Source organism: Tamandua tetradactyla, chromosome 6 (genome assembly GCF_023851605.1).
Source record: "Tamandua tetradactyla isolate mTamTet1 chromosome 6, mTamTet1.pri, whole genome shotgun sequence".
Taxonomy (NCBI): domain Eukaryota; kingdom Metazoa; phylum Chordata; class Mammalia; order Pilosa; family Myrmecophagidae; genus Tamandua; species Tamandua tetradactyla.
In genome coordinates, this window is record NC_135332.1 from 11843189 (window position 1) to 11987367 (window position 144179).

Consider the following 144179-nt stretch of genomic DNA (forward strand, 5'->3'; position numbering starts at 1 on the left):
GGGGTGGGGGGAAATCATTAGGGTTATTGTGTAATTATACCTGAATAAATAATAGCTGATATCCTTCTGACCTTATAATGAGAGAACTAAAAGAAACAGCAGTAATTCCTAAGGCCTGATGATCTGGCCATTTTGTGCAGTGGCAGTTCTATGACATTCAGTTCTGAGAGATTGGTTAGGTTCAGTACAACAATATAACACACCTCCTATTCTTAAAGGATGACCTTTGATCATCCACAAAATGTAAGTGGTATAATATTTAAGTTTTAAAGTTGGGTGAGACTTGAAAAATTGCCTTGCATGGTTTCCACATTTTTAGAAAAAGGTGAATGAAATTCTGAGACCATTCAATGATTAACATGTACTGCGATGCTTAACAAAACATACAGCCCAATCCATCTATTTGTCAACGAAAAGTAATTCATGTCATACTTATTAATACATCAAATATTAACATGTTATGATGGTAAAGGATAAATGACTTTTGATTACTTTTTTTTTAAAACTGAGGTAAAGGTTAAAATTTGGAGACAAGTGCATCCATTATTCCCTGTGAGATACAGACTTCACTGAACAAGAAAGAAAATTGTGGATGACACTTCGATGTGCTGTCCGAATTCCCTGTCAAGGAAGAACGTGCTGCCCAGATGCCTGGAATGCTGCTAGCAGACAATAGCTGAGTCAACTCTCAGCAGTGCCCTGTGGAGCCATTTTGGAGATGGAAGCAAATAGAAAAGGGTGCACCCTATACACAAGTGCTTATTAAAACAACCTCTCCAATTTTGAGCAAAGTGGGAAAAGTTTGTAAAATTTCCCCAATCAAAAAATGTGACTGTCAATAGAACTCAGCAACGCCTCATCTATTTTCACACCATTGTCACCTGCCTGGTTAGGGACATGTGAGGGCCTGAGTGCCACAGGCTGATTGGAAATGAATGCACTCAACCCCTGGGTCGTCAAAGAAATAAACAGCCTGTCTTTATTTAAACTTTTGTTATTTTGGTCATCATGGAATTTCTGCATTAATTTTGATATTTTAAAACACGGTGCATTAAACTACTACCTATCTTGATTAGTGAGTTGTTTTGGTGCCCCCTTAACTTTTCCAACCAGACACATGCCTCACTCACCTCACCCTAGCACTGGCCCTAACTTTCTGTCCCTTGAGGAATTGCCTCAGTTGTGTGAAGCTGTGTCACCGAGGTCATGCCCTCTCCCAGTGGTGTCCTTCCAATGACCGACCATCCTTCCCCAACTGAGGCAGCTCTGAAGGGCCATTTTGGCAACTGCGAACTTAGCCTAATGAAGATGAATGGAGCCGTAGCTGGGCTTCTCCCTCTGCCCACTGTTGATTCTTTCTTCCCTTTCTTACTGGTGTTGGTCCCAGGACCCTTCATAATAGACCTGCCGCACACTCAGCTCCACCTTTAAGGAGGCTTCCCAGGGAACCCCCACCTGTGACTAAGTGATGTCTAATTAGTTGACATTTATTGAGCACATGCTAAGCTCGACACACTTTTTTTTTCCAACACACTTTTATAGGTTTTATTTTACACTCACACTGAGTAGGTGGTAAATACAATGTTATTTTATAGTATTAAAATCAATAGGTATATATGAGAAACCTGGGGCACAAAACGAACAAGAAAACTGCCCTCCAGTCCCTGCTCCATTATCTATTCACTGTGAAATCTCAGGCACTCAGCAGCATTGCCTGCACTCCTAACCAGCATCCCACTGGCTCTCTCCTTGGCACTGGCCAACGAGATCTGAGATGAACACAGTTTTATCTGAAGATTGGACAAGGCAGCTTGGGACCCATCTACCCTATGTGTCATAAGAGATACTGATCTTATTTGTTGAACAACCCAGCAGTAAATCTTCAAAAATGTTCATTGTGGTTGTGCTACTTTCAGCATTTCCAAATAAAAAGTTATATTCTTCTAATAAATGCACATTTTAGAACTCTTTATTGTTGACAAGTCTATATTATCCTCAAAATACCTCAGTTTTATTTGATCCTTATACACAATATAATACCCTTTTTGTATGGGAAATGTGGCAAGAGTAAAACTTTAGGAAACCAATCTGCTGCATTATAATATAGCATAAGTCAGTTTCGGTACTTTTCTAACTGACTTAAGTATCATAAAGATGCTTGACCCCACTTTGAAAGCACAAAGGCATAGTTCAGAGCACATGTTTAAGAAGACAGAGAGGGGCTTAATATGTTTTATGGTTTCAGCTAAAACTATTTTAAATACAACATACAATTTACCAAAAGAGACATGCTTCAGTTATTTGGAAAGTTTGCTCTTTTTCATTTCATCACCTGATGATACTGTGGCCAAATTAGGTATTCATTTCATTTAGGAAACCTTGACGGTGGAGATTCACAATGTAAATGTTTCATGATCTCAACATTTCCACATATTCTGAAAGGGAATACTAATAAAGCCCATAATAATCCATGGATACCACTTATCACCATTGTATATAAAAATACTACTATATCTGCCTGTCAAATATGAGTAATATTCTCACTCTAATAAGCAGATTGACTTGGCATGGTCCAGTGTTGGGCCCCACAGATTTGTGTGAGCTCACTGGAAATCCAAATCGCCTATTAAAAGTGGCTTCTGTGAGTGGAGTTCTCCTTAAAAAGTGCTTTTTGGTCTGGATCATTTGCTAAGTCAATTTTCTGAACTCGTTGTGGCCCATCTTTTCTTTCCACAGTGATGGTCCCCATATTTCTGAGCATATTGTATTTTATATTCAGGTCGCTTGGTGCTCTGGTTCATATGAAATGGTGCTATTTATTTATTACAAGATCTCACATTTGTTTTATCCATCACAAGTTAATGTTAGTATGAACTAGGCCCTCGAGATGTAATATCATCTTTAAAAAGCTGCCCTGAAGACAGAAAGCTGAGAATCAAAAGCAGAAAAAGAACCAAGGTGCACAGCCTGAGTTTCCAAGTTCATATTTCTTGCATGTAAGTATGTGAACAGCTTAGATCCACAATCCACATTTTTTTTTGGTTCAAAAAAAATAAATCAGCCATTAGACTGCAAAGAGAATGTGCAAAGCTTAGTGACGACTGGATGGAGACATTCGCCCAACAACTCTGGGCCAGAGCCAGGGAAAATAATGATAAATGAGTCTGTGAAACTAGCACTCTATCTTTACCTGCTCTTAATTTCACATCTACCAATAATTTTCAAAACAGCAATGTTATTTTGAAGACTGCATCATTTTACTGGTTGATTTTTGACCTGACAGCATCCTTTAATATACTACCGTTCAGCAAAGTAATCTGAGGATGTAAAATTACTGAAGAAATCTTTTAAGAAAATTGTGAACCTGACTTTGAAAGAATTGGAGATAGCAACAATGGAATCCAGTTAGAAAATCCCAGGCACAATGCAGTTTTGTAAGCTGAGGTACTTAGGAATTTGCAATACCTGGTCTGCCTGGGAGCCTAGCACAGTGTCCAAATAAAACAATTTAAGCAAACATTCATTAAACATTTTTTTATGTGCCTACACATTGTTAAGTACAAAGGATTCAAAGATTGTTTTGGCTTTGCTTTGCAGCCCTCAGTATTAGTTAAAAGGTTTTCTTCAAAATGCCATATTAATTTATTACTATAGCAAAAATTTAATAAAATGGCATGCTAAATGCTCATGGATTAAAGCATGATGGCTATGCATACAAGTCACACTCAAGGTTTCTTTCCATTTAGTTTATGGTTACAGGCCATGCTAGAGGGTTATCAGAAATGTCTTCAATGGAGAGACTCAAAGAAAGAAGCTTATCTTTACTTCTAAAACTCCAAGATGCTTCAGCTGGACATTAAGGCAAAAATTCAAGGACAATCGATGCCAACTGGTACAAAACAGTATTCAGTGGCAAAAATAAATCAAGATTCTAAAGTGTTTAAGAACTACACAATATTGCAAAAGTTTATCGATGTGATTTGGAAGGCAATTCCACATAGGCAATTTTGTGGAAATGGGCAGGTCTGGGGAAGAAACTCTGTGTTGGAAAGCAACCATCATCATTCTAACAATAATATAATAAAAATGCTTGATTTAGCACCTTCATGCAACAGCTTGCATCTGCCTTGTTTCCATACCATTTTGACCAATGCTCGTGTTTTAGAGTGACTCATCCCTGTGGCTTTTCAGTCGTTTAACAAGTGGCTGACTTCAAGTAGCATCAGAAGCTGTCTCTGTGGAGCTAATGGATCCATGACATAGTGGCCACTGAATTCCCAGTTTGTCTGTACCAAAATACAACTTATGAGTGTGCCCTTGCCCAAACATGTTTTATATGCCAGGGGATGTTGCAATTATGTCCTGCTGGCACAGGCTCTGTTTACCACATTGCCTTGACTTCATGAGTTGGGGCAGATTCTGTTTGGGTGGAGCCAGCCGAGGTCATCATTGCATAAAGCAGGAGCCCACAGAGGGTGGTTTCTTAGGTGACCTGCTAGTCTCTGTTCACTCTGTTCACAGCAAAGGCTGAGAGTAACCCCTGGTTTCTCTGGGACGTGGCAAAGCAAACTTACACAGTCAGAGTTCCTTGGCTGGATCCAGGAAAGAAGTCAGCTACCAAGATGAGTCACTATTGAGCAAAATCCTTGTCTGCAACTCTCTTTAGAGGATGTGTGCTGTTCTGAAATTACATATTTGGATTGATATATTAATGTGGCTGTATTGCAGTTGCCTAGAGACAAGTTGGAAGCCACTGAGTTGAATGAGGATGTTCTTTGTCACTGATTATATCATCGTTGTGCTTCACTCATTCCTTTGTAGGCATGCAGGTGCTCCTTCTCACCGGTGAAAAAAAGAGGCAATTTATACATTGACTTCCTCATCCCTGTTAGGGGATACTTAAACTCATGGACAATTTATTCATCTGACAATATTTTCTCATGAAGTTCAATATATTGGTGAATGATTTGGTTTGAATATTATCACACTGAAGAGACCAGAGAATGAAGTGACAGGAAATGAACAAACTAAGAAAATTTCCAGGCAAGCTTCATGAATTGATCTATGCTATCCTTTATTCATTGTTCCAAAACTTTAACAACTACTATGTATGGTTTCTTGGGTGAGATTCTAGGAGGAAAATGAAGATAAATAAGAGGCACGTTCAGTTCTTGAGGCGATTCTGTAGGAGAGATGTCTTAGATCAAACAAAAAATGTTACAAATGACAAAGTGGATGTGAAACCAAAGATGACCTGCTCACTTGTGTCTGGTTGGGTCAGGGAGAACTTCGTGGAAGAATTTCTTTAATCTGATCCTTAAAAAAGCACAGTGGATCAATATTGGGAGAAATGAAGGGTTCAATTTCATGATGCAGAAGCAAAACATGGGGGTGGGGGATTGGTGAGGTAGGAAATTAAATGACCATTTGGCTTAGGAAGGCTGATATCTTAAAGGGGACAAGAGAAGTAGCTGAAAGTGACAGAGAGCACATGAAGGAAAATATTTCCATAGTTGAAGATCTCGGCTAGTATGCTACCATTAGAAATTAAAAGTGACCCATAAGGGACAGAATGAAGAGGGAAGAGGATGGCTGAGAGGATTCTATCATAGTAGGCTAAAGCAGTGAGGATGAGGCATGTCAGAGCAGTTCTCAGCTTTGGAGTCACGGTGTGGGATAGAACAGTGGTACTGAGAGCAGAAACTAAAATATCAGGAAAAGAAATTAATGTAGGTTGAAACTGAGAAGGAAACAATGAGTGTGATTTTTAATTTTTATTTTATATTTATTTTTATGCCAGTGAGGTGTTATGGATCATCTGGCTAATGACATTGGAGTAGTTTCCCAGGGCTGCTTTAAGAAACCACAGAAATCTATTGTCTAACAATTCTGCGGGCTAGAAGTCCTGATCAAGATGTTGGCCGGACCATGTTGGATTCCTCGGAAGCTTATAGGGGTCTGGTCTTGGCCTATCAGCAATCAGTGACATTCTTGTGGCATAACTTAATCTGTGGATCTGCCACGGGGTCATTTTCTCTGTGTCCAAATTTCCTCTCCTTAGAAGGACACTGACATATTGTATTAAGACCCATTCCAGTATTGCCTCATTTTAGTTAATAACACCTTTGAAGACCTTATTTCCAAAGAATTTCACATTCACAAGGACAGGGGTTAAGATTTGAATGTATCTTTCTGGGGAACATAATTCAACCCATAAGAAATGTCTATCAGGTATTTGTATTCCTGGGGCTGCAACTCAGGGTACATGTCAGAAATAGAGAGTTTTAGGAAGAACAGTGTGAAACTGTGGCACTAGGAAATATCATTCTGGTCTCAAATTGAATGTATCTATATACGTACACAGTTCAATATTTTCACTCATTTTAATGAAAACAAACTCAGTTCAGTGACTAAAAACAAAACCAGTTAATTGGAATGAACCTTAATTTTGCTGAGATTTATTTATTCTAACAAATCTGTTTTGACAGTTTTGACTCACTCACCAGTCCAATCACCTAAGACACCTAAATAAGTAAAATCAACCTTGATTTGACATATTAATACAGAGAAATATATATAAAGTCATGTCGTGGAAATTTTTAAGAGTGAATTAAGCAGAACATGTTTGAATCTAAATTACTTTTTCAATTCATTGCTTTGTTACATTTTCCCCCAGCACTAACAGATTAGGTTATGGCGCAGCAGATAATATTCTCTCAGCACTCCATTCCTCACATCATAGAAAGAATATACTTCCCATCTGCATTGATATTCAATTTGACCTTGTGAGTTTCTTTGGCTATTTGAAAGTGAGAAGTGACAGTATGCCAGTACTAAGTTTAGGCCTTACCATGTACCACTTGTTTCCACCCATCCCTCAGGAAGCTTCTGGCATTCACCGTGCAAAGCAGAAGAATGAGAGGCATAAGGAAGAAGCCTGAACAGCGTTTGCAACCTGGAGATAAACTCCCCTGAGTCCTGTCTCTTTCAGCTGAAACTCAACTGAGCTGCACCCACATTAGCAAGAAATTCACGCTTATTTTTATATGTCCCTGAATTTGAGTGATTGTTATGCAGCAATTACTGAGGGATGAACAGTTCTGCTATATAGGGATCATTGCAATTATTTTCCAATTTTTAAAAATCATTGTTTCTTTACCAACATAGTTAAGCCCATGCATTCTGAAGGTTTATCTTAAATTGTTTAAGCATGGAGTGAAAGTTTATCTGTCTTTGTAGTTCAGTTTTTTTTAATTTCCTCTTTCAACCATTGCCTAAAATGAAGGGCTCTAGAGAGCCTTGCAAACAAATTTTTGTTTAGTAATTTATCAATTCATTTATCTTGGATTGAACTGGACTGATGAGAAAATGAAGAAATGAGATACAATTCTGAAGAAGCAACCAATTCTAAGATAGAAAGATACACATTCGGTGACCTCTCTCATAGCAGGATTTCTCACCTTCATGCTATTCATATTTGGGCTGGATAATTCTATATTGTGGGGTTTATTTTGAGCACTATAGGATTGCTACATGCATCCCTGTCCCCTACCCACTAGATGTCAGAAACAACTCCCTCATCTCTCCTCCTCCCCATTTCTGCATTGGAACAACCAATAATGTTTCCAGACAGTGTGAAATGTCCCCTAGGGGAGCAAAATCATCTCAGGTGGGAACCAGTACCTTATAACTTAGAACAATTAGCTTATTAATCTTCACTAATTAGACATCCTGGCTTACTAATGGCTGTCCTGTGGCTAATATCAAAGACTAATTTTCCCATGCACTGATTCATAAAAGCTGTAAAGCGTACACTTGACAAGTCCTGCACCCCTTCCTATCTCATTTCTGATTCTGAAAAGTTGTTATTTGAATGAGGAAGATCAAGCGCATGTGACATTTTAAAATCTGCTGGAGATCCCTCAAAACAGAAAGGCCCAGGCAGTTCCTTTCCCTGCCATTATAGATGCTGTTTTCCCCACTGTTTAATTGAAATAAAGAATTGACCGAGCAGTTTTAGCAGGTGATAAATTCCTGTAGAAGTCTGTGATGAAAAGGATATAAATCTTGAAAATTTTCTGTATGGAAACCAAAATAAAGACAGAATGACAAGGCTATTTAGAGCATTCATTCTGTGACCTATAGCAGCCACAGTTTATAAAGTGCATTCTTATTTCCTAAAGAAATATTGATTTTGGTTACTGCTTCAAGAGAATCTGCTCTCAGGGGAGATAGAGGCTGGGTGACTATGAATTTGAGTAGGAAAGACTCTCGAACTGTTTTGTCAGAAAGTCAGAAATTTGGTTTCCAGGATATATGGAAACTTAGTTCTTGCAGCTAGGAAGTAGATGGGAATATTCTGAACCAAGATGCCATGATCCTCGTTGAGAGAAAATGAATAAAGCACAGCAGGTAACGACTCGAAGTACTCACAGGTTTGTAGAGTTTATTAGTATGTAGAATGAAAGAGATGAACTTCATTTTAATGACTTCAAGTATTTTCTTCACAACAGATTTCTATGTATGACTGTAAGACTTGATCCCAAGGCTGTTTTGTCTCTGGTCCTTGTCTGGACATCTCTCTTGAGGACTTAGGAAACTCCTAGACACCATGTCCAATAATAAGGAAGGCTGAACTCATGTAACGAGAATGGGAAATGACCTCTCCCAGGTTAGTTGTAAAGAGACTCCCAACTTTGGATTCTCAATGATTAGAGTCATTTATGGTCTCAGAGTAGAAAGTTATTGATTACTCAAAGAAAATGAACCAAATTTAATGTCTTCGAACCAAACAAGACCCCCACATGGACACATACAAAGTGACACACATGTACAAATGCATACCCTAAACAAACGTGATATGTAAAATATAAGGTGACCATTGAAGAATTGCATAAATGTCAGAGGTAAAATTGTGATAGTTATAAACACGTAGAACTCACTGGTCTGCCCTGTTCACAATCAACAGCTATTCGGTTAAAATTTGAGAAATTTTAACCTTTCTCAATGTTCTGTATCAGACAGGAAAAAATCAAAAGGACTGCGTGTCAACAGATTAACAATCATTTAACATATCCATCCATAATATCATTGTTTTAGTTTGCTAGGGCTGCTGGAATGCAATACACTAGAGATGGAATGGCTTTTATAAAGGGGATTTATTTACTTACAAATGTACAATTCCTCAGAGGAAAGGCAGCTGGCTTTCATCTGGATTTCTCTGTCACATGGGAGGGCACACAGTAACACCTGCTGGCCCTTTCTCCTGGCTTCTGGGTTCAAATGACCATCCCCAGTGTGTTTCCTCTCTGTATCTCCAAATGTCTGGGTGTGTGTTGGTTCTGAACACTGAGCTGAGGTGTGCTGGGAGCTGAGCTGCTTTTCTCTCTTCTGACTCTCCTTTTAAGTCTCACTTATTGAAGATGTCACCCCCTTCAGCTGACTGCAGATGTAATCAACCACAGATGAAATTCTCATGCTGATGATTTAAGTTCACAGCAACAAGACAACTGGACAGTATTACCTGGCCAGGTTGACAAGTGAACCTAACTACTTCAATCATGAATTTTTCATCTTTCAAATGTTAAGTTTATATTCTGAATATTTGAACTACTGTTCTGAACCAAAATTTTAAGCTGAAATATAATAAAGTGTCATGGAACATTTGGGCCAGAAAATCAAAGATTTGTCTTTGGGTTGAAAAGGGATGATTAGAGACTTACACTTCTAGAAAATGGAATTGACATACTTTTTCTATTCTTCCTTTTGAGTACAACAAAAATACTTTGGCATTATATATAAAATAAATATAAGAAAATTCTGAAAAGTGGAGAGAAAATGGCAAACTGGCAAGGAAACTTAGGATCCAAAGAACAAAAAAGATGGTGAATTCTTGAATTTTCTTTGTGGCTCATACATACAGGACTTGGTGCTGAAGAAGCTGGCAACTCAGAAACACCAACCAGCATAGATAAAGTCTTCACAAATTCCTGCTCTCTCTGGCCAAAGGACTAGGAAAGTGACAGCCTAGTAAAACATAACATGCTTAGATAATAACCACTCTACTGTAGTCAAGCATCACAGAAAATTCGGTGACCCCACTCATAGCTCCACAAGCAAAGGCTAGTGGGAGAGCCTAGACTTTTACTCTCAACCAGACTAATGAGACACCCAACTTCCTTCTGGGTTCAGAGAAAGCTGATTATGTACTCAAGACATCCATTCCTGCAAGGTGGAAATGAGACTCTTCCTTCCAGGATGATGCCAGTGAAGACCATTTGGGGAGACTAGACTTCTACCTATACAAAGTAATAATAATAAGGCGTCCCACCCCTCCACTCCCCCAGGATGGTTTCAGAGAAAGGCTAATTGGCAAGTCAAGAGTTTACCACTGCCCAGTGATAGCCAGGCAACCCCTCCCACCCTGTGGTGTCACTGGAAGTCTACTGAAAGCTTAAAAACCCACTCCTGCCCAGTAGCAAGAAGGACTCCCCACCCTTGATATCAACGGATGACAAGAGAAGAACTAGACTTCTGCTCTCACCTGGGGGTAATGAAGCATCCCTACGTTTCCCTTACTAAGACAGTATAAAAATCAATTGAGGGCAGGCCACGGTAGCTTAGCAGGCAGAGTTCTCATCTGCCATGCTGAAGACCAAGGTTTGATTCACAGTGCCTGCCCATGCAAAAAAAAAAAAGAAAGAAAGAAAAATCAATTTAAACAGAAGATTCATAAGAAATAAATTTTCTTAACATCATAGCCCAAACTTCCAAGTTTCTATTAAAAAGCACCCATCACACCAAGAATCAGAAAGATCACAAACTGCATGACAAAAGCCAATCTATAGTTAATCCTGAGATAAAAGAAACATTAAAATTACCTGACAATGATTTTAGGGCAGACAAAATAACAATATTTCAGAAGTGATGATAAAGTGCTTGAAACAAATGAGAGAAAAAATAAGAAACTCCCAGCAAAGAAATAGAAATTCTTAGTGAGTAGATAAAGGATATAAAGAAGAAACAAATGAAAAAAAAAACATTTAACAGTAATCTCATTAATGGCCTAGAAGGAGAACAGAAAAAGGGGACTATTTACAAAGTACTCAAAGAAATGATAGCTGAAATGATCCTAAATTTGGCAGAAGACATAAATCTAAAGATTTATCCCTATATAGGTAAAACCTAAAAAAAGCAATGCCAACACAAATAGCAGTCAAACTTCTGAAAACCTGACACAGAAAAATTCTTGAAAGCAGCAAAGAGAGAAATGACACTTTACAAATCAACCAAAAAAAAAAAAGAATAACAGTGGGTTTTTCATTAGAAATCATATATCTAGAAATAAAATCTTCCTAAAGAGATACATTTTAAAATATTATCAATAAATCAAAATGAAATTCTAAAAACTGTTCAAGTAACTCACATGAAGGCAGGAAAAAGTGAATAAACAAAGACAGAGAGATTAAATAGAAAACAGGAAGTAAAAAGGCAAAGTAAAGTCCAAACATCTCAATGTTTACATTAAATGTAACTGGTTTACATACAATAATTAAGAGGCAGAGATTGGCAGAGTGAATTAGTAAACATGACCCAGTATCTACAACAGAATCACTTCAAGTAGAACATAAAGGCAGGTTAAAAGTAAAAAGATGAAAAAAGATATATCACACAAATATTAAACAAAACAAAGCATGACTGGTTATATTAATATGATGCATTAGCACACTTCTAAATAATCCATAGGCTGTAAATGAAGTCTCAAGAGAAAAATATTTTGAACTAATTGAAAATGAAAATATATCAAAATTTGTGTGGCACTGCTAAAACAGTGCTAAGAGGGAAATTTATACCTCCAACAGTATATATCACAAAAATGAGAAGTTCTCAGATCAATAATCCTAACTGCCACCACCAGAAACTAGGGGAAAAAGGGCAGACCAAACCCAGGGCATACAGAAAGAAGAAATTAACATAGATGAGATAAGAAAGCAATGGAATTGAAAATAACTCTATACACTTAGATTTGATAACTTAAGTGAAATGGACCAGTTCTTTAAAATACAATTGTAACAACTCACCCAATATGAAATAGATAAATTTAATAGCTCTGTAACTTTTAAGTAGAATATTTCTTGAGAAATGTTAACACTAATTTTATGCCATCTTTTCCAGGAAACGTAAGAGGATGAAACCCTTCCCAATTTCTTTTATAAAGAATTATTACCCTGACACCTAATTACACAAAGACAGTAAAAAAAATGAAGAAAACTACAGACCAATTTTCTTCATGAATATAGGTGCAAAAATCCTTTTAAATATATAAGGAAATGCAATTCAGCAATATGTAAAATGAATTATGTGCCTGTGCCTGGTCTAAATGAGGTTTATTCCAGGGATGCAAATCTGATTAAATATTCAAAAATCAATCATTGTATTCCACTATACAAATTGGCCAAAAAAAATAAATAAATAAAATAACATAATCATGTCAATCAATGCAGAAAAAACATTTGACAAATTTCAAAACAAATTCACATTAAAATCTCTCAGTATAATGGAAATAGTGAGAAACTTCCTCAAATTGATAAAAAAAAAAAGTCTGCAAAAATATCTATCCATAGCATTATACTTAATGGTGAAAGACTAAGTAAGTTCCCCTCAGACTGGCTATTTGGAAAAGATACCCTCACTACTTTCATTCAGCATAGTGCTGCAAGTTCTAGCAGTGCAATAAAGCAGGAAAAAAAAAATCTGTATATAAATTGGAAATGGAGAAATGCAATTATCCTTAATGGAAAATAACATGATTGTCTCTTTAGAGAATCCCAAGTAATCTACAAAACCAACCAAACCAAACCAAAATTCTTAGCACTAATAAGTGAGTTCATCAGAGTTATAAGATTCAGGATACGCATTAAAAAATAATAATAATTCCTATATACTAGCGATGGGCACTCGGACACTGAAATTAAAATTGCAGCATCATTCAAATCACTCAAAAATGAATAAAACAGGTGTAAATCTGACAATGTGTGTAAAGAACTTATATGATGCAAACTACAAAATATTGATGAAAAATCATAGAAGATCTAAATAAATGAAGAGATATACCATACCTATGGATTAGAAGACCCAACATAGTAAAAATGTCAGTTCTCACCCAAATTGAAATTCAGGTCTAAAGCAAATCCTATCAAAATGCCAACAAAATTTTTTTATAGATACCTCACAATTGACTTTCTTTTCTTTTTGTGAAAAATAACATGTATATAAAGAGCAATAAATTTCAAAGCACAGCACAACAATTAGTTGTAGAACATATTTCAGATTTTGACATGGGTTACAATTGCACTATTTTAGGTTTTTACTTCTAGGTGCTCTAAGATACTGGAGACTAAAAGAATTATCAGTTTAATGATTCAGCAATCATATTCGTTTGTTCAACCCTACCTTTCCTGTTTAACTCCACCATCATCTTTGATCTTTCTATCCCTCTCTTTATGGGTATTTGGGCTATGGGCATCATAACTTTTTCATGCTGGAAGGAGCTGTCAATAATATGGGGTAGGGAGATGGAACTAGCTGATATTCTGGAAAGGCTGGGCCTTCTAGGTTTTAGGACTTAGCTGGTCCAGGGACCCATCTGGAGGTTGTAGGTTTCTGGAAAGTTACCCTAGTGCATTGAACCTTTGTAGAATTTTATATACTGCCCTAGGTGTTCTTTAAGATTGGCTGGAATGATCTTGGTTGGGGTTTGGCAAGTTATGATAGGTAGCAATGTCTAACTGAAACGTGTGTAAAAAGGACCTCCAGAGTAGCCTCTTGACTCTATTTGAACTCTCCCAGCCACTGATACTTTATTAGTTACACTTCTTTTTGCCATTTTGGTCAGGATGGAATTGTTGATCCCACAGTACCAGGGCCGGACTCATCCTTGGGAATCATCTCTCACATCTCCAGGGAGACTTTCTCACGGGATAGGCTAATTCTAAAAATTGTATGGAAGGAAAAGAAACTGCAATAACTAAATGATTTTAAAAATGAAGAGGGAGGTGGGAGGAATTAGTCTACTCCAAGTCTGCAGAGTATGGTGGAAATATAAGACAAATAGATCAGTGGCGCAGAATAGAGAACCGCTTTGGCTTCTTCACTTCTGTAAAAGCAATACTCTTCTCCATAATATAGTTATATGAACAACCTTTTAGGGTAGAGTGGAGTGGACCATAGGAATGGATAATACATGCTCTTACTTGAAGCACAGTATTATTGAATTACATACAGTATTTCCTTTCTGGAAAAGTATGGTGTTAATATAGACTTGCCTTTGTATTCTCAAGGTCTCCATCACATCAGTGATATCAAAAGAGCTTCCAATTTGTTTTCTGCACTGTGTTCTCATTGAGAATCAAACAAAATTCCTCAAAGCCAAAGTCCTGCATGATCTGTTCACTAAAGATACCAAATGTCCTAATCTTTTGCTGCAATACTTCCCCTCACTCATCGTGCTGCTCACACAAGCAGCTGCCTGGTGTACCGTGAACACACACAGCGCACTCCTGCCTCAGGAACTTTGCACGTGCTTCTTTTTCCATGTGGGATGCACTGCTCCTCTTTTTCTACTTGACTTGTTCCTTCACTCCATTCAGGTCTCTCCTCAAATTTTGCCATATGAAAGAGCTCTTTTCTGAGCACTATGTCTAAAATAGAGCACTGATCCCTATCATTTCCTATCCTTTATCTTACTGTATGATTAAGAGCAATCACATAGCATTATATAATAGTGGGCTTGGTCCCACCACCAGAATGCAACCACTATGAGAACGAAACTTTTTTGTCACTGCTGTATTCCCCATGCCTTGATCCATTTGTTATGCATAGTAGGTGATAAATAAATATTTGTTCAATAAATGAATGAATTAATGAATCTGTATACTATGATCTGGCTGACCTCTTAAAAAATGTTGTATGAATTTCATACACCTTCAAAAATGTGTTCACAATTTCCCCCATTAAATATGGGATATATTTCAGACACTACATTAGGAAATTCAAGGGTCTTGACATGTGACCCAAACAACCTCTCTACCTTTTTCTTCCATTTCTCCCCAAAGTAAGTCCTCCATTTTAACCTGCACATTATCTCCAGCATGCTCACTGTGCTTTGGTCGGATCACCCTGGTTTGCTTTGGATTGAAGGAATTTTCAGGACATATACTTTCAGGGCTGAAAGTGGGAAATTTCCAGATAAACTGGGATGAACTGACCATCATCTGAGTTCACAGGTACCTTAGTCTGTCCCTTTCTTGGAAAACCCTCTATTCTTTTTTACTTACCAGGCTCCCCTTTCTAATAAGATCCAACTCAGCAAAACCTGTCTCCTTTACAATCTGTGATTTCTTCTTTATTATATGCAGGACCAATTCTTGATTATTATATTAGCATGAATCATTTTATTTAAAAATGTACCTGGTACATACATCTCAGCTCTCCAATAGAATTTTTCCCAAAGCAAGAACTGTGCTTTATTGTTAATTTTTTTTTTAATATGCCTAACCATTTAGCACAATGCTTGGTATATAGTAAAAATTCAACAAATGTTTATTGCTAATGACTTATTCTGTCTTTTAGAAGAAGATGGTCTTAAATAGATAAATAATTATCTGGTAGACTACTTAGGGTAAGCAAAGTGAGAGAGTTTTAAAACCCAGGATAAATGATGTTGGGAGATTTAAATCAGAAGCTTATTTTAGATTTAGGAAAAAAGAAACAGAAAAGTACAGATTGGGATTAAGGTGTCTCCTTTGAAAAGATGTATGTTCTTCCTTTTGTTTCATCCTGTATATTATGGATCCATGAAATTTCCTCACCGGCGAAGTTTAAATTGGCATCACAAAATACCAAAATATGTGTCAAGAAAGGGAGATGATGCAATGAAACATCTCAATGTCTTATTAACGTAATACATCATGTTCAAATATCTGGCCGCATCCTAATGAGCAACTGAAGTTTTCCCATTTCATCTAAGTATTTTGGTGCTGCGTAGACACAGTCCATGGACTGGAACAGTAGGAGAATTGCCATAGTAATGCTGAATTTTACTGGCTAAGCAATGAAGGGAAACTCGCATATTGCTTGCCAGAAAAATAACTGGCTCTAGTTGGTGCTATTAGTCTCACGCTTTTTAGGAGCACTTAATTTAAAACAAAATCGTGGGCTTAATTCCCACCCCTAATGTTTTAAGGCTGCTGTAACAAGCAAAGGTTGAAAGTGTTCTTTCTCCAACCAACTAGGTAAGTTCCTTGTTCAACCTCCACCTATAACAAAAAGATTGTGGTGAGTTGTGATCCTTGATTGAACACACAGGCAAACACATCCAGGTGCGTTCATGCTTACAGCACAAGAAATCTCTGAGCAGTAAGGTTTAACGTGACAACATAATCACGATGGAAAAGCAACTTACAAATCACACTAGCCACCAAAATCGAAGCCTGGTTTCCTAACTGTCTTGTAATCTGAGCTGGGAAACAAAATGAGGGATTGTTAGTAGAGGTTTAGAGTTGCTATCTGACGCCTGCACTTTCAACATTGCTTCTGGTCCCTTGTATGGAGCATGGGCCATATCAACATTCAAAGGACGTTGGGATTAATTCTTTCCTTACTCAGAGTACCTTAAGGACTCTATTATATTTCATTAAATACAAACCTTTGACCCTTTAGCAATAATGTTCTGTCTATAGGCTTTGATCTATATTTCGGCTCCATCAGAAATGGTTTAATTGGATGAGACTACATTGGGGAAACAGAGAAGAAAAACTGCCTCCTAAAAGGAGAAGCAGTGCAATAATGCTCACACGTTTGTTTTCACGAACTGTACCATGGTTTCCCCCATATGAAACTTGATCTTTTCAGAGGAAGGATCCCAGATAATGTATAAATATTCTGACCTCTCTTGTTACTGATTTTCTTACCAGTGATGACACTTGCGATACTAAAACACTATATATCTAGTCTTCTCTTCAATGACACCCGGTGCCTCCTGAGGTACCACTGTATTCTCATTTCCAAAGGGTTAATAAAGAAAATAACTCACATAAATAATACCCTTTACCATTTGCCCCAGGCCCACTATTTTCCAAACACTCTATTACGTGCTCTGCAAATAGTATTTCTGACCCTTATGAAAATCTTGCAATGTAGGTATCATGTGATCCATTTTTACAAAAGAGGGAACTGAACTTTTGCATAGAAATTCTACACTCTGATCCTCAAGCCACGAGTAAGAGGTAAAGCCAGGATAAAGCCGGTGTGTCCTCTGCCTAAGCCCTCATTTCTCTCCTCTGTGCCGGGTGCAGGGTCTGTGGGCTGGAATGTGTATTTAGAGAGGCAGTTAATGTGTGCCCTTCAGAGATGGTCCTGTTCTCCTCAGTCTTCTCTGAAGGCGAGTTGACTGCTTGCCTAGTATCTCCCCTAACAAGACCACAGATACCCAGCTCTCCTGAGACCATCCTGTAGTACAGCCCCACTAAACACTAAACAAAAACTACTCTTAAATGCACTCCGTATCAAGGAATCAGAGCCAAAGCCAAGCCAGGTATTAGATTTCCTAATGTCTGTTGTCAATATATGGACCTAAAATGGCATAAAGGGCTCACAGGAGCTTGGTCTAACATTAGATGAAACCAGTGGCTCCTCCATTTTAGCACCCACTGGTAGTTTGGTTCAACAAATGCATAGTCAAGGCTTATATAATTTAAAGAAAGCTACTGGCTGAAGTGATTGAAATGTTACACTGGCCATTAGTAAAATCTTGCTCATTTTCATTGCCCTCTCTCTAGATAGTGCATGATTATAGGCTGGCAATGGGTCAGCTTTCTCTCCTGATGGTACAGCTCCTTCATTTTTACAAGGTCAACCTAATAAATAACATTCCTAAAACTGAAACAAAGTTGCATATAATTAATGGTAGTGATACATGTGATTCTGATAGCTACTGTTATCAGTAGCTGTTAACAGATACTGTTTAGGTAGCTGTTAACAGATACCTAAAACTGTTCGAGAAACTGTTGTCTTAGGGAGAAAAGCAAATAAGGAAACAAAAGTCCTTGTTTGCTCCAGAGAGAGCAGAACACTAGTATCAAATTTTCTTTTCTCTGGGCTACAGCTTTGGGAGGATCTCTCAATCAATGAGCGCTTTCCATCTTAATGAAGCAGTCAAAGAATACTGAATACATATTCAATGTGAAAATACAAATACCATTGATGGAGGAGGTCAGAAAATTGGAGACTCAGAAACAACCTAAGAAACATGATAGTGGAGTGGTTAATCACTCAGGCCTGTAACCGCTTTGCCTGGCTCATTTTTGAGCTCTACCATTTATAAACTGTGTGAACACCATTGGGTAAGTTACTTCACCATTCTGTGCTTTCATTTTCTCAACTGTAAAATGGAGATAACAATACCGCGATCTCATATAGCTGTTGCAAAGACTGCATGAGTTACGTATGAAAATTGCTTAACATAGAACTAGCACGGAGTTAAGTGCGTGCTCTTAAGATTATGATGATATGGACTAGCATACGCTTAGCATTGTATAAAGCAGTCGTTCCTAAATGGAAAGTATCAGTGGAGAATACTGAATATTATGTTTGCTTTTTGAAAACTTCAGCTCTAAGTCCACGAGGTAAATAATATGTATGTCAGGATAAAGGAGTAGTGGAAGGGAAGGAAAAGGTGGAGGAAAGGGAACTTGAGTAGCTTAGAAACATTATATGCCATAACAAATATCCTGAAGCAAGAATAGTGTCTGTGACAAAGAGCATCCCCTGTTTTTCATATTGAATTAAAGCCTGCTGTGTTCAGCCGAGCTGAGCTCTGCCTTACCAAGACCTCTACTTTCTAAGGCTCCGTATCTGTTAAAAAGAAAAGAAAGAAAGAAAATCAACTTCCAGATGTACAGACAATTTCCAAGTCTCAACGCTCATGTCTGTCCTGGGGTCTCCCTGCCTAGATGTTCCTAATGGAGGGCCCCGTTGGTAGAACATCATTAATCAGGCGGGCATGGCCAAGGAGGTGGGTGGCTGCTGATAGTTTTGGCCCATTGGAATTGGCTTTGGATGACTGCCAGGTTGTGTGTAAAATTTTGAAATGTTTCAAACAATACAGTCTTTACAATGTTATAAAATACGACCATGGTTAGAGAAGGCTGCAGACTGGCTCATGGCCAATAAAACCTCCATATCCCAGTCAGCTGTGACCTTGAGTTTAATGTTGTCTGGGGTGTTCAAGGTCACCTCTCCCCAATGCCCTGTGGGTCAACCCAGTCTTCTTAAAGCTGCCTTATGGAGCTGCTGGTTTCCCGTCACCCCTGTTCAAAACTCCTTTAGACAATTTTCTTTCCCCCATCAAATTATCTTGAGAAATAATCTTAAAAGCTTTATGCAGGAGAGCTCATTGTTATTTAATGAAACTTCCTTCGCTCCTCTCAGTATTTAAATCGAACATGGTCATTACTGATATGTTTCTAAAGTTGAAAAATAGAAAAGAAATATTACCCCTAATTCCATCATCCAAAGGTGATCACCTTAAGATTGGCATATTTCACTGTTGCTGTTCCTTCAGTGTGTATTTTACACAGTTTGGGTCATAATGAGTTTATACTTTATGAGCCTTTTCACCCCAAATTTATATTAAAATTATGTTTTATATCAATCAAAATATTTTTGGCAAAATATTAATGGCAGATTAATATTCAAGTGTGTGGCTAAACCTTCTATTTAAACATCCATATATTACTGAATACTTTCATATTTTCTATTTCAGATAGGATGCTATATTAAAGAGCATTAGTAATATTTGATGCATAAAGCTTTTCGATATTTGTATTATTTCCCCCGAGGATCAATTTCCAGGAGAGAAATTAAAGGGCCAAGGGAGATGGGCATTTTTAGAGTCTTGATAAATGTTGCCAAATTATTTTCCAAAAAGGTTTCTTTTCCAATGGACAGCCTGTCAGTAAAGTATGAGGGGGTCTATTTCATTCTCTCATCATCTGCAAAAGGGGAAAGCAAGCTGGCTTCTAAAGAAAGCAACTGCACTAACATAAAATTTAAAAGTCACTGTGTTCCCAAAAAGTACGTATTGGCGGGGCTAGGAAAGTGCTCTGGAAAGAGTCCTAGAGCTACTTCATGGATGATTTGTTTTAAGTTTGCTCCCCAAGCAAGAAGTGATTCCTCCAAACAAATGTAATTCCAGGGTTTCACCATATTAAACCAAACATTGATGACAGAGAAAACAGAAGAGAGAATGAGCCAGTTAGGAAGGCAAGAGCTACAGGTAGTATGCCAGCAGCCATCCAGCATGAAAGCTTTGCTTGGAAAACTGCTGACAGAGAAAACTTAAAAAAGTAGACTTTGGGACTGTGCATTAGCAGAGATTAAGAACGTTTCTGAAATTGTGATAGAGACCTGGAATCAAGAAGAGAATGTTCTAGCAACAATAACAAGAGAGAAGAGGAGGGCAGGTCATAAGGAAACGGGACCTGGAAGAGGAATCCAGACCAGACCTCAGAGGGACTACTTACTCTCTCTCCCATGCAGCTCAAATAGCATCACCACGCAGCATCTCTCATGCAGCTTCAATCCCATCACTACGCACCACCACCAATATAGTTTAAATAGTGTCATGGAGAGAACGGCTGTCAGAATCCAAGGGAGTATTAGTTTATTGTTGATGTTTCCCTAAACAACCATATAGTAAAACCTACAACATTGCTGTTCTAGAATATTTTTTTCATTGAATCCCAAGTTAATTCCATTTCAAGTATTATTAACTAAATCATAATTGAGTGGAAATTCATCTTACTTATACAATGAAGATGTTGCTTACAAACAGTAAAGCCATATACTGCTTGAACGTTGACTCGTTTTTGTCTAGATGTGGTACATATTTCATTTCTACTTCTCTAATCATAGTACTGCATTTTTGCTTTTGTTAGAGACTCTAGTTACTAAGTGGGAATTCCAGAGAATACCATGGGCTAAGCAATTCATAAAAAAGAATCTTTCTTTATTCTCCCTTTTCCTTTTTTTTAAAGGGATATATATAATACAACCTTTAGTAAGAAATTACCATATCAGCTTTTGAGCAGTAGTGCTTTAAGAAATGTTCATGGGGGCTCCCATATGTTTGCATGATTGTATTTAATTTATTTGCCTAAAGCACAGAATTCTCCTGTGACTAGCCATGCATCTTCATCATCTGGCCTCTGGATGGCAAATTAGAATTTTCTCTCTCTCAACCCCCCTCATGCTCCCATCATCCATGAGTTTTGTTTTGTTTTCTCTCTCTCTTGCTGATAAGAATGAGGTTCAACAGCTCCCAGCCACGGTTCCTTCATTTGAGCAGTATACAGTCTACAAGGAAAATCAAGACTGTGTTAGATGTTCTGGTTTCAGCAGAACTAGACATTTACCAGATATTGAGTACTTGAAATCTTCCATCTGTGACATAGCATGACTCAACTGCAGTTCTCATGCCTACTCCTTAGTTGTACTCAACCTTTCTGCTTTTCAGTCAGCTCATCCCTAAAACAAGGGTCAAAGTAATGCTTACCCTAGGATGGTGGAGAAAACCGAGTTACTCTGTGTGCTCAGAACAATGGCTGTACAAGGGAAGGCACAGCAAATGTGAGGTGATATAATAACTGCTAAAACTAACCCCTCAAATCACCCTCTCACAATGTTCACAAGGCTTTTTCTCCCCTCTGAATTGCTTTGAATGCTCTCTATTTTGTGAGAAAACTCATGTTCTAGATTTCCAGAAGGGTTTGTTTAACCCATTTTCCAGCAGCGTTATTTCTCTTCTCCTCCTCCAGTAGATTGCTTCAGTGTGGATTATGTCTACCTTTCTTAGCAAGCATAAATCCAAACTGTGAGACTATATATAATTTCATGAGTTAAAACATCGAGTTGACTTTATTACTTAAATGCACCCATATAAATGAGATGAACTTGGTGTAAAATCAGTAACTATTGAAATCAATACTTTGGTCATTGAGTATTACTTAATGAGTCTTCAAATTCTTGTTATAGCTGGGCTTAAAATTAAAGTACATTTCTACTTATGACATTATCCTAGGTAGTTTAGGTTAGTGGCAATGACTGTTTTCATGTCTTAGATCTTATTTTTTAGTATCCATCTGTATCTTAGATTATATATGTTATAGTTGGAAGAAGTAAAACTGCTTCCTTTAATTAAAATCTATTACCATTCTACCTACTCAACAACTCTGTCCACAGATTAAAACTTTAAAAAATAATGTTACCATATTTAAGCAAACTGGTCTACTGAAATGTGATTACAAAGGAACCATGTTGAAAATAACAGAGCTTCGCTTTCAACAAGCTTTCCTTTCCCAGTACTTGGCTGTGTGCATGCCAACACCCCAAGCTCCAAGGTCCTCTCTGCACTTCACAGACATAAAGTCATTACCAGTTATATGTAGTTTCTATTCACCTTTTGTTTTTCTTCACTAAAGTCATCCATAGAGCTTAAACATCTTCATTGAATCCACAGGCTAAAAGTTTTCTAAGCCTCTAATATCTTGAAGACTTTGAGTTTACAGTAGACTTACATGGTACATTTTGGAAACTCTGGTGAACAGCTCAACCCAGGAGTAAGCTTGATGCCTGGCCAACCGACTCAAACAACAGACATAAAAGCTAAATCTGGGCTTCCACTCAGTTATGACGTTGCCAAGTTAGTTTTCCGGATACTGTACCTACAGTATATCCATCTCACAATGTCTCAGACACACTTCATTAACTCTGTGACATCAGCCTCTGATGTTAGGAGCTCAGTCTTGTTAATATAAATGATACAGGACTATATTGAAATTTAAGAGGTTGTAACATTAGAAGTCTCTTCAATAGTCCCATAACAGTTAAAGAACAAGGAACCAAAATTCCCACAACTGCTCCTTGCTGGGAAATAATTCCTTATATATAATCTTAAAGCTATTTTCCCTACCCCCACCCCGCCCCCAGCTTCTGATTCCCATTTTTGTTGCAAATAGTTTCTAATGGCAGAACAGGGAAATATATTGTGGTTTCACACTTTCAGGGATTTTATGGTCACTGATTCCTAACTAGGAGATAGAGACACACAGCAGAAAAGTTGTGTATTATTATTGTTTTTAATCTAAACCACTTTAGGATACCATGTTCTTTGTTATAAGGATTTATTCAAGAAATAACACTGCTCAAAGATCAGTAGACATTAGTAGAACAATGTTTTCTTAATGATGAGCCTGTATGTCTGTAATGCTCACACTATCATAGATTTATGAGTCCTGTTGCTAAATGCGTCTGACTGTCTAATTTGGCAACTCCAATTTGCCACCTTGAATCTATCTTATATATCATGAAACAAATGAAAAGTGGATGTACTACGGTTCCCACTGAAGTAATGAATATCTGTCCAATGTCACTTATACCTCAGAAAATGTAGTCCATCCCAAAAAGCCAAATTTGTGGAGTTTTTTTTTTAAACACATTTAAATCCCTCCCCCCCCCCCCACTTTTCCCTCTCTCCACAGCTTCTCCTTCTTCTGAGCTTCACAGCCTGTAGAATAGATTCATGTGTTTGCTATTGCATACAAAATAAAGAGAGCTGGTAGAATTGTGCAAAATTTAAGACATCAGAATGCCTTGTTGCAATTCCTGGCTCTGCCATTGTTAGATGAATTACCTTGACAAGTTGCTGAACAGCTCAGGGCTTAATTTCCTCTCTGTAAACTAGGGAAAATAATGCACATAGAATTGTGATGGAGACTAAATGGTCAGTACATGCAAAACAATGGCACCATACGTGGCACCTAGTAAAAAAAATCTACATGCAATGTAAATACATTATATAGGATTATTGTCAAGACTTCCTAATAGTTGAATATTTACTTACTCAAATCAACGAGCAACCAATTACCTTAAACATCTTTAATGTAAGCACTAACTCACATTTCAGTTGACTTCTCCCATACCCCACCATCTAAATCAAAAGCCTAACGACCTTCTGGAATGTGAGTGTGATACCACCTTCATTGCCACTCTAAGAATCAGTATCTGTGAAGAGAAAAGTAGAATAGAGGCCAGCAATCCTCAGTCCCAACCCAGGTCTTCAAATGACCCATGTGATCTTTGAAAAATCATATTTGCTTCATTTTTCATTTGAGTGCTCTTTTTAAGAAATCTGCCTTTGCTCTCTCCCCAGATGTTTTATTTCCAAGTCCCAGCTCAAATGCCCACTCCTCCACGAAGTCAAATTGCTGCACGCTTTCCAGTGTGCCTGGAGTGGAAGCACTTTCACATATCTTCCATCATCCTGCATGGTTTACATATCAACATGGTTTGCAGCTTTTGGAGAGTAACTTAAAGACCATGTCTTTCTTTTTGTCCTCCTCCAGAGACTAACATAGAACCCCTGGGAAAAGTTCTGTATACATGGGTTGAATTGAAGTAAGCAATAAATCAATGGGTGTGAAAGAGAAGTATCCTATAAATACATGGGATAGTGGTGGAGGCTGACATGGTTCGGTTGGCATTTTAACAGAGCAAGAGTTTCTCTGGCAGTAAAGATTCCAAATTCCTACATTTTATACACACTTATGGCTATGATGATTGGTGTATCCCAATTTTATTTTATTTTATCGTTTATTTCATAGTGAGAGTCAAATAGGACAAATGGCAAAACAGTGCTTAATCAAAAGGTGGAGCACAATGGAAATTATAAACTGTCAAAACTAAAATAGTGAAAATAAGATGTGAAATATCATGGAGCTAATCTTGTACATCTCACTATAGCTATAACACTGTAGAAAGATATCTTTCTCTACCATTTCAAATACTTTCGACCCAAAATGTGAAGATAACCATAGACATTAGACTCAAGAGAGCAAAGGTTGCATTATGCAGACTGGGTTTAATCAAGCGACAGTACACTGGTAAAAAGATTAATGGGACAATCCCCCCAAAAATGACCATACCACAATATTTTCCCAGATTTCACTTTGCTCCCCAATCCATGCAGAGTATTTCTTCCTAATGCAGCTAACAGGCAAAATTAAAAGTAGGAAAAAAGTATCGGTGGCAGGTATTCTGCTCCTGGCAGGCCTGTAATTCTATTTCCCGTTCGACATATCATTTTATTTCCATTTTCCCTAAATGTAATATAGGAACTTTCCATAATAAACGATCCTCTAATTTGCCACTTTTTGATTGGCATCTTTGAATTTTTCAAGGAGTCTATCAGTCATTCCTTCACAAGTTGCAAAAATAAACGAAAAAACTGAACTGCATGCCATTGTTGGGCTGGATTTTTCTGAATTTGTCTTGAAGCCAAGAGAATTTATTTGACTGTCTGGGGAGTATGGAGGCAGATCTCTTATTCGCAAACAGATACCAAAGCTGCTGAACAAATGGTTTGTGTTAGCCAGAGAAAGACACTGAATGGAAACCATGTGCTTCTGGACCTTGTGGTTTCAAGTTGAACCACAAGCCGCGAGAAGAGCTGTCAGTCTCTGGTCCTGATTTCAGCCACGGTCGTGGGGAAGAGAAAAGCTGTCACTGCCACCGATCGTGTTGTCTTAATAAGGAGACCTGCAAGCTCCTGCAGCACCGACGAGTTGGATGTCTCGGGAAGAAGAGGAGACAGGATCTAAGGCAGCGTCCAGTGGGAGATAATGTAGCTACAGAATTTCTCTCTACGGGCATCCGCACATGTTAAAAGTTGCAAATTAAAGCCTTTCTGGGGAACAGAAACAACCCAGGGAGGATAAGGAACATAAAAACCTGGCGTCTTCTTATAGCCATCATAAAGCTGAAGGAAAACATCCTAGAAGAATTAGTTTAGAGACCCAAGACCGTTAAGGTTACCAGACCAGAAAAACAAAAAACACAAATTTCCAAGTGGTACCATTTATCAAATTCCAAGAGCAAGCAGTCAGTGTTACAAAGGAATATTAAGAACTATTTTATATCACAAAGGCAAGAGAACTGTTTAACCTCATGTAAGGATGACTTCCTCAGTGAGTACAGGGATGACTTAATCCAGTCATTTAGATTATGGGATGAGACTTGGAAGAATGGAATAAGGTCTGATTTTGAGTTATCTAGAGACTGGAAGGGGTAATACAAACATTGTCTGCCTCCTCTTCTTTGCCCTCTGTTAAGCATCCAGGACTTCCACCAGTTTTGGTGAAAGCACAAAGGGTAAAAAAGAAATAGTAAATTTTCATCAGCATCAACATCAAATTTTCAAGTATTTACTATGATTGATGTTGAAAATTAAATCGCAGGCTCTGATATCTCCATAAAAGAGACAAAGAAAAATCAAATGGTACCATAAAATGTTTCATTAACATTAGTATAAACAGTTTTAAGTCTCAAATTAAAGGCACTGCATTTATTATGCTGACATGCAGGGAAAGAAAATCAAATACAACTTGAATGGTGGAATAAGTAAATTAGGTAAAAAAAAAAGGAACTATGGCAATAGAGAAAATGATATATACACGTGTAATGTGTGTATACATATGTGAGTATATATGCATATTTATATATATTTTTTCACAAATTATTTATGTATATGAGTATGTTTCATTCCCAGAATCAATAATTTTCTTGGAAATCAGAGGTTTTCAAGGACAGAAGGACAAAATTAAAATAACTGTGAACCCTAAATAACCCCAGCCCTCCAATTTGCAGATCAACTTTGACACCTGCCTTAGTCATCTGTTGGACTGTCATGCCATAATCATGCTCGGATTAATAAGATGATCTACAAAAGGTTGATTATCTTTCATTTTGTGCAGTATGAGGATTAAAATAATTTCTGATAAGTTCAGTTATCTGAAGAGCATAGCCAGAACAATCATCATTCCAAAATACAACAAAGGAAGCATATAAAACAAATGAACTAAGCAACCACATGTAAAGGAACTCCCAAAGAGGAAACTGTAACACATACAGAACCATAATCTCAAAACCAAATTTGGACCCATGTGCAGTCAGTATTTATTAACCACCTACTTGGTGTTGTATGCTTATGGAATTTGTCAGACTTGATGCTATAGAATTTTCCTGGAAAGGCAAGCCCTAAACCAAGTCCTATGTTAGCTATAATATCAGATCATGTTCAAATTCTACAAGTATCTATGATACAAGTCAAGCACTATATAAAGCAAAATCTTCTCAAATACCATCATATGTTATTCCTATTTAATTGATCAAATTATAAACATTCTCTTGATCAATGGCAGTTCTAGAAATGTCAATTCTGTTGATAATGATTTAAATTAAAGGCTACTATCACAATATCTAATTTCTTCAAATGCTTGCATGCAATTTTTCTTATAACATTTCTGAAATTAAGATGTGTTATAATCAAATATGCATTGCTTTGAGCTTTACACACACATACACACACAGAGACACACACTCCCCCCATCAGACTCCCCATCCTGGAAATTTTGTTACCATAAGTCAAAAATACATTTTGGTTATCACAGACAACCATCCTCCCCAGCTCCAACCCCAAACCCCAAACACACACCCAGAGCCCTTGAACTAAGCTGTAAACTGGCAAAAGAGTTGGTATACAAAGCCTTATAATAAACCTGCTTCCCTTCTTGTCATTAAAAATATAAATAAATCTTACACTGGAAAGTTAACAGAGAACAGAAAGCTACACGATTGTCCTTGACTAGTTCTTTAATCCCCTGCATACATCATCCTTGTGACGTGGGAAAAGTAGAAGAGAAGCACAAAAACATTGATTATATTGTTCTGCTGGTAGACACAGTATTATTTTAGAATATTGTAGTCCATATTATCAGTTTCCAGCAGATGGCACCTCACACTTTTAAGTTAGTCATGGAAGAGTCAGTGGGAAAGAGGTGTCCTCTGCTACGATAACACATGGAAATCAAATCTACACTTGTATGTGATGAGAGCATATTTGCCAGCACAGTCAACTGGAATGGGAATTTCTGCAACTGGCCTCAGCATGTGGTCACTAAGATTGCCCACAAGCCTTTGGTATTTTCAACAGGAACAAAGCAGAGTCCACATTAACATGTTAATGATAGGGCTGCCTGTTTTAGAATAGTCTGCACAACATAATTGTAGAGTAAGGTGGGAATTATGAGTCTCCAACAAGTGCCGTAGGTAAGGATAGCATGTGAATTAAATAATCAAGCCCATTGGCTCTGTTTTTCTATAGATGAGCCTCACTACAAGCTAGGAGTCACAGCATTGCAGAGCTGTATCATTCTGGAGAAAAGCTATCAGTGCTTACATGTGCCTTCTACTGGGCTATTCATTCCATCCACCTTTGTTAGAAAGGCTATTAAAAAATATTTGCAATATTTGCAATAACATTTTAAAAATATTTTGTTTGCATGAGTGAATAAAAGCCACTCATAAAGGCATGCTCTTTGTGTACCAGATATCTCCTCTTGTCCCTCAATCATTTGAGGAAGAAAGAGAACCTTCATGTGCAATCGCTAAGTATGGCTTTTTACTGTATTTTATTAGACTTTGTGAATCTCCCTTTCTCTCATTTAACTTCTCCAAGTTGACTTTCTCTCCTTTGCTCTTAACTTTCCATTAAGGGAGGTAACGAGCAGGAGGATCAACAAGGAGAAAGAAAAACCACATTTGGCTCAATCATCAGCAATGAAACAAAAGAAAAATCAGCAACAGAGATGGACTCAAAAGGATGAGTTTTGAGCTATGCTGGGGGTTCAGCTTGATGGAAATCCTTGTAGTCCCTGAACATCAAATTGGGGAAATAAGATTGTACTTGAAGATAATGCAATTATAAATTATCTTCAAAACATGGTTTAAGATGACATTATGAATGTGGTGCATAATAGATTGCCAGCTGAATGACCAAAAGGGTAGAAACAAAAGCAGTATTCAAATTGAAAGCTATGATAGGCAAGAACTAGTAAAAGGCAAACTTGTGGTTTCGATTCAGTAATGGAGACAAAAACTCAAATACAAAAGCCTATTGGGCAGGATGCAATAATAGGATTTGTCAACATAATAAGTGTGAGGATTGAACTGAACATTATAGATGAATCCATGGTGACAGAATGCTGGTGTCAAAAATCCACAAGGGATTATCAATGGATAAATGGATAAAATGGTTGATATGGAGTTAGGTTGTGCAGATAGAATGACATTTCAATAGAAATGTCTGGAGTGCAGTTGCAAGTGTGGGTCTGGAATTCAAGAGAAGTTGGAGCTGACTTGTAGTTCAGGAATCTTAAATGGAGGGAATACAGTTGAAAATTCAGAGATGGATAAAATTTCTAACATAGCGACTACAGAAAAAGAAAGAAATCCAGAGTCCTGGGAACCAAGGCAGTCAATGAAATTTGCACTGGATCATCATTTTATCTGTTCTTTGTTCCTTCTTAATGTATGTGGTGCGGACATCTACAGAGTGAGCCAAATATACTAATGAATTAAGAGAAAATTTTTCTAGCACATGTCGCATGATTTGCTAAGTCAGTATGACTTAGAACCCCATTTACTTCCCCAGTACTTCTTAAAAATTAAAAGAAGAGAAACCTCAATTCTTTTTTATTCCCAGTGGGACTCAGAAATGACCATAGGCAAATTGAATCTTGTGACTTCTTAATCCCTACCCCTCGACTGCCTTCTTCCATTATGTCCTTTTACTTCCTCTACTCCACATATCAAAAATCTGCTCTGGCTTCTTAAAGGCACACTATGAAATAAACGAAGCCACTTTATGTGTAGCTTGTTTGGATGAGAAGGGATGAGAAGATGATGGCCTTGTATAGATCAACTGAAATGACTGAATAGTATGAAAAACGAGTAGGGGATTTATAGCAACTACCCAACGTTCAGGGATCGGCATTGAGCAAAAGGGTGATGAGGTCACCTTTATGGTGGAGGAAAGGAAAATAAAAAGCCAGACATTTCAAAGCTGTAATTTTACCAAAAAAAAAAACCAACTCCTGCAAATGATTCTGCAAGGAGCTCACTGTTGGTGGAAGTTATAGTGCTTTGCTGCCCTCCCCATAGCATTTCTTCCCCGATTCGTTTTATATCCACCCAGATGGATAAATAAATAGCTCCCAATCACCAGCCACCTTTTGTAAGTTTACCTTTTTATGGATTATGATGCTGTTCTCAATTTGCCCTGATGATTATGCTGTAATAATTTGTTTTTTGTATATGACAAAGGACAAAGGCTAAGAAGTTTTTTCAGAAAACTATGGGTCACCATAAGCAATGTAAACTCCCATAATAGAGATGCCAGAGCTGTAGGGGGGGCTAATTCTGCGATCTTTCTGCAAGTATTTTAGATCTGTTCTATTTGGACAAACATATGGGAGGAAATACACTCTATTTTTCCATAGAAGAAATGAAATGCTGATGTATTAATATATTACATACAGGGGTTCAGTGTTTGCACTACAGCTCAACCACACATTAACGGGCTATTCCATTTTTTGAGGAAGGAGACTGCAGACAGAGGTTTCTTCCTCTATGGTCAAACATCCCCTACCTGAGGCACCAGGATCTTGTTAAACACTTCAGTCCAGAAACAGCAAATTCAATATAGCTGTGGCAGGCTGAGGGCGAACTGGAATGCCAACTCCAGAATGGGATTCCAAGCCACGAGCCTCTGGAAATAAAGCTTGGACTTGAAGAAACAACATCAACCTTGAGCCAAGAAATCTCACCCCGTTTGTTTAAAAGCTTTTAGTGCACAGTGAGTACGGTAACCATTAACATCACTTCTATTTTATTTTAAAACCTAAGAAAGTAAGCACTTGATGTAAGGTACCACGATAAAGGAAAATTCATGCTCTTGTCTGGATCCTCAAGATATGGGTTATTTTAGCTGTCACCTGGATTTCAAAATGTAACATGCTAAGGTACTTGTATCTTACTTAGCTGTCTCTCTGTCTTGTCAATTACTAATGGTGTGCATTAGCTGTAGCTACAATAGGAAAATAAGATGGATACTGGGAGTATATCTATACCTATTCTTTTACCTATACCTATATCTGTATCTGTATCCATATCTAAATCTTTAGATCATCACTGGACCTGACATTTCTGTATTCAATTCCTCTTTTTCCTGAACATCTAATCCTGTCTCAGATAAGCTGCTCCAGCCTCTCCATTTATACATGTTTAAAATGTGCAATGCTAAAATCCAGGTAGATAACTTAATGCAATGGAAACTTTTGATGATTTGAAAACACATTTTTTAAAGTTTACCAAAACCTTAAGTTTTAATCTAATTCAATGTTTGTTTTATTAAAAAAAAAGTTTCAGTCACATTGGCTACAAGAATGGTTTGTCTATTGGAGTGGGCACCATATAAGTAGGCTCCATTAAAAAAAATAGACGTAGCTTAAAATTCCTCAATTGCTGGGCAGAAAACACTGTTGAAGTCAGGGAGGGTGCACTCAATGACTGGTGATGGAGAAGATTTTGGCGGTGATGGTGATGATGGTGATAGCTGTCTGTTGGCTGTCTAGTCTGTGCCAAGAACCATGGTGAGCTTTACAATAGATTATCTTAATTAACTAAACATTCTGAAAGTCAATCTTATATGCTTTTGCTTTTCCTCCATTAAATATCAGCATTCAGCTTTTGAAGTCAACTAGGGATATCACATCATCACATCATCTGTTTTCTCTTACGCCTTCCTAACAACTGATTGATATTCATTCAACTAGTGAACACAAGTTACAACCAGTGACAGTGCTAATTTGCAGAGTCAACAGAATAATGGAAGAACTGGAGAAATTAAAATGGTAGCTATTGCATACTCAACAAGCAGGATAATGAATTGCCCACTTATGTCTTCATTAGCTACTATGTGGACACTTGCAAGTCAGTGGTAAGCTTCATAAATAATCTTCATTTTGACATTTTGCATCTTTGACTACTTGTATAATGGAATAATATTGCCTGAAGATAAGAGACAGAGTAAACATCATTGAATAAATTCTAGCTTAATTGTGGAGATTCATTGCTGTGTTCTCAACCTATGATTGTTGCTTATTCTCATTCCATTCTAACCTTTTCTTTGTTTATTAATAACAATGATATTTACTGATTACCTAGCTTATGACCACACAGTACTTAAATTTTTCGTATATACATTATCCCTTTGGACCGCACAGAATCGCTGTGATGTAGGTATTGATATCACATTCCCCAGTTGACAGGTAACAATGAGAGAGATCTGAGCAGGTAGATGGATACAACTGGTACACAAGAGAGCTGGGATGGCAACTCAGGCTGTGCTTTCCCGTGTAGCTTTAGTCCAGATCTTAAGCCCTACCTTCCTTTGCTGCCCCATAACTCTCAACATCTTCCTGTGCATGTATTATTTCAAGGTCTCTAGAATTAATTAGATTTTCCTTTTCCTAAGGATAAGAACCTAGAGTCATAAGCACCATATGGAAGAGACTTTCCAAAAGGAAGTGTGTGCTTTGTAATTCAATAATACATTGTGATTGATACCAGCACATTTCACCTCCCTCCTATTACTGTCAAAGAATCTCCAGCAGTTTGGGAGGCCAAGTGGCATTAGACTGCCATTCTTACTTCACCCTGAGAAACTCTACTTTTATCTGTTTTGTGTTTTACAAGTCCACATAAGATATCATCTTTTTGGTGGGGAGGGAGGAAAGTAATTGTTCTACCACTTGTAAGAAAGTAAGGAACTTGAAAACTCTTGGTATTGAGGATTATATAATAGCACTTCTGAATGTTCATTATTCCCAAGACATTAGCTTGTTGTTCTGGTGCACCCTTCTCACTTTTTTTCCAATTACCCAAAAATCTTCACAGAGGGAGGCCCAAGTCAACCATTCTTCCTAACTACATTTGCTCCTTTCTATTAACAAATTCACCTTCCACGGTAGGCAGTTTATATGGTTAAACTCTCTTGAATGACCTAGTAAAGGTTTTAGAAATCTCAACTGCAACATGCTCTATAAATGCCATGCTGTTGTGTTATCTCTCTTTAATGTTAATTAAGCACATATGCTCAGCATATAGGAAAGGGGTTTCATTTCCATGAATCAATGCAATTAAATCCTGAAGCCATACATGGAAGGCACTGCTTTCAAACCAGTGTTTATAGCTTTGTAATGAAACATTAATGAATTCTGAAATTGTGTACACTAGATTTTTCAATTCTGAAACCTGCTTGACGATAAGCTGTATTTTGTACACAAAGGTATGTTTTGTATTCGTCACCACTAGGCTATGTGTTTGGGATTACTTTTCTATTCTGCATAGTGGAAGATGGTTGGTACATGGAGCTAAGCTTTCTTATACACTTCTTCTTATGATTAATAACAGGCATTAGCAAGATGGACTTTTGGGGTAACGTTCATTTACTGTATCAATGGAATAGACTCAATTTAACTGCTTCCTAAGGAGGTTGACCCAAGGCCTTGCTTCCATTACTGTATAGCTTTAACTACTAAGCTAATGGGAACCAACATATCAATAACTCATTGCTTTGGGTTTTTCTTGTGTGGATATTATTTTTCAATAAGACATCAACTTTGTCTTTTTTATGACTATCACATGTTGTCAAAGTTGGACAGTCAATTGCAACATATTCCTAGGTTTTAAATATATAGCAATTTTGCTAAAAGAGGAATTGCTAAACAAACATCTAAAGCAGAGCACCATTCTTTCAACCACAACAGCAATAAAAAGCAACCACAAAATATTTACAAAACACCTAAACGAAGCACCCTAGACAGTTATTCAGAAACTTTAACTTATTTTTCCCTTTCTTTTTATGGGACTGTGAAGCAAAAGGGCAGACTTGTTATAGCCCATTCTCAATGGTAATGGTTCCTTTCGATGTAGGCATGGACCTCAAAATCAGAAAATACCAAAAAGCATGCTGATTTCCCTGAAGGGTACAGAAACTGTGTGCATTTCTATTACTGAATAAATTTCATTCATATTTCTCATGAAAAGGTGATCCCAATAAAACAGAGTGAGTATCTCATCAACCAAACACACGCGTGGTATATCTGAGTGGATAAAAACTTTGTCACTATTGTTAGTGGATTTTGGTCAAATGGGAAAGGGAGAAAGGAAATGAATGAAATTGGAGATTAGGAAGTCACAAAAGAAGAGAAATGAAAAGCAGACTTCTGTAACTTTTGATCGTTCTTAAACACAGCAGGTTCCACAATTATAAAGGGAAGCAAATCTTGTGGAAATGTGAGGGTGACACGTCTGTACTACACACTGAGTAATTTCCCATGGAACAACAACAACAAAAGAAAGTGAAGGTTTATTTTACTATGAAATAATGTACTCCATTTGGCTGACTTGCCAGCAGAGCCTATATAGAAACTATAGAAATCATGTCTGCTCTGGGAATAAGGTATTGAGTAAGATTTTCTACACAGAAGAGAGGGACTTTCAGAAACCATCTTCAAATGGTATGAAGAGGTTCTATTGTGCGATCTCAGAGCCAGCAGTTACTTTTCCCTCAAAGCCTTCCCCTTTAGGGCAACTTGCTGAAGTCTCCATTCAGAAGTCCAGCGTATTCGTGAACAGACCATACCTGAAGAAAAGTAGTAGGGGGCAGACATGGATTCTAGACGGTGTGATCTTAAAAGTCCCAGAAGGAAGATTCCCCCATCTCCAACATCTTTGCTGCAAGCTGGGTTTTTTCAGTGTCTATCCATCGATGATTTGTTGCTTTAAGAGAAATGTGCTTATCTCTAGGCAACTCAACATAAAATTTAATGTCTGGACGGGCCGCGGTGGCTCAGCGGGCAAGAGTGCTTGCCTGCCATGCCGGAGGACCTCGGTTCGATTCCCGGCCCCAGCCCATGTAAAAAACAAACAAACAAACAAAATATAATAAAACAAGAAAATGTTTAAAGATGTTTCCCTTTCTTCCTCCCTTCCTTCCTTCCATTCTTCCTTCCTTCTCTCTGTCTTTCCTTCCCTTCCTCCCTCTCTCTATAAAAAAAAAAAAAAAAAAAAATTTAATGTCTGGAGGGAAGCACAGTTACCAGCCCTATAATTTGATTAGTTGACACAATTACTTTATACCATGAAAACTGGTTGAATGTAGTCCCATAAGAGAATGTGATCCAAGTAAATTTCATCAAGTCAGTGAGGAGACAGACATACCCTAAGCAAAAGCAGAAGTTTTGAAACAGAAGTCATGAGCAGGAACTCTACAACTGGTTGGTACAGGAGAGAGCAGATTAAAAGGAGTCACCTTCTAATTCATCAAAGAACCACTTTCTGACGACCGTTTCTAGATGCCTCATGGCATGACCAGTGATGTTATGATAGTGACTTTTTCCCTTTTTCCTCTTATCAATTTTCATCATAGACTTGTTGAAAAGGTGCTATTTTGTCACCCAATCATCTTCCAGCTCTACTTCTGGTTCAGAGGTGTAGAACAATTCTGGAAGTTTTATCCATGTGGGCAGTATTTACAATTCTTCACAGGCTGAAGACTTTTCATACCGTGGGCAAAGAGGAAGCAAGCGGGGGGATAGAATACTGAAATGGCATGTGTGCACCCAAGAAGAGATTCATAATTTTAGAGAAGAAGTTGGGAGTGTTTACACATCCCCAGTGAGCCAGGCTGCCATATGGCTTGTTTTCACTGAAGCATTAGTACTCAGCCCTTGCAGGGATGCTTGTCAGAGCTGAGATCAGAAAGTGTGCATAGCGCAGAATTACTCCTGAACACAGTATATTTACAACTGCCTCTTTATTGTGGCTTCCTGGAGTTGTTCTACTAGACACTAGATACCTGAGGCAATGAGGAACAATTCACTCCCTATACCAGGAATAAGGGTGACACGAGGACAAGGAGATACTTCGTGAGAAAAGAAAAAAAATAAAAAGATCTATAAATAAAAATGGAAGGAGGAAGAGGAGGTGGAAAAAGAGGAAGAGGAGAATGAAGAGGAAGAGGAAAGGAAGAGAAGGAGGGAGAGAAAGGAGAAGGAAAGGGAAGAAAGAAACCAATTCATCAATTCCGGCTGATTCTGCTAGTTGCATTTTCTGTTGACACGTGGACACAGAAATTTAGAATAAGAGCTTTGAAATGTTTCTCAGCAGCAAAGGTGGGTTTTCTATGACTTGTCCATGGTCTGAACACAAAGGGGATTGAGCAAAAGTTTTGCCCTATGCAAGTGCATTGTCTGGGGTTAGAAAAAGAATAAAGCTTTGTAAATATAAAGTTAAAAATACCATTCAAGGGTCAAGTTGGTGACCTTGGCCTCATTAGCACTGAGCTCTAACCAACAGAATTAACTGGCTTCCTGCAAAGAAATAGGAAATTGAATTCATGGGTACATTCCTTTTCTTTAGAATTAATAAATCTATATAATCTGGAACGGGGGAATTCTAGCACTGCCACGTCTCTGACTCTTTTTCAATATTAGTAACATATCATTATTTTTTTAATCTCTGCTAAGATGTAGGGAAACAGAGAAGCGAGAAATCAGATTATAAATTGAGCATATTCTGAAACATGGATCTTAAACTCTTAAACAAAATGGTATGTAAATTCTGTCACTACCAACATTATTTTAAGCATCATCACCTGTGATTCACCCAATTTGTAGGCTTTCTGAAGCCTTTCTGCAAAACTGAAAGTATTCCCAAATTCCTGAAATTCACAGGAATAAAAACAAATTGGTTAGCAAATTTCCTATTTAAAAATATTGAAGGGAAAATTGCACAAAAGGATGGTTTGAGTTTGTTTTCCTCTTCAGTTTTGTTGCAAATAGTTCCCCCAATGAAACCTTGGAATTTCCGCTAGTCTGTTCCCCATTACCTCTGTGGGAAAATTGTGAAAAATCAATCTGTTTTCTGCATAACCATATTACATCCCATTTTTAAAGGAATGTCAAATACAAACCCCAGCCACCGACAGTACCAATCTTTTCCCTCTCTTTTCCAAGTTTGATTTCAGCAGTAGTTATGAAAAAGAAAGAAAAGTGTATGCAGAACATCATTATACCTCAGGCGAATGCAGATTTTAATAAGAATTTATGTAAAACAGGAGGGTGTGTTCTCTTTATGGTTGATTCCCTGACTCTGGAAATCATGTGAGCTTCCTATGGCGGTGATATGTTTTAGAAGTCAATGAAGAATGTACTCTGTGGCAAGCAGTCCTAAAAACCTTTCCTCTGATTGACATTGCATAGTTTGATAATGCCAGGCCAAGGTTGGAATTTATATGGGGAAACAAACAAACGAACAATTTCCAGAGAATGGAATATCTTATGACTGGTAGTATTCGGTGCCATCCTATAAGAGAGTTATGGCTCAGGGATCTATTATGGCTCATCTTGCCATCGTTTTGTCCTTAGACTCATACATATGTATTAATGGTTTAATACATTTTATTTACACATCTTTTGTTATTTGTATTTTACATTTCTTTCTAAGAGAATAGAAATGTTGAAAATATAAAGGTATCTGAGAAACAAGGAATAAGAAGGAAAGGAAAGAACCTCAATGCGTTTTTATTCAGAGCACACCCATCACATGACTTTTCTTCCAAGTTAATCTTTTCTCTTAGTGATTTTGTTTTCTCAACATAGCCGATTCTTCCAGAGAATCAATAAAGAAAATCTCAGTACCTCTATGTCTCTTTACTAAAAAACGCCAAAGTTTCTTGGGAATATTTGTATCTTTCATATCATCCTGAAAGTCTTTCATCCTTTCTTTGGGGGGAGGGGGGGTCATATGGGCAGAAGATTGTAATTTTCAGAGTAGAGTCCTTGGGTTTTTAGAGCCATCCAATCCTGGATGTTTCTTATCATATATAAAGTAACTACTTCATGGTTCGTTGGAGATACTGTAAAAGGAATTTGTCTTTAAAATACAAAGCATTATACAACTTTTCATAATGAAGGAACCCATAGAGCACTAGGTGTTCGAATAAATAAGTTTGTTTCCCACATCACTCATAAATTCCTTGTACACTTGGAAAAGTTGCCGAATATCTCTGACACCCTGCTTCTTTATCTATATGATGATGATGATTCTATTTCCCAGACAATATCATTGTGAGCATTAAAAGAGATCATGCATTTGAAAGAATTTAGTGCTTTGCTACATGGTTCAATAAGTACTAGGTGAAAACAATGACAAACTTGCACCAAAAGTCTAGGATAGGGCAGTGTGATGGTGGCTCAGTGCCAGAGTTCTCACCTGTCATGCCAGAGATCCAGGTTTGATACACGGTGCCTGCCCATGCACACACACAAAAATAGAGTCTAGGATACTTATAAGAATGATGAATGATCCTTTGCCTTCCTCCTATTAATACTCTGAATTCCCATGTCAAGAGAGGTAGAACATAAATAGAAATCTTTGTGACTAGAATAGAAAATCCACTATGAATGAGTCACCAGTTTAGATGGAGATAATTATCCATTTAGTTGTGATAATTCCTGAGAGCAAGAATCTCCCCTAGATAGCTATGGATCCCTAGATTTTATGCAAAGTAAAACACACTCATTCTATTTATATTAGGTAAGAAAAATACCTCTCTGAATTTATGGTATTTTATTTCCTCCTTTTCTTTTTCTATTAAAGATAATTCATTCAGATCATTTCTAGACCCCAAACGGCAAACGGACAGGTATTTGGGAAGATGAGCTTCAATAACTTTAGATTAAAAGAAAGAAAAATGCATTTGGTTTGCCCTTTCCAGCCATTCCCCATCCCCAAATCTGAAAAAGAATAGTGACCTTTCCAACTGTGGCAGGGACAGTGGTTTGGGTGGGTGCTGAGTGGAATCTGAGACCTGCCGTAAACCTCATCATCATGCAGCTGTGGGAAGAATCTCCCCACTCCATGGAGCACACGGGCTTTCTAAACAGTCTTTCCACAAGCCAGAGACGTGAGCACAAAGGGGACTTTTCTTCACCTAGTCTAAGGGAGTCACTGTTCTTGGATTAGAGCGTTGGACCAGATTAACCAGCAGGATTCTCAAGTGCCAAACTATGCAGAAGCAAAATGAATGAGCAACAGGAAAGAGTTTGATTCTCTATTTCTATAAACACCATTTCTTTTTGGCATTCGCATCTACAAATTACACTAAGTGTGGACCTCTCTGCAGAGATTTGAATACAGGGCATAGCCACAAAAACACTTATGGATAGCTATGGATGTATGCCCGTTACACCCATCCTTCTCTTGAATACCCTGGTTTTAAGTCTATGAACTCAACTATCTTGGATTTTTTCACTTTTCTTTCCTGTGCAGTACTATCCTTTCTCTTTTTTCCTCTCTACCTCTTTGACTTTTTCTTCTTTTTTTTTTCTAAATCATGTAAAACTGTAAAAATAAAACACAAGAGAAACACATTTGCCTCTATTTTCAAGTAGGAAGGAGACTCGCCTCAAGTCAGGGAGGTTCCCTTACAGCCAACATGACTGACAAATTCTTGTGGCTTTCTCCAAAAGTCAAACCAAAATCTAACTATCAGCCAGGCTTAGTTCTGGCAATTCAGCTTTGCCTGGAAATGAGCGCAATCATATCCTAATAGCTATTTGGATAATTGTTCATATGAGTGATCTGCCAACTAATGTTGGAAACAAGTCCTTATTACAAATATAGCATGCCGTCTAATCTGGAATATATTAAAATGTTATTTCTGTAGCTAGCTGCCTATTTCCAAACTGAAATAATAACGAAACCATTTATCACATTTGTTTTTAAGGAGAAGGCCTTTAAAGTGCGATGGCAATGTGTAAATGGGTGAATGTGTACTTACGTGCTTATTATTTTAAATAACCAGAAAGTTTTGTCTAACAATATTTTATTCGAGTACTATATTCTGAATCAACAATAGTCCAAAAAAAAAGACTGATTTTGTTTTTATAATGGATGACCACAATATAAATGACTGCATCTAAAAACTACCAATGATTCATTTTAGCCCTTCATGTTGGAAAGAAATTGAAAAACCGCATGGAGTCAAGATACCTATGGATGATGACGCATGGTGCCAGACAATGAGTATAGGATAAATAAGCATATTTCTTAGACATCTGGACTGTGGAAGGCAATCAAAATAAAATTCCCAAAGAATAAAATTACTACCTCACTCAAAGGTAAAAGACTGTGAGTTACATTACACTGGGAATTTTTAGTTGTCCCCATACAGTTAAAGATATAGCACAAAGCTTTTTGCCATAGTTTAATAGAGATAGCATGGCACAGAGAAAGAACAGGGGCTTCGGACTTAAAGACAATCTGGGTTTGAACTCTGACTTTCCACTTCCAAGTTGAAGAAATTCAGGTAACTTTCATAAGTTTTCTCGGCCTCCGTGTCTTCGTTGCTGAAATGGGGATAGTAAAACCACTTTTACCACATTGTTATGATGATTAAATAAAATGGCAAAACTGCGTTCTGATGTTAGATTGAAATTGGAATTGTAACTGATGAACTTGGGTATTCAGCTGAGGAGCTTTCCGAGCTGAATGTGGGAGGCATAGCCTGGTTTCTCCTTGAAGCTTATAGTAAAATGTGAGAGGAAAGGGAGAAGCTGAGAATTCGACTCTTATTCACAAAAGAACCAGCAATTGAGGATTTTGAAAATTCTTAATCGGTTCAGAGTCGAGACGAGGGCCAGAAGTGTCTCTATCAGGGACCTCCCTGAACTTTGACTATGAAAATCTTCAGGGAAGAGGTTCCTGGTGAGGATTCACCTGGACGACTTCATGATAAAGGGGGTGTGACTGGACATGGATCCACTTGGTCATTTCACTGGCAGTCAGGATTGGAAATGCAATTATCTAAAAGGATCTGGGAAAACTTCTATCACCTGATGGTTTCAACCTGCTCAAAGCACACACAAAGTAGACAAGACCTTTATAAATTTGAACCACTGACAGCCTAGAGTGAAAGAGATAGAGCGAGGGGAACTTGAAGGAAAAATTACTTCAAAGGCCAATACAGCACTGCCCTCAGAGGGCCAGGCCATTGGCCCAGGCACTGAAGGGGGACGGGTCTTGTGTCCCACTGTCCAGGGAGACTGCTGCCACCCCAGTGTTCTGAGAGAAAGGGGTCTGTGCCCCAGTGTTTGTGGAGAGCCTGGCTGTCGTTTCCATGCTTAGGGTGCAAGCTCTTGCTATGCAAGAGATCGGAAGGGGTGGGGCTGCCATGCCATCAGGCTGAGAGGACAAGACATCAGTCCCCAGATGACTCTTAGACTTAGAAATCAAATGGAGTTTGCTTGCTGGGTTTCAGGCTTGTTTGGGACCTGTGACCCCTGTTTTCCTTCCAATGTCTCCCTTCAATTTTGGGAATTGCTTATCCTATGCCTGCCACACCATGGTATATTAGAAGCAGATCACTTGTTTCTAGGATTCACATGTACATCAAGTGGAGGAATTTTGCTCCAGGATGGACCATTACCACGGCAACTTTTGATGAGACTCTGTTCTTCATATTGTCATTAAAATTACTTAAGGCTTTTGGGTTGTTGTGATGGAATGAATGTATTTTGCCTATGGGAAGAACATGTATTTGGGGTTCCAGCAGGTGGACTCTTGAGGATTAAAACCTGTCCCCCACAAAAGGCATGTTCAAGACCCAACCCCTGGTCCTATGAGTGTGACCCCATTTGTAAATAGGACCTCTGAAGATGCAATTAGCTAAGGTGGGCCCACACTGTATGAAGTGGGCTTAACCCAATAAGTCTAAAGTTCCTATAAGCAAAGGTGATGAGTCAAGAAAAGGAGTCACCACAGGGAGCATCCAGAAGCTGGAAATCAACAGTAACCAGAAGAGAAAGGAGAAGACACCACCATGTGCACTGCCATGTGATGGAAAATCCAAGGAGCCCCAAGGACTGCCAGCAGCCAGAAGATAGACTGCAGGAGGAAGCCAGCCTTCTAGCCTCCAAAACTGTGAGTCGATAAAGTCCTGTTTTTGAAGCCAACCCATTGTATGGTATTTGTTTTAGCTGCCAGGACACCGAAACAATTGGATAAAATGGCATAGGCAATGGGACAAGCAAAAATAGGGAGCCGGTAAATGATGGATCTGCTCTGTAAAGAAGCAGCAGAGCAAGGGATTGTGAGTAAGAGAGATGGCTTTGTAACTCCTGAGTTCACGCACCCCCTGAGCTCACGCACCTCCTGAGTTCATGCACCTCCTGAGTTCACGCACCTCCTGAGCTCACGCACCTCCTGAGTTCACGCACCTCCTGAGTTCACGCACCTCCTGAGCTCACGCGCCTCCTGAGTTCACGCACCCCGAGTTCATGCACCTCCTGAGTTCACGCACCTCCTGAGTTCACGCACCTCCTGAGCTCACGCACCTCCTGAGCTCACGCACCTCCTGAGCTCACGCACCTCCTGAGTTCACGCACCTCCTGAGCTCACGCACCTCCTGAGCTCATGCACCTCCTGAGTTCACGCACCTCCTGAGCTCACGCGCCTCCTGAGTTCACGCACCCCGAGTTCATGCACCTCCTGAGTTCACGCACCTCCTGAGTTCATGCACCTCCTGAGTTCACGCACCCCCTGAGATCATGCACCTCCTGATTTCATGCACCTCCTGAGTTCACGCACCTCCTAATTTCATGGACCCCCTGAGTTCACACACCTCCTGAGCTCACGCACCTCCTGAGTTCACGCACTTCCTGAGTTCACGCACCCCCTGAGATCATGCACCTCCTGATTTCATGCACCTCCTGAGTTCACGCACCTCCTGAGCTCATGCGCCTCCTGAGTTCATGCACCCCGAGTTCATGCACCTCCTGAGTTCACGCACCTCCTGAGTTCATGCACCTCCTGAGTTCACACACCTCCTGAGTTCACACACCTCCTGAGTTCACGCACCCCCTGAGATTATGCACCTCCTAATTTCATGCACCTCCTGAGTTCACGCACCTCCTGAGCTCACGCGCCTCCTGAGTTCATGCACCCCGAATTCATGCACCTCCTGTGTTCACGCACCTCCTGAGTTCACGCACCTCCTTATTTCATGCACCCCCTGAGTTCACGCACCTCCTTATTTCACGCACCCCCTGAGTTCACGCACCTCCTGAGTTCACGCACCTCCTGAGTTCATGCACTTCCTGAGTTCACGCACCTCCTGAGCTCACGCGCCTCCTGAGTTCACGCACCCCCTGTGTTCACGCACCTCCTAATTTCATGCACCTCCTGAGTTCACGCACCTCCTGAGTTCACGCACCTCCTGATTTCATGTACCTCCTGAGATCATGCACCTCCTGAGTTCACGCACCTCCTTATTTCATGCACCTCCTGAGTTCAAGCACCCCCTGAATTCACGCACCTCCTGAGTTCACGCACCTCCTGAGTTCACGCACCCTCTGAGTTCATGCACCTCCGTATCAATACTTGCTAGTGGGATAGCCATGGACCAGCTACCCAACCTCACTGTGTCTGTTTCTTCACCTGTCTAATGGGGATAAGAACATTCCATACCTCAAAGAATTGCTTGAGTTAATAATGTTAAAATTTTTAAACAGCACCTGGCAAAATAAGCACTCAGTTAATGAACACATTATTGCTGCTGTTGTAATTACTCAATTTGGGATAGAAAACAGCTGGTTCTCGGATGCCTTTCTGCCTTTGAACTGAACCCATCCTTTTTCCCTCCCTCCTTCCTTCCTTCCATTGTTTTCCCTCACTATTTCTTCATAGGGATAAAGGGTACATACTCACTTCCAGGCAGAGAGAATGAAAACAGAAGAGATTTGTTAGGTGAGTGGCTGCCAGGGAAGTTGATCTTTTTCCCCAAAAGATATTTAGACCTGCTTCCCCTAACAACACAATCCAGTTCCACAAATGGACTCATTGTGCATTTAATAGGTACCTGTTGAAAGATGCCCCATGCAAGGCACTGTGCAAGGCACAATGATAATGAATGGTGATGTAATCATAATAAAATGAGGCCAAACAGGAAGGGAAGATACTAGAGGAAAGTAGCAAGCAGATGTTAAAAGGAGAGAGTATTTCTCTTTACTGTTTGTACTAATGAGGATAATTAGGTACTTCTGATTATTGTCAATTTAAGAAGATGAATGGTAAATAATTAAGTCCTTAATTACATGTTGAAAAATTGATAAACAGAGCTAGAATTAAAATGGACCCCATAGCACAGTTCTAACATAGAAGCTTTAAATTGTTCTATAGCCCAAGAATGACAGAAATTGCTTTATAGATTTTCCATATCAAATAACATTTTTTTTCAAACTCCTGAAGACAGGGTGAAACTGAGAGGAGGTACCAAATAGAATGAGTTTATCATCTAAAAATGAGATTATCATTTAAATTCTCTATAATTCAAGAAACAATATAAATGTGGTCACACATCCTAAAAAATGTATACACCTATAGCCAGGGTTTAAAAACTAAGACCAAGACCTATATGTAAATTTTTTAAATTTTACCCACAAAACCCAGTTGATTTGCCACTGCTGGTCCTTTATTTGGCATTGTCTGATTATGTTAAAGCTGAGCAGGTGTCCACAGTTTATCTGTGGACTGATGTTGCCGTTTAAGAAGCTAGAGTTGGTGGGGCAGAGTCTTTGGTATGCCAACTGGTGTACACGACCCCAAGGTCACTTATGTAAGCTAATGAATATTTTCAGTGTCCTGGATTCCTGGTCTGGAGATTGCACTTCAGAGGCCAGCTCATTTTACAGCTCACTCAATCTTTTGAGAGGGAATAAATATAGAACACATGGTCCTTTCCTCATCCTTTTTTCAGTTGAACTTAAAAACAAAACCTGAACACTTACCCATTTTCAGAACACAACTGAAATTTCCTGACATTTCTATGTCAGCTTTGTATTAGGGTTCCTTTTTGGACATGCCTCATCTTGCCTCTGTATTTAACAACTTTGGATCTCTTTCATATCCCCAACTGCAGATCTGAAAGTGATGGCTTTGCACTTTGCATGCCCATAATAAATGATTAACAAGAGAATGAATAGAAGCAATCAATGAATATCTGAAAAAGTGGCATCTTGGAATAGTAAAATTGAAAATTAGGAACTATCTACAAAAGTCAGGAGACACCACTGGGATGTGATCTCTTAATAGCAATGCACATTTCAACATCTGTGCTATAATTGCAAGAGGGGGCATGCACATTTTCATTCAGATGCACTCTTTCAATTTGTGGGCTCTGTTATGTGCAGGGCGCAGTGATAGCTGTATTTCAAGTCTCTACCTTCACACCTCTCACTGCTGTCAACTTCTTTCCCAATGATTTGTGTCCTTTTTTATTGTTCTACTTGGAGTCATGCCAAATGCCAGGATCAGACACCCCAATCTCACCAAACCCTTGGGTGACAGGACGGAAATCAGACTTGGTAGAAAGGTTTGTGCTCATAATGTGGGAAAGGAAATGGCTTACCTGTCTCCATGGAAATGTGCACACTTTCCAATTGTTGCTGAATAAATGAAAGTTGTGTTCTTACTTCACAGATTTCAAATTCAAGCAAACCTAGCAAAGTTTCTCTGGGTCAGTACATTGAGAAATTGTTAAAAGCAGGAGACACTGCAGTGCATTTATCCGGCTGTAGAGAGACTCTGCGGGTGGCAGATAATATTTTCTTTCTGGTTTGTTTCCAGTCCCATCTTTTAATCACATAACTCACTAAAAATACCCTCTAGATAGTACCTGCAAAATTACTAAGAAACATTCAATTTTTAAAATATAAAATTATTGAGTACAACTACTTCAGGAGTTAATTAATTCCTTTAAGAATAGTTAGATAATTAATCAAACTAAACAATGAAGAATAAGGCTTGAGTTGGAAATATAATGTGACCAAATTTATAGCCAGATGTGAAGGATTTTTGTTTTAACCTGCCATGCTTGAAACTGCAACAAAAGCTATTGAAGAATGGTCTATTTAAATTAGATTTGGAAAGCTAATATGCATTACTTGTTGTGCAGTTTTGAAGAAAGCGTCATGGGATGTCATGTAGAATGATGGTGTATATCACAATTAAATGTGGCTATTATGTTTCTTTAAATATTTTTAAATTATTTTAAAATTAATTAATTAAAATTAATTTCTGTCTCAAGACAGAAAGCTGCTTTCCAGAGGTAACAGGATTATATTCTATATAGTGTGGTGTCATACCACATGCAGCCAGACATTTGAGACCACAGGCTTTGGAGGGTCTCTGTCACCTATTAGTTGTATGACCTTGGAAAAATTACTTAACCCCTCTGTGCCTCACCATTTTCATCTGTAGAATGGGGAGAATAATAACTAATAAAACTAGAACATTTAGAAAAGAGTATTTGATTGTCTCAGTTTTCCCAGCTGCTATGACAAATACCACCCTAAAGAGTTGGCTTAAACAATAGCAATTTATGAGCATCCGGTTTCAGCGGCTAGAAATCCAATTCAAGGTGTGGGCTAGGAGGCTTGCTTGCTCCCACGTCAGGAGCATTCTGGCTGACCAGCAATCCTTGGGGTCCTGACTTTCCCCTACATGGCCATGTCTTCTCCTTTCTCTGCCTGGTTCCCTTTGGCTTCTGGCCGAACCTTGTGGCTTTCTCTCATCAGGTCTTAAATTCTTCTGTTTATAAAGGACTCCAGTAATCCAGATTCACACTCAACCTCATTAGGTTAGCCCTATTTAAATACAAACAACATCTTCAAAAGGTCCTTTTGACAATGGGCTCACACCTATAAGTAAACTACTTACAGACTGGCTTAGAGGAACTGAATAAAGTTCTACATATTCTAACACTGAGGAAGCCAAACATTTTAAACTCCTTCTGCAATGCAGGTACCAGATCAAAAAGACCAGCATGTTCAGAAAGGAGGGTTCTCTCCCTTCTGGAAAATTCTGTGCAAACATTGACGACATTCTATTCTCTGTTTCCCTCACTTATTTTGTCCCCCAAATCTTGGGAATTTGGGGACTCCATTTGAACCGCTAGAATTTCCCAGAGATAGTAGATGCAGATTTTGAATATCTGTGGTTGGCAAGACTATACAAAGTGACTTGAAGCATAGGTAAGAGACTGAGCCCTGAAGTCAGGGGTTGAATCCTGCCTCTATCACTTACCTACCTCGTGACTTCGGACAAATTACACACCTTATCTACACCCATATTTCCTCCCTCTTGGGTGGGAATCTTAATAATAAATTTACCTTCTGGAAACGCTAAGATGATCAAATGACATAGTACCTATAAAATGCTTTCAACAGTGCATGATTGAGGTAGGCACTTGATAAATGTTCACTATTATTTTTATAATCCAGCAATGCTTTTGACATAAACTGTGTCGACAATCACAGCATATATATATATATATATATACATACATACATATATATACATACATATATATATATATATATAAATAGTAAGGTATATGCATTTGGAACTCTCAATCTACAAACAGTACTTTTAAACTGTACTGTTTAAATGGATTCTCAGAAGTCTTGCTGTTAACCTCACAGGTCCCTCGGGGTCCCTGGTTCAGAAGTAGGGAACTATTGCTCCAAACTTCCCAGTTTTCTTTGGTGGGGTCATTGTCTTCTTAGTCATTTTAAGTAGTATATTCTATGGTTGCCTTAGGTGAATTATGTTTTCAGACCTTGGTACATGATTCTGCATGATCTCTTGAATGTTGATAATTCAGAACAAAGCTGACATTATCTTTCCTCTAATGAAGTTTAGACTGAACTAGGATAACAGTCTGCTCTAGAGTTTTCCTCTCCTTTTGGCTATCCAGGCATAAGTGATTATGTGACTATAACATAAAGTCAGTTTGGTTGAGGGTTGGTTTCTATTAAATGTATGCAGTTCTAGGGGAAATAGTCACCACTTGGACAATACAAATGAAAACTGATTAAGATAGGGATCCCCGAAACAGTTCCCTAAGTCACTCATCTTGAGTGATAGTCTCTTAAAACTTTTTCTTTAAACCCAGGCTCATAAAATAAAGGATTTACAGAATCAACCAACTTGAGTCAAGCATAAACCCTGCCAAACCCTGAGCAAACCCTGGACCTCCACGCCATGGCTCTGCTTTTGCTATTCTGAGTCACCCTCCAGCTTCATTCTGTTATTCTGCTCCCACTTTGCTACCAATCCCAGCTGGGCAGTCATTTGTGTTGGTATTGTGGTACCAGGGCATTTTATTAGACAGACAAATGCCACTGACCTTATATTAGGGTCTTCCAGGTCATATCCCTTCGTGACTTAAAATGTTTTGAACCTGAGTTTTCTGAGATGAAAGGTTAAAAGTGAAACTCAGTACATACCCATAATCAATTAGTGGCCAGATTCGAACCTTGGAAAACGATAAATAATAAATAAAAAGGTAAAGCACAAACATCTTGTGTACCCTACATCAAGGATGGGCAAACTAAGGCTCCCAGGCCAAATTGGACCCCCCATCTTATTTTGAAAAGGAGAATTAGTGGCATCCCAGTTGATTTCAAGGAACTGAAATATACTTTATCTGAAAACACTGCAGTATGGGATCTTCTGATTTAAAAATAAAACTTTGAATATGAACCCTTAAACATCCAGGAAAAATAATTTATTTTACATTATCTTACTGAATAAAAAAATCTAGTATTAGTGCCTGAAGCACTGGTATTTGATGAAGTTCTTTTATTAATTTCTGTGTGTTCTTTATATGAGGTATATATGCACGTCTGTTTTATATTTCACTATGTAGCGTACTTGATGGGTTTTATTCTTTTAATATTTGTTGGCAGTGGAAACAATAGCTTTAAAATGAGTTCTACAAAGGTGAATTGTCCCTGGCTTCATGATATAGGTGTCTGAAAGTTACTAATGCAACAATGAAGCAAGACCAAAGACCCAATAGCAAACAGCTGAGTGGATCAATAACCCCTGTGTTTTCAGTCCATGCTTATTTAAAGTGGTGCATGGAAAAAAAAAAAGGCCCTCTATTTATATCTGGAACTTAATGAAGTGAAATTATCACAGCCGACAGGCGCTGGTGTTGTAATTCAGAGACAAGGCTTGGCTTAGAGGGATTTTGCAGGCTGTTTTTATTCCAATTTTTAATTTTTGGAGGGTGGGGGGAAACTTAATCCCCTAATCAGTTCCAATTTACATATTTGCTGGTCTTTTCTTTTTCCAGCTCGATTCTTAAAGGAGTGGTGTTGCAGGCATGGAGCAATTATTTGATTAAATAATTATTCAACACAGCATGCCCTGCACTATTCTGAGCAAGCGAATCAGTGGCCGAAATGCAGATAAACTTGTAAGCACAAAACTGGGGACTCCTGTAACTATTCAAAGCTATTTCCTTTCTTGTGTGTGTGCATAGGCGTGTGCACGTATGAGGGTGCATGTGTGTTTTTAACTTGATCCACCCTGTAAAGCTTTGTTCACACTGGCTCTCCTTTCCAGTCTTAGGGGATTAATATTCTGCTAAATGAAGTGTTGCAGATTTGAATTTTATTTGGGGCTAAGTGGAATACCAAATGCTGATTATTTATAATAGTGGTAGAATTGTGTTCCATCATTTAATATCCTCATTGCCTGCATGAGTAAACATATCAGTGAAATAATCTTTCTTGTACATAAGAACCACACCCTTCAATTTATATTTTTTTTACTTTGAATTTCATTTTCAATTGGGAATTTCCAAAAGATCAAAAACCTCTTTTTCTAAGGTTAACATTTTTTTTCCTTATTCAGAACTGTTAGTTGTAACTGGAGGACTATCATAAATAGAGAATGAGAGTATATGAAGAATATTATCTAATAGTTAAATATTAAATGCATCATTAACTCTATGTTTGCTGAGAAATCATCAATTACCTTGAAACTTTAATACCTTCATGAAATGCAAATAGACTCCTTTTAGAAGAATCAGAAAAAAATAAGAATGATCCTGGTGAGTATTTTTTTTTCCTAATTGGACCACAGGCTTATGTTATTAGTAATCTGAAGCATTGCAGTTTAGTTACCACGGGGGAGTAATATTGAAATATCAAAATTAATCTTAGACTTTTACATCTTGTATTTGTCTACTTGATAAATATTTATAGAGTGTCTGCTAAGTGCAGGCAGTATGCTAAATTCTATAAGAAATTAAAAATAAAGAATAATAAAATTGAACACTGATAAACACTCTATTGGAAGAAGTTGTATAAAAATCTAAAAGTATCTGATAACATTAGATCTCGATTTTCTTGCCAGTCATCATTCAGAAGCTATTGAGGATATTTTAAAAATGGAATGCTGTGCTGAGAGTTATCTTTATGAATATTAATGTGATAATGCATTATAATATTCTGATGTATTAGAACGGAGAGAGATTGAAGGTGGTCCGGCAATCAGTAGTATACTGGCAATAGCTTCTGCAATATAAAAGGAAGCTTGAAAAAGGTAGTAGAAACAATGAGAATAAGGAGAAAAGAGTGGAATGAATAAGTTCCACATTAAAACTGCTGAAAATCAGCAGTAAATAAAGAAAAAAAAGATTATCAGGGTTGGATTTGTAGAATCCAATCCTGATTGATTGATGAGAAATTGTTGTAGAAGAACTCTTGGTCTCTGCTTGCTCAGGGTTCTCTCCATGACCTTCATGAACATTCCACCAGGAGTTAGTGGTGCTTTCTTCTTCCAGGGAGTCATTGAGGCTACAAAAGGAAGAACAAACCAGTGGTCAAGGAGTATAGGGTTTGGAATCAGATAACCAAATTTTCATTCCAGTATGGTCATTTCCCAATATATGCCATTGGCTAACTTATTTTGCTGTCTTCATCCTCAGTTTTCTTATCTAAAAGATAAAGGAAAATTACAATATCTATATCATTTATGGATTAAATGCCACCATAAATTTCAAAGTACATGACACAATGAATATAGAACATAGGAGGTACTCAGGACAATAGTTGATTGTGATCCTTATTTTAGTTGCTTAGACTGAGAGTAATGCTCCATAAAGATATTAAGAAAATGTGCATGCTTTGACTTGTAAGAACATTCTAAATAAGAAGGGTTAATCTTTGTAACAAGTTTTCCTATAAATTTCCTTAAGAAACCTTCAAACATTTGATGTGAATTATGTACTATTTTCTAAATTGTTTTCCCTGGATACCAATTCAATTAAAACTAAAAAGTATTTCTCAATCATTTGCTGTATGCCCAGAAGCATGGTAGGTACCATGGGAGATATAAAATACTTAAAAAAAAAAAAAGCTTTCTCTTGTGGTTAAGAATATTATAGTTTAGTTAGAAATATAAAAACTTATGCCCATGAAACAAGGAAGAGAAGCTAACGTGGAATATAAGTAAATAGTGATAGTATTGGTTCAAAATAAATAGCACTGCTAAGACAATTCAAGACAGTGTCTCATTGAGGCAGCTTTGAATAATCAACAAAGCTCCTAGTTTGTGAACAGGAGCTGATTCTTGAGGGAAGGATGCAATGATTCCAGAGGGAGGTGTGAACTAATTACTGAAGGCAAGATGGATCTTAGCTTAATAAAGAAACAGAGAAAGTAATTCCAGTTCTGGAGAAAATGCTGAGCAAAGAACAGGGACAGTGGACAGAGTGTAGGGAGTCCTACTTAGTCATAGCAGAAGAGACACTTTCGAGCTTGTTGGTTAGCTGATGGCTGGGGGTAAATGGCCGTACTGAGTCAGTCACACAGACACACAGCACACAACTCAGGAGACAACCCTCAGGGGTGAGTGGACTGCGTGGGCTTTATTGAGGAAGTGCACAGGCTTATATAGGCTGGGAGCATGCAGGGACATGTATCAGGCTGGGATTGGTCACTGTTGTTGCTAGGGCGGAGGGCAGATTTCTGGGATTGGTCACCGTTGTTGCTAGGGCGGAGGGCAGATTTCTGGGATTGGTCACCGTTGTTGCTAGGGCGGAGGGCAGATTTAAGGTTAGCTTTTTTGGTGCTGAACCACCACCAGTTCTGGGAAGAAAGCCGGTCGCGGGCTGGGCCATTTTGTGTTGCCATGCATCAGCCATGGCAGCCATGTTTGGCAAGGTTTTATGGCTTCTCCATCAGAGCTCAGTGAGAGGAGAGGTTGTATAAGCTAGGGGACACTGGCCAATCAATGTCCTCAAAAGCAAGTATAGAAGTTTAGACTTGATCCATGGATTCTGAGTGGCAACAAGCTTTTAAGCAAGTAAAAAATCTATTCATTCAATACATAAATTTGCACTTCTAAGGGCATGAAATTCAACAGTGGGCAAGGTAGACAAAAGTTCTATCTTTGAAGTGTTTACCTCCTCAGGAGAGGGTTAGTAAAGTAAACAAACAGATACATGCATAGGGTCTATGCAGATAAGTCATATGAAAAATGATTCAATAGAACCAGGATACATGGAATAATGGAGAAAATACAAGTTTAGATAAGATAGACAGAAAAAACCTCTCTCAAGATTTGATATTTGAGCAAAGAGCTGAATGAAGGGCGAGAAAAAGCCATGTGAAGATTTAGGGAGAGGAATATTCAAGGAGACAGAATATTAAGTGCATTTTGCATCTGGTCTAAGGTGGAACTGTGCGCAGCATGTTTGAAAACAGCAGAGAGCACTGTGTGAATAGGATGTCCTGAGGAAAGGGAAAAGTGATAGGAGATAAATGTGAAGGAACCAAAGGCCAGATCATGGAGGATCTTGAAGAAAATGTTAAATAAAATTGATATTTTATTTTGAGTGTGTAGGGAAACTACGCATGATTTTGAGTAGGAGAAGGCATGAATAGACTGATTTATTTTTTTCTTGCTAGTTTTTTAAATGCAATTTTATGGAGATATATTATACAGTCACATTCCATTCAATCAGTGGTTCACAATGTCATCATATAGCTGTGCATTTGCTATCACAATAGATTTTTGAATATTTTCATTACTTCCAAAGATATAAAAAATGAGATTAAAAGTAAAAAAAAAGAAAAAACAGAACATCCCATGTACCACTCCTCATTATTACTTATTTACTTTGACTTTTTTTTTCTTAGTCTTCTGTCCATATACTACATAAAGGGAGGGTCACAAGGCTTCACAGTCACACATTTCCACCTTTAAAGTTCTATAGTTACTCAATCATCTTCAAGAATCAAGACTGCTAGATTACAGTTCAACAATTTCTGCTATTTCCCTGTAGCTACTCCAATAACCCCAAAACTGAAAAAGGATACCTGTATACTGCATGAGAAGAGCCTTCAGAATGATCTCTCGACTCTACTTGAAATATCTCAGCCACTGAAACTTTATTTTGTTTCATTTATCTTCTCCCTTTTGGTCAAGATGACTTTCTCAGTCTCACAATGCCATGGCCAGGCTCAACTCCCCGGGGTCATGTCCCATGTTGCCAGGGAGATTTACATCCCTGGGAGAAATGTCCCAATGGTATGGGCAGGATGGGGGGAGGGAGGAGGGTAATAAATTCACCTGCAGAGCTGGTTTAGAGAGAGAAGCCATATCTGAGCAACAAAGGAGGTTCTCTGGGGGTGGTTGTTCGGCAATTATAAGCAGGCTTAGTTTCTCCTCTGCAGGAATAAGTTTCATAAGGGGAAGCCCAAGATTGAGGTCCTGTCCCATCAAATTGGCAGTCCCCAGTTTTTACGAAGATACCAGGTCTTTTTTTTATTATTTCCACCTTTTTCCCTATTCTCTCATGGGGATTTTACAAATACTTCTTAATCTGCCCAAATTACACTGGGATGTACCAGGGCCTGTGCAAACCAACAAGATCTCACTCCCTATTCTAAGTTCCATGAAGTTATGTGTTAGAATAAGCTCACCATACAAGTTAAATTAGATAGTGTGCTACTGAAAATAAAAATTTTGTACCACATAGACAGCTATTCCTTTGGTCTCATACAGAAATTGAAGTTTTAAAAAACAGCTAATATCATCTTTTACCCTTTAGTCTGATTTTCCTTAGTCCTACCCAGGTCAGCTTCATTCATATCTCCAGTTGAGGTCTGATCACTTTTTCAGGGTTTTTAACAGTTGTTGTCTGAGTGATGCTAATTTTCATAGCTTCAGAGTTCTATTTTTGAGTCTCAGGTATCACACAGATCACCCGAAGTTCCAGTGAACGATCAAGTTATACGCAAAGAGCTCAGCATCTCAGAATTTGGAAATAACCACAACTCAGGAATAGATGTGACTGCTGTAAGAACTTACAATCTAAGAACCTTTATAATAGGCCTTCACCTGATAATCTATGCCCTCAAATTCAATTCTCGGAGTTTGCACATTATAGTTCATGTTAGTGAGTTGTTTTTTAATATTTGTCTGTTCATTTCCATCTTATTTTATTCAACATATTGTCCTCAAGATTCATTCACATAGTTGCATGCCCACACTTCATTCTTCTTGTAGCTGCTCAGTAGTCCATTGTATGTATACACCACAGTTCCCCTTTCTATTCCTCAGTTGGTGTACCCTTAGGCCCCCTCCATTCATTGCAAAACAGGAGCACTGCTGCCATAAACACCAGTGTGTAAATTTCCATTTGTGTCCCTGCTCTCAGTTTCTCCAAGAATACACCTAACTATGTGGTGTTAGGATCATATGGCAACCCCACCCTTAGCCTCTTGTGGAACCACCGCACTGCCCTTCAGAGGGGCTGCACAACTTTACTTCCCTGCCAATAGTGAATAGGTACATCTCTCTCTCTCTCCACATTTTCTCCAGCACTTGAATCTCTCTGATTATTTTTGAACAGTTTTATTCACACATCATACAATCCAACCTAAGTACAAAATCAGTGGTTCCCAGAATAATCACATAGCCATACCATCACCACCACAATCGACATGAGGACATTTCCTTTCCTCCCACAAAGAATCCCATACCCCTCCCCCATATTCCCCGTTTACTGACATTTGGCTTTGGCATATTGCCTTTGTACGTTCAATGGAAGCATATTACAGTGTTACTGTTAACTATAGACCCTAGTTTGCATTGACTGTATCCCCCCACCATACCATCCCATTTTCAACACCTTCCAATTTTGACATTTATTTGTTCTCGCTCATGCAAAACATTCCTATGTTTATACATTTTAACTATCATAATTGTCCACTCTAGTCATTGCTAAGTTATACCATCATAGCCCTTATCCTCTATCTTTCCTTCTGGTGTCATATATGCCCCCAGGCCTCCTCCCTCAACCATCCTCACACTCAGCTTCTTCAGTGTACTTACAATATTATGCTACCATCAGATAGTGCTGTGCTATCCATTTCTGGATCTTTGCAATCAGTCTTGTTGAATATTCCATACTCCTTCACCGTCAAATGCCCTATCTCTACCCTCTTTCTATCTCCTAATATTCTCTGTTCTTAACTTTAACTCTCAAAGTTCACTCATTAGTGGTAATCCATATTAGCAAGACCATACAGTATTTGTCCTTTTTTTCTGGCTAATTTTATTCAGCATAATATTCCATCATGTTTATATACCAGTTTGTTTAGCTACTTGTCCACTGATGGGCATCTGGGCTGTTTCTATCTCTTGGCAATTGTGAATAATGCACAATTATACTATACTGTAAACATCGGTGAGCAAATATCTGTTTATGCCCTTGCCTTCAGTTCCTCTGAATAGATACCTAGTAATGGGCTGCTGGATCATATAGCAATTCTATATTTAGCTTCCTGGGGAGCCACCAAATTGCCTTCTAGAGCAGTTACACCATTCTACACTCTAACCAACAGTGAATAAATGTACCTCTTTCTCCACATCCTCCCCAGCACTTGCAGTTTTAGTTTTTTTTATAGTGACCATTCTAGCAGGTGTGAGATGATATCTCATTGTGGCTTTAACTTGCTGATTTATTTTTTAAAAGATAGCCTTGAGTGTTATGTAGCATAGACTGTGGAAGTAAAACCTGGATACCAGGTGCCAGCTGAAAAAGCTCCCAAACCAAATCTGGGACAATACGAGCATCAGTATGAACAATGTAATATTGAAATAAAACCTAAAATATAAAACCAATGTCTGATATGAATGAATGACTGAATAAATAAATATGTGGAGAATAGATAAATCTCCCAAGGAGAAGAATCTCAAATAAATAGTGTAGCTATTCTGCCCTGAAGAAAGTGGAGCATGCACAGTGACTTCCTTCCAAAGAGTACAATATGGAAAGAGGGAAAGAGTAACTTTTCAGTGGAGAAACCTTACAAACTCCATCTCTTCAGCCAAGTGATCAAGATTAAAACTAATTATAAGTCAAGTACATCCCATGGTCTTTTGATAGGATCTTGCTGAGAACAGCATTTTATCACTGTAGTCTCCCTCCCCAAAACCTGTAACTCCAGTCTAATGATGAGAAAACACTGGAGGGCTAGTCTATGAAATACCTGACCAATTCTCCGCAAACTGCCATGGCTTCCTAAACAAGGAAAGTCTAAGAATCCATTAGAGTCAGAGAAACTAAGGAGACATGATGATGGAATGGAATGTGTGGTCCCAATGAAAATCCTGAAAGAGAAATATGACATCAGGGGAAAAATTGAGAAATTCTGACTAAAATGTGAACTCCAGTCAACAATAGTGTATCAATATCTATTTTGGTGACAGATGCTCCAAACTGATGAAAGATGTCAACGTTAGGAGACATTTATGTGGGATATAAGGGACTTACTTGTACTATCTTTACAGCCTTTCAGTAAATGTAAAACTGTTCTAAAATTGAACGTTTATTTTAAGAAAGAAAACAGGACTATGAAAGGAACTTATCATTGAGGTGGGAAGAAAATCAGGAATCAAGGAAGAAGTGTTTCTAGAGCAAGGGAATGATCAAATCAGTGCAGCTCTGCTGAGCCTTGGGTAAGTGGAGCAATGGTGATGGCTCCTTGGGTTTGCCCTGGAGGAGACTGTTTGTTAGGTTGATTTCAGTTATAAAAGGCAAATATTTACTTTCAACTTTAAAAAAAATGGAATAGAACTTTTATTCTTTGAAGGGTTCAGAGACTCCTTCCACATTGAAGGAAAATCACAGAACACCCGGGACTGAAAGTAGAAGTAGAAGCCAACTGCCCATCCCTTCCTTGTCATCAGTCTCACTGTAGTAGTGCACAAGACCTCAGGCTTCAGTGAAGTCACATCCTTGTAGCTCATGACCATGCAGGGACAGGATCAATCACTGTAGGCAACAATTCATAAGTAGCTCACCTTGCATCATCTTCCCATCACTACATTTTGGGGACCAAATGTTTTCTACAGGGAGTGTGGGATGGAATTTGGGGCTTTTGCTAATAGTAATGACAGACTGTCAATCATAAAAAGGAGGATGCCAAAAAATGAGCACCAGTTGAAAATGTGTTACATACAGATGTGGGCAAGCTGGCTAGGAGCTGTAGGAAAGCAGTCCTTGTAGGAAGGGTGGCATGTGAGAAACAGTGGGCTTGAAGAACTTTAGGTGAATGAAGACAATTCTCATTGGCTTCCTATATTCTTCTTCAAACGTATAAATTTTTCTGCATGTCTTTGAAGCACGTTTATTATCTCCTTCACCTTCCAAGGGCATTAATATGCTTATTATTCCCTAATATGCCCCCTCATCTAATCTCTGACCCATCTCTCATTTCTGCAAGCAAACTGTGGCTTTTCCTGTCCCTATCCTTGGCACCCTTATCCCAACCCATCTTGAAATCTCTACACTGATATCTATAATTTCCAAATAATACAAGATGCACAAGTAATTGGAATTTCAGATAAATAACGAATTATTTTAATATATGTTTGTCTTAAATATTGCATGGGACATACTAAAATATACTATTGGGCTTTTTATTTTCATCTGAAATTCAAATTTAACTGGGCACCCTATATTGTATTGTGCTGTCTGCCAACACTACTGATAACACCTATCTTACTTTCTAACACTCAATTATATCCTGTCAATGAATATTCAAAATCATTTAGATTTTAACCACTTAGAGGACAGGAATTGTGCTTTATATTTCTCTTCTCTTCAAGCAGAAGAGCTAGGAAAAAGAAGAACTGATAGTGGTTACTATGGGATAACAAAGGCCTGAAGTAGGCATGTTTGGATAATTGCTGTGCAATGCAGGTAAGATGGTCAGCACTGCAAGGGCAGGAGCACAGCCTAAAAGTTTTCCAGAAGAATTAGTTACTATCTAGATCTAGAGGTGTGTAAGTAAAAAAAAATAAGTAATTAGGCTATGTGTTTTTTCTCCAGCATTTTATTCAACAAATACTTCATGAATGCACAAAACCGTGCTTATGTAAATCACTTTATGTGAAGTTGAACATGATACAGTCCCAGCCTGCAAGGAGCTTAAATATATGCAAATATGCATAAAAACAATTTAAAGGATCCCTTAGGAGTGATAAAAAGTTTGAGAGCATTGATTCTCAACTGGGGCAGTTTTCCCTCCCTCCCCAGGACATTTGACAATAATGTGGAGATGTTTTTGATTGGTCCAGCTAGGAGGGTTGTGCTCTGGCATCTAGAGGGTACAGTGCAGGGATCTTATGATGCACGGAACTGACAGTGAGGATTTCCAGATTGGAAACCAAGAATGATCTGGTTCAAAATGGCAATACTGCCAAGGCTGAAAAGAGGAATGCAGATGGGAGAAGTAATACTTCTACCCATGGTGATCATAGAAAGGCACCATTTATGGATAGAGTGGCATACAAAATAGTGAAAATGACATGGGCAAATGCAGTAATGCTCAACATTTGATGAGGGAACAAACAGACAAAGTATATTGGTTTTCTGGAGGTCATGGTTTCTCTTGGAAGTCATTGGGCGGAGAGAGCATTTTGAACCAGAATTATGGTGAGCCTGAACATGAAGCTAAGAAAATGCTGATTCTCAAGCATTGCAGCTAAGAATTTGGATGGTGAATTTGGGGAACATGGTCACAAGTTGGCGGAGATAAGTTCATTCAAAATTTTAGTTTATGTTGTGGAAAGTTTGGTAAAATTACTGAGGATCTTTACTGAAATAAGGCCAGGCTTCCAAAACAAAACAAAATATGGTAGTTAGGGAATGTGAACTATGATTCTAACTGCAACAATTTACTTGTCTCAACTTTTCATTTCCCTCTGGAAATGAAGCTGTGGCCTATGTGTGGTAACCTCTAATATTTTGCAGTGACATCACAACTCTATTAGCTCACAGTGTTAATCCTTCCTCTTGATCCTGTGGTAAAGTCACTGGAGTCCCATTTTCATCCTAGAGAACCCTGCTGAACCAGACCCAGACTATGGGATGTAAGAACAAGCTGGATAAGTTGAGAACCTATCTTAAATTCTGTGGTTCAAAGTCTGGACCCGAACCCAAATATTTTGGTATTGGGGCTTATTTCACTTTGGCAGATCCTAGCCTTCTGTTTTAAAGGGGGTGGAGGGGGGGTGGTTACAAAGCTTATTAAAATGTCTCAAAATGCTTCTTCAACATCAAATAGCTCCTAGAAAAATATTTTGATCAGTTAAGTGTAAATGAATCAGAAACATATGGATTACATTTCCTTTAGATTACACATGGGTTTCAAAATTAAGGGGAAAAGTGCTCAAGGTGAAATGCATTTTGGATTTTATTGAACCCAAAATATTTGAGAAATAACTCAAGACATTCAAAGAACCCAAAATCTTGCCAGACTTCCCAATCCCTTGTGAAAAGCAAATTAGATTTAAAAATTCTTTTTGCTTTAGTGATCTATGGTGTTACATGGAATTCAGATGAAAAACTTTTTTTCAATGGATGATTTTTATCCTGGATATTTTCACTTAAACTTTGGCAAAAAGACTGGACTCTGAGTGTGCTCTGCTTGGGGACAAGAGCATTTGATTTGTCTTATGTACGGTTGTAGATGAGGGGGTGAACCAAAGAGTGTCAGCTCCTTTTATAACATTAGTAGGCTGATATGATCAAAAAGACATTATCAAAAAGTATAAAGTCATCCTTGTCTATTTATTAATTCAGTCCTTCATTCATTCCAATGGCAATACCAAAATGTGGCTAAGGAGGGCCTTAGAACTTCAATATTTCCAACCCTCCAAAGCCATATACAACTCTATGTAAAATTAGCATACTTTCTAAACAAAAACCTTCAAGACAAGGTTCCTGTTCCCATTTCCAATCAGTTTGCTCTTCCTAAGTCTTACCTGCATAAATTCTGGGAGCTGTAACATTTATTCTTCCATTCCTCTATTGAACATATAGCCCATTTTTAGCACCTATTACTATGTGATGGTTGTGAGGGACACAAAATCAAACAAGGCATGGCCACCCACCTACAAGGAGCTTCAAATATATATACAAAAATCTCAAGGACAAGAGAATCATAAATACATAGCTTTCAAGTATACACTCTGCAAAGAAGAAGCCTCCCAAAAGGAAATAACTGCCCAACCTAACAACATAGGATTGCTTAATAGTAGTCATTTAAATCCAATCTAAGTAATTCTCTTTGGAGCCCTGTATGGTGAAGTGAATTTATAGTGAAGTTTCCCTGTTTTGCATGTCATATGTATTTCTGTCCATTCTTCCTCTGAGAAAACTCCCTCTTGTTACTCAAGTTCCAACCAAATGTCATTCCTGTGTGAGGCTTCCCACTTCTGCCATGACAGAGTAAGATCTTTTCTCTGAATTTCTATCATACGCTGAACATGTATTTATTTGTAGCATTTATAGCATTGTGTTGTAATTAATGTATTTATACCACACAGTCTCTTATCGACCATTGATTTTCTTGAGGAAAAGGAACACATGCTTGTCTCCTCACAATTCCCAGAAATCAACATAGTATCTGGAACATTCTAATAATTTAAATGGTATTAAATGAATGCATCTTGAAATAAAGTTATGCTATTATTAAAATGGGAAATGGAGAACAGTAAAGTATACTGTAGCCCCAATCTCAGTTAAATTCCCACAAGTGGCTTTAAGAATCTCATTCTAAATATACTCATCATATTCTGTATAGATCAACTGCTTATATGTACTAACTCTGGTTACAAGTGACTTGGCCAGTGCAATTCAGCAGAACAATCAAAAGTTAAAACTTATATTAACAGAAATATATGCATTTTCATAGTTATCATTTACCCACACTTTCCTCCATGCTGCGCCAAAAGTTCTTGAAGAACTTCATTAAAATCTACTGTTCAGGAGCCATGAATATATGAATAAATGAATGATCCTCCTGTGGTATTTTAAATATATTCCGAATATAAAAGGATACTTTTATCAGATCTTTTATCAGATGGGAAACATATATGGACCCCAAGCTTCCTACTTCAGTAAAAATTCCCACCAAGCAAATTCTTCACATTATCAAAAGAAAAACGTTTTCAATAGCTATCCACAGTTTATATATATATGTATATATATATATATATAAAACTGTAACATTTATTCCTCCATTCCTCTATTGAACATATAGCCCATTTTTTAGCACCTATTATTATGTGGTGGTTGTGAGGGACAAAAAATCAAATAAGGCATGGCCAGCCACCTACAAGGAGCTTCAAATATATATACAAAAATCTCAAGGACAGGAGAATCATAAATACATAGCTATCAAGGGTACACTCTGCAAAGAAGAAGCCTCCCAAAAGGAAATAACTGCCAAACCTAACAACATGGGACATTGTTATATATATATAAACATTATATTATATATATATAATATAATATATATATATTAGATTTTTATGTAGCCTCCTTTGACCCTTGACAATAAAACAAATGACACTGGTGTCCATGATTTTATGGGCAGAGGGCATATTATTTGGGAGATGTTCTTCCCATCGCTTACATACAATGAGAAACTGGAACTTTTTCCTTTCATACAAGGAGAATAGAAGAAGAGTAGCATATAGAATCTAAAACTCTGGGCTCTTCTTAGGTAGGGCTGAAAGATCTTTTAAAAGTTTGAAATAATCCATGTACTGTGGGACCATTGGCCTCTGACATATATGCATAAGGAAAATTGAACAGGATTCCACATCTAGTCTTATTCTTATGTTCCCAGATCCTCTACCTTTCCTGATTTATTTAAGGCCTCTATTAGTTTATTAGTTTGACAGGAGCCCAGGTAATTATGCTGGCTTCTAAGTCCTACTGTAAGTTACGTCTGCATCTCCCCAAACACACACAAAATTTAGTGCCACTGCAGCACTTCTCAAAACAAATAAAAGATTTGTGAACTAGTCACCAAGCATCCGACGCAATTAAACTGCATTTGTTTCTTTTTTGGCATTCTCACACAATCGAGGCCTTGTAAGATGTAGGCACTCCCCAGATCAGACTGTGTTTTCTTTAGAGGAAAGTATGCCAAAATCCTCCTACCCCTACGTAACTAAAGTTCCAACTAGCAGGAGGTGGACAGTTGTGGAGCACATGCACACGTGCACACACACACACACACACACACACACACACACACACACACCTCCTAACAGCACTGCTGCTACTACACCACGATATGTGCATAAAGAAAAAGGTATAAAACCATAACTACAAAAACATTAAGGTGATAAAATATAGATAAAAACTCCTGGAAACAAAGTGTCACTGCCACTGCGTCAACGGATTACAGCATCAATTACGATAAACACCATTTCATTTAAAAGCATACACACTGGTTGTTTAGAGTAAAAGTAGATAAAATATAACAGGGGCTTCTTTGGGGGGGAAATTGGACTCTTTCATTCTTTTTTTTTTTAGTTTTTGAAATAAGGAGAAATAGTGATTACCGTGATGTACCTAAATCTCAACTTGTTTTAATTGCCAACTTCAAGATGGCATACTTTGTTTTTTGTTTGTTTGTTTGTTTTTTTAAGATAGGTCTTTACAATATGGTTAATTAGAACTGACTTCCATTAACTCTTTGATGGATTTAGCACCCTGTCATGCTGGCTTGTGCTCACAGGTTCCCCACTGGTTTTCCCGAGCTGCTTGCCCGCACTGGTGTGGATCCAGGTATGAAGTTGGGGTCACACAACAGTCCTTATTGTAAAACTAATTTCTCAGGGGAAATAGAAAGTAAGATATGTGTGTGGTCTGAACAGTCACAGGTAGTTTTAAGGGCTTATACCCCAATTCAACTCCTTTTAATCAGACAACTCCTTTAATTTCTTCATGATTCTGTTTTCTTATCTATATTGTACAGTGCAGGTAGGTGAAAACACCTCCTCACATGCCTGTGAAGAAATAAAACTTTTTGCAAGTCCATTTATACTTACCATCTATTAAGCATTTACTAAATGTGACACACTTCTATACATAATGTATATAATCCCGTATAAGTATCTGTATTTTCAGAATAATGAACCTGAGGATGAGCAAGTTTTCATTAACTTGCAGCTGGTGAGAATCCAAATTTGAACTTGAACCCAGCTTTTGATTCCAAGACAACTTTGCTATTATTTTCTGCTGTTCTTGTCTGTATTGTTCAATACGGACCAGTTTGTCAGAATTGCAGCTCTTGCTCCATTCGTTCTTTGAAAGAACAGGAAAACAGAGAAATGAGCCCTTGAACTAAACAACTAATGAGAATAATTCAACTTCCTTCTTCCCCATGAGAACATTATCTTTGGAAGTATAGAAATGTTTTCACCTTAACACTAGTTTCCTAAAAAGTATACTAGGGATTGAAAGAACTATAGTGTTTCCTAAATGGTGATACCTTGACTATGTATTTGCACATTGAAAAGTAGCATCTTATGGAAAGGTAAAGAAACTATTGCAGTCGTACTTAAAATGATTATCAAAAGACTTTATTGGCATTGTGTTGGGAAAGAAAGTTCCATAAGTCTCTCACATTTCTGCATGCTTGCAAGAAGAAGCACTGACTTCCATCTGTTCCAAACTCTTTTCAAAGGTATCTATCTATATAGGGAGCAGTCTTGGAATATAAAGATACGACTCCCTCTGGAACAAAGGGCAGGCATACTTACTGTCCATTATAAAAGTTTCAGATCCCTATAAGCTCAGAGCATATAAACTTTGTGTGTGTTGTCTGGTTCTCTGTGGTATCTAGTCCTCTTTGTATATCCCTGTGGCACCTGGAACTCAGAGAACCATGCAAAAAAGCTGGTACTATGGCTACTGTTGTTCCTGAGAGTAATAAACTGCCTTTCATCTCTGACCCAGGGTCTCATGTCTTCCACTGTAATCCATAAAATTGTACGCAACTCATAAGCATGTAAGTAGAACAAAATCTTAGACCTTCACAATCCATGATGATGTAACTGGCCCCTACCATCAGTTCATCAAAATTGGTTTTGTTAGACATAAATATTTGCAACATAGATGTAAGTTTTGTTTTGCTTTTGATACTCTAGGAATATTATTAGCCTACCCTGAGATTATAAATAATTAAAACCCTGGTACATTTCCACTGAAGTGTTTACTTTGGCATATCACCCTCATATCAAATATTATAATATCTTTTAAAAAGGAAGACCGTTATGAATGAAACTTAGCTGTAGTTTGTGCTTTTGGAGTACAACAGTTCTGCTCTTTTCTGTTTTTTTTTTTCCTTTTTTTTAAGTTCAGATTATTAAATCACATTTATTTAAGAACTTAGACATATGTTATGCTTAAAGTATTATTTTACTAAATGAGCCACATGCACTTGAGAACCGTGAGTTTGTATGAGAGTAGGGCTGGTAGAAAATGAGACATACTCTCAAATAGGTTTTCCATCCCCATATTTGCCATCTATTATTTATTCTGCTATTGACATGGTATCCATAAAGCTACTCTCTCTAAAGATGTGTGTCAGGATCAACATGGGTTTTTGACACAAATGATGACTAAGGTTTAGTCCCACTCCATTCTCATAAAGAATGCCTGGGGTGGTCCCCAAACATAAAAAAAAGAAAGAAAGAAAATCAACTAACAATGAAAGAACACTGACAGAACAAAACTGCCAAATCATTCTGGTGCCATTATTTGTTAACCTTATAGCCATCACATAAAAGTCACTGGAATTGGAGTTAGGAGACTTTGGATTCAAGTAACTTCGAGCAGGATGTTAAAGGTTTAATTTCCACAGTACCTATAGAAAATGATCACATTAAATTATGAATTACAAGGGTTAGTTTGTTTTATATTCTATCAGTCTATAAGCCAAGACATATCTTGGCTAGGGAGCCCTATGCCCAGCTCTGCAGAAAGTAAATCCTGAAACAAGGATGAAGGGCTAATGCATTATTGTAAGCTGAAATGCCAGGGTGTTGGAGAGAGGGAAACAAGGAGTTCAGCAGGAGATGATGGAAAGCAAACAAGTGATGCATGATCAAGTTGGCCACTGCTATAAAATGATACAGGCTATCACTTGGGCTTGCAGGATGTCTTTGGTCAGTAAATAGGAGAAAATGGGCCTCAAAACAGTTCCTTAGACTGAAGGGGCTGAGATCTTCAGAAGTGGCGCATAAACATCTCTGATACAATGTGTCTCTTAGATTCACTCAAGCATCCACTGTATTTGGTTCCCAAAATACAATCACACCTATTTTTATGAGGATGAGTCTTTCCAGGAGATATACAAGCATAAATTCAGTAGTATGATAATTTATGTGTTCTAATTTTCTCTGGCATACATGTATTTATCTCATTATTTCCTAAATATTGATATGATATCCTGGATAATATATGTGTGTGTTTTAAATTAACTTGATTTACAAATGAAATTGTAAGCTCTCATGAATATGGAGGCTTTTGGGCCACGGTGCCATGTATTTTGGATACCAATAAGTTCTAAATAACTGGGACATATTTTATAATGGCTATAGAGACATTGATATTAATAATATGATATTATTGCCACGCCTCAATGCATTGTTCTCGCTTTCGTTTAATTCTGTGTTTACGAATTTTTCAAAGTGCATTGTGTAAAGAAAAGGGATAGACATTGGCCATTCGAAGTCCTTGGTTAAAATTCTACCTCTGTCATTTATTAACTCATGATCTTGGGTAAGTTTCTTTATCTCTCAGAACATTAATTTTCTCTCTGGCAAAATGAGATAAATAATTTACAACAAACAATGAGGGAATTGGGAAGATAGGACATATATTCCACATGTGTACACGGATGCAGGCTTAAGGCTAATTTCCCCACTGCTCTCTTAAAGAAAGCTTTCTAAGGAAGTCTCTTGGCTGATGTCATTGCAGCAAACAACAAGATAAGAACCATATCTTTAGCATTTCTCTATCTCTAGATGAAAATTCATAATGAGGGATGTAAAAAAGAAAATTCCAAATGTCGAAAAAACATATTAAAAGATGTATCTGTTTATCTATCTAATCTCTATCATTTATCAATCTATAATTTACATCTATATCTACTTATCTGTGTTTATATGCAGATATATAGAGATTATATATAGATTTTCATTTAGAATTGCAGTTATGGTTGTTGTATATTAAAACCAGTAAATTACCTAAATAAGACAAAGAATTTCCGGTGGCGCTCTCTGTTAGCTATCTGCATAAACTTTATGTCAGTGAATATAAGTATAGTAATATTCTTACACAACTAAGTGATCAGTGTCAGTTTTCAGTCAAATGAAATTTCCTTGCTCATACCAGCAGATTATCTGTCCCCATATTACTAATTATACATTCTATTAGAACAATTAAGTTTTTGAACTAAATCCAAGGGAGGCCAGTCTTTTAATTTATGGGTATGGTTTCAGAGAAGGATTTTTTTTACTTTAAAACTATTGTGAATGTGCAAAAGGAATCTTTAGACACAGATAGTCTTCTAACGACCCCCTCCTGATTTTGACCGCTTGAGTTTTCTTTAATTGTCCATTTTAACCTGTTCAGGAATGTTTAACCTGTTCAGGAGGTGGAAGTAATATCACATAACATCATTTACTAACTTCCCCAATAATATAAATAGTTATTGATTGAAAATTTTTATGAGAGAAAAGAAAGAAATATAAGTGGGTGGGAAGAGGCAAAGCAAGTCAGCAGAAGAGAGAGACACAAGGGAAGAGAAAAGTAGGAAAGACAGAGAAGAGATGAAATCAGAGCATACACTTCCTGTTGCCAGTTTTTGTCTGCACCGCCCCCTCCACCCTCTCCACCCTCCCACCCCCCCCCCAGCACATACCATGTCAATTGCAGGAACACTAGTCCCCCCCTACAGAATGAGCCACTTCATAACTTGGAAACAATGGCATCCCCTAGCTACAAAAGATATTAACCTTTGCTCCTAGAGATTAATCAAATTTGGCAATGTTTTGGTGCTTTGTGCTTGGAGTCTGACATGCTAGAGAACTCAAGGTACACATGAGTTACGCTGAGCTTCATACTACTTTTCCTGGTTCTCCCTTTGTCATACTTCCTATTTTCACTTATTTCTCCATTAGAGAAACATACTCCGGTCAATTGGCATCTTTTTCCTTCAAGGCCTTTTCAAACAAGGACGTGGGACTTAGAGGACCCTATAATGCTAAAGCCTTTGATGCTTTGAAGCCTCTTTTATCTTACCCGAGCCTACCTCAGTCTCCTGTTGTGGACTAGAACCTTTTTGCCTTGTAGTTTTGCTAAGATTATAACTACAGTTTGAGGGTATTTCTTCCATAGCACTAGTAATTAATGCTGAAGATATCAGAAAAAAATCAGAATCATCCTATGTCTCCACAGGCAGAGTGTATTGATGATATTCGTGGTTTTGTGAGAACAGTGAGATATAAATTTATATAAATGCAGTATAGAAAAAGAGAGAATCTATCTACTATAACAATAAGTCTGAATAAGAATAACCATGACAATAATAATTAGAACTGGTCACTCATTCATTTGTTCATTCATACTATTAACTGTATTTAACACGCAAAATACTGGAAAAACATTAATTAATGAGACAAAACAGATGGTAGACCTCGTAGAACCTATAGATAAATACATGGTAATGGAATTTATTCATATGTTGAACTGATTTACCTCTATGAGCCAAGAGTAAAGCAGAAAAAAACTAAACGAAAAAATAATTATAAAATAAAGCACCAAGGAAATCCGTTAATTCTACCTAAGAACACAGGCCTATAAATCATAAGGCTATTCCTGAAGAATTAAAACTGATGTCCCTTTTTAGATTGAAAAGATTCTGTGTAGAAAATCCATGAAAAGCACAGATTAAAATATGAAACTTACAAATGTGCCATGAGGATTCTGTAAAGAAATAACTGTTTAAACATGCAGTCCCATAATTAGCCTGGATCTCTCCTTCAAGCACTGCAGGTCAAAACCACCAACTTTTCCAAGTCAATGGGGAAAACCATTCCATTTCTCTCTTGTGTATTTAGATGTGTGTAATTAGACTTCTCCTATGCCAATAAAAACCCATGTAGGCTTTCTCTATACAAGTTTGGATTGTTCCAGCTCCAAAATTGGGATCAGAACGTGCTAGTACACCATCAGCAACACCACTGGATGGGAAATACCACCAAGCCATTTCAGTCCAGAGGTTTCTGCACTCCACTAAGTAAATACCAGGAATAAAAAAGAAATGGAATCAACGGAGAAAAGGAGAATGCTACTAGTCCAATGTTGCAATGGATCTGATGTTAAATTTTGCCTGCTTCTTTACAGTGACTCCCTTGGGGTTAAGCTGATCTTGTACCTAGATGAGCCATGGTTGCGGTCAGATGTGAGCTATCAGTTAGTCTTTGGTTTGTCTTCATATTACATAAAATCAAAATAGTATAGCTTAAACAGGATAAAAGTCTATTTCTACTTCACACACACACTAAAAAAGTCCTTGACTTGATAGTCTAGGAGAGTGATAATGATTCCATAGTGTGAACAGAAAACCTGGCTCCCAACTGTTTGTGTCATTATGGTGGCATATTGATGATTTCAAATATGGACCACAACATGTGATCCCAGACCACATGTTTTTCTGTAATATGACCTTCCCAGTGTCTGATAAAGAGGTAAAGTCACTGTTTCCCTTGAATTGGGGCTGGCCTTAGTGACTCACACGTGAGCAGTAGAATGCAGCAGAAAGGATGCTCTTTATCTTCCAAAGTTAGGACAGCAAAGACCTTGAAGCTTTTACCTAGTTTTCTTGGAACATCTGTTCTCAGAATCCAGTGCCCAAGCGAGAAGCCCAAGCATCCGGAGAAGTCATGCGTGGGTGTGGTGGCTGACACCCCCAACTAAGTCTAACCTTGAAATCATCACAGGCCAGACAATTGGGTAAAGAAGCCTCCACATCATTCTAGTTTCCAGCCATTAGAGTCTTCAAAGGTGAGGCCCCAGAAATTTTGGAGACTCGTGGAGCTGAGTCAAGCTACCCTCACTCTACTCTGTCTGAATTCCTGAGCATCAGAATCCTCGACATAATGAAAGATTGCCATTTTATATTACTGAGTTTGGGAAGGCTTATTGTGAAGCATTGGGTATTTGAAACAAACACGCTAAGCAGCCACTAGGATCCATCCAGTGTATTTCTATCCCGGGCATTAATAAGGAGGCAGAGAAGAAGGATATGCAACTTCCAACTGAAGGAGAGAAAATCGGCTCACATTTCATTGGTGATAACTTACTCCTACGGATTTAACTAGCTTCAAAGTAGGCTGGAAAATGTGGTCTTTAAGGTAAGTAACAATTTCCCCAGTGATCTGTTACTAAAGAGAGCAGGAAGAATGTGGACCTAACTAGGAATCTCTGTAGCAAACATCTATTTTGTTCTCAATTTGCTGTTAAGTACAAACACTAGTAAGTCCTTTAAGATAAGGTGCTACGTCTCCTGAGAGCTCCTGCTAATGAACAAATGGTAACCGAAGAACAGTAACACCTTAGTGCAGATATCTTTATCAAACCAGTACTGCTTATTAAACAACCCAGTTGAGAAGACAAAGGACTGTTAAGAAAAACCATGACCATTTCCCCAGAAGCAAGCAGACGATGGACTTGGGAATCCAATTATGGCATGAGGCTCCTTGATTCTTGGAGGAGAGAGGGAAGAATGGTCAAAAGAGGACTTCCATCAAAATTTTGAATTAGCTAAGGATGAGGTAGTAGGCAGACCCTTAATATTTTTATTTGCTGACTGTCCTGGTTAAGGTATTGCTTTGTAGGTTGTTCTTTTGATTTAAAAGTAAAGCTACTTCATTCAATACAGACACCTCCTCCAATCACCCTATCTTCAACTCCAGTTATTAAAGTCCGTGTCTTCCTTTGAATGGGGCTCAAAACTTACATTTGTGCATGTGTCCATGATAGCAAAACCTGAGCTAATTCAGCAAATGATCATACTAGGGTTAATGTATGCCATGGATTTCATTCAGATTGCACTGAATCTCCAATTGAGTTTTCTCCATCATCAGACAAAATATTGATTCACTGAAAACAGATGCTGTTCTAAAGTCCAGTGAATTTCTTCTCTGGATACAGATACCTCAGGGACCCGGAGCAGGACTGCAGGCATTCTAAGTGACTGACTCAAATATGGCCCTGTCCAGATGGAGGATGCTTCTCAAATATCCACTTGTTGAGGGGTCCATTGGAGTGAAACTGTCATTCCATTCTAGACCAACGGGACCCTGAGGAACATGAGAAATATTTATTGTAATGATGCTGATAATGATAGTAGCAATAATGACAAGAAGCCACATTTAATACTGATAACATTTATCAGCATTTTCTCTTGGGTACTTTGCGAAGAATTTTGCAAGTATTGTTCCTCTAGTGTTCAACACAGCCCTGTGAGGAACTTCCTTTGTTTAGGCTCATTTAACCAATGAGGAAAGTGGGATTAAGTAACAGGCAGCATCAAACAGAGGTAGGATTCAAACTCGGGCATTATGGAGTAGACAAAGCAAACTGAGCATTAGATGAATCCTGCATCTGTTTGTCTTCCTTTCTGTCTCATCATCTGTCTCTTTTGACCTGAATTCCTTAACCCACAACTGTTAAGTTTTTGAAACGAAGTGAAGTTACTGTTCAAGACTCAAGCACTGCAAACACCAGCAGCCTAAATACACAGAAAGGGAAAGTGAGACAGACAGACAGACATAAGCAACAATGCCATGTAGATGTAGGTGAGTAGTGTCAGCGGAAGGAGTCTCTTTCCTTCCTTTTTTTTTAATAAAAATTCTCTTTTTGCAAGACACGTGGCCATAAGAGAGGAAAGGCTTAGAAGCAGCCTCACTTGAATGTGCCTTGGGAGAGAGCCTAATACATATTTTAAAAAAGAAAGAAATACACACGCACACACACACACACATATAGATTCACGCCAAAAACACCAAGCAGTTCATGACTGTTAAAAAGCCAGGGAAAGCTGAGTTGTGAGCACTGTTCAATGTTTTCCTTGCAATTGCACTGACCAACCTCTCTTCACAGCATCTTACTTATTGAAGCACTATTGCCCAAATGGAATAAAACTTTACAACACTGAAGTTGGGGTTCTGCCCAAAAGTTCTTTTTAATTCTGAAACTTTTTACTTCACTATTTCCCCACCCCAGTGAGTCTCAGCATCCTAGTAGAAATATCTCTGTGGAGCTCTGGAGGGAAAGGGGTTAATTTGAGAAGCTTGAAGCCAGGCTTCTCTTAACCAGGGAACTGGCAGCTGGCAGTTTGGAAGGCTGCCTTGAATAAACGTTTTATTATCCTTTTTGCCCAAAGGTGGCTTTTAGACACCCGCAGCAGCAGAAGGCCTTCTGATTGGGATTCGGCAGACGGCAGACGGGAGCCAGAATGCTGTCTGCCCCTTCTAAGACTACTGGGGAACCCCAAGGAGGAAACCACCAGCCCTCGCCAGCCCCAGGGTGGACGCTGCCCTCCCTCAACCTCCAATAAACTGCAGACCTACCAGGAGACTTGTAAAATCCCTGGGTAGTTCTGGGGGCGGGAGGGGGCGTGGGGGGCCGTGGAAGGGAGGGAGGGGGTCTGAGAAAAAAGAGCCGCAAGTAAAGCAGGACCGTGAACTTAAAATAGGGGTTATGAAGGGGCAAAGGAGGGCAAAGGAGCGCTGAAAACAGAGATGGGGTGAAGGCGCAAGGGGGAGAGTTGAAGACAAAAAACAAGCTCTACAGAAAACAAGAAAGCAGAGAGGGCCGGAGCAGAGAAAGACTAAAGAGAAAAAAGTAAAGGGCTGGAAACAACCTCCCCCAAGAACCTCGAATTCCTGATTTGCATTTGTCCCCCACAGTTATGCTGTGAAGGGCCCAGTTGCCATTGATACGGAGTTATTTTCATTGCTCCGTCGTGACCTGCTCAATTAAAAGTGACCTGTGTTTGTGCTAGAGAGAAAAACCCTCTTCCTTCTTGAGACCTCAGCCCAAAAGGACCCTAGGCTCTGAAGCAGGAGCTTCCTGCTGATTTCAATTCCCCCATTTCCCAACCGGAATTCCAGTGCACCCAGGTGTCTGGAGGAAGGCACTGCTTACTACAGCATGGGGGCTGTGACCATCCAGAGATACCGGGCACGTGGGGGAGGCCAATCACAGACATTCTTTGGGGGCACCATCTCTGGTCTCCTTACGCAGGGTTCCCCCCCGAGACAGGGGCTGGTGGTATCCATTTCCTGCTGTCCTGGGAACAAATCGCTCAGCTCACAATTGCCCCTGCTTAAAAACGTCCCCCAAGGCCCACGGGACCAAAAATGCAGTTGGGATAGGGGCTTCTGATTTAACAGGAAAAGTATGAAACACTTCTAGAGCTTTACTCACATTTCACCTTCCTGGACTCACCCAGCCACTGGGTTGCTAAAGAATGGCTTCATATTCCCAATTAGCAGAGAAGGAAAGCAACTGAGCAGCCAAGCCTAGTCTGCAGACCATATTCTAATTACCTTGTTATAAATGCCGATTTCCTGACCTCTACTATGCAAATGTACTGCATTGGAATCTCTGATGAAGCCTTATTTTGCCGATGTACCCACGCTACTCCATGCGCATTGAACTTTTGAAGCACAAGGCTTGCAAGATTGGAGATCTTCTGTGTTATTCATATCTCAAGTGGATTTTTGCCATAGCTCTTCTCCCCCCATATTTTCACAGCAGATGAAATTGGGATTCAAAGAGGTTAAATGATTTATTCACTCATTCACAAAGTCTACTCCCAACTGGTAAGGCCTGTAACTGGGAAATCAAACCTAGAACTTTTGACTTCTGGTACTCTGTTCTTTCCACTACATCAGACTGCCTCCTTCTGGCATAGGGGAGGTTAGACAGCCGGCCTCTTGGAATGTCTGTTGTGGAGACTCTCAACAAATAATATGGGTATAACTATAAATAATGTACAGATTTATTTATGCCTCACAGTATCTTTCCTGTTGAAACAGATCTGATTTCTATTGTGCTCCTGTGAAAAATGCCCACTTTCTATTCAGACATTAGGCTAGTTATTGATCAAAATCTTGAGGCTAAGGTTACTGAGAGGATTGCTGTTCCAATGGCAGAAGAGTAATAATATTGGTGCACCATTCTAAATTAGCACAGGAGCTCATTCACTTGTAGCGTAGAGTTCATTCATTTTTCACAGCAGATCATTGAGGTAAATATTGACCTGCATGATCAGATGAAGAAACTGAGGTCTGATGTAACTTGCCCAAGTTCACACATCTCTTGAGTTCTAGATCTGGGCAATGACCGAAGGCTATTTGGCTCTAGAGGCAGCAGGAAAACCCTCTCATTGCTTTTCTGCTAAGGGGAGTGCTGAAAGTGGGGAGTCTTCTGTGGGTAAATTTTATTGGAAAGAAATGAAATTAACTCTCAGTAACTCAGAACGATGGCAGCGATATAGCAATCATGAAATTTACTTTTGTGTAAGTCATCTAAATGAGTACTTAAAAACAATCATCATTTTAAAAATGAATCCATGCTCATGCAACCGATGTGGTTCAAATCTTTTGTTCTAGAGATGGGGAAATTAAAGGCCTGAGTGGTAAAGAAAAATCTTCCCCAAAGTCTCAGACCCCACTACAGTACATATTGGCAGGTTGTAAAAGTTACAATTATAATCAATTTCTTGAAAGAGTGCCTTAGGTGAGTTTACCAGCTATCTATTGATCTGTTACCATAGTAATGCCCCATATAAACATTCACACAACCTCAGTGGAATGCAACAATAAATGCTGATTGCTCACAAGTCTGGGATGGTTGAGTAGGTGCCTCTGCTGATCTTGGCAGGGCTCTCATGTGTTGGGAGGACAGCTGGCTGTTGTGTGATCTAGAATAGCTTCAGCTGAGGCAACTTGGCTCTTTCCCATGTGTCTCTCATCCTCTAGCAGGCTAGTTTGGAAGAAATCTCACGCCAGCGGAGGAGGTGCAAGAGGACCAGTAGAAATATGCAAGTGATATTTCAAACTTCTACTTTCCTTGTCATGTCTCCAATCATCCATCAGCCAAAGCATGGGCCAAGTCTGGATCAGAATTGGGGGCACTACAAATTTACAAGGCAAAGGGCATAGAAACAAGAAGGGCTATGAATTATACCCACTAACACAATTGTTGTACCACGGTGAGGGAGGAAGAACAGCATTGCATAGAAACAGTTTCACAGAGGAGAAAAGAAATCAAATAAAGCCAGATGATGCAATGTCAGTTTTTAACCTCCAAACTTTGGGACCACACCCTGCATTTTGGGAAACATTTGTTATATTTAATAAGTGAAGAGGAATACATAGCTTGACTAAATTAAGAGAAGTACTGATTTTAAGGAAGTTGCTTTACTTTATAAAATTAGGTTCACTCTGTTGGCAAACATCAAATTGAATTTGGGGGTTCTGGCAAATGCCCTGATGCTTCCTAGCTTTGTTATGGATAGTACTTATAGCTTATTTATCCTGAGAATCTGAGAAAAAAAATTTAAATTGAACTCACACACAGACACCCACGGACATGATCTTCCCCATATTCACAGCAGAGAAACTAGGATTCAAAGAAGTTAAGTGTGTACATACATATATGTGTATGTGTATAGTCAATCCTCATTATTCACAGATTTTGTACTTATTGGTAAATTTTATTTGAAACCCCCAAATTAATACCCATAGCATTTTCATGGTCATTTGTGGACAGGCACAGAGCATTGTAAAACTTGAGCTGCCCAATGCATATGTTCCCAGCTGGTTTGTGTTTCACCTTGCATACTGTAAACAAGTGTTATTTTTGCAATGTATTTAGTGCCACATTTTTCCAGTGTCTGTGCTTTTGTTGATGATTTCCTTGTTGTTTAAAATGGCCTCCAAGCATAGTGCTGAAGTGCTGTCTACTGTTCCTAAGCGCAAGAAGGCTGTGATATGCCTTATGGAGAAAATATGTGTTAGAGAAACTCTGTGCAAGCATGAATTATGGCACTGTTAGCTGTGAGTTCAGTGTTAATGAATCAACAATACATAATAAATAAGGTGCCTTTAAACTAAAACACACATAAAACAAGGTTATGTATGGATGCATTGGAAAAATGTCATGACCTGAGCTTTGTAGGAACCTACCTATACAGTTGTCCTAGAAGTAATGTTTCTCTACTTGCTTCTCTAACTTGATGTTTGTGGTGACGTTACAGAACACAACTATTGTGAAAAACACAATTTGGACCATTAAAACAATAGTCATGAAAGTAGCATGGATTTAACAAAATGAACAACCCAGAGACTGGTAGACTGAATCAGTCGTGGATTTCTTTTCCCACATTCAGTGGCATACGAAGTCGGCTTCTAATGAGTAATTCAGGCCTCTTGTGGGATCTCTCCATTGGCTTTTCAAAAGTTTAATTATTTGCCTCTGACCACCATTTATCAGCAGTTGTTCAAGGTGGTGATACATTGTGAGTTATTGGCTGTTCTCTCTATCTATGGGTTTTCCTTAGACATGATTGCTGTCTTCTGAGAATTTACCATAAAGGATCCAGGTGCTGTTATGGGATTCCTGGGGAACTGTATTTTCCTCGGGAGTTGTCAACAGATATGAGACAGGTTCCACATCACCAGCCTTCACGAACATTGGGACTTTCCTCTTGTCTGTGAACAGAAGCCAAAGCCTTCTGTTTCCTTCTCAACCTGTTGCCTGTATTTTCTCTGTGGTTATCTGATTGTATGCAACTGCAAAGGTGGCAAAAGTGCCCAAACAACTACTTGAGGTAATCTGTTCAGTCAAAACACACACACAGTCATTGTAGCGAAACCAGCCCTCATTTTATTTGTTTGTTTGCTTGCTTGCCTGTTTTCTTAATTTTTGTGACTGAGTTTATAGGTAAAACAGTTAAAATGAACAGCTTGGTAGCTTTCTACAGACACAGCCTATGATATACTTATTGTCCCCTGAACTCGTATGTTTTACATTTGATTGGCTGGCTTGTACTCAGACGCCAAACAGCAAGTTCCTTTGAGTATTTTACCTTTTGCTAATAAATTGGATTGATGGGAGGGAAAGGGATTCTATAAACTCACATTTTTTTTAGCAAATATGTGTATTGCTTGTCAGCTTATTTTTATTTTTTTCAACCTGCACTCATGTATATTATCTGTTTTGTAAGAAGATTTTCCAATGTTTCTATAATCCTAGAGCATTGTATCTCTTCCTGGAGGGGCATATAATGTTGATTTGCATTACCATTATTTGTGGATAGAGTTCATCTCTTCTAATGGATTGTAAATGACTCAGGAGTCATGGCTGCTTCTTCAACCCTCTGAAATCCCTAAAACAGCTAGGGATTCATTCAATAATTGAATGAGGGCAGATATGTCCAATTACCGAATCAACTGAGCCACAGAAAATCTAACTTAAAATTTCTCTTAAATTTCTAAAATAAAACAACTTTATGTCTCTGGAGAGTGATTTGAAAATATTTATCAATTCCCTCTGAGCCAGTTTCCCTTCCAGGGGTATATGCTAAGGAGGTAGCCATGGATGCAGTCAAAGAATGTTCATTCCAGCCGTATTTAAAATGGGATTTTCAAAAAAAAAAAAACATAGCACAAGCAAATAGAGAAATAAACAAAGTAATACATAGCCATTGAAGTTGAGATTTGCAGTGATTTTTAAATATATGGGGAAATACAGTATATGCCCATGATAAAATAAACATTGAATATATGTATTTTTATTATTTTTTGTTTGGTAATGGGATTGTTTATGTGTTTTCAAAATGGTTATCTTTTAAAGGGACCGATTTAAAGAGTTATATTCTAGTTAAAATGACCTGATGTCTGAGATTTCCTTTGAAATACTCTAGGAGTTGAAGAATGAGACAGAGGTAGAGATGAATGAAAGGAAAGCCATAAACTGATAATTTCTGAATCTGGATGATAGTACATTGGCTATTATTTTATGCTTCTATCTACTTTTGTATGTGTTTTCTTCTTAACTTGCAGAATCATATACAAATGTATTTCATATAACAACTTAATGAATTATAAAAAAGCATTCTGAAATCAGAACTATTGGGAGTGAATTTGTATCTTGAAACAAATTATGGAGATTTTCTGTATGTTTATAGTTCCATAATAGAAAGTTTTTTGCAAAACTTTGTATATGGAGAATAACATAGGAAAGGCAGATATATTCCTTCTGTCCTACCTTCCAAAAGCAACTCCCCGTTTTCAGGGAAATCACAGATATCTGTTTAGGGGTCATCCCCCAGACCTTGCCTACCCCATCTCCTCCTCTGGGGAAGTCACAAGCACACTACATGCTAAGGGGCCACTCTCTGGCCTCCACTACCTCCACCTCCTTTTCTATTGTGTGTCATTCGATAACCTGGGGAGAGGTTAAATCTCATGAAAAGACCCTGCCAGACCTTAAGCCAGAAACCAGGAACAAGTAGTCCCAAATGCCTATCAGGACAGGACTTCTCAATGGCTTGGCCTCCTCCTCCCAGTGCTAAGTATAAGCCGCACTCAAGCAACGTAGATTTTCTCACTTCTTGTGCGTGAAGTGGGGCCTGGGGAGCTGCCTTCAATGGGCCTGGAGCCACGGCAGTTTTCAGCCACCCCGGGAGACCGGCTGTGATGGGACCTCATCCCCTGCTCTTTTGGACTCTGTACTGAGTAATTGACAAGGAGATGTGCTCTTTCCTGACTCTTCATTCTGCACCATGAAGGGATCATTGGTTGAACGTTTGTGTTGTGCCCTGAATCTGTGTCCCCTCAGTGCACCATTGTAGTAACTTGCTCCACTCTCTATCTTCACCCTTGCTGGTTTATGGCCAAGAGTTGCCCACCTGCAGGCTTGGGTTTAATGTTCTGTGGTTGCTACCTTGCAATTCACAATAGTTTTTGAACAAGAGGTCCCACTCTTTCACTATGCACAGGGACCCTAAAATTACGTAGCCAGTCCTGCTGAGCTGCATGCATGACCTTCATGGCTCATATTTCCTGTAGGTTCCTGTGGAGTTTGGTGAACTGGGAGCCCCTGCAGGAGACTGAGGCAGCCAGGGAAGTTGGATCAAGTTATTTGCAATTCTGGTTCTCTCCCTGGGAGAAGGCATCTTGAGCTGGCTGGGCTCCTAGGGGTCAGGGCCTGACAGCTCCTTGCAGGAGATTCTGCTCTATGAGACTTTCTTTCTTTCTCTACCTGCCCCTGCTTCTTTCTGGTGACAACCTTTCCACTGATGCCCTGGATTTTTGCCTTATGGGTGCCCTACATTCAGCCACATCTTTGCCATCAGTTCCTTGAGAGTAAAGATTCTCAGTGTTTTTTCTGATATGATCGTGGCTTCTATTTCCTGCCAAGCCCCTGATCAATATGCTATCTAAGGATAAAAGTATGCAACATTTTTGACAGTAATGATTTTTGTGTTCTGGGCTTTTTTATTACATTGTCTTAAATTTTGCCATAACCCTTAAGACCTTCGTAATAAAAATACTTTGGGAAAAAGTAGTGACATCTGGACAACTAGAAATTCTGCTCTCAGACATCTTAAATCCCTGAAGTTAGCCCTCCCTTCATTTGACCTGCTCTCTATTTGAGGACAATAATCCCTTAACCCAGCTTTTGTTCCTTCTCCATCACTTATCACTGACTTTGGCCACTCAACTCCCTCAACCTCCTACCATGAAAAGTCCCTTAGAACTGCTACCGAGTGACGGCTTACGGTGAATCCTGGATCTTTTGTGTTTTTCTGACTTTAATCCCCACCTACGCTAAGGATGATTTCGGCAAGAGGCAGTTTGGTTCCGTCCTCCCTCCTGACTTCTCTCTAGCTTTCCAGTGTTGTGGAGAAGGGTAGAGGCGAACAAGAGGGTCTTTTCTGAGCAAACGACCCCTTCCCAAGTAGGACTATCACATCCTCCTTGCAAAATGTGGTTCATTTGTTGCTTAAGGAAGTTTATATGACTTTTAATAATTAATTTTTTAAATAGTGAAGAGGATATTTAGGCTCTAGAAGTATTCCTGGAGTTGCATTAACTGTAGGATACCTACCTGATATGTGGGATTGCACAGTAAGATAAGGCAGCTTGTGAATAATAAATAATTGCATTAGTCAGGGCTCTCCAGAGAAACAGAACTGATAGGATACATGTGTGAATGCGTGTATCCCGTATGTCAAATATATTTCTAAATTCTGTAGAAAGGCCACAATATGAGAACTTCAAAAAAGATGAAGTTGTATTCCCCTGGAGTTGCTGGCTGACAAAAAAGGCAGAAATTCTTCTTTCTGACTTTTGAAATCTATTGATTGAATGAGGAGACTCCACAGATTTGAGGGCACTCTCTTTTGTTGATAGTAGATAAAATGAGCTGACTAATGAGGGAAAATTGTCTACAAAATGCCCTCACAGTAACAATCAGTCTATGCTTGTATGACCAAACACCTCACACTATAACATAGTCAGGTTGACCTATGAAATTAACTATGACAATAATCCTTAGTAATATTTTGGTTTTCATAGAATTATGAGATAATTTAAAACATTATATAGTACTTTCCATTGGGAACGTTGAACCAGCAAACAGAAATCATTCGTGGCTAATGTTGTGGACAGATTTAGGGTGGATGGGGAGAAGAACTGAAATTTATTAAACACCTACAGTGGGCCGTGAACCATCACTCATTCCACATGGCTATTGCTTTTTTTTAACAACACTGTGAGATAGGTATTCTTATTTCTTTTTTCTAGACGGGTAATTTGTCCATATTTTTTTAGCTTTGTAACAGTGATTCAAATCCTTACACATTTTACTCTATCAAAATGTTGTACTAATATATCATCTTTCTAGTAATTTCCTTTTATTCAATTTCAAGACCCGATCGATTACCATGTTACATGAAAAATTTTGCTCATTTATTTTAAAGATAATAATATCAGCTAGGAAAGAGTTTCAGACATTGGAAAAAGTAGCTTACTCCTAAAAGAAGCCCAAAGAATCGAGTTGAGAAAATAAACCATCAAAGATAATCAGAGTTCTACTGCTCAAAGGAGGATGTGAGTAATCATCTTTCCATGTATGAACTAGTCATGTTTCTATCTTTAATTTGGCCAGACTACCAGCATATCTCTCCTGCATCTGTTCTCAGGTTTACTCTTCACAGGCCATGGTAGAATTCTGAAATGCAGTTAACCTTCAGGTTGACCTTCTGTGGACTCGACAGATTCCCATGTTAAAAAAAAAAAAAAAAGGTGTGACCGTGTCTGGGAAAGTTCAGATCCGGGTTCTTGTCACACAGCTGGATGAAGCCACAGATTGTGATTTCCTCACTCACAAGCCCCAGCCTTTGTTTTGCTTGTTTCACTTACGCAATGGGCCTCGGGGCCTGCTGTGGGACTCAGAGATCTACCCCAGGGCTACCGCTAATTCCAGATTTTTTCTCATCAGCTGAACATGTTCTAGAATGGTAGGTTGATCTCTCCTGCCCTCAGAGTCACTGGGTTATTGGCCTGCTGAATTATTTTTAAATGTTTTTAAATTTACCTTTATTTATTTATTAGAGAAGTTGTTGAAAAAAATCATGCAGAAAATGCAGAGTCCTTGCACACCATTCCTCATACACAGTATTCTTTATTTTATGCAATTTTATTGAGCTGTACTTTATATTCACTGTATTTTATATTCATTATATGAATTCATTTTATATTCATATAATCATCCAAATTTTACAATCAGTGGTTCACAGTACCATTAAATAGATATGCATTTGTCATCACTATTGATTTTTGAATATTTTCATTTCTTCAAAAAAAGAAATAAGGATAAAAGTAAAAACAAAACAAAACAAAACAAAAAACGCCCAAATATCCCAAACCCCCTTCCCTACTATTATTTATTTTTTGTCTTTTTTTTTCTTACTCTTCTGTTCATACACTGGATGAAGGGAGTATCTGTCACAAGGTTTTTACATTCACACCTTCACACGATAAAAGCTCTATAGTTACACAATCATCTTCAAGAATCAAGGCTATTGGATTACAGTTCAACAGTTTCAGGTATTTCACTCTAGCTAGTGCAATACACCAAAAACTGAAAAGGAATATCTATATACTGCATGAGAATAACCTCCAGAAAGATCCTTTGACTCTATTTGAAATCTCTTAGCCACTGAAACTTTATTTAGTCTCATTTCTCTCTTCCCCATTTTGGTCCCAAAGGCTTTCTCAATCCTACAATGCTGGGTTCTAGCTCATCCCCAGGAGTCCTTTCCCACACTGCCTGGGAGATTTACACCCCTGGGAGTCATGTCCCATGTAGGGCAGTGAGTTTACCTGCGGGGATGGCTTAGAGAAAGATGGTCTACTGAATTCTGACTTAGACCACTAAACCCAGACAAGACCCCAGCAGCAGGAGATAAGACATTCATTTTGTGGAAAAACCATATTCATGTGTCTCTGGACTAGGGTTTTGATCACAGAAAAGGCAGGGAGAACAAAGAAGTCTGCTTTATGATCTGTGGAGCACGCATACCCCCTCCCAACAGCCCCACTGCCACCTTGAGAAAATACCTACTGAATTCCTCAAAGTAAAATTCCTTGTGTTTGTGGAACTCACACTGTTTGTGCTTCCCCCCAACATCCACATGTACACAGACATGCAACGTACACACACACACACGTACCACCGCCCTTCCCCTCTTATTCTCTATGTCATATCTGAGCACCCATCCCCCAGCCTTTGTGGTTTGCAAGCAAGAGCTGGCCCGTGGGACTCTCTGTGAAGGACAGCTTTGCTGTAGGATCTTCCTGTACTGCAGGCCAAGAGGGAACCAGCAGTGTCTGGGGCTGATTCTTTTCCTGAGGCTGAGCCTCACCCAGTGAGAGAGAGAGAAGAAGAGCCCAGCTTGTGTGCTTAACTCCAGACAACCCAGGCAGAATCAGGCTGGGGTTGGGGCATTTCCTGAAATCATACAAGGGCTTGGCTGTTTCTACTTGTCTGTCATGTTAACCCCTCTCCCCACCCCTTATCAATCTCACCAGGGCAATTGCTTAATAAAACACATTCAGCGTGGTGTGACGGTGGCTCAGTGGCAGAACTCTCACCTGCCATGCCACAGACCCACGTTCAATTCCCAGTGCCTGCCTGTGCACAAAAAACAAAACAAAAAAAACACCCTACATTCATAAGAATCCTCATCTTGGAGTGTGCTTCTGGGGAACTAACCTAAGAGAACACCCAAACACTGTATGCCAATTCACCAAACACACGAGTTTACAATCTGCAAGCTAGTGCCTCACTTCCCAATACAAATGTGCAATTGAGGATCGGCAGCTGTCCTCTGAGAAGAACTTCCAAAATTAAACTCAGATCCAAACTCACACCCACAGAAACAGTCAATTTGGAGATCAGGGAACAAAACCACCAACAACAGCCATGCCCGAAAAGGCAGCATCAGTGTCTACATTATTTTGACTATTTACCTGATTTTAATGTAAAAAAGAACTATCACCAGCAGCAGCATCAGGGAACTTGTTGAAAACACAAATTTGCAGACCCACCCCAGACCTACTGAATCAGGAATTCTCTGCTAAGGTCAGCAACCTGCTTTAATAAACTCTGTGGGGTGATACTGATGTACCTTAAATTTGATGACCACAGATAAGAATTATACAATACTTTTTAAAAAGTAAAATAAATACATGAAGAAGATGGGGGAGGAAAATTGTCTTTAGAAGGGTGGGGAATGAGCCCTCAAAATCCTGGCTCTCATCTACCGTATTAGAAGTCAGTCAACAGATAATCTCTAAAATTACTACCCAAAAATTGCATCGTTCAATCATGCAACAAATAGTCCTTGAGTACTGTGCTGGTTTGAAAGTATTATGTACCCCAGAAAAACCGTACTTTAATCCTGATTCAATCTTTTGGGGGCAGCCTTTATATTAAGCCTAATTCAATACTGCAAGGCAGAAACCATCGAACAGATTATCTCCTCGGAGATATGATGTGCCCAATTGTGGGTGTGACCGTTTGATTAGATGGAGATGTGACTCTACCCATTCCAGGTGAGTCTTGATTAGTATACTGGGGTCTTTTAAAAGAGGAAACATTTTGGAAAGAGCTCAGATCTGACAGAGAGTGCAGATGTAGATGCTTGGAGAAGAGATGCTTTAGAGAACAGAGACACAGTTGTTTGGAGCCCAGCAGATGCCATATGCATTCCCATGTGATATTAAGCAAGCTAGAACCAGAACATGGAGAGAGTCAAGGGAAGCCAAGTGATGTAAGCTGGTCCTGGAGAAGCAAAGTGAGGACCCCCTGCAGGAACAGAGACTGAAAGCAACAGAACCCAGGAGAAAGGGATCAATAGATGCTAGCCACATGTCTTCCTAGCTGACTGAGGTGTTCCAGACCCATCAGCCTTTCTTAAATTAAGGTATCTTTCCCTGGATGCCTTAGTTTGGACATTTTCATAGTCTTAGATCTGTAAGCTTGCAACTTTTTAAATTCCCTTTGTAAAAGCCATTCTATTTTTGGTATATTGCATGCTAGCAACTTAACAAACTAATACAAGTACCTACTATGTTCTAGATGTAGTTCCAGTTCTGGAAATATAAGAATGGACAAGAAAAAAGTTACTGTTATCACAAAACTTACATTCTATACGAGAGACAATAAATAAAAAACAAACAAAAAGAAAAATACGTGAGACAGTAAGGGTAGGTGGGGGGGGCATCTATTTTTCTTTGAACAGTCCAGAAATGCTTCTCTGGTAAGTGCCTCTGGATCAGAGAGAAGATTGGAGATTGTAGAAGTAACATGGAGCTCAATCATATAGGCCCTTATAGACTTCGAAAAAGGTCTTGGAATTTATTCCAAGTGACATGGGAAAGCATTTCAGGATTTTCAGCAGATGAATAACACAATCTGACTTGTGTTAAAGCTCATTCTGGCAGCTCTGTGGATGTGTCAGATTGTATTTTCAAACACGACCCCAACAATACCTCCCATCCCATGTGCTTCTCTGCCACATGACCTCGACACTCCTCCCACTGAGTATCACTCTTCTCTAATTTGGGGAAGTTTGTGGCTCTCTGTGACTTTTAAGTCTAAGTCAAAAAAAGCAATGCAGCTTCTTTTTCTTTTTCTATGAGACTAGTGTTTACAGCCCTGAGCCTCCATGTAAAAGACCTAAGTTACAGAGAGACCAGCTGACCTTGAGTCTTCCTAAGCCAGGTGCCATATGAGTGAAGAAGCATTCAAATCATTTCAGCCCCAGTCTTGTGGTCCAGGCTTTGAGGCTTCCCAGCTAAAGCCTTAGGTACTGTGGAGCCTTGCTCAAATTGCTAATCTACAGAATCATTAGCATAATAAAATGGATGTTTGCCCCTTTAGGATGTGAGTGGGATAGGGAGGGCTTGTTATATAATGAGAAATAGATGATAGGACCTTGCAACTGCAGGGACCAAGGCATCATTTCACCTGAATGCTAATACAGAATCCCAGGCCTACTCAAGAACTAATAATCAGAATTTGCATTTTAACAAGCTTCTCAGACGATTTGGAAGATTACTGTTTTAATTTGCTAAAGCTGCCAGAATGCAGTATACCAGAAATGGATACCTTTTATAGAGGGGATTTATTAGGTTACAAGTTTGCAGTACTAAGGCCTTAAAAATATCCAAATGAAGGCATCAATAGGAGTAAGATACCTCAACTCCGAAGAAAGGCTGAATGGTGTCCTGGTTTCTCCTATCATATGGGAAGGCACATACTGGCTATCTGCTGGTCCTTTCTTAGCGTCTCTGGGGAAACTCTGGATTTCTTCTCTTAGCATCCCTTGGTTTTGTCCAGGTTCTGGCTTGCTTAGCATCTCATGGAAAGGCACATGGTGATGTCTGATGGCCTCTGATTTCTGTCCGGCTTCTGTCAATGATCCAAGTTCCTGGTGTCTCCTGGGGCTTCAGCATTTCCAGACATCTGTGTCTCGGCTTTCTCTGTATTGGCTATTCAAGCATCTCTGTCAGTGCTCCAAGTGACTCTAAATGCCAGGGTCTGTGTTGACTCTGCACTCCTTCTTTCTTTGTGAACTCTTAAAGGTCTCCAATAAACTAATCAAGACCCACCTTGAATGGAGCTGGGGTCACATCTCCAAGAAAATAATCTAATCAAAAGGTCACATGGCAATTGGGTGAGCCATATCTCCACGGGGAACAATCTAATCAATGGTTCCACCCAACAGTATTAGACCAGGATTAAAAGAACATGGCTTTTCTGGGGTACATAACAATTTCAAACCAGCACACATACCAAAGTAGATTTTTCTCATCCTGTTATAATTTATTGAGCTAGAATATACACACAGGACAGTGACAATTTACATATATATATACATCTGTATAATCACTACTCAGATGAATACATAGAACAGCTATATTATCTCCAGAAAACTTCTTTATGCCCTTTCTGACTCAATAACTTTTCTCACACCTCCTTCCACATATAACAACTCTTCTGACTTCTATCACCATATATTAATTTAGCATGTTCTTGAATTTCATACAAATGGAATCATACACTGTGGCTTTTTGTTTGTTTCTGGATTCTTTCATTCAATAAAATGTTTCTGAAATTCATCTATGCAGTTGTGTGTCAGTAGTTCATTCCTTTTAAAATTGTTTAGTGATTTGTATGAATATACCACAATCTTTATTCCATTCTCCTGTTGATGGATTTGGTATTTTCAAGTTTAAGGCAATTATGAATAGAGTATTTTTGTGCATGTGAACATATAATTTCATTGCTCTTGGATATACATCCCTAGAAATGGAAATGCTGGGTCGTGGGTATGTGTGTGTTTAACTTTATTAGAAATTGCCAAAGAGTTTCCATTGTGGTTAGACCATTTTACACTCCCACAAGCAATAAGAATTCCAGTCACTCTACTTCCCTGACAATAGGTGGTATTGTCAGTCACTTTATTTTCAGGCATTCTTGGGGGTGTAGTAGGTGTCTCCTTGTGGTTTTAATTTGAATTTTCCTGATGACTAATAATGTGGTACAGTTGTTCATATGCTTATTGGCTATCAGATACCTTCTTTTGAGAAGTGCCTACTCAAGTCTTTTGCTCATGTGTTAATTGGGTTGCATATGTTTTTAGCATTAAATTGTAGAAGTCCATTGACATCCTGAATGCAAGTCCTTTGTCACAAACATGTTGTGCTAAGCAGCTTTAAGCCAGTCCCCAATGATTCTCACCTCCCTGCATTTGTGCCCTTGTCCAATCTTGTTCCCTTGAGTGCTGATGGGAACTGTGACTTGCTTTGAACCAGCAGAATAGGGCAAAAGTGATGAGATGTCACTGCTATGACTAGATTACACAAGGTTATGATTTATATCTTGCTAGGTGATGCTCCTTATTGCCTTGTTCACTTACATACTTTGATGAAACAAGTTGCCATGTTGGAGAGGCCCACAAGGCAAAAAATCGAGGGCAGCCTATGACCAAGTACTACCTAGGACTGGGGACCTCAATCCAACAATCCTTGGAGGAATTCAATTTTGCCACCAACCATATGAGCTTAGAGGCTCAGATAATACCTTGGTATGGTACTGGCCGAAACCTCAATTACAGGCTTTTGAGAGATCCTGAAGCAGAAGACTTAGCTAAGCCATGCCAACAGAAATTATGAGATAATAATCGGATATTATTTTGAACTGCTAAATATGTTGTAATTTATTACACATAGCAATATTTATTATAAGTGTGTTGCAAATATTTTCCATAAACTATGAAATGTCATTCTGTCATTCTGATGGGTACTGTGCTGGTTTGAAACTGATGTATACCTCAAAAAAGCCATGTTCTTTAATCCTGATTCAATATTGCTGGGTGGGACCTTTTGATTAGATGGTTTCCTTGGAGTTGTGTCTCCACCCATTCATAGTAGGTTGGAGCCCTTTAAGAGGGAACCATTTTGGAAAAGCTTCAGAGCTGACACAGCCAGAGACTGCTGGAGATACAGAAGAAAAATCCTTATAAGAAAAGCCAGGAGAGAAAGTTAACAGATGTTGCCATGTGATTTCCAAGTTGACAGCTTTTGATATGCTTTTGACTATGGGATATCTACCTGTGACATACCTGTGACCTACCTGTTACCTCTGTTTCTAATTGAGTTATCTTGTATTATTATATTATTATTGAGTCATAAGGATTCTTTATAAAGTCTGGTTACAAGTGCTTTTTCAAATCCACATAATGAAAATATTTTCTCCAACTCCATGAATGGCAGTTTGGCTTTTTAAAGGTGACTTTTGATGAGCGGCCCAATAAAATCTGAGATGCTCTAGATATTCAAGAGTGAGATCAGAGAGAAGAGCTGGTAATATTTTAAATGAAAAAGATGATAATGCAAACCAGTGTTGAGATAGTGGCGGCATCGTAAAGAGGATCACATTCTGGATGCATTTTGAAGTCGGGGTATCATCATTTGCTGAAGAATGGGGGAAAAGGGGAGGAGTCAAGAATGACTCCTTTATTTTTTACTTTGGTAACTGAAATTTCTGACCTACTCCTTTAGGAGGCAACTTTAACTTCCCCTGTAAGAAGAGGTATTTGCCACAGGCAATATTATTTCTGTAAACAATTAAGTGACATGAGCATTTTCATCATGTTTACACAATTTTTTTCTCTTTTACCTGATATGCTTCACCCATTTACATTACCAGCCTGTCTCTTAGAGACCTTTTATTTTACAAGTCCAGGTAAGAGAAAATGGCCCTAGATTGGACATCATGAGGTATATTCTCCAGTCTCAATTATGCAAAATGTCGGACATGTCACTTTAGCTTCTAAGCTTCAGTTTTCCTATCCATGAGGTGCCTATACCACAAGATGTTGAGTGGACCAAATTAAATTCATTGACGTGAAAGAACCAATATTTAGCCTACCTTTTCTACATTTTGAAAAATGACTACTATTATACTCCTCCTAGGAGTCAGAAACCCTTTCTCATCTTTTCTACAGTACACCCCTGCCCGCTTGATCTTTCTTTCCCTCACAATTTACTGTGGTAACCACCAGATACTCTAACAAATCATGTTTATCTTATGGCTTCCAAATCTTGTTTGACTGCCCATTTTCCATGAAATGTGAATTAGCTTTGTTAGTTTACTCCACGTCCTTTGTGAAATCGCTTTCACTTGTCCCAGCACATGCTATGCTCTCACCTCAGGTTTGTCTTTTGATCCCTGTGCTTCTCTCTGCCCTCAGTAGGGCAGCCTTTTAGCCTGTTTCTCTGCTCCAAGTCTCATATCTCCTTCACAGATATGGTTTCTTTCTTTACTACTCTTGCCTTTGGGACTAATCTTTATCTTCGAAACTTTTATGGTACTTACTTAACTTTATTTGTTTATTTATTTATTTATTTATTTTGGGGAGGGGGTGCATGTTCTGGGAATTGAACCCAGGTCTCCTGTATGGAAGGGAGGCATTCTAACCACTAAACTACCTGTGCATCCTATGCTTATTTTTTGGTTGCACAAATTCTTGTGGTGTTTTTAAATTACTTTCTATTTTCTCAAAGTGCTAACTCTTTGAGGGCAGAAGCCATGCTGGACTTATGATAAACTCTCTCTCCCTTAAAGCTACTTAAATGCTGACCATAGTGGAGAGTCTCAATATTTTCTAACTTGGATTCTGAAATGGATTCACTACATGATTCTTATAACCCTGTAATACAAGCTGAAACAATGAACCCAGGCATGGCTGGGTTGAATACTGTTTCCAACTCTTAAGTTTCTGTGAGACCATGAGTAGAAATGGCTTTCTGGTAATAACGTCTTTCTAAGATGGTTGTTTTTAGGATTAAACTGAGCAGATAAAGGGCCTCATATTGACCCTGACTCGGAAAAGAATTCATTAAGTAACATTACTGAGGTAAAATTTACAGTCCATAAAATTCACCCACTTTAAGTGAAAAACTCAGTGATTTTTATTAAATTTAAAATATTGTGCAATCTAGTTGTATAACATTTCTAATACCCAGGAAGATCCAACTTGGATTTTTGTATTCAGTTTTCTTTTCCAATCCCCACATCCAGGCAACTACTTTTCTGCTTTCTGTCTCTAGGGATTTGCAGATTGTGGACATTTCACGTAAGTGAAATCATACAATGCCTGGTCTTTTGCATCTGGTCCTCACATTTAGCGTGATGTTTTGAGGTCCATCTACCCTGCAGCCTGTATCAGCAGTCCATTCCTTTTCATTGTTGAGTAGTATACTATTACATGGATTTTGAATAATGCTACTGTGCATTTTCATATCTGAGTCTCTGTTTGGACATATGTTTTCACTTTTCTTGTATAGGCAGTTAGGCAATAAATGTATAAGTTCATATTTAACTTGATAAGAAACTGCCAAGCTATTTTCAAAACCAGCTCTTTCTTAATTAAAAAAAAAATCTCAGAAGACATGTATTTTAAAGCCTTTGACATTTTCTCAGTATTGGCAAAGGGAAGAAGATATTTTGAGAGACAACGAAAGCTTACCTCTGCTGAACTTATATAGATGTACATCCTTTATACTTATAGCCTATGACAGTGTTTTATTCCTTTTTTTTCATTGCCTTCTATTATCTATAAGCCAAAATCCATAATCTGCCTCAGAAAAGTTCTACTCAAATTTAGTGATTTTGAAAAGGAAGATGATAGAAAGTCTCTTCTAATTTAATGCCAAAGAACAAATAGTACAAAACAAAAATATATTGACTTTGAATATTAACGTGGAAATTCCAGGACAGCTATGAAATCTATATCAAAGTCTCAGTGTGTGGTGATGATTGTATAAGGTCCATGTTCCCAATTAGAGAATTCTCTCAAAGCTTACAGGACATTTTTCCTTTTAAGAGAAGGCTGGATTGTCATTGCCACCATTAATCATATATTAAATGTTTAAGGCATTATTTTCTGCTTTTTAAAAAGGGTTTAGTAGAACATAAGCAGTGTTGTCGGAGCTAGTTGGATGCATATTGAAATTGACGCATAGTCATAAGTCGTCTGTACAAAACATCTTTTGTTTTTTCTAGGAAGTGTCCTCTACATTTCACTACATCCTGGTAAACATGAATAGGATGGATTATTTCAAAATATTGTGTTGTCCAATCACTGTGAATTAACCATACACTAAATATTATGAGAACAAAAAGACTGGGGAAACCAGTTCTAATATAATAATATCCACCCTAGATGTCCCTCCCATGGGCAACCTTCACTTGAACTTGACTAGAATGATTAAGATATTTTGTTCAATTTTGACCCAAGTTGGATGTATTTCACCAATAAAAAAAAATAGCGAAAAATCTTCTCTTTTTTAAAATAATTATATATATATGTGTGTGTGTGTTTTCATGCCAACATAAGTTATGAAAAAAGTTATGAAATGAGTCAAAGAAATAATATGCTCATTTCAATTCTTGAAACTTCTTGAGTATGTTGATTTTGAAAAGGAAGATCCCTTTAGATATCAAACTTGAGATGGCATGGAATGACGTATTGGAACCTAAAATGGTGTGAGGTTGTGCAATCAGTTTTGCTTTTGGGTTCCAATTAATTTTGTAGAGAAAAAATTTCCCACATAACCTGTGAAAGAGTCAACATATTTCTAAAGGCCCTGAACTTTCGGTGAAAGAGAAATGTAGGCACAAGGGAAATTATGCTCATTTTCTCAAATATTTAATTTAATATTTAATTTTCTCAGAAATATGTGGCAGCATAATGTTATCGTTTAAAAACTGCTACAAATGGCAATGCAGATATCACTGCCATCTTTGAGATGTTTTGCAAATATTTCTTTCCTTGGCCAAACCACAAGTTCAATCTGTGCCCAGCTAAATCTTCATAAAATAATGTCCTTGACAAATGATTGTTTTTTTCCTTCACAACCCAGGGAAATGCCAGACTGGGCTATTTTCATTTTTGAGGGGAAATGTTCCATTAGACTGACTCACAATTATGTGGCTAATATCCTGATGATCTTTTTTTTGCCATGTGGTTGAACTTTAGTGAGTTGAGAAAAATGCCCTGATAATTATATGAAAGCAAGTTAACATAATTTGATCATTCACTATAATTCTGGTATGTTATTTACTATTATCAGTACTGAATGAGATACAATTATTATTCTTATTTTACATTTGGTGAAACTGAGACTAAGGAATGCTAACTGAGTTATAATGGAAAAGTGACAGCCCCATTCTTCACATCTTTGATCATCTCTCATTAGTACCAAGTAATAAAACTTTGACTCACCTATTTTTAAATATCTAAAACATTATTAAATACCCAATTGGAATATAAGCATGGAAATGAATGCTTCTAATATCTAGAAATGTTGTCCTACTAAATCATATAGACTTTATAGAGAAACTCAATTGTATAGGAGATTAATTTAAAACATATTGGCTATCCAGTATATAGTGATATAATAAAAATAGACTTGTTTAAAATATGTACTATTTAGATTGATAAAGGCATAGAGACATAGATGAATAGAGATAAATATTCTACCATGTAAAATCCCAGGCAGTCCCAAAGTGGAGAGCTTATAAAAGGCAAAAATCCCTATGATATAGTAGCAGAAAATCAAAATAAGTTTGTGAAAACTACTGGTCCCAATGTATTACCATGGTAATGGAGATGAATCCTGATTGATTTGTGAACAGCTACAGTGAATGAAAAGAAAGAAAGTCAAAAGGATGGGTGGGCAGAAGTTATGCTCGACTCACCTATATTTTAACCTTGTCTCTCTTGCTTACAACTCCTACTTGCATGCATCAGCCATTTCAGCCTGTATGTTGATTTCTTTACATACCAACAAAATCTGGGGGACAATTTTTCAAGTCATTTGGCATGGTTGCCATCATCCTTTTGTCCATTCTTCCCACTGTAACACATTTTGAGAGGCTTCCTCATCCTTATTCCACATTGTGCGGGTTTGAAACTTTTTGTGTACCCCAGAAAAGCCACGTTCTTTAATCCTGATTCCATATGCTGGGTGGGATCTTTTTGATTAAGTTATTTTTAATTAAGATGTGTCTCCACCTATTCAAGGTGGGTTGCTCACAGGAGTCCTTTAAGAGGGAACTATTGGGGAAAGAGCAGAGAGACCCCACATAGTCAGAGACCTTTGGGGATTCAGAAGAAAAATACCCCTGGGGGAGCCCTTTGAAATGAAAAGCTGGAGGTAAAGGTTACCATGTAACTTCCCAGCTGACAGAGAAACACGGAACATCATCTGTGCTTTCTTGAGTCAAGGTGTCTTTCTCTAGATGCCTTTGTTTGGACATTTTTTTATGGCCTTAGAACTGTAAATTTGCAACTTAAAAGGGGAAATTTAAATTCCCCTTTTAAAAGATGTTCTATTTTTGGTAGATTGCATTCTGGCAACGTTTAGCAAAACAAAACACACTTCATGTAGGCTACCATTTTCTTTCTCCATAACAAGAAAACTAGGATTCCATGACATGAGCACATAGTTTGAAAGACTGACTATCCTGAGTCTAGGACAGGAATTGATAACCTTTTTTGTTTTTTTTCCTCTGTAAATGGGCAGAGAATAAATATTTTTGGCTTTGCGTGCCATGGGGTCTCTGTCACAACAACTCAACTCTGCTGTCATAGTGCAAAAGCAGCCATCGGAGACATGTAAATGAATGGGTGTGGCGGTGTTCCAATAAAGCTTTATAAACATAGGGGACATAGGGGTAGGGCCAGATTTGGCCAGGGACTGCATAGTTTGCCATCCTCTAGATTAGAAATAATCTACCTTGTGATTCTGGTGACAAGCACTTTAAGAAACCTTTACCCCTCCTTCCCAGCCATGCAAAGGAGGGGAATACAAGCATCCATGGATGAAGCCCTCTTGTTTAAGTGTTGCATCCTTGGGTAATTTTCCCAAACAGACCAGTAGATTTGATAGCAGTACTATTTTTAGCATTCTCTCCGAATATATTTTTTAGACTGTCTGGGAAAAGGTTTTATCTCTGGCTAATAATGGCTGATGTCATAAAAACCAACAATTAGTGTAATGTTTTTCTAAAGGGAGATTGCTTAAGTCATTCTGATGAGGAGACTCTCTTAGTTACATGGCCTGGCCAAGCAGTGTCAGACTTCACACATAAGTTTGTTTGCTCAATGACATGTCTGTGGCTTCTTGGATTATGTTTTTAATAGGTGGGTTGACTCTGCTACACAGTTTGGGTTCTTTAAAATTAAAGGCTTGCAGTTGGTAGATTCAGAGGGTTTGTGCCTTGCAAAGAGAGAATGAATGATTATAATTCTTTCAAATAACGAATACTTCTTTTCAATAGGCCTTTATTTGTCATAGAATTTGAACACAGCTTTCTAGAATGTAGCAGTAATGCTTTGTTTCTACATACTAAAGTGACAAAATGGTAGAAGATGGAAAACAATGTTTCCTAGGACCATCTCCTCAAGTTTCGGTGAGTATGAGAAGTTTTCAGGGAATGACTCTTGGCAGGGCTCTCGAACTGAGCTTTTAGTGCAGCTCCCTCTTCTAATCCTAAATCAAACCACTACACTCAGTCTCTCACTTTAATAAGCACTAAATCCTCATGCTAGGTTTCAAAAGAAAGAAAAACTTACTTCAACTGTTAAAACTTCCCTAAAACCTACTCATGGGAACAGGGAACATATGGTGATGTAATTTTTTTTCAAGCATGACATCTGTAGCATTCACGAAATAGCCAAAATCTGTCAGATTGCAGGAACTTTTATAAGCTAAACTCCAACATAGATAAATTATTTTTATTAGATTCTGCAAATGGTCAATTCACACACAAAAAAAATTATAGCTGGGAAAAAAAGAAAACAAAATAACTTTAAAAGAGTAACCTTGGGCAAGTATAAATTTGTATCTTAATTTCAAATAGCTCTAAGAAAATTAACTTTCAATGTGCAATAGAGCATAGCTACAGAACACAGCTACATAGATAATGGGAAAGAGTGGTGGGCAGGTCTCTTCTCCAGCTATGGTTTTCTAGGCAGCATCTCTGAGTGCTCAGTGCTGGCTGATCACTCACTAAATATTTTTTGAGCATCTACGATATGTCTGAAATTGTGCAAGGAACTTGGGATAGAGCATTATATAATACAGCAAAATATCAGCTGCAAACAGCTGAAATCTAAAAATGGATAATAAAAATGGCAATTAATTATTTGACTACAATTGTGATAATTATCTCAATGACTGCACATATCAAGGGAAACAGACTCAGTCTGGCATCTTGGAAAACTTACCTAAAGGGTGAGTTTTAATTGGTGACTAATATTGAGTAAGAGTTGGTCAAGGCAAAGGGTTCAGTGGTAGATTGCTCGCTTTACATACAGGAGATCCGGGTTCAATTCACGGACCATGAACCAAAACGAAACAAACAAAAAAAGAGTTGGTCAAGGCAATGACTGATGGTGGAGTCTGCAGGCAAAGAGAATAGCTTCCAGGCTTTGAGAAGGAGAAGTGGGATATATTTGAGGGGAGCAAACCTGTTGGCATGGCTGGATCACAGCATAGGAAGGAAACAGAAACCAAGAAACCTGGGATTCGTGCACAAGGACCAAGTTCTGTAGAGATTCGAAAAACATAACATTAAGGTCTTAAGATTTCATCTGATGAACTCCCTTTCTATCTCTTCAAAAATGGATTTCCCCAAAGTCTGTAGGCTTTATACTCCATTTCCAGGGAGAATCACATCCTGGAATGGACTCTAAGCCCTTGGAAACAACTCTTGAGTCAATCTTAACTAATTGCTAAATACAAATTTTACACCGTGGCTTCTCTGTCCTGTAGAAATGAATAGGACCAATTAGTAAATAGTGTATTTTAGAGGGGATGATATGAGGGACAAAAAATACGCTAAGTGAGAAATAGGTGCTTGGCATATTACCAGCCATCCATGAAAACTGGCAGATATTCCAAATTTTTCACAACCATGAACTCTTTTTAAACTAGGTGACTAAAACTATTTTCCAATGAAATAAAATCAACTAAATGCAACAGAACAGGTCATTATATTGAAAGAAAAAAAATCCACTATAAAATTCTCTATAACAACATTAAATGTTTTGGAACTCTCTAGAGAAAACAAAACTCACCACCCTATTATCTATATTTATTTTTCCAAATTTTCTCACAATTTGGCTTGTATTTATAGTGATAAACATACCTTTATTTTGTAGGCTTTTTCATTTTGTGTTCATTCCATATTTCAAGAGATTATGCAACATTACCACTTACAATTCCTTAATATCAAAGTAATTAACTCTTTAACTTAATTTTGATTATGTGTCAATGTTCATTTACTGAGAAAATTATTTGATAAAGAAAGGTTCTTCTGAACTAGGGTTTAATGTATGTTTGAATCACCAAATGTAAGTAAAAATAAATGAATCTTTTTAATGAAATTGTTGGAAGATTGCTTGGTCCTTTCACTTCTAGACTTTGGCAATGCCAAAATTGATAAACTTAAACTTCAATAATCTAAATATCTGTTCCAACTATTTCTTATTTAAATGACCACTTTTTAAAAATGCAGAACAAAAGAAATCCAGCTTTGGCAAGATATCATTTGCCAGGTCCTTTCTTTATATTTTTTCTTTGTTTTCACCAGGAGTGCCAAAAAGATTGAAAATGCAATGGAACTCCATTTCTTGTGAACCAGGAGAGGAGTTTTCAACAGATTTTTCTTATTTACCACTTTTTTTTATAGGGGGAATAGATAAAAGTAGAGAAAAAACTCATAACTTGCAATCATCTCAATGACAAAGTAAGAGAACTCATAGTATATTTGATTGAGTTGATACCCAAAACGATCTTTAAAGTCCAGAAAATTGTTCTTAAACTTAACAAGATGAACTATAATAGAAATAAATGAGAACATTATAAACATCAAAAATTCAGTTGCATAAATGCAGGATATACAGATATCTTTACGCATCCTTGTATGTATGCATAAAAAGTGATACAGCTATATAGATTCAGTTCTTACAATGGTTTATATATAAGGGATCAACTGTATAATTTACTACAAAATATGAATTTATATCATAAGATACTATTACAAATCTAACCCAATATTAGAAAAATAATTAATAGAAATTTGGCATAAAACTCAAGGGAAACAATAATTTCATTTTTTTAAATATAGTGCTAAATAAAATAAGATGGCTGTCTGTATTGAGCATCACCAAGTGGGACCCCTTTCTGAGAAAGTATTTTCCAGAAACAAAAACAATGGACCTGCAGGGGCTGTCTAAGAAAATGGAACAATGAAACATACCCTATGGAACTGAAGATAAGCAACAACTGGTGATAAACCGGTTTCTGTCCAGCAGAGAGAGCTTTTCAGAAGGGACAGGCATACCATATCAATCAATGCCTATATGCTTTCCACTTTGTAAGACCCCCTATAAAAAAATGGAGACTTAATGTCAGCCAATCAGAACATATCTTCTGGGTTTACCTTGTATAAGCTTACCTTTTCCACTTCCTCAGCCAAACTCCTTACCACTTTCCCTTTGCCAGGGCCTCACTCTCAATTCACAGGTCATTTATTGCCCAAATAAACTTTAACAAAATATTTTTTTTTTTTTTTTTTTTAAGAGGGAGGAAGGGAAGGAAAGACAGAGAGAAGGAAGGAAGGATGGAAGGAAGGAAGGGAGGAAGAAAGGGAAACATCTTTAAACATTTTCTTGTTTTATTGTATTTTGTTTGTTTGTTACATGGGCTGGGGCCGGGAATCGAACCGAGGTCCTCCGGCATAGCAGGCAAGCACTTTGCCCGCTAAGCCACCGCGGCCCGCCCATAACAAAATATTTTAAATGCCACAGATTATCTTTGACAATGTGAAGTTCTGAGCATGTTATATTTTCTTTTCCTAGATCCTGCTGGATTCAGAGATTGGATACCACTATGACTTTTCTGGGGTTTTTTGTTTGTTTGCTTGCTTTTTTAATTTTTATTTGTTATACTTTTAGACTTACAGAAGAATTGCAAAGTTGATACAGAGTGAATTCTTCATACCCTTCACCCAGCTTCTCCTAATGTTAATAGTTTACATAATAACAGTACAAAGGTCAAAACTTAAGGGAATAACATTAATATGATACTATTAATTAAACAATAGTTGTTACTCACACTTTACCTAGTTTCCCAGTAATGTCTCTTTTCCTTTTCCAGAATCTCATACTGCATTTGTCAAGTCTTTGTAGTCTTCTTCCATCTATGACAATTCTTGAAACTTTCCTTGTCTCTTGTGGCCTTGACACTTTGGAGAGTACTGGGTAAGTATTTTGTAGAATGACCATCAATTTGGGTTTATCTGATGTTTTCTCATGGTTATATTGAGGTAATGGATTTGATGGAAGAATACCACGAGGTGGTGTGTCCTTAGGGTAATGTATCAAAGGGTTCATGATATTGAAATATCTTATTATTTGGGATAATAAATTTTAATCCCTTGGGTTAGGTAGTGCCTTTCAGTTTTCTCTAATATCATGTAACTGTTTTTCCCTTTGTAATTAAGAAATATTTGAGAGAGTAAATTTTGGGCTGTGCAAATATCCTGGTCTCCTTAAACTTTTGCCTACAAATTTGTGCATTTAATAATTGGTTGTTCTTGCCTACAATTATTACTGTTGTGTTCTAATAAGGATTTTTCTATTTCCCTCCACCTTTCTTAATTTATTAATTGAAAATCCTCCATAAAGAACAATTGTCCTTTAGTCCCTATTTATTTATTTTTATCAGAATGGATTCATGGATATTTATTTCATCCTTTTGATTATAAACTAATACTCTATTTTGTTGCTCAAAATCTTTCCAGCTTTAACTATTGAGCACTCTTTCAGATCAACTGCTATGTCCCATTGACATATTCCAACTCTTTTCAGCAATTCATTACTTTCCTTTGATCATTACATTTTTAAGATGGAAATTAGAAATGGAATGAAATAAGATGGAAATTAGACTTGAAATGAGAAACAAAAGATCTTCAAACACTGATAACGAGAAATAGACAGTAATTCAGAAGGAAGTAGTTTGAAAAGGAGAATAAAAGGGAAAGATATAATCATTATCTTTATTTGAATAGTTGCTATAAATGTTATTAAAGACTCCTACAGCAACTTCCACAACAACTTTGACACTAACTGCAAATTCTGCAGTAACTCAGTCAAATCTATTATGACTTTACCTGGAGACAGACCAGACTCTGCAGATTGAAGGCAATATTCTACAAGACTGCCCTTCAGGGACAGTCCCAACTGACCAGCCCAAATTCAAGGATTCCTATCACCCCCTCAGGTTTGATAATTTGCTAGAACGACTCACAGAACTCATTGACAGTGCTATATTTATGATTACAGTTTTATCATAATGAAAGGATACAAATAAAAAGCTGAAAGAAGAGATGCATAGGACAAGGTATGTATGGGTCTCAAATGCTAGTTTCTGTGTCCTCTTCACGTGGAGTTGGAGTGCATCATATATCCCTGCATGAGATATATATATATATATATATGTGTGTTAGTCATGGAGGCTCACATGGCTTCTAGGATGGGATCCCAAGTTTATATGGAGTCTCACTATGTAGGCATGAATGATACAATCAATTTCTGTGTGATTGAAATCAATCTGCAGCCTTGCTTCTCTTCCAGAGGTCAGGGAGTTAGGCTAAATAGAGGGGCTCAAGGTCCCACCCCCCTAATCACATTGTTGGTCTCTCTGTTCTGTCCAACCCCCTTCCATAAGCCTGCAGGTTGGACATCTCATTAGCCTATGAAATATCAGATGTGGTCTTGGGCCCACCATAAATAAACAAAGACACTCTTATCACAGCAAATTCCATATTCAGAGGTTTTCTTCCTAGGGACTGGGGACAGACACCAGCCAAGTGTTCCATTATAATATAGCTACCTTCTTTTTAAAAAATTAAAAGAATTTAAAAACTGCTTTCATCTTTGCTACTAACATGCCATCTAGTTCAAGAAAAACTAGAAAATTCCAGGGCCATATGAGCCATGGCCAAATGAGCCAGCCCTGGAAGCCCCCACAAGTCCGGGGTGATATTGCTGGCATATCACCACCATATTTAAGGCTTCACTCCCATAAAGTTCACCCAGGTCACTTTGGCATGAGATGTTATCATTTAAAGAGAAACCAGAGCTTCTGCCCAACTGTCAACCTTAACAAATTGTGGATTTTGGTCAGTGAGCAGACACGGGTAAATACTGCCCAAAACAAAACTGGAGCTGCTCCTATCGTTGATGTGTGCAATCAGGTTATACAAAGTTCTGAGGGTAGGAAATCTCCCAAAGCAGCCAGTCATCAGGAAGGCCAAATTATTCAGCAGAAGAGCTGAGGAGAAAATGAGGGTGTAGGGGGATGGAGATGAGGGAGTTGTGGTGGCTTGAAGCTTTCTTAGATATAAAAACAAAAAGCCTTATCCACAGGTACTTCTGATGACATAACTAGGAAGAATGCTGGAAACCTCAAGAGAGATAAATTCTGTCTTAATAAAAAAAAAAATGAATTTTCTGATAATTAGATCCTGCAGCAACTTGAAAGGCTGCTTCATGAAGTAATGTGCTCCCTGCTGCCAGAACTCTTCAAAAAAACTCAATAAATTTTGAAGAGTAGATTTCTTCATAATTACTTGAAGTACTAGATTTCACTATATATGTTGAAGGATGAATCATTAACTGCTTTAGAAACTCATGATGTTTTATCATATTTTACTCTCTTAATTTGCATTTTGCACATTCAAGTAAAACTTTCTTTTCTCTGTCACGTTAGGTCACCCCCATCAGATTTTTGCTTCAACCACTCCAATGAGATCACTTGTCAAGATCCACAACTCCTGCTTGCCAAATCCATAAGCTGATGGTCTGGCTTCTTACTGCACTTGGACAGGATCCATGGCCACATTTTCCTGGGATTGATAATATCACACTGTGCCACTCACTCCTTTATCTCCGTTCACACTCAAAACACTGGAGTCAAAAGGACTCTACCCTTGAATCTCTCCTTTCTCTAAGTATACTTTCTTCCTAAATAATCTCAACCAAACCCTTGGATTTAGAAATCTCTATCTGTTGATGAGCTCTAAATTTATAGCTCCATTCCTGAACCCTCCCTGAACTCTCGTCTTATAAATCCAACTCTATAAAACATGAAATACACAAAACCAAACAATTGATTCATAAATCTTCCTTTCCATACTCTCCTATCCACATCCTAGATGAAACATTCTGTAGTTACAGACTTCTCAGGAAATGACACCCTTCTGTGTCCATTGGCTTTAACCAATAACTTTAAAGTCAACCTCCATTTCTCTTTCTCCATCACCACCCCAATAACCAAGTCAATAATAAATTCCTAAAGCTCTATCCCGTAAATAAGTTCTAAATCCTTCTACTTGTCACCACCTTGTTTCCATTATGTCTCACATGAGCTTCTATGGTTCCCCAGCTGGTCTAAATCCTCCCACTTTTGCTTTTTCACACAATGGCTGGAGTGACAATGGCATGATGCAGAGATGTCCATATCAGGGGCCAAAGTGAGTGTGAAATAAATCTTCAAGTGCAATTTTTCAAAAGAAATTCCTACAAATTGTCCCAAGTCTTGAATCTCCCTCACCCATTCTAGGAAAGGGTCAGAGAGAAAAAGATTACAGAAGAGGGGCTGGGTGGAGAGTTATCTTTGCCTCCTGTGCTTTAGAGCTGTGAGAAGCATACAGAGCCTTCAGCAGGGAGGGTCTGGCTGTGTATTACTGGATGCTCAAGACCCCAGCAAAAGTATCTCATAGTCATCAAGAATAGAGATGTTACTACCCAGGTCAAAGGAAATAAGGAAAGATGGGCCCACAACTGTATCTCATGAGATAAATCTTTTGTTTCAATTATGTTTTAGGCCCAGAGAATGCAAAGCCATCCAACCTAGTAAGAACTGATCTTTGTCTCACCCACATGCAATAGTGGATTAAATGGGCAGTAGTGGATGGGAAGAGAAGTCAATCATACCCCACTCCCAGAGTCAACCAGGCTTTCAGAGACTGGACTCTCTACAGAACTGAAACTCTGTTTGCAATTTGAAATAATTGCAGAACTATCTGTTACCAAAAAGTGAGCGAAAAGTTTTGGGCATGTCAGAGTTTTCATCCAAAGCCAGGACACAATTACTGCCATTCAACAAATTTAAAGGCATTTGATTTGGTCAGTCATGCTAGCCAACAATCCAGTACATGATCTATTAAAAATATAAACCATACCATGTCTCCTCTCTGTAACTTGCTCAAATGCCTTCCCATTTTATTTAGACTAAGATCCAAACTCCTTATCATTTCATAGCCTTCAAAAGGTTCTACACCATCTGGCCGATGTTGAATTTTCCCAATTCATCTCCAGCCATTTTCCCTTTACTTTCTATTCTCATCCCACTGGTCTTCTGGCTATTCCTTGAATATGTCAAGCTTATTCTTCCTCAGAAACTTAACTCTTGATTTTCCTCAAGTTTGGGCTATTCTTCCTTTAAATATTTGCAAATATGACCCCTCATTTATTTTAGGCATATTAAAATTGTATATATTCAGTAAAACATTCCCACTTTACTATATCTAAATATCATCTGCTTACTATTAGTCCTTTATGTTTCATTAGCTTATTTCATATCGCATCACTCATTAGAGATTTATAGTTTTCATTCAATTTCTTGTTTATTCTGCACCCCTGCCTTTCTAAATAGAGAACTTGCCTGTGCTGGTTTGAGTCTGTTGTGTACACCAGAAAAGCCATGTCCTTTAATCCTCATTCAGTATTGCTGGGTGGGAGCTTTTTGTTTATCCATGGTGATGTGACCCACCCAATTGTGGGTGGTAACTTTTGATTAGATGGTTTCCATGGGAACCATCACTACATTCAAGGTAGGGCTGCTTACTGGAGTCCCTAGAGTGGTAACAATTTTGGAAAAAGTTTTGGAACCATGAGAGGCCACACAGCCAGAGACCTTTGGGGATGAGGAAGGAAAACACCCCTGGGGTTGCCTCATGAAACAAGAAGCTTGGAGAGAACACTAGCAGATGTCGAAATGTTTGCCATGTGCCTTTCCAGTTGTGAGAGAAACCTGAACATCATCAACTTTCTTGAACCAAGATATTTTTTCCTGGATGCCTTAGTTGGACATTTCTATAGCCTTACTTTAATTTGGATATTTTTCATGGCTTTAGAATGTAATCTTGCAACTTAATAAATTCCCCTTTCTAAAAGCCACTCCATTTCTTGTAAATTGCATTCTGGCAGCTTTTAAACTAGAACATTGCCTTGTTCATCACTGTGGTTCTAGCACTTAAAAGATGGCCTTATACACAGTGGACTGTCAACTATTTCTGAAAAAAAAAATAAATGGGTGACTATAAAGAATTCTGTAACTAGGTTGATTTCTTAAGTAAATGTTATATTAAAATATCCATTCTTTTTACTGCTCTGACATTACATTTCTCTAGTTTTACAAGGGAGGAATCAAAAAGCATTAAGAATCAATATATTTATTATTATAATCATGATGAGGAGAATGGAATAGGTAAGGACCTCTATGGTTTGGAAGAATAAGACTTTTGGCCACAAGTGACTAGCAAACAGATTGTTAACTATACGGTAATAATTGCAAACGTGTATGTCCATTCTCTCTGTGTTAAGTCTTTTGCTTAGTTGCCTTACCTAAATATCACTCTCAATTCTCATATGAGACAGGTGCTTTGATTATCTCTGATTTACAGATAACCTGAGGTGCCCATGTCAACACATCAGTAAGCTCCAGAGCCCAGACTTGAGCTCAGGTCTTCCAGACTGCATAGCTTATGCTTTATCTGCCATACTCTGCAACTCTCCAGGCCCATTGGTGCAGAGTTGTCCTGAGATGACAAACATAAGGAAGCTGCCTGTTTATGAGTTGTCTTATAAAATGTCTCCTCTTAAAAGAAGATGGCATGGTAATATAGCAAATTGCAATCCCTGAAACCCAAGGAAACTTTTGGAATCATGAAAGGTTAAACCCAGGGAAATAGAATCCATGCAGTTTATGTATTGCCTGTAGGGCAAAAATGATGAGTTTTTGTTTTTTAACCCCCAAAATTATTCTAGGCTTGATTCTGTTAACAACTGAGCCTTTTCTAATTGAAGGTCACTTCTGAAATTCTGAATTGGAAGGTCAATGTATAAGAAAGTTTGGACTAGTCATTGTCCCTTAGAAGAATTGCTTATACTTAGATGAGCCAGTATATGGGCACAACATTATGGAAAGATGGTAATGAGGGAAGGAAAATCAAAACAAGCAGCCTTACTAGGTAGCCAATGATGAGATTACGTATTCCTCCAAATACAACCAGAAAAAACTCTCCAAAACAAATAATCAAGATAAATAGAGGCGCTCCTTAAGCTGAAGAAGGCGTTCTTCCACATTCGAAACAAGAATTATTGCATCAAATTATATTGAGATTCAGTCAATATGCCAGTAATGAGCAGCCCAAAGAGGAAATCCCAGTTTATATGACTCACTGTTTTGAATAAATATTAACATTGGCTAGCCAACATTTCTCTTTATATCACTTTTCCAGATCACCAGAAAATTATATAATACTTGAAAGCAGCCAATAAAGGCAGTATAATCTACCTTGACTGTTTGGATGACTAGTTTCATTATCAAGAGCTTCAGTCAACTTACTATTTCTCTGAAACACAGAAGAAAAGAAAATACATTTTCTAAGCCCTGTAACAAGCTATTTCTACTTCTGAAGTCCTGGCCTGAGAAAGTATCTAGACAACTTCTCTTCATATCAACCAGCTTAAATCAGTTGAGTTTGAGCATGATTGAAGTCTTAGAGGAAATAGGTTTTACAAATGTCAGGAGAATTCGTTCCTTGAAAGCTTTCCCACAGACTGACTCCTGGCACCAAGATATATGATGAATTAGGGCTCTACCCATGACAGACGCAAATAAATATAAATTTCTCCACATCTTGTTGCCTTAGGATGCTCACATTCATTCTTTCTGGAAATTAAAAAAAAATAATGACAACATTATTAAACAAATTAATGCCCACAAGTAAAATAAGGATCTGATTGACCGTAAACGAAAGGATTGCATTAGATGAGTTGCAAATGGGGTCCTTCCCAGACCTAAATTTCCATGGTTTTCCATTTTTCCATTAAAGCAAATTTATGTTTTGTTTCCAAGATTTCATGAGAAGATATAAGTGAGGAAATTGTTCCCTCTTCCTAGTTCAGTAAACGTGTAAGATTTCCAGAAATTTTGATGTAACAGGTAATGGAAAAGGATCATTGAGTGATTCATCCCATAGAATCTAGTGACCATACAGAGAAAAATGATTGCACATACATGTACACATCTCCAATATGTTCACCTTTATTATTATTTGCCCTATCATATACAGAATTTTCAGGAGGTTGGAGATGTTTTAGCATGTACTCTGTAGAACGTTGCATTGGCTGTGGCATAAGTGAATGTAGTGAAGGTTGAAGAGACTGGTTCCAGATCACTGATGGCAAGAGAGCATAAAGGATAGAGTTTTCAGTAATTGGAATCCCTGGATATAGTTTCCTTGGGCAGAAAACACACATACACACTTAAAAACATGCACATGCATTAACAACCATTAACTAGTGAAAAACACTAAGTAAAATGAGTGCTCAAATACAAAGTATACAAAAACCGAAGTGATGGGAAAAATATATATGATTTCATGCATGTATGCATAGACTAATGTATATAGTGATAAGCTAGTATGTATGTATGTATGTATGTATGGATGGATGGATGGATAGATAGATAGGTAAAGAAATACTAGATGGACCAAGTCAATGTAGATATCTTGAAAAGCATAATTTCTAAGCTGAAGAAGCCAAAAGCTAAGGAAGGAGGAACGAAGGCTGAGAAAAAAAACAAAATAAAAAATCCTTTCACATGGGACAGAGGCAGGTCGTGGTTTGATTTCTCTTCCTAGCCTATTGATTTTGTTTTGATTCTGAACTCTCTCTCAGATGCCACTTGCCTTAGAAACAGAAAAAAATATATATGTCCATTGATTTTCTCATGGTCAGTCCCTCCATTCATGGGGGCCCTTATAGCTAATCAGTTACTACCTCCTCCTGCTTATCTTATCATTGTTTTCTAATTTCCTCCATTAGGAGATGTCTGACTCTGCAGTTGCTGAAATCTTTCTGTCTGGGTACATAAGGAGATTAAGCTGAGTCACTGAGCTCCCTTGATTTCCTTGACCTCGCTTTGTTGAAGGCGTGTCTCTGTTTACCATGCAGACAAGGCAGGACTAGAACCTAAGAAGATGCAAAGGATTTTGAGATCTGTGTTGGGTGAATAGCAGGTGACAAGAAAATTCCCCATGGGCAAACTCAAAAGGGTTTTTGAGTACTTCATCATGTTTGGCTTATGAAAAGCCACAGCTCTGATGATGTTTGAGGGGGTAACCAGATTCCAGCCTTTTTAAAAAGAGTAGTGATTAGTTGAAGTGTTTCTGATAGCTAAATAATTATTGTCTAAATAAAAGATATACTATATGTTTTAAATGGAATAGCAGAACCATTTTTAGAAATGAAGATTGCTACTCTGGGATTCCCCAGTCATCAGGTCTGTTCTCAGTAGAACTGCTATTTTACTGACTGTCACCAGCTGAAAGATCCAATCACATGGCATTTGGTTCAACCATACCAGGCCTAAAGCTGCAAGGAGCAGTGCACATTTGAATATACAGTATAGACTTTAGAAAAGTCGATTTTAAAAGGTTTGTGAAAATGTGGGTATGACCTCAGGTTTGAAATCTGAGTAATGGGTAATAATTGGAAGTAAGAGAAAGAGCCAGAGAGGAGAGACACACAAGGCAGGGGTGGGGGGCAGGGAGCAGGAGGGAGGGGAAGAAAGAGAAAAAGAGAAACAGAACCATAGGTAAAAGAAGTCCCTTTTTCAGTAACCAGTCCCAATAATGGTGGGTAACCTGGTAGCCAAAGAAATCAAAGTGGCTGCATTGAGTGTTCTCTGACAAGATTAAAAAGGAAAAGAAAATGACAAAAAAACATAAATAAAAAATAGGAGAAGGGAGATACAGTCAAAGACAGCTAACATTTAGAAAACCATGAACAAACATGGTCAGGATGCCTAAAGCTCCAAAAGACTATCTATATATTTGAAAAGGTCTTTACAATTATATTAAAATTGTACTCATTCAAACAATGTAAAAGTTACTCTTCATCCCAAGTCAATCCCCTAGCCCCATTCAGCAGAGGCAATCAGTTAACAAGTACTGGGTGTTTTCCCAGAAATTTCCTATTCATATACAAGAGTAATGCATATCAGTGGTTCTCCACTGGGGATGATTTTATCCTCTGGAAGGCAAGGTCTAGGGACATATTTGGTTGTTACAAAATGTCAGGGGGGGACTGTGCTACTGCCATCTAATGAGTGGAAATGAAAGATGTTACTAAACAGCCTGCAATGCCCAGATTGGTATATATATATACTCCCCGAAGTGGACTTTGAGGTTTACCTTGTGACAGATAGCACCAAATCATCCTCCAGTGAGGTCATTTCAGGAAGGTAGACACATAAAATTCACAACAGTCCATTTTCCTATTCTTTCTCCATCACATATATCATCAAACAGTTGTATTTTTGCTAATCTTATGGGGGTTTGGAAGCTTATTGTTATTTTAATATTCTTAAATATAAGGAAGACTGAAACTTTTTTCCTATGTTTATAGGCCATTTATGTTTTCCTGTGAACATATCGTTTGCATCCTTGGTCAATTTTCTCTTTAGTTTTTAGTCTTTCATTTTTATTTCGCAAATGCTCTTTATAGGTTATGCAGGTTGTTACCTGAAATTTTGCAGTTTATTGAACAAAACCAGGTTAAGATGGTTAACTGCTTAAAGCAGATGGAATAATTTTGGTACACAAGAAGAGACCAGAAAATTATACACTTCACTGATTATAACTTCCTGAAGAATTGATATAGTTTTAAAGTGTAAAATAGAATTATCATTGTGAAGATGGAAATCAAACTCATATCTAAGTTAAAAAATAGAAGTAAAACCATTACTTGCATGAATGACTTCCAGAAATCTACAACTATATAAACTGTTATATACAAAGAGATGATTTGAAAGCAACTCTCCAGAATCTTCAGAATTATCAAAAACAGGAGACATAAGTAAAATTAATCTTGATTTCAAAGCAGAAGATTGGATAAATTCTGATACATACATACAAAATCAGTATGTGTGTCCCTGAAAATATTCTAGAAGTATCAGCAAACAAAGGGTTCATAAATGTCTGGACAAAGTGCAGTCATCACTAAGAACTAATATGAATTCAAAAGAATGAATCCTATTAAGAAACTTTGTTTTAAAATTTTGACGAAATGAGAGCAGTAAATTGAAATATACATAAAACAATTTCATTCAACCAAATGTCTGATAATTTTCCATGTTAGTACTGTAAATAAGATGTAGACATGTACAGTATGGTTCAATAAATTTATATCTGAATAACTTGCAATATATAGAGTGTCAATCAAAATGTCCAAGTAAAAGCATCATTATTTAATTATAACGTAAACCTAATAGAATAATCACCCTAACTTCTAGAGAAAGCACATTTATTAAAATTTAAATCAGTTAGATTTTGGGTTAAATAGCTCATTGATTACAACAAGCATTTACTATGTTCTTAGAACTTTATTTTCATAAATATGTTCAATAATTAATAAATATAATATGTTCAAAAAAATCATAAATGATAAATATCGAAATCAAGATGCAAAGTTTTTTCAGCAGGCCATAGCATAAAGAAAAACTTTATTATGAACAGATGCAAAGTCTCATATTATAGCTCCAAAATAAAATGTTTTAAGTATAACCTGGATTTTGACACCTCATGGATTGACTGCTAGAGGATTCATATAGCAACAGGCAATGCATGGCAATATCAGTTTCTGCTATCTCCAGCCTTGCTCAGCTGGTGCACAGGAATGAAGCAGTGGTGACGAGGTTAGTGCTTGTGTTAGCAATGCCTGTCCTACTGGTAAAGTAGAGTTTGGGAGTAATCTTTTATCCTATACCCATTTTCAGGTGGACTCTGGGGAACCTTTGTTTAAACCTCATAATTTAACTGGGAAGATTGCTAGTAATTTGAGTACTCAACAAGATAATGGGCTTGGTTTTCTGAAAATACTTAAGCTGTGAGCAAATACCCATCTTGGTGTGCCACAAAGGACTTCTACATAATATATTCAAAATCCCTGTGTGGTGGGCTAAGTATGGAAAGTAAGTTTGAAACAGGAGAACATTGATAGTTGTTCCCTGCAGGAACGACCTGTAGTCAAGCATCATAGAATTCTAAGGGAGGTGGCAAAGTTGGAGGCCATTCAGGTCTTGCAATGACTTGAGAATGGGACAGGATTCTCTATTGCCAGGAGGGAAGCTGTGCTTCATCCCACATGCATAGTCTAATTGATGCATAATAGGCTGTTGGAGGTAGTGTAAAGAAAGCTTCTGAGGTTGCTCTCCAGCCCTGTGAGCAGGAGTGCTGCAATTGCAGTGTGATTGGTCACATGTATGTGGTCTCCTTCAGCTAATAGCACTTATTATAATAAGTTTGTGATGGGAAAGATCATGGTTATAGATGGAAAATCTCTGAACAGAAGAAAGGCTGTAGGTACTTTCTGGAAAAATAGTACACAGGAAATAGTTCCAGGAAGAAGAGATGAGCATGAGTTAGGCTGGCTGTCAAGACAGAGCTCCATTCCAGGTAGGAATCAGAAAAGAAAGCATAAGCATAGTCCTAGGGGTATCAATTAAACGTGCATCAGGGAGGAGGCAAGAGGGCAGTAAATGGGCACTCAGTGAGCTCATTGGTGTACTCATGCTCAACCTAGGCTCAACAAATGCTAAGTCAATTTCAAGATACATAGCCTGAAGTGCATAATTCTTCAGAATGTGTAACAATATAATTTTCACACATCCTTTATGTATGAGTTTTCTTCATTTTTAATTTATTTTAAACATACCCTGCTGTCAAATGCACAAGAAGCTCCAAACACAAATATTAATATATATAAAGGGAAGAGGGATATTCTTAATAGAAGGAATGTCCAGTTAATGATTGAAAAGACAAATATTAAAAATGATGTAAGCCAAAACTGTATATGCTTTCACCATAATGGCGTTAAAAAAGAAATATACACCTTCCTTTTGGATCATTTTTGTCCCCAAGAAGAAATACTGGTTTGTAATGACTTTTTACAGATTTTATCAGGATCATGCTATTTATTCAAATTTGGAAAGTTAAGAGAGGTCCCTTTTTGGGTGTTAAAAAAACATGTGTTGGGCACATGATCCTCCTTGGCATAAGGCTGTTAGGTTTCTTAGTGTGTCCTGCCTGGTTACTTTTGAGATTAAGCCCGAAAACAAGGTTGGTCTCATTAAAACTTTATTACCAAGATTTCCTTTCTTGGTCATGGATGATTCCAAACATACTTTGCTATTATAGTTTAGTTCCGAATGAAATAATAATTGCAGTAATAATAGAAATCATAGGCACCAAGAAAACTTGGATGGCTTTTAATAATCCCACTGACATCCTAGATTTGATGTCATGGTTTAATGAGCGGTTGTTATTTTTCCCTTGAGAAAATGAGTAACGTCTCCTCTGTTAGAAAATCCTTTTCTGCAACTATTATTTACAGAAAATGTAAAAGCATTCATGCATTTTTAATGAATCAAGTGACTTGTAACAATAAAAAAGAAAGAAGAAAGGTGAGATAATTAGAAGGTAAAGTATAGAATTTCCCTTTCTAGAAAACTTAAGGCACCCTGTTAATTACTTTTGAAGATCCAGTCCACGGTCCATTCTTAAAGTGACTTCTCTGTGTCATTATGGGCTTCCATGAAAAATAACGTTTAAAGCCAAGAGACAGTCAAGCCCCACTAAATTCCAGGGCAATCAAATGATTTATATTAGATATTAGAACATACCAATGGTGATTCCTTTGCCTCCATCTTTAAAATGTAAGGTCTCCCAATTTCAAGGCCAGATGTATGGTGAAAATTGATGAATGTTTAAATTTGGCAGGACCAGGTTACTTCATAAAATGTTTCTACACCCAATTATTGAGTCACAAATTTGGGGATTTTAGCAAAATTTTTTCCAAAGCATTAGAAAGTAAGAAAAAAAAATTATTGATGAGTCATCACTCCTACACTGTGCCAAAATGTTGAGCATTCTATGAGACTTTGTAGCAAGCAACTCTGGAAGGCTTAAAACAGCAATTACAGTTAACAATCAAGAAAAGAATCTTGTAAATTAAAATTAAAGTTAATTAATTAAATTAGAATCCAGTCATTCTATTCCAAAGTAAAATTAGCACCCTTGGAAAGTTTAGAAGTTATAAAATTCAAGGAACAGTTGCAACCCCTTTTGTTGGTCTTTTATGGCTAACCATTTTGAAAATTGGTTAAACAAACTAAAATTCACTCTCTCTCGATAATTTCCTTTTGTTTTATTTCTTTGGTTGTGAGTCTGTCTATATTCATGCATTTATCTCTTTAACATATTTCTCCTTTGATTTGCAAGTCGTGAAAATCTTACCGTTTAGAAATGGAGCTTGCCAAGATCCAAGAACCTCTGTCTAGGATTCTAGTCTTTCTTCTCCATCCTTTCCTCAGTGCTTAGCTGAGGTTCTACCTTGCTCTGGCTAACGCAGATAGAATTGTTTCTCTGGAGTACTGTTACTGTCTTAGAGATTTGATTTGGAAGGAACGATGGGTAGAGGAAGGAAAGAAAAACTCTGCATCATTTTCAGTGAAAAATTATAATTGCAGACATCAGAGCAGCTCCTAGTATCCATGATTTTCTATGGATGGTAATACTACATTTTTTTAAAATCAAGTCTGACTTTCAGCTCCAAATTTTTATGGATTCCAACCATCATGGACTGCCAACAGGTACATAATGGTAGCACAGAAGGCCAGGAAAGATGAGCTGCTGATCATGGAATGATTTCAAACCATGATCCTCAAGTCCTTTGGAATTTTTCTCTTCATCTTATTTTCTCAGTCCCCTCCAACTATTCAACCGACCTCATCGTTCCACTGTAGCCGCTCTCTTCAGGTCATGGATTACTTTCATGCTACTGAATTCAATGATTCTCTCTGTACCCTTGATCTTATGGATTGCTCTGTAGAATTCAAGCACAACTACTCTCTTCGAAATACTTTCTTCTTTTGGTTTCTAATATTCTCTGTTTAAACAGAGACTTTTAAAGAGTTTTTTTGGTAATGCTTTCCCTTTCGTGTCTAACCTATAACTGTTGGGTTGGCCTTCCACTTCATTCTGTCTACACACTTTCCGAGAAAGTGGTATGCTCAATTCCTCAAATTCAAATATAACATATGTGTCAATGATTCTACAAGTAGCTCCAGTTATGACTTCTACACAGAATTCCAACTGCTTTCTTATTATCTGCGTGTGATTCCTAATAGGTTTTTACAATTTAATGTGCATCAATAAAACTATTGGCATTTCTCCCCTAAACTCTAATCTCTTTACAGGTTTTTTTAAAATCCCCTACCAAAATGAACCACATCATCTACCGTATTGCTGAAGCTAAGTGTATAGGAATTATCTTCGATGTATCTCCTGTCCTTAATAGCCTTTCCCATGCAATCCGTCCTGTGCCCTCAAAAGATAGGCAAAAGCTATCCATTCTCTCTCCACCTTCAGAACCTCTTCCTCTAGCCAAAGCTTCTACCTAGAATTCTAAAAAAGGCGCTGAAATGGTCTTCTTCCTTCCTCAGTTGACCCTCTACAACTGAATATCCATTCAACAGTTACTGTGCTTGAAATTCTCCCAGTGCTTTCCTCCACATTTAAAGTCAATCAAACATGATTCTTCTTTGTTAGAAGAGATGTGTTGCACCTATTTTCATCTTGCACCAGCCTCTTCCTTGCCCAATACACTGCACCACATTAGCCTTCTTTCTGTTCCTCTAACACATTAAATGGTTTCCTCTAATGCATTAAACTGTTTTCTATTTTAGGAGATTTGCTCTAGCTGTTCCCAGAATCTTTACATGGGTGGCTTCTGGACATTCAAACCACAACTGAAATCTTATCTCAGAGAGCCTTTCCTTGAACATCCAAATTTTGAATATCTATTCAGTCAAATTCTAAATGCATTGCCTGCACATCTTCCATCACTATCTATTTCTCTCGTGTACTTCTGTTGTTTTCCATGGAGAGGAAGAACTCTCTAGCCGTTTTGCTGATTTATGTCTAGTAACTAGAAGAGGGCCCTGTATTCAGTAGGGAGTTGATTATTTGTTTATTTATTTTTTACTGGGATAAGACTAAATTGTAAATGAGGAGACGATGAATGAGCTTCTACAGAATTTTACGTATAGAATGACTGGGGCTAATTAAGAGACATTAAAGTTCAGATGTGAAGACTTGGCATTTACTTAATTCCTAGGCAACATTATGTACTTCCAGCAGGCACTATTCGTTGCCGGGAAAGTATCCTCCAAACATGCATGATGTATTTACAAAAGAGAAAAGCATGCAAATTTAATGTCTCTGAAATATAGAAAGGAGCAGAAAGAAGGAAAGGCAAGGGGAGAGAAGGGGAATGGTGAAAAGAGGGAGGGTGGGGAAGGGAGAGGAGGGAAGGGAGGGGAGGGAGAAGGAGAAGCTGTGAAAGGACACCATGTATTTATGGGTGGAGGAATGACTTTGTCTTTTTTAGTTAGTTTTGTTTCATATGAGGCTCTTTCTCAGATTATGTTATGGTAAAAAGAAATAGCATTATCATTATGCTATTGCTGCTATCACCTTTGAACATATTAACAATCTAAGGTTTCTCTGGTCTTTGGGGGAAGAAACCCTCATTCCCAGCCATGCAGGTGTCTTAGATGTCTTCATAAGGAGCCAGGGCCAAACAGGTATAAGGAGCCCAGACCCTTTAGATTTGGCAGGTGCCAAGAGCCCTTGAAGCTGGCCTGTTATTGATTTCCTCCCTCTGGTGTGTTCCAGGGCCATCAAATAATTTCTTTACTGAAGGCTCTTCAGGTTTCTGAGCCCCATATTAAAATGCTAAAACTTCTGAATGAATACATGTGGGAGATAGAGCCCTTTAAACTATTACCACAAACAACTGAACGGAAGTACCTGAAAAATGAGCGCACGATTCAAACCTGACGGGGTGAGAAATCGAATGCCCAGGAAAGGGGAAAGAGACACCAAAAGGGGGGGGGGGGGGCCAGGACAAACCACGCCTCCCCCCCAAACGTCTCCAAAGTAGTAGTGAAGCGAGAAAAGCTTCTGCTTACATCAAATATTTCTGAAACCAATACTTCCCACGGGAATACCAAAGAGAGGATGTGATGTTGCAGTTGATAAACTCATACATATTCATGTGTACTTCCACTGAAACATGATCAAAACCTCCCCGACCTGATTTCGGAAATGGATCCAGTTTTCTGCAGTTCTTAGGGGCAGCCCAGACTTATTTGAGTTAGTTTGTGCTTGTGAATTCCCTGATGCATAGAACGCTCTGTGACCATGTGATATGGTCAATTTCTAGGGTCCTTCTCATATTTTTTGATGCAATAAAATAAAATGCTGTATCATTGTAAACCTGGAAATGGAGCAGGAGAAACAACACTTACTTCTGAAAATAATAGGCTGGATTGGGACTGACGTTTAAATGAGGAGCCTGCTTGAAGTCTTTGTTTATACATGGTCTCTTACATTCTCTTTGCACCCAGATGGAAAAATTAGCCAGAAGAACAGGAGCCAGCTATGCAAAACCCATTATATATTCAATTGCACAGATTTAGGAAGGGACAGGTGCCAAAACAGGCTGAAAACATATCTGATCTTTGGTCATTCCAACTGCCCTTCCTATGCAGGAAAGACTAAATTTGATCTCCTGCTATGCAAATATCTTCCTTTTCATGCTGATTTTTCTAGGGGTGAGGGTGGGGGGAGGGTAGGTGGAGAAGAAAGACTTTATTTCTGAATTACTCACCAGTGTCTGACCTAGATGAAGCCTCTAATATGTCTGGATGTCTAATCTCCATGTATAAGATAAGACAATTATATTAGGTAATTAGGTAACCTTTTATGAATATGGGACTATAATGAAATATGGACTTTTGAATTTCAGTTCAGGAGCAGCATGAATATTTGCTGGGTGCTTTATTCACCAACAGTAATTAGTGGGTGTCGAGACTTAGCCATTAAAGAAAACTAATTATAATTTTTAAAGCACAGTAAGGCAATGTCTGACGTGAAGAAAGATTGAAAGAAAGAATGACGTAGAGGTATTAAGTACATGCTGTGTGTCCAAAGCTGGGCTAAGTGATTCACATGTATTGTACTATTTGATCCTAATAGGAACAAAAGATTTTTGAAAAGAAATGCTGAGTCTCAGTGACTAAGGGACTCATCGAATGCACACAGCTCTTAGGCAGCACAGGCTTTCTTCAAACCCTGGGTAGCTGTGCTTTCTGCTCTTAATGCTACTGATTTAATGCTACTGATACTCTTCAAAACCATATAACCCTGTCTTAGTGTTTTTGCTTTGTCATTATTGTATTGGTATTGAGCACATTTCCAGTATATGCAAAACCTCAATATTTTAGATCCTGGTGAAATAAAAAATTGCTGTGGCAAGTAATCTACAAATATTAAAGACAGATTCTTGCAGGAGAGAACAATCTGTTTCAATTCTGAAAACATTTTGGGGGCATTTCCATTCCATCATTAAATGATAATTAATAATGAAATATCAGTTTAGCAGATTTTGGTGGCATTGAATTACATTTCAAGTATCTCTGGTAAATTAAAACATGCTCCTTATGTGTATCTGTTGCTTGCTCAGTCCAGTTTGGAAATATTATGGGTAAGGATATGAAGTAGATATTTGAATGTCAGAGGTAAGGATTGACACCTGTGAACTCGATTTTCTCAGTGAAGCACGTCACCCAGTCTAGATCTGTGCTTAAGGTAGACTTTTTGAACTAAATCCTTCTTAGATGAACACTCAGGCTTAAGTCAATATGTGATGATTAAATGCCTTGTGTTTTTAAGTATTTTACTAAACATGGAGATTAAGCAAAACTAGGCATCATAAATCTCCTCATCCTTGAGCTACATATGGTTTAATAATAGAATTAAGAGTTTGAAACATCTTAATCCTTTCAAGTAGAGGAATATGAGTTCATGTCACCAGAAGACATCTATCTTCAGACTCTAAGGCTGTGTGTATTCTCTTACTAAATTGAAGTACTTTTTTAAGGTAGTACTAGCAGACTTAGATATTTTGCAAGTTAATACCTTCTTCTGAAATATCTACGAGACAGAGTGAACAAGCTTCCTTTTGTCAAGAGTCTGGGTGTCATTTAAAAACTAGCATGAGAGGAGAAGCAAAGCAGCTTGGGAGTCTTGGATTCCATTGTGTGCTGAGTTGGAATCATTTATCACTCAATATTACACCGTTAATCAAATGCCATGGCTGCTCTCTTAATTTTTGCAATTTCCTCCATTTCAATCTTATTTGGTGAAAAGATCTCAATGGAACTTGGTAGCCACAAGTCTTATTTGAAACAATGGAAAACAGTACTAAAGATGAGCTCTGAGAAAAATTTTTTTTGGTGGCAACATCATTATAATTTGGAAGACCAAAAGCTTTAGTTTAAGTGACAAAATCATCTCTGCTGACTCTAATTCTTCAGTAAAGGGTTCAGTGTGATCTTCTATTGGTACAGATGCCTAATTCCCATCTCCACGCTTGCCTAGAGCTAAGGAATATGAGAGGCAAAGGGATGGTCCCCTGTGTATAAGAATTGACCGCACCAGTGTGGCCAATTGTCAGATGGCACCTTACAAGTCACCCTCTCGTTTTTCAGTTACTCCAAATCATTCGAATTGCCTACTCCTGCATGCAACCCTCCTTCTTACTTCCTTTAAAAACTATCTTTATTTCACAGCACAAAAATAGGATTTGTGTTCTATGCTTACTATTTGCATTATATATTGCTAAAAATTTAGGTAAAAAATTACTGATACTTGCTGAATCTCATCTACTTTGTTTTGACAAGTCAAGGGAGAAATGTAGACCCTATTTCCATCAGCAGAGTCAAAAAACCATGTGATTCAAAGAGGATGAATTGGGATGAAAGAATAAGGAGACATTGCACAGAAGTGATAAATATTTGGGCTTGCAGTTTAAAATTAATTCTTCTCCCTCATTACTTATATTTATCAAGTTATAGTTTTCGTTAAAACGATAACAGCCTAACCAAAATGTCTTAAGCTTACACTTCTATGTTCTTCATGGGGAGGGAGAGAGATGCCAAACCATTATGGTCTGGACTATTTCTTCTAACTCTCAAATATAGACCTAGAGAGGCTGACTTTGGAAACAACAAAAATAGCACTCAGTCTACCACAAAATAGAATGTTTCTGTTACCAGTCTGGCCCTTTTCTGTCCATCAGATTTATCAGGGGGTATTCAAACTGGGATCTGAATGGTGGAGAGAGGGTGAGAGAGGCTTTCTCCTAAATCCAGATAATAGATTCCTTCTCCACTCCTGTGAAATTCAGCGGAAGGCACAGCGGACCAGTCTGGACAAATACAAAAGTCTTAAGTAAACCTGTTTTGATTTTCCAACTGTCATGTGTTAGTAACAATACCTTCCCTTAGAAATTCCTGGAAGATCTGATAGAGGGACAGGGCTGTACAAATTAAAATGAATAAATAAACACAAGAAAGAAAGAAAAGGAAGGAGGGAAAGTGCAGAGGCTGGTTTCTTTCTTTGCGGTGTATTACAAAAATCACTTCTCAACTTGGTGCCATGACAATGCTTAGGGCAAAAAAGATTTGTTAGGACACGACTCTTCCTTTGGCTGCAAGTATTTTTTTTGTTTTTTTTTGTTTTTTGCATGGAAGAGAGACCTCCTTTAGTTTTAATGACTTTGAAAGGCACTCATCATTTCTTACAAAGGTTTCATTGACAAAGTTTATGATTTTTGTTCGAAAGCACTTCCTACCAAAGAGCAAGACTTTGAAGTTTGTTCTTTGTTCATTCATGTTTCTTATTGTTTCCTTAAGACCAAAAAAAAAAATCTACTACTTTAATGGCCAGTCCTCAAAATACTTTTGTTTGAAAGACCAAAAGTCAAATATAAAATTCTCCTTCAGAGTTGTTTTACATCACACTTTTGATTACCAAAACATAAAGTTAAATGACTAATATATTTTCTTCAGTATGCATAGTTTATTCCATTGAATGAAAGCGTGTGTGTGTGAGTGTGTATGTGTAGGTGCTATTTAGCATGGAAAATGCAGGCAAAGTTCTGTAACTCCTGTCAACTTCATTTTCTAGATTTTTAGAAAAACTGTCTTTTAGAATTCCCATAAGCTCACACAATTCAAGGGAATGCCTAAAATTACCCATGCTGTGATGTTTCGCTTATATATTTTGCATCATTTTGGATATTGCAACAGTCTTCTAGTGCAAATCCAAGTTGAGCTTAACAAGGACAACAGAATCACTTTAAATTACTGATTTTGGGAAAAACTCACTGCGCGTGTGTGTTCCATTTTGCACATACTGCTGGCAAGTATTTGCCACATGTCTAGGTCTGGTTACTTTTGGGAATGCTTTGCTTTCTTTTTGTTGGGAAGTCATGGTGGTCTAACAATTGTTTGAGTTGTTCTGTCCACCTGGCCCCCAGCTGTCCAGTAGTTCTATAAAATCATGTTGAAAGCTCTTAGTGTAGAATACAAATACCAGTCAAGAAATCGAAAGTGTCATGAAAATGGTCCCACAGACGAAATGGAAATGCATGTGTCCTCTTGCGACTGAAGGTGGAAGGCTCTGCCTTGCGTAGACACTTCATGAGCAATTTATTTCAGACCACAGGCATGATTAAATCATGACAGAAGAGTCTCTGTAGCTCAACACCGTTCTCCTTTAGCCAAGTATATTAAATGTATTTTAGGTCTTATTAACTTTCCTTTTATATTGAACTTTATATTGTAAATGACCTTTGATTGTTATCCACCAAGGAACGGTTTCTTGGCCCAGACTTGAGAGTGAAACATAGCCAAAACCATTTTTTGACTCGGGGTAACAATTGAAGTGATATAGCAAGCTAGTGAAGAGAGATTAGAGTATTTCCCAAAACTCTCTTCTTGGTATTTCAGAAGAAAGCAGCAGAACTCTATGTGCCGTGTCTTTGGAGCAGATGTGATATCCGAAATTATTCCTTTGGAGCTAGTACTAACAACCCCATTATCTGTGTGTCACATTTTTCATATTCGAAATACATTTCTTATTATAGGGACTGTTTTCTCCCCCTTATGCTTTTTCTCCTCCCTTTTCCTTGTAGTTATTTCTTTTTCATTTGAAATGTCGATTAAAAGGAAAGTTAGTTGTTTGTTGTTATTTTTCTTTAAAATAAGTTTCATCAAAAATACAAGATAAGAGATAGGAACTGGACAAGGTTAAGGACATTTAATATTAATAACATGTCTGTGGTTGAAAATTACCTGCGGACTTAGATACTAAAACAGGGCATCTTCTGGAGCTTCACTGCCAAGCTACTTTATTTAGAAAATGTCTACAAGTTGCTAAGGCACGTAAACATTGTGTGCTGAAACTTTTCTTCATGACATTGATAATCGATAATCCCACCATCCTTTGCTATAACATCACGATGGCTTTGGAAATCAACACAAAAAATAGACATGTCTTGGGGCAAATGGTGGAATTCCACCTAATAATCCTGATAAATTTCTCTTTATGTCAATTTAGTGAGAGGAATTCTTGGATTTGGACCTTCTGGAACTAGTGTCAATTAATAAAAGAAACAGCGTGTCGGTACCAGTCATTCCAGAAGTGGATCGCCATGAGCAATGAATGAATTGTCAGAGTGAACTCTTTGTAGCAGTTCAAATACCCGTTCACATATCAGGTTGCTCTAAGTGCATGGTCTATAATAACATCCCCTTCACTCAAGTCTACTTTGGCTGTGCTCTCTTTTCCCATGCCTGTTATTATATCCTAGTACTGTGGAAGTTGTATGTTACTGTGTTACTGTGCAACATAGTGGGTTGAGCTGGACTCTAATCTCTGAATAGCTAGGTTTAAAGCTGAGACCCACAACTTTTTATTACATGATCTTTGGCCAGCTACATAATATCTCTGTGTCTCCAATTTCACATCCAGAAATCAGGACAATAATAGTAGCTACCTAAATGAGCCTCATGAGGATTAAATGAGATATGTACATAAAGCGTACACTATGAGCTATTATTATGTCATGGGAGAGAAAATATTGATTTCCTTTAGTCTTACATCTCCTGCAGGTTCTGTTAATTAATAAATGTAAATTATTTCAAAGACAACTAAAATTATCCTTGAGAGCTTGTTTACTTCTACTTCTGCCATTATGCTAATAGAGGTTTGATCCCTAACTGCAGAAGAACTAGACTCTAGATAGGATGCATTCTTGGATGCATTGATGGTCACACAAGAAGTGGTGGGTAGATCTAGAAATAGAGACAAAGTTGTGACCTCGATGGCAAAAGCCAGTTGAAAGACTGCTATTGGAACACTGGGCTGGAGGCAGCTTCAAGGTGGAGAAAGCTGAATCTGGAACTCTGGTGATAGGCTGAGAATTTACATCTCAGCCGAGATGCCTAGACACCAGCCAAAGCAAGCCTACTTTGGAGGAAATGTATTCAGTTTAGGTATTTAGATATTGTGCAGATTAAGATCCTTCAATGAGCTCACTATCAGGCCTAAAAGCACATAAGAAGGATGCTAGTCAGTGAAGTCACCAGACACAAACAGAAAGGTTGGTCAAATATGTGGGTGTAAGTCAAAATGGACTACAGCCTCACTCAGAGAGACCATTCCGAGGGGAACTCCTATTTGGAAGAATTCTGTCCAGCAAATATGGCCATCCACTTTGTGTCAAGACAGAAGTGGTCAGAGATAAAAATATAAGTAGTCTTATGGGCAGTGGTAAATAGCTTGGCTGGTTTGATAGGAACCTGGAAAGAGCAAGCTTGTAAGACTGAGGACAGGCATTCTAGAGAAGAAGCAGGGAGATGACCCAATGGGAATGAACACAAAGTGGGAAAATCTTTCTATCCCATATTAGTGTTAAACAGAGAGCACTTGTACCCTTGGAAGGTATCACCAAATAGACAGCCATAGCCTGGAGGTCAACTGGACCTTGCCTTTGGCTATCACAGTGCTTGAGCAATGGACCCATGTACAAAATAACGGTGGTGGCTGAGCTGGAGGATGTGCATAGGTCCAAAAACAAGGGTTACTTCACACCAAAGCTGATCTAGCTACTTCTTTAGGTGGATATCTGGCCTGCTAGCAACAGAGGCCTAAGCTGTGTCCCCCTCCCCACTACAGTTTAGTTCTCCCCATAGATCAGCCAACCACTTGGTGATACCTTAGAAAGGGCAATATTTCATCTTAAGAGGGACCAAGTCATATTCTGAGTATGGCTTTCTATCTCTTGCACAGAGTGGCTCAGCCAGCACCACTTTCAAGATCTCATATGTCAGATATACTCTCATATGTCAGATCTCAGATGACATCACATCAGAAAAGGGATCAACTTTATAACAAAGAATATTGGCCAGGAGATCAACTGTTCTGCTATATACCACACCATTAAAAGCTGCTGGTTTGAAAGGGCATAGCCTACTGAAGGTCAGTCCAAAGGCCAGCTTCCCAGCTGGACACCCTGGGAAGATGAGGCTCTGTCCTTCAGGATGCAGTTCTACCTCTTAAACTAATAACCCGAATATGGCCTGTGTTCCCAGTAGATGCAACACATGGGCTTGAGAATCAAGTGCTGAAGTAGGAGTGGGCCCATTCACAGTAACTCTCCACCAATGTGGAGAATCTTTGTCTCAACCCCTGTATTCAGGAGGCTCTATTAAACTTATAGGCTTTATAATCTGCAGGTACTGGGCCCCAGGGTGGGGGGTGCTGCCAGCAGGGAGCAGAGTAAGAATTACTCTAAGATTAAAGCTAGACCTGTCCTATATAATACTGAGATCTTCATAACAGTAAATCAGAGGTACAGAAAACCATTACTATGAAGAGGTAGGACAATTGCCACAAAATGAAGCCAGGACAAGGGATTGAGAAAACCTTCTCAACCAAAAGGGGGAACAGTGAAATGAGACAAAGTGTCAATAGCTGAGAGATTCCAAACAGAGTCGAGAGGTTATCCTGGAGGTTATTCTTACGCATTAAGTAGATATCATCTTGTTACTCAAGATGTAATGGAGAGGCTGGAGGGAACTGCCTGAAAATGTAGAGCTGTGTTCCAGTAGCCATGTTTCTTGAGGATGATTGAATAATGATACAGCTTTCACAATGTAACTGTGTGATTGTGAAAACCTTGTGTCTGATGCTCCTTTTATCTACCTTGTCAACAGATGAGAAGAACATATGGAATAAAAATAAATAATAGGGGAAACAAGTGCTAAAATAAATTTAGTTTGAAATGCTAGTGATCAATGAAAGGGAGGGGTAAGGGGTATGGTATGTAAAAATTTTCTTGTTCTTTTCATTTTATTTTTCTATTGTCTTTTTATTTCTTTTTCTGAATTGATGCAAATGTTCTAAGAAATGATCATGATGATAAACATGCAACTATGTGATGATATTGTGAATTACTGATTATATATTGTAGAACAGAATGAGCCTATATTAAGAATGTTTGTGTTTCTTTCTTGTAATTTTTTTAAATTAATAAACTATTTTAAAAAATAAAACAATTTTAAAAAATTAAAAAAAAAAAAAAAAGAGGCCAGGAGTGATACATTTAACACTTGAGAGATCCACTGCAAGCTCTCTTGGTATCTCAATGTCCATTTTTAACTGTAAATGGGTAACCACTGAACAAACAACGTGGCAAACATGGCAATCAGGGGCTCAGATTCCTGTGTTTGAAGAGCTGGGTCACCCCACCAGGCAATCTCCCAGAGCAGTCTAAATGCTAGAGGGAGGGGAAGGAAGCCTAGGTAATGGGTAATGGAAGCTAGAGTTGGTGAGTATCAGTTACTGCCTTGGGACCAGGTACGGCAGCAAAGACTGTAGTTCATCTCACTAACACTTCTTTTTCCCGTGCTGCAGAGACTGTAATGGGGTATAGGGATTTAGGGGATGAAAACGAATTTAAGTCTGATTCATTTCCTTACACATGCCAAGTACTCCATAGTCAAGGAAGGACGCATATTATGTGACCTAACTTTTCCAGATATCTCTAGCTTTCCAGGATCACACTTCTTTTTAATGATCAAAAACATTTTTAAAAAAAATTTTATTCTAGGATTTCTTTCTGTTTGAATACCGGAAGTTGTGTTTTGCCAAATTGCCCTCCCCAAATATTCCTGATAATCTCTCTAAGAAACATTTATGTGATCTACAAATCACTCAGGACTTCCTCTGGAGTCAGCCTACTGGTTTGCACTTTTCAGGATGCCTTTTAGCATTTCAAGTATGGCATCAATCATGCTAATCCTGCTCCCTCTGCAAAGCTGTATCTCTTAAAACTTCTCATGCTGCAGGTCACAGAAAACTCATCTCAAATGAGCTGACACAATAAAGAGGATTTACTGGATTCCAAAACAGGAAGTCCATCTGTAGGGAGGGCTTTGGGATTGATGAACCAGCTGCTCAAAAGTGTCATCAAGGACATACTTTCTTCTACTGCACTATTCTGCCTTCAGGGTGTTAGCTTCATCCTAAATCTGACTCCCCTCCATCCCTGCTCCCCGTGAACCCATGGTCGTGGAAGTCTGCCAGTAGCAGTAAAGCCACAAGTGCTTCCTCATTCTTGTGAAACAGGAAAGAGATAGTGTCTGACCCAGCATTTCAAACCAGAGTCTGGAGACACACCCTGACTGGTTAGCTTAAATTGCATATCCAGCCATGAACCAATGGCTATGGCCAAGAACCAACATGGTATGTTCAGTTTGCCCCACGGTGTGCTTGCTGTGTTGAAGACAGGTGAACAAACCCAAATCTGGGAACTGTTAGGAAGTGATAATGGATGTCATAGAGGAACCAGTAATGTTTACTGCAAGCGCTTTTGTCCCGAGCATGGTCAAGGATCCCCCCCACACACACTTTTAAAATTCCCCATGGGGCTGAAGCCTTGAAAAGAAATACAAATTCCAAAATGAAATGCATGGCTGAGTTTTAAGTTCACCCCCAAGGAAGACAAACTTCATACTATTATAGTAGACGTTTAGCTCTACATTGTTTTAAATATTTCCCTTCTGAGTAAAGCCACTGCTTTAGCATAGCATATTAATGGAGTCCTTAAAGCATCTTTTTCAAAAACAAATTTACATATATCCTCAGTGATAAACATGGATAGCTAGAAGGAAAAACAAAAATGCTACAGACAATAAAAACTGCACAAACGAAAGATTTAAAATAGCATTTTTTTCCACAACTGCAGCCTTCAAGACTTTTAAAATTATAGGGGACAAGTCTCAATAAGAAGATACACACACAAATGCACACACATAAACATGTACACACACACACGGGCCAACTAGAATACATAAAGCTAATAGTTCATGATACGTTCACTCCCCCCTTTCTTTCTCTCCCTTCCTCTCTCCCTTTCTTCCTTCCCCTCTCTGTTTATTTCTTTTTTTCTTTCTTTTCTTGTCTCTCTCCTTTCTTTTGACTTTGGGCAACTGGCATGAGAAGGTAAACAGCATTTATGATAATCTTCCTATTGGAATATGCAGTTCAACTCTAAACAACTAGCTTATCAGCTTTGCAGACACAGTTGATTAGTATACAGAAGACCAGCAAAAAACTGCAAAGTAGGCTACAATTCACAACTTAGAGGCATGTGATAAGTAAAATAATAAACATCTTTCTCCATTAAGTGAGTTTACGGCTAATAATGGAACAGCATTCAGGAATACTAATTCATGGTCATTTGATTTATACTGCCTACTTAAAGCAGTATAAATGCTCTACACTTTTAAGTAGATGATATTTAAATGATATTTAGTTAGTAACAGAAAAAAATACTTCTTTTCTTCAAAACAGTACAAATTGGGGAGGGAGTGGGCTTCAAAGGGAGCTCTCCACCTTGAATTTGCAGCCTGCAGAAATGCCTTTTCAGGTATGGATGGCACTTCTTTACTCATGAGCCTCTCACAAGAGTTCTACCTTTGTCTGTAATTAAAGGGCCAGAAGCTAGTTTTATATATAACTCAAGGCAATTGTAAAATATAAGTATATTTCCCCTCTGTTTAAATAAATGCAATAATTTGTCCCATAATCACATTGGTCTCTGTGAGCTCTTGAAGTTTTATTAAGGTGTAACCCATGAGTCACACTATTACTTGGTTGTTAAGCTCTATTCTCATAGTACTTTTTAAAAATATGAATCCTTAACATCGAGTAAGTTTAAAGAACAGAAAGGTTTGCAGATAATTGGCCATGGAAATCAGGAGGGCCTGGCAGATCCGTCTCCATCTGAGTATGCTCTGAGCCATCCTGATGGAGCGGTAGTTGGAGAGGTAAGAAATGGGCAAGCATGTGTGGTGGAGCTGAGTTGCCTGGATGCATGTCCTTGCTGCGCCATCTCCTACCCAGCCACGCAGGCTTGCGAAAGATGTCTAGAGTAGGTGGACCTCAGTTTCCTCTTCTTGGAAAGAAAGAAACTGATAGCATCTTCACTAGGAATATTGGTAAGGCAAATGAATTAACCAACGTGATGCCCTTAGAGGAGAACCAGACATGTAGTAAATAGTCAATAAATTTCAGAGAGTGATGCTACTATAGTCAGTGGTTCACTGCTTGGGGTAACTTGACATCCCAGGGGACGTTGCCATCACACCAGCGGTAAAGAGTTGTCTGGCACAAATGCTAATATTGCTGAGGTTGAGAAATTCCCCCTAGTATATAAAATTTTGCTTCCATATCATACATGTATCAGAAAGAAGTTATAAAATATGGGTAAAAATGGTAAAAACCTCAATTCTTAACCTCCAGCAAAGTATTCTTTTTACAATAGGGAACAACCCCCCCCCACCTTCAAATTTATCACTTGTGTACAGGAAAGTGCATATAGCATACATGGACAGCTCAGTGAAGTTTCACATACTAAACACACCCATAAAACTGACATCCAGATAAAAAAAAATACAGTATTACCAGGAACTCAGTTTCCCCCATACCTAAAGGTATCTGCTATCCTGATCTGAACAGCAGAGAGGATTGTGTTCTCCTCATAATTGTATTGATGTTATATTAACATATATATGTAAACATATTTAATCATGGAATCATACCATAAGCATTGTTTTGTGACTGGAATTGCTCAACTATCATAGTTTTGAGATGGATCCCTATTGTTACAATTAGTTAAATTTCGTTCTCATTGCGATACAGCATTCTGTTGTATGGACACTCCACAGATTATATATCCATTCTGCTTTTGAAAAACATTTTGATAAACTTCATCTTAGCACTATCATGAATGGTGCTGCTATGTTCATTCTAACACATGCTTTTTTTTGGTGAACACACAGATGAATTCCTGTGGGGTATGTATAGCATAACTTTTGAAAAATATAAAACCTAGTCATGACTTCCATTATAGTTCAAATAAAATCCAATGCCCTTCAAGTGGCCTACAGAGCGAAGGTAGCCACACTTCCCAGTTGCCTGGGCTAACAGTTGCTTGTGCCTGTTGACTGGGTTCTGCCTTCACTCTCAGAAGTGTCCCAGTGGGAGCAATAAATGATGTTTAGTGTCAAACATAGAGCACCTTGCTTACCTTGACCCGCTTACTTTGCCTGACACTCTCCCTGCAAATTCTGCTTTTGCTAACTCAGTGCAATCACTTGGGACTCTCCTGATTTCCAAACACGCCACATATTCTTCTCAGCCTCAATGTCTGCCATGTGTCCTCGTTTCCCCATGCTGGACAGAGTTGGCACCTTAACATCTTTCAGTTCTGAGTCAAAGCATCAGCTCCCCAATTGGCACTATGCAATCACACTGTCTGTCTCCCATCTATGCCACGCACAATCCTTTGCAGCACAGCATAAAACTTTATTTATATCCTTAGGTGTTTACCTTTCTCCCAACACCAATGAGACTCAAACTCTATTAGGCCAAAAATTGTCTGTTTTTCCACCTAGGAATAGCCAGTACCTTTCTGTTAAAATTATAAATACGTGCATGATAAAAAAAAAAGACAACCAAGTAAGAAATCAGCAACTGATCCCTAAATCATTATATTCTGTCCTTTACTATACCATCTTCACAAATAACTATACAGATAGTAAACAAAGCAAAATAACATGCTGCTAAGTTAACAAAAGAATGCATGAGTAAAGCAAAACAAAAACAAAAAACCCATGCACACATTTTATTATGTAACTCAAATAAAACTAGGGTTCAATGTTCAAAGTGTTAAAATTAATTTAAATGTATTGAGATGTCTAAAATACATGCCAAGGGGAAATTATATTATTTGGCAAATGGACTTATGAAATAACAAGTACCATTTATTGAGTACGTATTGTGACTATAACTGCAGCTTAATGCATGAACCTCCCTTCAACACATTCTTTATCACCTCCTGATTTCCACCAAATTCTTCTCTTCCCTGCCTTTCTCTCTGCTTCTCTCTGCCAATCCTTAACAGGTGATCCTTAACCTCACAATGTTGTGTGTGTTTTCTCAATTAACCAACTTTTTCATATACCTGTAAGTACTTTCCTCTGATATGAAAAGATATAGAAATATCTTTTCCTCTGAAAGCAAAAAAAAATTGCTTTCCTGTACCCATAATCCTGATGAACGATTGCAAGAGACCAGCAACCCAATGAGGCTTCACCTGGAATGAAGAAAGAAGGGAGAGTTGTGATTTTGTTTTATTTTGCTTTAAAAGAAAAAAAAAGTAAGAACTTAAAAAATTAAAGAGATATCCTGTCATCATTTCCATGATCTATCTCTTGTACATTCAAACCCACTGGAGGGATTTGAGGCACTGCCAAGAAGAGGGAAAACCTCTGCCCAAAATGGTGAAGGACAGCAGAGGCATAATACAGCCGCATCTACTTTTCTATTTCAACCCAGTCAAAAGCTTTTAGGGTCCTCTACACACCAAAAAATGCAGGTGACTTAGAAGGAAGTAGGCAGGTCACAACTTTAAAGAAAAATTAAAATATATTTTTCAAGGGAAATAGAAGGAACAATTGCTAATCTTGGTGATGATGTTTCTGGGAAAGAAGAAATGAAGTAACTCACAAAGGAGCAAAAGAGTAAGAAGTTCTGCTCACAGTGTAGAAATTGCCCCCTAGAGAAGAGCAAGTGTGGAATGTAAGGGTGACTCTCTCTTGGGACTCGCTTCTACTGGAATATTTGTTCTTCCTCTCTTTCCTATCTGTTTGCTCTGGGAAAGAGGCTAACACAGATTTCTTTTTCCTAATTAATTTCCAAAAACTTCCATAACTTTTCCCTCCAACACTTTCTTTATGCCATCGCATTACTAACTACCATCCCTGTCTTTCTTTTGTTTATTTGTTTTATTTGCTCCTTCGATAGTTGAGCTCCTTCTGGGATCCTTGTGTGAGAGTGCAGTTTTGTGATCAAAGCCAATCCAGGTGAGGAGTTTCTGCTCAGATGTGGCATCATCAGGATCCTACCTGCCCCCAGATAGCTTTGGCAACACCTGCCTAGTACCTGGAACTCCCCACTTTGCAATCACTCAGTCCTTGGAAGGCAATCTTTAAAAATGCACACATATAACCCAAGTGGAAAGAGAGATATGAAAGGCTATCTCTTTGGCTACTGAGCACAAGCACGTCTTAGTTTATTGTCAGAACTAGGACTTCTCCCACCAAAATTGAAAACATAGTCTTAAGAAAAGAAACCACATGATCAATATATTTTCAAAAGGGCAGGGAAATGAAGCAAATTTTTATTGGATGTCCACTATGCTACAGATATTAAACAACACATTAGTTACCTTCTCTCCTAACCTCACAACTCCCCGAAGGGAAGCATGTGGGATAAGAGACAGTTAAGATCAACATTGAGATTGCAAAGCAGCAGCCTGCATACACATCACAGCTCTGCTGCTTTGTTTAGGACGTTGGGCTGGTCATGTAACCTTTCTATTTCTGCATCTATCAAATGGGGATACTTTATTTAGTACTTACTTCATCAAGCTATTGTGATAATCATTTAAGTTGATGTAACAAACAGGCTTAGAAAGTGCCTGCTGTATAGTAACTGCTATTTAAACGTTGCCTATTTTTAATCTCCATTGAATTCACCAAGGTCGCTGTGTTGCTAAGGAGCAAAGCAGGGGTTCAGATTTGGCACTTGCTGATACCTAATACCTTTCCACCCTCTGCTGGCTATGTCCATTCTCTGGAGGAAGCACATCTCTGATTTCAAGGACTCTGGCTCCAGGAGCCACCTAAAAATGTTCATTGACTGCAGTTGGAAATGGGAGTAAAATTAAGGCAGCCTCCAATTCACCCACGAAGCCTGCTCTTTCTACTTCCATGCACACATCCTAAGTGTGATCACTTTTCACCAACCTTCCACTGACATTCTGAACGAAGTCAACATTCTCTCTCTCAAACTGTTTGGATTAATCCTCTCCAGACACTCACCTGGCCCGATCCAGATTATCACCTCCTCAAAGATGTCTTCCCTGATCACATTACATCTGGCCCTGGGCTTTTCTTTGTAGGAAGATTTTTGATGCCTGACTGAATCTCTTTACCTGTGATTGGACTGTTGAGTCTTCTATTTCTTCTCAAGTCAATATGAGTTGTTCATGTGTTTGTAGGAAATTGTCCATTTAATCAGAACTCCCTACCCTCTATTTCATTAAATTTACTTGTTCTTCTTTATAACACCTCGTACTTAAAAATGTATTATGCTTTTTGTTTGATTTCTTTTTTGTCTGTGTCTACCACTCAAATGTAAACTTCACAAGAGTATATACTATATTATATTTTCTGATGACCAGAACCTCAGCTGCAATGGATCTTGTGATAATTGGGAGCTGTTATGTACCCCAGAAAAAGTCTTGTTCTTTTAATCCATTCCTGTGGGAACAGACTTATTTTGGATGGGACTTTTTGATTAGGTTGTTTCAATTGAGAGGTGACCCACCTAATTCAAGGTGGATTGTAATCCTTTACTGGAGTCTTTTGTGAGAGGAGTTTTGGAGAGAGAGCTCAGAGAGAGAGGAACACACAGAGATGCTTACGGAGGACCCACGGATGCTCAGAGTAGAAGTCACCGAAACCATGAGCTGAAAGCAAAGAATCCCAGGAGAAAAGAACAGCAGATGCTGGACATACAACCTTGCTATGTGGCAGAGGAACCCCATGTGCCAGTTGTCTTTTTTTCAGAGAAAGTGTCTTTCTCTTGATGCCTTAATTTGAACATTTTCATGAATTTAGAACTCTAAATTTGTAAATTAATAAATCCCCATTGTAAAACCAATCCATTTCTGGTACATGGCATTTCATTAGCTTTGGCCAACTGAAACAGAGTTGGTACAACTTTAAGCGATAGAGACATAACTCAAAATAGTAATAATAAAAACCACTGTGGTAAGTTCATTTGTGCATTGACTGTTTCTGGGTGTCAGTTCTTGGAGCTTATTCTGCATTATTTAATTTAATTCTGCTATGAAATGATGCCCCTACTCTCCCTATTTTACATGTAAAGGAACCAAGAGTTAGAGTACTCTAGAGAGATTTGATTACAGTAACTTAGCTGATGGGGAGCAGACCTGAGATTCACTACCTCATTCTTGACTCCAAACTTGAATTCTTAGTTCCTACGTTCTATGAAGCACCAGTGATAAATGCCAATTAATTCCATTTTTTCCCTTCAGATAAATTATAAATGTCAATGATGAAACAAGAGTGGCTAGAAAAGGGTATCTGACCCCCATATTCTCCTTTACTTCAGACTAGAGTTGCTAGTTGCCAAAAGACAGGCAATGACTAGAACTTAAATGCCAAGTGATAATCCAAAGGCAGTGAATTTGCATGAAGCAGAGAGGACGAAATTCAGAATTTTCAGCATAAGAGATGCTCACTTTCAGAAAGAGTCATGAATTTATCTCCATTTTAATGTCTTTCCACGTTTTAAAATATTAGTTGAAAGAGGGAATTTGAGAAGGCATCACAGCCAAAGTAAACATTCAACACACTGTTATACCAGAATTTTATTATGCTCAAGCTCACAGGCACCCTTTCTGCCTGTGCCTGTCTACTGGCTGGTGAATCAGTGGTTGTGTCTGAAAAGGAGATGAATAGGACGGAAAAAATATCTATTGCTCTGTCTCTGTGTATATTTTAAAAGGCAGTAAGGTCGTATCACGTAGTTATGGTAACAAAGTGGTAAAAAAAAATCTAGTTTAAGTAAGTATTGACTTAACTTCACTTTTTAAACCACCATAACACTTTTTTTTCCCTTTTTCTACAGCAGACATTTATATTTTCATATTGTCATGGATACCAAATGTGATTCAAATGGCTCTGCATTATTACGGAATATTTTGCCTTCTTTGGAGTTATTTTTCAGTGATGCCTACTGTGGCTAGAACAGATTAAGGATGTAAGCTACATAGGGTATATTTATGCAATGTGACGGATACAAACACAAAGAAGCACGATGTGAAAATGTAAGTAATTTAGAGGTTCTGGCAAGTACATGGGTAGTAAGCCATAACTGTAGTAGACTGAAAAGTTGGGCAGCAAGCTCCTAGGGAAAGAAATTATTATTTTTTGTTTTATTTAATAGATTTTTTTAAAAGCAGTTTTAAGTTTACAGGAAAATTGCGCAGAAAGTGCAAACAGTTCTCATATATCCCGCTTCCCCACACCACAGTTTCCTTATTTTCAATAATGTTATTATGAATATTGATATTTATCACATAATGATCATAATCATTACTAATATTATCATCCTGCATTAGTCTGGAGCAGTTTTTGCAACTGATGAAGCAATAATGATGCATTATTAGCTAAAGTCCATAGTTTGCATTAAGGTTTGCTCTGTGTTGCACAGTTCTCTAGGTTATGAAAAATATATAATGTCAGGTGTTCACCATGATAGTATCATATGGAAAATGGCTTCAAAATCTCCCGTTTTTGCTATTCCTTTTCCTCTGAAACCCTGGCAACCACCAAATTTTTACTGTCTCCTTATTTCATTTTTCTCACAATGTTTTATAGTTGGAATCATGCAGTGGATATAACCTTTTCAGACTGGCTCCCATCATTTGGGGCAGATATTCTTTAGCAAAGAGACTAAGGAGAATATCTATCTATCTATCTATCTATCTATCTATCTATCTATCTATCTATCTATCTATCTATTTTTCTAGTACCCTCATGTCTTTTATCTCTGAATAGTATTCGAGCATTGGATGTACCACAGTTTGTTTATCCATTCACCTGTTGAAGGACAACTTGGTTGCTTCCAGCTTGGAGCAATTATGAATAGCACTGCAACGAAAATTTGTGCCAAGGTTTTGGTGTAAATATCAGTTTTCAACTTATTTCGGTAAATGCCTAGAAGTGAGATTGTCGGATTGTATGATAAACCTACGTTGAACTTTGTAAGAAATGACAACCGTCCTCATAGACACGTAGTGATAGCTCATTGTCATTTTATTTATGTTTTTTCAAGAAGCAATGGGATTAAATGGCAGTGGTCATGGTGTTCTCGGCTCTGTAAGGGGATACTAAGGAAGGTTCTAGGATCCTGGGCAGGCAGCAACATTGGCTGAGTCTTGTCTTCTGCTGCAATCACAGAGACTGCTGGGGAGGCCGAGAGAGCCTACGGCTTGGACAGGCAGTCCTGCTGCTCAGGAGATTTAAGCTGCTTCTACCCTTTCATGCTTGCTCTGTCAAGTCACAGCCAGTGTCTCCTGTGGACAGTGTGACATCATTCAGATGCTTCTACAGAGGTGACAGTCCAGCAGATTCTCAAAAAGACGTCATTGAAATTCCATTGCCTCCACGGCAGGAGTGAACTGATGAACCAAAGGAGCCTGTCTACTCCATGGAAGCAGAAAGAAGGCAATGTTGAAAAACCAGACCTTCCTTAGCCTCTTTGCTAAAGAATATCTGTACCAAATGGCAGGAAAACAGCTGAACCTTTATGATCACCAGATTAATGTGCCCGGTAACAACTGCAATATTTACTACCGGGCCACAGAAGGGAAAACCAGCCTCAGAAATATTTGAAAATGAAGCCCTGGCACTGCTGAGAGACTTTACCAAAAGAAAAACAAAGAGCAGAGACTACATGCCCCAGATCCCAAAGGCACCTTTGAAAAGCCACATTGAGCTGAGCATCCCGGGCTGCCACGGGCACTTAACCCAGGGACCTAACTGCTCATGATGGACCCCAGCCTTGATGTCCTTGGATCCTTAGACACAACCCACCCAGGCCATTGATCCTCCTGCCTCAGCAAATGGACACACCTCTCTCTCAGGACATGTAAATAAATGTTCAGTATGACTCATTCTAAAAAGATAAAAAGAAACAATAGGCTTAAGATAGGATTCTCTGAAAGCTGATAGCTACTAATCTTCTCTTTCTGCAAAAAATAAAGATATGCACTCAACCCTTTGATTTCCCCACCTGTAAACTGGGATTCATTTATAACTTGTTGTTCTAGTTCACAAGCTGCTGGAATGTGGTATACCAGAAATGGAATAGCTTTGAAAAAGGGGACTTTGTTAAGTTGAATGTCTACAGTTCTAAAGCCATGAAAATGTCCAAATTAAGGCAAGCCTATAAAAATGTCCAAATTAAGGCATCCAGTGAAAGATACCTTGGTTCCAGAAGGCTGATGATGTTCAGAGTTTCTCTCTCAGCTAGAAAGGCTCCTGGTGACATCTGCTAGCTTTCTTTTCAGGAATCTTCAAGGGCTTCCCCAGGGGCATTTTCTTTCTTCATCTCTGTTCTAGTTTGCTAGCTGCTGGAATGCAACACACCAGAGAAAGATTGGCTTTTAATAAAAGGGGATTTATTTTATTGGTTCTTCAGAGGAAAGGCAGCTAACTTTCCACTGAGGTTCTTTCTTACATGGAAGGCACAGGATGGTCTCTGCTGGTCTTCTTTCCAGGCCCCTGGGTTCCAACAACTTTCCCCGGGGTGACTTCTTTCTGCATCTCCAAAGGCCTGGGCTGAGCTGCGAGTGCTGAGATGAGGAATGCCAAGTGGCTTAGCTGTGCTACATTGCAATCTCTCATTTAAGCACCAGATGAGATTCACGTACCATTGGCTTATGTCCACAGCAACAAGACTAGGTATGCTCACCTGGCCAAGTTGACAACTGAATCTAACTAACACAATCTCAAACTGTCTCTGGCTGTGTGGGCTCTGTCAGTTCTGTTGGTGCTTGAGCTTTTTCCAATATGGTTCCCTCTTAAAGTACTCCAGTGAGAAGCACCACCTTGAATGGGTCGAGACACATCTCCATGGAAACCATCTAATCAAAAGCTACCATCCACAACTGGGTGGGTCACATCTTCATGGGAACAATCAAAAAGGTCCCACCTAGCAATCCTCTTCAAGGATTAAAGGGCATGGTTTTCTGGATACAAAACAGCTTCCAACCGGCACACTTTCCTATAAATTATTTTCTTCTCACAAAATGGAAGTGATGCAACAAGCAGAACGTGGTCTCCACTGCTCATTGCCTCCGACCCTTGGCCCACCAACATATTCCCCCTGCCCTGCCAATCTTTCTTGCTTCTACCTCCTAATTTCTATAAGGGAAGCAAGATCACAGTTGTCAGGAGTGTGTAACAACCAATATAACCTTAACACAATTGCATTAATATATATTAGTATATATTATATCATATTATAATAATTGTAGAGCACATTCTAACACAAACTTGTATTAAAGTAGCAGAATGCCTTTCATTTTTTACAGATTCCTTCTACAAAAAAATTTAAATAAATGGAATAATTTTTGACTTATAGAAATGTCATAAATATAGTACAGAGTAGTCTTGCATATGCTTCATCCAGTTTCCTCTTCAGCTATCACTTTGCATCATCATATTTTGTCATAACTAACAAAACAACATTGGCATATCACTATTAATTAAACTCCAGTCTTTATTTGTATTTGACCAATTTTTCCATTAAAGTTTACTTTTTGTTCCAGGATCCAACCCAGGGAACCTCACTGTATTTGGTAATTGTTTCTTTAATGCTTTAAGTGTGAGAGAAATTGGGGCCAAGGTTGGTAGAGTGGTGTTTTCGTTTGTTAATGCTGCCAGAAATGCAATATACCAGAAATGGGTTGGCTTTCATAAAACTGTTATGAGTTTACAGTTCTAAGTTCATAAAAATGCCCAAACTAAGGCATCTAGAAAAAGATGCCTTGACTTAAGAAAGGCCGATGGCATCTGGAACACCTCTGTCAGCTGGGAAGGCATGTGGCTGGTGTCTGCTGGTCCTTTGACTTCTGGTTTCAAACAGCTCCCCCAAGGGTATTTTCTTTCTGCAACTCCAAATGTCTCTTTCTGCTTTTGGCCCTGAGACTTTTCCAGAATGGTTCCCACTTAAGGACTCCAGTGAGTGGATTTAGACCTACCTAGAGTAGACAGAGACACATCTCCAGAGAAACCACCTAATCAAAAGATCCCACCCACAACTGAGGGGGTCACATTTCCATGAAAATAGCTTAATCAAGAAGATCCCACCCAAACAATAGGTCTGGCCCCATGCAATTGGATAAGGAAAAGAACTTAATTTTCTGGGGTATGTAACATCTCCAACCAGCACAAGTGGTACACAGATGGACAACCAGAATGTGGACCCCAGACATGACTGCCACTAATGTGCCCGGAGATCTGGCTGAGCTTCTAAACTCCCTATTCATTCTCCATCTTTGCACGGTGAGAATCGAGCATGCGACATGTCGGTGATAGAAGGACACTATAAGACACTGCCTTTTCTTGGCATACTTTACCTGAAAGAGTTTGTGCCACTAAGACAGCTAAGAAGGAAAGTGACTATGTAGGCTTTCCTCGATGGCTTCCATTTGCATTTGTTGACCTTGACTCTGACATTCAGGAACTAAAATAGAGGGGAATGGAAATCTACCAACCTCAAGAAACCAAGTATGGGTCTGCATGGGAAAACAAGGGAAGCTAATCGTTCTCAAGTTTTTGAAGGAATGTGCCTTCCAGCTGTGACATTTGAAGCAGAGAAGAAAGGGCAGGTCTACTTGAAGGAGATGCCTGACAAAGCCAACTTCACAGCTACCATTGCTCTCCCTTCATCCTCCACCTCTTCCCTGCCGCCTGCCCTTTCCATCCTGAATACTCTGTTCCCGTCTACTACAGATTTGCACTGTCCCTCTCCCTCAGCAGGACACCAATCTTGCAGGCTTGCAAAGGCCAAACAAAACCAGGACTCACAAATATGTAACTGTTTTCCTTAGCTCATGGCATAAATCAAAAAAAAAAAAAAATTCTGTTAGCACAGGGCTCAGGAGTGTTTATTTTTTTGCCAGCTGCAACATGCTACCCTCACAGGGGATCACCTAAAACCAGTTATGGTTTAGGTTGGAGGGGGATGTCAAACTTAAGCTGCGGGCTTGGCCTCTCTCAATGAATTACGACCTTGTCAGGAACCTATTTTTTTTAAATCAATGCAGGTTTTCTATCAAATCAAATACCTGCACACTAAATTATATTTTTGGTGCCAGACTGGCTCTCCAATTTTTTTTTTCCCTGTGCTAGTTTTTTCCAGCTCGCCCCCACAACTTTCCCCTTGCGCCTTACTGTGATACAGACAGTTTTTGTCCATACAAAGAAATTGAAAAGTACTACATTTTGGGGGAGAGGGGAAACTGTCTTTGTCATCCTGCGTGTACATACATACTGCCAGTGTTTGCACATCTGTCTTAGTGTTCTAAAAGACTAAAGTGCATCTGTAGATTAATGAAGGGGGAACCTTGAGATTCTCAACCTCATAGCAAATGGTGGGGTAGGAGCCTTCTAATATAGGTGTCGAGATAAAGAGTTAAATATTCCACATCTTTTAAATAAATTTCTGAGATATTTCCCATCACATGACTTGACAAATATAAAGAGATTTAGAGAGGCAGAAGGTTTTTTTGCTCCCTTCCTTCTTCCTGCATTTCTCCTTTCCTCTCTTCTAGCTTCCCTCCTTTCCTGCTTCTATTTTTTTTTTTTTTTTTTTTTTTTGGTATGGCCAAGCACTGGGAATTGAACCCAGGTCTCCAGCATGGCAGGAGAGAACTCTAGCCTGCTGAGCCACTGTGGCCCACCCTCCTTCTTCCTTTCAAATCAAGAAAGAGACTCTTCTGCATTTAGTTCCTGCTCTTCCTGAAAGGTTACATATCTAATTTTAAAGTGGGTGTGGAAAAAAAAAAGTGAGTTTGTCTCCTAAACTGCTGGAGAAGAGGAGATACTATCAGGGATTGCCTGGCTTACCTCCGATGAGTTGAACCCACAGGAGCTTGAAGTCTGCCTCTTATATGAGGCAAGGATGATTTTTCAATATTGTGAATCTCCCCATACCCAAATTCACTTAGGCTAAAGTTGTGGAGGCCAAGGGTTCAGTATTGGCACCAAAGGTGGCCCCTTTGCATGGCCAGGAAGGCTTTATTTGGTGGCTTCTCAGTTAAATGCCACCTATACTTCAGCACATATGTAAAGAATCTTCATATGAATTGCTAACTCTTTTCAGTAGGAACTGGGATGGATAAAACACTGACAAGGAAATCCCAACCAGCTCTGTTCAAGTCCTTCAAACCCAAATCAAATATTTTCTGGCTGGACGTGGGGCACTTTTGATAGGCTGCCATGGTACCACTGCCTTCCTCACTGCATGCCGAATGGCTGGTTGGCAGGAATTCCTCTCCTCTCCCTTCATTCCACCTTATTCAGCTGGAAACCACCGCTCCTAGCACAGCCTTTGCTAAGGGAGATGTGCTTAAAAGTTTCCATGAAAAGACAGTCATGGTTGCGAGTTATATTCATCACTTAGAAGTTCAAGGTGGGTGTCATGGCAAGAGTGGTCCTGGAGGGGAAAACAAAGGCTGATGGTAATTCACAAACTGAAGACAGAGACAGAGAGCTGAGACACATAAGCATATCAGAGAGAAGCCCAGTGCACTGGGGCCACTTGCTTCTACCATCTCTTCCTAGTGGTCGCGTTTCAATTTGACAGATAATTTCACTAAATTCTTATGGTGTTCAAGTTCCTGGGCAAGGTAAGATAGGATACAAACACAAATAGGACCTGGTCCCTAAGTAGGTGAACCTTATAGTCTAGCAGGAGAGAAGGACCTTAAACAACCAGTGATAATACAAATTAGACTGAGGCCAATGCTAAGAATGGACAGGTTGTTTCTGAAGATTAGCATTCACGGGCCTCATCCCAATATTTCTTTAGAAAATCAGCACCCCTATATTCCTAACCCTGAACTCTCAGCCTCTCTGGTTTCGGATAAAATTGACTTTGATCTCAATTTGGGGGTTAGGTCCTGGTTGGTGTAAGCTAATTAGCGAATCCTGCTCTCCGGTCTTCAGGGACTGTGACCCAGAGATGGCCTTAAGACCTAACTTCAGCTAATCACAACATAGGGTGTTTGTTTGGACTAGACTCCAGATCCAAGAGGAAGAGCTTGAAACTTTTCCCATGCAAAGTCAGCGAGACCAATAATCCAGAGTAGACAAAAGGGAAGGACAAGGCCTATTGCCTATAAATTGGAGTCAGACAAGGCTTCCTTGGTGCTGAAAAAAGGGCAGAAAGAGCAGAGGGAAAAGCATTTTCAAAACTGCATGATTTGAGGAAGTGGGTGGTAGTTGTCACTGGAGAGTGGATTTTTGACCAGGAACGTCCAATTCCTAGTTCTTCTTGCATCCCAGCCGGATCATGGGGCTAATTTTTGCTGATGGGGTGGGAATGGAAGTCATGTGTGACCCTTACACTTCAGAGTGATTAGGGTGTGGCTATTCATGATTAGCTTTTTGTTCCCAATCTGACATCAAAGGATTTAGAGATCCTGGAAGATGACAAAGGCACAAGATGCAAGGATTGTGAGAACTTGGATCTCTGTATGGAAGACAGTCCTCTGAATAGAAGCACCCACAATAGACTGTTACGGGAGAGAGAGATGAATTTCTGTTGTGGGAAGCCACTGAAATATTGTAATTGATCAGTAAAACCATCAGCATCATCTCTACTGATACAGCGTGGGAAAGACATCATACAAGTTCTGCTACAAGTTTAGGAGCCTTGAAAACGTGACAGAAAGAAAGGTGCAATTGATGAGATGGGGTGGGGTATAGAGAAAAGAGAGAAATGAAAAAAAATCTCACTCAAGATGAGCTTATATATAAAATTCCACAACACATGAGCAAAATAAACATCCAGTGAAACAATCAACAAAAAGAACTCTGGGAGTGAATTCATTCCCTCCAAACTCAATAAATAAATGAGCTGATTAATTGGAAACAGAACAGTCTGAAAATCGCTGTAAGGGCTGTAGCCTAATGCGACCATTTGGTACCAAAAAATAGAGAGCCTAGGAAAAAAGCTGAAAGATGAAAACAAGAAACAACCAACCAAACAAACAAAAAACTAGGAGCCTGGGATTCCTGCAGACAACAATTGCAGGAACCCTGGGACGCAGCAAAACTGAAAACAAGGGACAGGATTCCGCATTCAGTTGTGCCTAGAACCTACACTATTATTGGACTTTTGAATTATATTAACACATAATTTTTGCTCAAGTCAATTCGTATTATAGTTTCTGTTAACTGATGCCAAAGCGCTCTTCACTTCTGTCACTGCCATGGGGTGGGTGAGGGGTGGCTGGTGCAGTCACCCAGACCCTTTGCTCAGAAAGGTCCCAGCTTGGTTTAATGCTCTGCTGTTGCCATCTTGAAATTCATAATCATTTTTCAACAAGGATTCCCACGTTTTCACTTTGCACTGGGTCTCACAAAGTAGGCAGTGGAATCTGATCAGTGCACATATTAAAAGAATACGTAAAGTGTTGTGAAAATACAGAAGAGGGAAAGGTGATATTGGAAATGGGTCTTGAAGGGTGAAGTAGGTTTGCACCAGGTAGAAAAGTGGGGATAAAAGCGTTCTAGGGAAAAGAAGAATACTCTTATTTAATGTATGAAAAATGGTGTTGGAAAAGTGAATAATCTGTTAGCTTCCCAGGTCATCAATTGTACCATTAGGCGTGAAGGAAGTTACACGACAATAAATTAATTCTGGGTTTTGGAGAGTAGTGAATGTCCTAGTAAATACTTTGGAATTTATTTGTTAGAACACTGAGAAATAGTGAACAATTTTTACTGGTGTATGCTATAGTCACGTTTATATTTTAGGAAAACATTTTTGGTAGCAAAATGACCTATTTCGAAATTATTGTAATTGTCCCAGCAGAAAAATGCTGAAAATTGGAATACAGAAAGAAGAGGAGAGGGCAGCTTCAGAAGAAATTTAAAGACTAGAGATCTTAGCTCAGATCCTAGACAAATGGAAAGTGTAAATGAATATTAGCCAGGAATTTTCTTTCTCACAATCAAAAGGGCTGGGGGATTGGTTGCAATGCAGAGGATAAAGTGAAAACATTGAAAGTAATTTTGCTGCTGTTTTCAGTTTTGCTTTTGTTTTTGTCAGTTTCATTGAATCATGATCTACCAAGGCATCTAACACAAGTGGACATTTATTTCAGAAGTACAGCTAATTTTTTAGCGAATAAAAGCAAGCATTGTAACTAGATGCTTCATTCTATTAGAAGGGCAATAGCAGCTGAATTCTTTTATCCTATAGTTTTTGTTGTTGTTTTTTTTCTTCCCTAGAGTCATCCTCATATTGATTAAATGCATTACAGTGCCCACTGAGTCGGCTTTGGACTAAATTATTTCTTTAAACTCTTCTAGCTTTTAGATTTCTAAATTGGGTTGCTATCAGGAAAAAAAAAATCCCTCTTTGGAAATTAACTACAAAAGAAGATAGTACCTGGGATTCTACATCCCTGTAAATAAGTGACCACCAGAAGACATCACTTACCTTAACTGAAAGAATAACTTGAGTCTGCTTAGAATTATCTACATTTTATTACCACTTTGTGCTTTTTAACCTCTACTATGAATACAGGCATCACACAGTCATATTTTATTTCTATTCTGGGACTTTCATTGAAAAGGGGAAAAATTGGATTTCTGACTTTGGCTGCTTGGCCCCAAGAGAAAGGCAGTGAAGATAAACTTAATTTTATTATAGTCATTATTAAATAAAGATTCAGGAAAACAGCAAAGGTATATTTGCGATAGAAATTAGAAGAAATTTATGTAAATAACCATGCAGATTTTATACATCCCTTAGGCTCCCACGAATATTCCAAATCACTCCTACCTCTTTGGAAACTTGATGTTTTTTCCTTTCATTTGAGAACTTATCAATCCTTGGCTTCCCATTAAATTGGTCACAAATTGAAAAAGTATTTTTGAGATGAGAAGCTGGTTTTAAAAATCAAGGCACTTTCTTTAAAAACAAGGCCTTTTATTTTAAGCTCTTAAATGCAAAGATTATGGTTTCGCTCTCATCAATGCACATAACCAATTGACATGTTCCTACAGTGTCCGATAACCAAGATATCTTGTTTCCTGCTTATCCAGCAGGGGGTCAGCAGGGTCCGCTAGAAGGAGCACAACGTCTGAAGTCATCAGGCTTGAGTTCAAGGTCTCTCCCTCTTGCCTTATGCATATGGCATCAGGTGAGTTATGCATATGGCATCAGGTGAGCTGCATCACTTCTCTGATTCTCCATTAAATAGGGATGCTTACCTCAAAAAGTAGTTGTAAATATCAAATGAGAAAACACCCAGGAAAATCTATTGTAAGCTATATACTGCCTTAAAGGATTCAGTGTTTTATAAATACTAATCATCTATTAAGGGCCAGACATTTGGCCTGAACCATAAGACATGAAGCCTAGATGTCATTCTAAAGAGAGAAATAGGCAAATGGTATAATATGATAAGTGCTGGAGCTGAGGAAAGAAAAGATTCTACAAAAGCACAAAACCAGGACATCAAAAAACAAACAAGCAAACCACTACCAAATAAGGGAAGGCAGAGATGGTAAACTAGAGCTGAACCCCAAAGCTTTCTTCGTCACCTCATTACCTCCTTAGAAATTAAACTCCAGGTAATCAGCAATCGATGACTCCATTGGCTAGTTTTCCAAGTAGAAAACCCAACATGCTTCATTACCTACCCAAACAGATTATCTACACTGGGCAAACACTTCCCTAGCTCCCACATTCCAGTTAAGCATTCAGCCCTCTTGTATGTGCAATGGGGAAGCTTTCTTAATTGCAGGAAAATCGCCAGGATGCAAGTTGATGTCCAAGTGAGTAGAAGAAGTAATATTTTCCCTCCGTTTTGCAAAAGCATGCTGATGTGTTCTTAATTCCCTTGCCACTTTGTATTAGAGCGCTGATACTTAGCATCCAGAAGTTATTTGACTTTTGTGGCTTCAGGTTATTTTCCACATTCAGATTCCAAAGTTGTTGGCTGCAGCACACACTCCATTTGGAGGAGCATTCAGGATGAGAGATGACTGTATGATAACGCATTTACATCAAGATGGTGTGGTAGAAAAACGGGGTGCAACAAACTCATCTGTGCAAATACAGCCATTCGAATATATCATGCCGAAGAGTGTATTTTTTTGCTCATATTTACTCAATTTCTTGTCAGATTGTGAAGTTTATTTGCAATAATACAGAACCATCACATCGTTGCTACTTCCCTACACTACACTGTGTAGATTTACATTGAGCAACTCTGTGAAATACTCTTGGGAAAAAGAAAGAAAGAAAAAGAGAGGAGAAAGAAGAAAGCTTCCCTCCCCACCCAAGTTGCAAGGGCCCGTGGTTTATTTTACCTGTTACTAATATCAACTTTATGGCACATTTTTGTCTGCTTAAAAAAAAATAAAAGTGGTCTGTATAAACTTATCCAATATATTATTTATAGATCTCTGGCCAAATCTCTTTATGATAAAAATGTACAACCTGCCTATAAAAATTCCTTATTTGAAATAAAAATTATACCTTTTCTGCCCAGTTTAGATAAGCTCTTATTTTGCTTCGTTAACTGCCCAAACTTTGAAAACACCATTGATTGTAATCAATAAAGCAGTCTTCAGCATGCGCTTAAGGTCATATTTTAGATCCACTTTTGTGATTGCAAAATGCCTTTTCTCCCTGTATGGCTAATTAACTGATACGACACTAATCCTTTGCACATCTGGTACTAAATGTTTGCTCACGTGGGTTCCCCAGCGAGGAAGCATGGCCAAATAGCAATTTTTGAGTGTGCTTGATTTCATTTTAAAATCTTCACTCTCTGGGATTAAAATCTTGAGATAAAACATCTGGATTTCAACGGTATCCCCAGGGAACCAAAGTTATAGTTCTATAGAATACATATTGCACATAATATGGTCTTGTTATTTCTACATTAGCACCACTCCAGCTGGTGCCTGCCGTTAGCATGTCAGTCTTCTAACACGTCATTAATAAACAGGTAATTTCATAACTGATTTCCACCTAGTGTCATGTTGAAAACCACCTGGGTTTTAGTTTTCACTAACATTAAAGGGATAGACTGGAGGGAGGTAGTTATTATTGAACTGGGACTAATTTAATTGAATAATGGATTGAATCAGTGAAAACAAACGTATATGCAGAAGGATAAAAGAAGTTTCCAGACCAGCAGATCGGTCTGGATCCAGTAATCAAAATGTGATTATTCTTTCTCCCTCCCCTCACCAAATGCAGACATTAGAAGTTCTTCTGAAACGGCACCCATACGTCCAGGAAAGTCCCCCAAAACACCAACGAAGCGACAGGAAAAAAAAAATCTATACTTTAAAAATCATGACATGTGAAATTAGGCCTAGGAAACATTTATGTATTCATTGAATTTTAAATGAATATTTCATGTCAAATGCCATTAAAGATTAAAAACACACTCGCCAAGGTGACCCATTGTGAGAACTGGCTTAGAGATCTGGCCAAATGTGGAGTGAGACAATAACCTTATTGTTAACTGTAATTGAAAATCATAACTGAGATATAATCCACATCTTGGCCTATGTTAGGTCTTTAAAAAAAAACCTGACATTATCTTATAGGCATCACTCCTACTGCCTTGGAAAGTAGCTGAGGGTTGCTGTGGCCTGCCTTTGCAACATCGTAAGGGGTCTGTCTAGTGGTTTCTGTGGGGCCTCTCTGTCTTGAGATCTATTTCTGGAGGAATTTTTAACTTTCTCCATGACCCAAGGCTAATAACTTAATATCTTGGTCTTTGCCTTCTGCTCCTGCGAGATGTCAATCACAACATGGGACTGAATGAATGTAGAGTATTATTATGCTTGCTATGTCCTGCCCATTCATCTTTAGCAAACAGAAGAAACAAGTTGTGTGCCACCAATTTCCCTTTGACCTTGCA

The 144179-nt window shown here is 38.3% G+C and overlaps 1 long non-coding RNA gene and 1 pseudogene across 3 annotated transcripts; both read left to right on the forward strand.

The window, feature by feature from the left end:
- The first annotated feature begins 18079 nt into the window (after positions 1 to 18079).
- On the forward strand, positions 18080 to 102846 carry LOC143685802 (uncharacterized). Of its 3 annotated transcripts, XR_013176742.1 has the most exons (6): positions 18080 to 18401; positions 30551 to 30808; positions 93770 to 93901; positions 97654 to 97757; positions 98841 to 98898; positions 100270 to 102846. It is a non-coding gene; the product is annotated as an uncharacterized LOC143685802 (long non-coding RNA). The 3 variants fall into 3 exon arrangements; XR_013176744.1 differs by lacking the exon at positions 30551 to 30808; XR_013176743.1 differs by lacking the exons at positions 18080 to 18401; positions 30551 to 30808 and adding an exon at positions 93527 to 93632.
- On the forward strand, positions 99446 to 99854 carry LOC143685592 (large ribosomal subunit protein uL15 pseudogene; annotated as a pseudogene).
- Positions 102847 to 144179: the final 41333 nt, after the last annotated feature.